Source organism: Catharus ustulatus, chromosome 3, assembly GCF_009819885.2.
Source record: "Catharus ustulatus isolate bCatUst1 chromosome 3, bCatUst1.pri.v2, whole genome shotgun sequence".
NCBI lineage: Eukaryota > Metazoa > Chordata > Aves > Passeriformes > Turdidae > Catharus > Catharus ustulatus.
In genome coordinates this window covers 114,060,058-114,204,236 of record NC_046223.1, presented here as the reverse complement: position 1 = coordinate 114,204,236, position 144,179 = coordinate 114,060,058, and the positions used below count along the sequence as shown (strand labels likewise).

At 41.1% G+C, this 144,179-nt stretch overlaps 1 protein-coding gene across 1 annotated transcript; it reads right to left on the bottom strand.

Annotated features, from left to right (window-relative positions):
- Positions 1–80,083: 80,083 nt before the first annotated feature.
- CLIC5 (chloride intracellular channel 5) lies at positions 80,084–138,816 on the bottom strand. The gene is made up of 6 exons (XM_033056320.1): positions 138,362–138,816; positions 112,457–112,566; positions 111,985–112,110; positions 110,561–110,667; positions 91,343–91,524; positions 80,084–89,117 (listed from the first exon to the last, which is right to left on the bottom strand). The coding sequence occupies exons 1-6, from the start codon at positions 138,422–138,424 to the stop codon at positions 88,950–88,952; spliced, it is 756 nt and encodes a 251-aa protein (XP_032912211.1). The 5' UTR covers positions 138,425–138,816; the 3' UTR covers positions 80,084–88,949.
- Positions 138,817–144,179: the final 5,363 nt, after the last annotated feature.

The following is a 144,179-nucleotide window of genomic DNA, read 5'->3' as shown; positions in this document are numbered from 1 at the left end:
GGTTCTGTTAAATTAAAAAGGCTTTAAATATTGGCTCAGCTGGTTTCTGTATAGGGTTTTTAGTAGTTTTGGAATGTGTTGCAAGATTTGTGATCATCAAGAATTTGATTAAATATTACAAATCCATTGTGCTGCTAGTTTGTTCTCATGGGCTCCATGTTTCTTGCCAGTTCTCCTGTACTCTTGTAACACAAGCCATGACTTCTGATTCTGGATGAGAACTTTGTGTCCTCAGAACAACTTCTGTGCAAAAAAAAAAAAGAAGAAAAAAAGAGAAGAGAAGAAATCAAACACACAAAGCACCACCAAAAAAAGTCACTGCTTTTGCATAACATTTTGGATACATACAAGGCTACAGTAGGTTTTCAACTCCTGCAGGATGCTAGACATGACTGCCTCTGGTTAAAAGCCAGCCTGTTGACTCATAGAAATTTTAATCCTCAGCCAGACCGGTTGCTAAATTTCACTCATGTCTATTCACGACCTGCTATGAAGTGCTGTTCTGCAAACACAGCTTTGTGGCTGAATGTGCCATCCTACCTTCTTCCTAAATGACCTGAAAATCCTGGATAGTCTTTGGTTTCAGGTCTGGACAAAGGTCATGTTCTTCTTCCTTTCTTGTGCATGGAAGTAACAGTCTTACTGGAACAGACTGTGGTTCTCCAAGGAGAAATGTTCCAGCAATATTAATAAATTATTGCTATGGCATCACAAAGAAAAACGTCATATCACCATGTAAATAAAGGGCTGGAAGGGATCACAGAATCATGAATCATAGAATGCTTTGGATTGGAAGGGATCTTTAAACGTCATCTGTTCCAATAGCCCTACCACGATGGGTTCACCTTCCACTAAATCAGGTTGCTCTGAGCCCTTTCCAACCTGACCTTGAATGTTTCCAAGGATGGGGCAGCTACCAGCTCCAGCACTGTGACAGTGTTTTCTGAATCTCTTTGTTAAAAAATTATTCCTTATAACTAATCTAAATCAACATTTCTTCAGGGTAAAATCATTATTCTTTTTCCTGTCACAACAGGCCCTGATAAAAAAGTTTGTCCCCAGTTTTCGAAAATGCCCACTTTAAATACTACAAGGTCACAAAAAGTCTCCCTGCTCCAGGTTGATCAACCCCAGCTCTCTCAGCCTCTCAGGAGATCTTAAGGGGTCATTGTGTCCAAGCTTATGTTCTGATATTATCTCTTAACCTGTGCAAGGCAAAACCAGGAAGCACAGGAGGCTGCTTGGCTAAAGCATGAACCCTTGGAATGTCAAGCACAAGAAGTGGGAGCGGACACAGGGGGCAGATTTCCAGGATGAGTGTATGGGAAGAGCAGAAACGCAGGAGGGAATAAACTCAGAGAAGCCAAAACACAAAATAGGATTAAAGTTTCAATAAACATACAGTGTATGAAGCAATCATTCTACAGATTCATCAGCAGAAAGAAGAGAAGCAAGGAGAGCTGGCCTATTACCAACAGAGGAAGAACTATTGTCAGACAAAGCTGACACAAGGATACATTTAACACCTTTTTCAATAAGTTTTCATTTAAAGGCCTAGAATAATCAACATCATGAACAATGAATAGTTCCATGATTTATTTGCTTTCAGATTGGTTGAGACTGATGAGCTCTAGTCTAGGGTGCTGAGAGTGCAGCTCCACATCCCTTGAGTTTGGTTGGGGAATGCACTTTTATAGAAGATCTCCTAATCATGTCTGTTTAATGTGCTCTGGTTTTCTTTCCAGACAGGCTTAGACCTCAGAATGAAACTAAACAGGAAGACACACTTTGGGAGTGTTAATTGGTAGCTGCTAACAGGCATGAAGTCCCTGGGACCAAACTAGAGCCAGTCTGAGGAAAAAAACAAACAAGCAGAGTGTGGTCATGGAGAGTAAAGGTTTCTTAGGACTGATCCTCTGCTTTTGCAGCACAATGCTTGCACAAACAGACAGCCTGGAAGAACAGGGCAAAGCAGACTTACAAGTGTTAGCAATTATCTTTGACAAGCCTTTGGCGGAAAGGTGAAAAACTGGAACTGGAAACAGTGTCCATCATAAAAAGAGGCAGGAAAAGAAGCCAAGGAACCATAGGCCAGTAAGTTTATATTTTAGCCCCAGAAAAACTCTGGAATGAGCAAGTGAACAAATTATTACACCTGGAAAATACTGAGGACATGAGTAGCAGCCAGTAAGAATTTGCCAAGAATAAACCCATCTAGTATTCTTTCAAAAGAGGAAAATAGGTATTTCTCTTTGGGGAAAGCTGAAGGGTTTCACAACTGATGCTTTTTTACTCACTGTTCTCATAAGCAAAAAGACACAGTTCAGGGGAAATTAGTTTAGGTCAAAAAATGACCAAATTATTATATCTATTGAGTAGGTAGGAATCTACCAAAATCAGAAAATATAACTTCTCAAGAAGTTTTCACAGAGGTCAGTTCATGAAACTGAGAGTAGATATATTAAATTTGCAGAGGGCACGAGGCTGGAAGAGACCTCAAAAACTTCTTGGAAGAACTACAATTCAGCACTACCATGACATTGTCCTTCTAGTCCTCTACTGGGAATGACCACCCCAGGAAACACTGGGGGACCAATTTTCTGGTTTATTCCACTAGTCTCATTTAGCACAGCCTAGAGACTGAAGGAGCCTTGTTTTTCTCCAGCCTCAGGATGGTACATAGAGAAGACCTCAGAGCCCACAGATAACTGCCAAGAGAGTCATGATTTAATCATCCTGAAACCTCAGTTCCATCCACATGGGCACTTATGTCACTTGGTCAATAAACTGACATGGCTGGGGATTTTTTCTGATTCAGCCCAGCTCTCACTTAATCAATGACAGAACTCCTGAGGGCTGTGAACAACCAAGGTGCCGGCTGAACAAAACAAGCACTGGTGATGCTCTGCTTTATTTCTAGATGGTCTTGTTTGAAAAGCACAGAGCAGGGCAGAGAAGGACACGCTGAACAGCACATCTATCAAGAGATTCCTACGCGCGGTGTCGGAGATATTCCAGTTACACACTCCTTCGGAGAGCCATCTCACACAGTGTGTATGTTATGGTTTCTTTCAGGGAAGCTTATGGGAATCATTGAGCTCCATGTATTAGTCACAAAATGATTAATAAGGACCCAAAGGTTCACATGCACATACTTCCATGTTAATGAAGCCCTCATGCTTTATGCATGAAGCAGAACACAAAGCTCCGGAAATAGTTCTCTTCAACGTTCTTTCCAATGTTCCCATTTTTTATGCTGTAATAGACATTGATTTATTTGAAATCAGCATAAAATATGTACCAGCTCAATAAACCCCAAAGAGGTTCTCAGACTTTCTTGAGTGTCCTCATCAGGCAATAAATCACAGAAGCAATAAAGTATGTTAAATAGCTTAACCAATCATGAAGTGCAGAGCCATCAAATGACTCATTTAAATACTTGTAGGACATTAACCAAATAAGAGATACTAGAGTCTTTAAACACATATTTCTTTCTCACACTTTCACAATAAGTATGGAGATAGGGCTGTGGAATTCTGGGCCATACATAAAAAATTTAAAACAAAAAAATCTTTTTCTTGTCTTTGTAAATGAGAACTGCTATACACTCTATTTACTTAGAATATATCTATTTAAATTATTTTGTGGTGAACTACAGTATGTGAAAGCTTAAAACCTTTGCTATATTTATCTTTGCCATATCCTATAGAAAAAAGGAAGTAACCTTGTCACCTTCTTAAAATTGGGGAATTACAGAGAGAGGACAGAGAGCATTAGATCTATAAATGAGCCTCCATTGGCATTTTTTAGGGTATACAAAACAAAATCTAGATTCTTGAGAGTCTTACTGTAAATCTAATGCTAGAAATATATGTATTCCCTTCTTCAGAAATGTAGATTCTCACAGTCACAGGAAGCCAGGGTGGGAGGCAGTTTGCAGGTTGAGACACCTAAATCTGGTCAGCTGAATCAGTGTAAAGACCTGGCTAACTCTGCCAGCTAGAACTTCATGAACTACATCTGGAGCTGCAGGTATTCATCTTCATGTACATGTCACATTCTGAACCTCTACCACATCCTGGCAGACATCTGACCTTCTGGAATCTTCTAGAACATCCAAAGGCCTTTGGGCAATGAACTGCATTCATGTGGCAGCCTAGAACTTGACTCTCACCAGCTGAGTGATTCCCTCCTTCTGGCTTTGTGGGGGCCTTTGAAGTTTGAGTCAGGTCAGTGTGGGACAGGGAAGGCTGAAATCCTGCCTCACAATGTGGTTGTTTAGGTTCTATTTTAGTTTTAGTGACATTTTACATAGTCTGTAATGATAATCCAAAGCTGAACCATCTCCTTTTGATGCAGGAAAGGTCTACAAGATATTCAGACAGAATTTCCCACTCTTGCCCTCCCTCAGGTTTATTACTCTTCTCATTAGACATGTACTTAAGAAATAATATATAACACAAGTATTTCTCATGTTTATTTTATACGAATGTGTATTACAGGAAAGTAAAACTCTATCTATTCCTGTGTATACATGAGGCAGAACTAGCAGTAGGTGTTCCTAATGCATGTGCTAACCACTAGACAAGATCATCTCCCACCTACTTTCCTGCTCCTGAATTCCTGAATTTGCTCTGCCTGGAGAGCCAGTTAGCTCAGTGAAGATGAGAGAAAATGAGCTTAACACTGGCACTGATGTGCAGAGAGTTCAGGGTTCTGCACAGACTTGAGACATGAGCCAACACGATGGTGCAGATGGGAAGAGGATGGGTCAGCAGATATGTAGCACTCAGCAGGAATTAAAAAAGGTCTGGGTTGAAAGGCAAGGAGAGGATTCAAATGTGGGGCTTTCCACACTAACTAACCCTGAATACACCAACCCAGACATAATTATATTCAAGGGGATCCTCCCTCGTAATTTCTGTGATGGAGTAATGGTAAAGCTCATGATAAGCAGGTGAAAATAGGGGCAGTTTTTGTAGTGTGCCCACTCATTGTCCCACAGATTGTTCAGCAGAGGATTTTCTTGGGGCTACAGGCTGCAGTCTCTTCACCAGTACACCTATTATTAATACTGGATTTTTGAATCTCACCTCAAGCTTATTCACACTTCTGGCTTCTGTATGAGTCTGCAACATTGAGTTCCTCTGCATGATTACATTTTTGATTAAAAAAATACTTTTTGATCTAAACTTACAGACTGATGACAGTGTTCTCCACTTCCTATCATCTACAAAATGGAAAGAAAATGTTTCTGTTAACTTTCTCCATAACCCTCCATTTCTACAAACCTCTGCAAACTGTCTCTTTTTCAACCTCCCTTTTTGCAGATACCATATCATGCATACATCTGATCATCCCTGACTGCTATTCTCTTCACCATTTCTGATCCCATGCTGTGTGCAGATCTGCACAATTTTCAATAAATGAGTTCAAGGGTCATGAGTATGATTAAAATGTGATTTTTCTGATTGGTAGTTTAGTCTATCTCTGCATTTTGCTGACACCTCTGCTCATATTTTCAAAGAGTGTCTCCAAGAGCTTTCTCCTGAATTGACAATAGCCTTTTAGAGTCTCTCATTGTTTATGAATACTAAGAACTCCTTTATTTTTCACCAGAAGCACCAGTGAAAATTATATATTCAGATATAAAACTTAAGCCTCTTTCTTAAAAACTAATTTATTTTCTTGCTGCAGAATCAGGGTGCTTGGTTGGAAGCACACCTGAGCAGAGGTGTCCACTTGGTGCACATTTTGTATCCTGTGAGCATTGGTGGAGTTCTGTGTTGGCAGTAAGAGATCTGTGATATCTACCTGGAACTCACCTGTGTTAGAAAGCTACATACTGAGCAAAGAGTGTGTTTATCTGACTCTAGGATGTGCTGGCACATGGGATGGGGTAGTCATGTGTGGGGAAGAGTCAGAGAATCATTAAATATCTCGAGTTGGAACAGTCCCATATGGATTAATTGCAGGAATAGCAGCAGCATATCTGAGCACAAATTCAAGTTTGATTAAAAATGCTCAGGAAGAAAGATGGAGGGAAGAAATGTGGTGGACCTCTGGCCTCTTCCTTACCTTGTACTCATCCCTGTAGCCTCGTGAAACTGTGCTTCTTGTGTTTCCTTCCCCACAAACAAACCCCCTGCCCTTTCAGAGCCCCCCACAGGCAGCTGCGTCCTACTCCCCGCCAACCCTCACCCCACCTACATGACCCCTTGTGTAAACCCCTCATGTTCCCATCCCCTTTAAACTTGAGGAGGGGTTTTTCCATAGGATCTGATCAAAATTAGTACAGCCATGCTTTGCTGGTGTGGGGCTGGTTGCCACACCCATTACAATCCACTTGCCCAACAAGACTTTTCCACAGACCCTGTGGCCTCAGTCAGTTCCTTCCCAGTCTGTTGCTGATCCAGAACTGCTACTGCACTTCCTGGTGGGTTTGAATTCATGTCCTCTACCTCAAACTATCAATGTCCCTTTCTCCTCACCCTGAGGCACCATGACTGATGAAACCATATCTCTTGCCCTGGATGTCTCCATAGAAACAAAATCCTTCTGCTCATTGTGATGGCTTGGAAAGCCTGGTCATGACTGCTTTTATGAATAATCCTTCTGGAAGAGATAGAGGTAGGAGGAAAAAAGGAATGTGTCTGAAATTAGGTCAACAGGAGGATCAGGACCAATCCCTTGGCTCCCTGCGCATGACCTGATGAGACCAATGGTGAGTCACAGTGCAACACAAAAAACCTTGGCCCTGAGGCTCTGCTTTCCAAATCACAGTAGACCTTGGGCCAGATTCCAGCTCTTTGGGGTCTATATGGGCTGACCTAAAGTCAGGAGTAGGTCTTTGCCATTGGACTAAATGATCATTGTAGACCCCTTCCAACTGAATTATTCTATTCTATTCTATTCTATTCTATTCTATTCTATTCTATTCTATTCTATTCTATTCTATTCTATTCTATTCTATTCTATTCTATTCTATTCTGTTCTGTTCTGTTCTGTTCTGTTCTGTTCTGTTCTGTTCTGTTCTGTTCTATTCTATTCTATTCTATTCTATTCTATTCTATTCTATCCCATCCCATCCCATCCCATCCCATCCCATCCCATCCCATCCCATCCCATCCCATCCCATCCCATCCCATCCCATCCCATCCCATCCCATCCCATCCCATCCCATTCCATTAGTTTTGATTTGATTCTCAATGTTCCATTAAAGGCTTGATTCAAATTCTCTGAAAATCAGTAGTCATGACTGAAATCAATTCCAGTCATGTTAGCAAACTTTAACAGGCAAGGCAATGTTACTCATTCTTAGCTTGGGGAAAATTTTCTTGGCACTCACCATTCTCCTGTCCTTCCAAATGTCTCAGAAGTTTTGGCTGAAGAATTCTTTTCTTCCAGACATGGTTTTCTCTCTGATTGTGTGAGTGTCCATGTTGTGTGTAGGAAACAAGATGGGTTGTTGTGGCTTGATTTCTTAGCCAGATCACCAGCTCCATTTGCACAATCACTGTACATGTTTCCACAGGATTATACAATGCACTGGCCATTCCAACTCGGCTGCAATATTTGGCATGTTGATGGTTGACTCCTCCTTTTTCCCAAACATCCCAGAGCCTGGCTTCATTCCAGTGAAGCCAGTGGAATTACAATAAAATAAAAAACAGTTTTGTGGAGCAGAAGAATCAAGCCCATCTGATGATATTTCTCTAACAATCCACTTACTTGGTGGAGTTCAGGTTCTGGCAAGTGACAACTTGTAGATGGCTCATTACTAGCACCACATGACAAGTCAATACCCACTTCTCAACAGCAGCAATGGGACTTGACATGTACCTATGGGCTTTTTTGATTTGATTTATCTAGTTTTGTGTGATAACAAGCCCAGAAGAGAGAAAAAACCCCCATCTAGTTAACCTAAATATTATGTTACAGATAAAATACAGCTTTACATGTGCGCTCTAAATGTAAAACCCAAAGCCTGTTCAAACCACTGTGTTGCAGATGAGATTTACCACCTACTGAAACCTCTGGGCATGAAAAAGAGCAAAGAAGAACCCATTCCAACCCATTCCAAGTGTTGGGCTCCTGTCTGCTCTCCACACAGCACTCATCTGATGATGAGGCAGAAAATGAGTGTAATAGTACAGAGGGGGTTTAGCTGAGCAAACAAGCAGCACTTCAACATGGCTTTGTTGTGTTTACCAGTGCCAGGGCAATTTTCAAAAGCACTTCAAAACAGTAGGATGAGCCTCGGGTCAATGCAGCTGATTTCTGATAGATAACTTTTATGTCTCTCCCCTTTCCAGGGGAGGAGCTGCAGAGGGAGCCAGTGACAAAGAGCCAAAGTCTGCAAGGTTTTTCCAAGAGCATGTAGGAAAACATGAAGGAGAAGACTATAAATCAGGATCCAAAAGGATGCACTGTCCACGGCAGCAGCTCTGAACCTTCAACAAGACATTTTTCGAGCAAGGTTTCGGAATTTTGGTGGGCTCTGACCTGCAGTTTTCACTTCCAAAATAACTTGACTTTTCTAAAGTGGTAATTTCATTTTCATGATAATGCTAAACTCAAGCCACATGTGCTTTAATTTAAAGCAGGACTCAGGCAGTGGACCCTGCCAAGAAACAGTAGAGAAACATGCTTATTCTACTAGTTTGCTTGAGGCATTCAGCATTTTTGAATGCCTAGGCAGAAATATAGTTTTTAAATAAGCCAATCCCAGAGAGAGAGAAAGAGAGAGAGAGAGAGGAAGAATGAGAGCAGAAGAGGGAGGGAGGGATAGAAGATTGCAGTACATGTTTGCATTAAGCTTTCGTTGCATTGGCTGGTTAAATAAGAACTGATGAGCTGGTAACAGAGGAAATATTATTTATTGCCTTCACTGGCTATTTTTTTCACAGTGAAGGTGTTGTCCAGACCCTTTCTCTTTTTTAATCAAAAACTGGCTTGTTAAACTTCATCATGGCACTGGCTGTTAGATTGCTTTAAATACACTTTTCGTGGTTGCTCAGCTCTACTAATTAAATCCTTGGGAGGCATATGTTTACAGTCCTTCTGGTGGCATTTTTAGGATTATTTTAAAGTCTCCTGTGAGGTTCAGGAAAGCAACCTTGTCTTTTATTTAGTAAGAGGAAAAGAGAGAAACAAAAAAGAAAAGAGACAAGAATGGGTGGACAGGGAGGGTGAGAATTTCCACACTCCCCCTCTCCTCCAGAGAGCCAGATGACTGAGCTCTTGGATTTGGGGGCACGATGTGTGGGTGGGAAACCAGCTTCTTCCCCTCATTAAAGTAGAAAAAAAAAATAAATTCCCCAGATCTCAAACTGCATCACCAAGGCAAGAAAGTGTTAATTTCTTGGTAGACAAAACCTGGGTGGATAAAGTCAAAGGTTGTCAGGTCAGATCTTGAATTTTATTGACTTCTGCTGGATCCTTTTCTTTGTCAGGCTGCCCTAATTTTAGATGTTCACAAAAGAGATGTAGGTGCTTGACATGAGTCATGACAATGGTTACAAAAACCACAAATCCTCCCCCAAACAAATTGACTACTGTGAAAACATGTTTCATTTTATTGGTTTCCAGACACTTACACTAGAGATGCTCTTGACTTGTGCCTCTTGGGGATTTTTTTTCATCAAAACATGCACAGTTAATAATTACAGGAGTTGGGAATGGCAATAACCACTGCTGCCTGGATCTACCCCATGGTGCTTGGAGCTGTGCAGATAAAAGAGAGCACAGATACAGGGGTGGGAACTGGACACCTGTGCTGGCAGGTATTGGCCATGCATGCTCATCCATGCTCAATCCCATTCTGGTGGCCTTGACCTGAGCCTTCCCTTCTGTGACACATGGAGGGCTTTAATCCTTCCGTCAGGGTTTCCTCCTCTGCTTCCCTCAGCCCTGTCCCTAAATGCCCTGAATGGTTAAACACTATATGATCCATGGGACTCAGCTATTTCCAGCCAAGAAATCTCCCCAGCAGGCCAGCTTCACAGTGCAGCATCAATTTTCTGTTCCCATAGTATCCAACCACGTCTGAAGTGGAAGTGGGGTCATGACAGATGTAGCTGGGTTCAGGTAAAAGCCCTGGCAGACTCCAGGTGCCTGCTGTCATAATTAAAATAAACCCCACCCTCACAGGTAAAACCCCAGTGATCCACACTAGTCTACTCAGGACAGGTTTTTTAAATCCCTTGAAATAATAACTGATGTTCTCAAACAAAGTGCAGTTTTGATCTTAAAGAAAATAGAAGGTGTTCTAACAAAGAATTTCTAATTTTGAAAGGCTGAAAGTTGCTTTTCAAACAATTCTTCCCTGGCCCTGGAATGGGCAGCCCTAAGACTGGTTGTTTTATGGTGAAATATGTTCAGTAAGAAGTATTTAGAAAAGGAACCACAATGCCTCAAGACAGACATGATTCAATGATTTCCCAAAACAAGGATTTTAAATAAATATTGCATTACATCTTTCTGGTTTTGTTTTGTTTTTATAAGCCATCAGTAACATACATGTAGCAGCTTCCAGGAAGGATGTGCAGGTAGTGAATTATCCATAAGGAATGACCAGGGGCTGAAAGCTCAAAGCTCCCTCTTTCCTTGAATTACCTGGCTGGCAGGCTATAACAAACATACGTGCCACCCACACACTGTTTTAAAAGAGCATTATTAAGGTTGCAAATCAATTCTTAACTCAAAAATGAACCTTAAATCATTTTCCTTGTGTGTATGAATTATATAATTCTTTAATTAAATGAACAGCTTGTATGTTTTCCACCACCTCATTCAGAGTGGATGGTGCTCTCCTAATTCAATATTTTGTTCTCTGCTTATTATCTGAGGTGTGACCCCAGGCCTTATTTACAGTAAAAATCTCATTCTGAAGACAGAATTATTAATTTCCTTGTGGCTTCTCCTGTGGGGCTCATCACCACAGGATCCAAGGGACTCACAAACATTCACTCATCTCTTCCCAAAACAGAGGAGGGGATGCTGCTGTCCTTGCTGGTCTGTCAGAGAAACAAGTCACGGGGGGATGGAAAATGGGATTTAGGGGGACACAGTATGAGACACATGCCCTGATCTTGGCTGCAGCTGGGAATGACATCTACTGCTGCAAGTCAGAATCCATGATCTTATCAGACACCTGGAATATGAGAAATCCAGAGTTAATGACTTGTAGGAAGAGTTTGGCTTCAGTGACCAAAGATGGATTAAGCAAACACCAGGATAAAAGTGAATCCAACTCAACTGATTTAACCAAGAGACCATCCATACTTGTCTTGCAGCCTTCATTTTCTAGTCTTCTCTCCCCTTTTTGGTGCTTTGAAAGCACTGAGAGCAGGACTGAAGATGTCTCCTTCATCCAGGATGTCAGGTCCCAGAGCAGACCCTCCTTGCACTGAGTGAGGCAGAGGACAGTGAGAAGTGCAGGGAGTCCTCAGGCCAATAAAATCTGCATGAACACCACTGAGACACAAGAAACCAAACTGAAGTTGCACAAACCCATTAAAATTCAGTGACTCCTAATCTTTGCATCATCCTGCAGTTAACATTTACTGTTTTATTTCCCAGGTTTTTAAGAATCTAGTCTGAAAAAAATCGACTTGGCCAAAGGAATTATGATCCTGGCACCCAGGATCAGCAGGGCTGGAACCTCTCTAGCACCCTCTTGGAGTCCTTCACTTGAGATAACAGAAGAATTGGGCAGAGGAAGACTTTGGGGAGGTTGCTTAACGTCTTTAAAACTGTGTGAATTGTGGTTTTTCAAAAGCCTGAAACTTCGCCAATTCTGGGCAGATTCTCACAGGGAATGCAAAAGACTCATCTCAACCATAGCAGCCAGCCAGCTGTAAAAGTTGAGATTCCCATTAGAAATCAAAGGCAATTGTGTCCAGAACTTAATGCCAAAAAATAATTTAGTCTTCTTGCAAATGGCTATTTCACCCTAAATTTCTCCTAAAAAAGAAAAAAAATCTAATATAACAACCAAAATGGAAATTTTTGGTCCCAACACAGAATCTTGGGCAAGACACAGATAATTGGAAATTAGAGTGCTTTAATAGTATTTGTTGTGCAATTCTAGAAGTTGTTGTGACAGAGAATAAATTTTTCTTTCATCTGGAACGAGGACATAACCTGAGAAATCATATGTCACATATTTTACCTGCACTTTGTTTGCTTGAAGTAGTGTGGATGAATCAGAAAATGTGATCCATTTATCAGGTGGTTCAGTATCTCTGACTCTGTAGTACTTTGACTTCTCTGGTTAAAATGTTGAGAGGAGTATGTATATGCAACTAAAACCTCAGATCGTTACTATATCTATTCCCACTCCCACTCCTGGATGAGACCTTCAGTCAGCCAATTCCTTTATGGTTTCCTAGTAATTGGCTTAATTTTCAGAGGTGTGAAAAGATTACAATTCCCTCACATTTGACTAGCACTAGAGAATTATTCATCTTTGCTGCTCAAATAGGAGCTGAGTTGCTGAACTGGAAACGCTGTGACTGAAAATACCCGACCTTGTTTTTGAGATGTTCAAGGCATTATCTTGTCTACACTGTGCAAAAGCCAATGAGAAATTTTAGCACTGTTTGATGCCTGGTCAGGGAGCTCTATGGTGGGTCAGAGGCTCATTTTTTGTTGGTTGCTGCCACTTGGATTCCTTCCAAAGAGCAGATGTCACCTGCTGTAGGACACGGAGCGAGGATCGGTCCTTGCACGCCCAGGAGCGGCACCTCCCTTACCCCGCCAGCCGCCTGCCAAAATCACCATACAAATGAGACAGCAGACAGAGCAGGCAGCACAGGATTGCCAGCAGGTATTTGCAGGTGGAAAAGGTGAACATCTTCCTGGGGGGTCCTGTTGCTTGTTTCTGAACACGCTGCTCAATCCCAGGCCAGGCTGGGGTGCCTCTGCTGGGTTTCACTGCGGCCAGAGGAGTGGCTTTCCCAAACCTTGTGCAGTGCCAGCATGGATGTCACCTGGGAATGGCCTTGGAGTGAGTGGCTGGAGTGCCTCAGGTTGACCATTTGAGTATTATTTTCATTTACATTCTTCTCATATGCCAGCTGATTATTATTGGATGTGTAAAGCACGTTGTTGGCTGCAGCTGGCTGGTAATCTGTTAGAGAGTATTTTGTAAAGAAATCTTTTTGGTGTTTGTGACAGAAATGAGAATTTGTTACAGAATTCCTTTTTTACTCTTGATGAAAATAAAACACTCCCAAATTCAGATTAAACACATAAAGTGTTCTGAATATTTTCCCCATGATGCAGTTTGCCAAAGCATTTGAATTTTGAGCAGTAATGGGTTTTCCCTCCACCACATTTTCAACTTGAAGCCAATTAAAAAAAAAAAAAAAATTATTTTGTCCAGTGCTAGCTGAGAGATCATTTAGATAGATGCTCTGTCAACAATATCCATACAATTTATTCCCTAGGGTGTTATATCTGTGTTTCTCAAGCTCTACTATATCATGGCTTGCAATATCCTTTGGAAAAACCATAGGTAGACCACTGAATTAATCAGGTTTACTTGATTTCTGCCCACTGGAACTGGAATAAACAAAACAAATACTAATGTCTAAACCAGAACAACTGCATGTCTCTCTGATGAATTAGGAAATCCAAGAAGTATGGTTTTTTAAAGCACGAACAATGGAGAGCTGACATTGCAAAAGGCCTGATAAATGATACTATATTGTTTTCTTTTCAGTGCTTTCCACCATTGCCCACTTGCTTCGAGCCCTAAAGACCAGCTCCAGAAAAGGAAATCTTGATGTTAGTGAATGCAACATCTCCAGTGGAGCTCGATGATTTATTTAGTTGCTCTGTAATTAAAACCCCTCAATCTGGATGCCACGTTCTGAGAAGAGCCTTACTAGACTGCTAGATTATTTGTGAAGAGAATCATTCATGGTATTAAAGAGAAAACTTGTGCTAGCAGTGGAATATGTAAGTCATCCAGGCACCCAACAATTTGTTTCCCAGTCATCTGAATTGAATCTGCCAGGATGTGCTCCTGAAAAGTAATGGAATAATAAAAAAAAAAGACCCCACTGTTTTAACACATGGTCATAAGCAACCAATAAAATAGTCCATTTTCCCTACCTCTGAAACACTTGCAAGTTTAGCTCTGTAAAGGTTAAATAATTGGTTTAACCTGATCCCTCTATGACTCTCTTCTACCTTGTGGGAAAACTCCTGTAAGCTTATTGTAAACATAATTATGCTGTGTGGGCTTTTCATTAATCTACCAAAAAACCACAAGATGACATGCATCAGACTGGTTTTTTTTCTCTTTCTGGAACTTGCCTCTACTTGCAGTTGCAGCAAGATGCTTATTTGTATAGTCTGAGCTTTTTTGCAAATGTACCATGAACTAAATCTTTATTTTTTGCTGAGAATTAAGCAGGAGTCATCCCAGGGTTTATAATAATAAGTTTAATGCAGACCCACCTCTGTAGCCATTACACAATGGACAGAAACCTCTCACCCTCCTGTTCTTGAGCTTTGTTGGCAAGTCAAGCAGCAATATATGAGGTGAGAGTGTGAAATACAAAGAGTGGAAGTTACTTTCAGCAATAATGCTGAGTGAGGAGACACATTGCACAGTGTCTTGGTGGCAGGACAGCCTATTGATTTACATACAAACTCCCAGGTGAGGATCCTCTACCTTGCATGTGGCAGGCAGCTGCTTTCCTACCGGGGTGCCAAGAGATCCAAAATTACCACCCAGAGCTATCTGAGCACCCAGTCAAGTTTACTCTGCAGGAAAGCAACTGGGACATCTGGGAGCCATTGGCTTCTCCATCTCCTAAGGACTTTTGGAAAGCACTTTCTGCTTTCTAAAGTATGTGATAAATATCTGGTGGCTCTTTGGGGATTTGGGGTAAAGATATTTGGAAATGAATGGCTTATTGTACTGGGTTTGTGATGGGCAACATGGACTTCTAGGGTGTGGTCATTAAATACAGGTTAAATCCAAGAATATCCCAGTTTGCACGTATCTACAGGCCAGTTGGGCTGTCTTCCTCTGCTCTCTCCTTTTCCTGTAAACCATGCAGGGTTATTCCAATAGCTCAATCTCTCCCACATTCCAAGAGTTGCCTGTTGTAGAGTAGCTGACAAAAGATCAGAGCTGGAAATCACCCTGCAATGTAAGATCCATTTCCCTTCACTGTCTTCATTTACTAGGGAAAAAACCAAAAGATTGTAACACTTGTTTGGTTGTCTAAAAGGATGTTTGGAACAACAAACAATGGAAACAATGGAAAAGGAGCTTTAAATAGACCTGTTACTTGTGGCTTTAAACTGAAAGAGTGTAAATTTAGATGGGCTATTAAGAAAAAATTCTTTATTGTGGGAGTTGTGAGATACTGGCATAGGTTGGGCAGAGAAGCTGTGGATGCCCCATCCCTGGGAGTGTTCAAAACCAGGTTGGATGGAGCTTTGAGTGGAAGGTGTCTCTGCCCAGGACAAGTGGCTGGAACGAGATGAGCTTTAAGGTCCCTTCCATGTCAAACTGCCTAGGATTCCATGATTCTATAATGCACTGAAACAATGGGTACAGATCCTTTTTCATCTCCAAAGAGAAGGTGCAGCCAGTGCTAGAATATGCATTACAAAGTGAGTTTGTGTGCATGGCCTTTCACAGGCAGCAGGACTCCAGAACGACTGTGCCTGAAGCAGCTCTGATCCCAAAGCAGCGAGGGGCTCTCTGAGGGCAGCCCAGCGTTTTCAGCACACTCAGGGATCTAACAGAGGCACTTGGCCTTCAAACCTGGGCTGGCTCCTCTCCAGCTGATCCACTGCAGCTCTGCCTGGGGCAGAAAACCCCACAGCTGGTGCTCCTGGGGTGGGAGCAGGGGCAGGAGACTCCTTGCTCACAAGGTGCATAATCCAGGTCAGCTGCTGGGCTACAACAGCACAGATGCTGCTTCCAACCCTACATCACTGAGGTCTAGGTGAAAAAGAGAAAATAAACTGTAAAAATTCTTTTAAATACTTTAAAATTTTTTCAATCCCACGTTTGGGATTCAGATATTAGGCTGCAGCTGATATTGAAACAACACCATATCATCATCAGTAGACAAATAAGAACACACAGGCTTCCAGTCTGCCAACACTGCTACAGCCTAGGTGGATAATTTGGGGACAAGGAACTGTGCACTTCGGGACCTTCCTTGCAAATCAAGGTATTTAGGTCTCCCATCACGTCCTAAAGCCAGATAACTCTGTGGGCCAGAGCTGTTAAGTGGGAATTACAGTGCCTGTGAAACAGCACGAGAGGAAAAATTGCTGTTGTGGATTTTTGTTAGAAGAAATCCTGCCAAACCAAACTAAACTTTTTCTGGCACAGCAACAGACCTTTTGGATAAGGGAGAAGCTTAGATGTTTTATCTTGCCTCTAATAAGCTTTTGATATTGTTTTAAACACTATTCTTTGGATCAAGTCAAAGGGATAATAAATGGAAGAGGAGAAATTGCTGAGAAACTAAAGGCTGCCAATACTACACTCTCTACCAAGAAATATGTCAAGAGCAGTAGTCTCCTGTGGTAATATTCAATCCTCTCATGAATTAATTGGTGATAGAGGAGAGAGAAAACTCATTAAGTACAAGGTTGATAAATTATGCAGGCATCCAGAAGTGAATTCTGAAAGTATATTCAAGGACCAGAGTAGAATTAAAATTTTCACAAAATAAAGAAATGACTGGTAAAAAATAGGATGATATTTGACAAGGACCGTAGGGAATATTATTAATAAAATGTGTTATGCTCCTGCTCTACTTGGTTTGGCTGAATTTAAATTGAATTACTCTGTTCAGTTTAAGAGAGATGTAATCCAGTGGCAGAAGACACACAAAAGTTCAAGTAAAATGTTAGGAGATGTGACCTGTAAGTGTAAGGAATTAGGATTATGAACACTTTAGAGAAGATTGCAGGCAGATATGATACTGTTCTTCACATATGTGAAATTAGGAGTAAAGAGGAAGGGAATGAAATATCCTCACATCCCAGTGCAGGTAGAACAAGAAGTAATAGGTTTAAATTGCAACAAGAAAGATTTAGGATAGCCTGTGGGAAAAAATGTAAACATAAACGTAATTAAGTACTGAGATGGATTGTTTTGCAAGGCTGTGGAATCTCCAGCACAGGAGGTGTTCAAGAACAGGTAAAACGAGCATTTGCTCAGAATAATAGAGCTATCACTTACCTAAGGATGGATTCCCACAACAGACTGGATGACTTTCCAAGGCTTCTTCCATCCTTTTACAATTTTGACAGGAGAATAAGCTGTAATGTGTTAACTACAGCATTGTAAATATGGAGCAGAGGTCTAAGAATATCCTTATTTCTACTCCTAACATGTGACTTGATTAAAATATTCCCTTTTCCACAATAGTCTTCCTTAACTTTTAATTGCTTATTGTCTAAGTTATGGTATTGTACTTCTAAGTATCTTTGATTCAAAAATTTCTTCTGTTCAGGTTTTCATAAAGCCAATTGTATGGGTCAGTAAGATATCAGCTAGGGTATAAAATAACATGAGGGGGTTAAGAGAAGATGATCATCATTTGTTGAAATCCCCAATATCCTGAATAACAATTTTATATGAAGACTATAGACTTCTGCATTTCCTTCCCCTTTAAGACAGCTTTTCCATTAAAATATTCCAGTTGAGAAGAATTAGCTCCTGGCTAATACTGTTCATGTCTTAAATTGCATTGCTTAGTCCTTCAGTCTCTTTTCTTGAAAATTCAACTTATTGCATAGGGAACACTTGAAAATGTCATTGTGCTGGAGCAGCAAAGTCAATATATCAAGTACAAAGAAGATTCAACCCACAAGCCAGGACAAAATCATGACAGAGTACCCCAGGAATTTTGCAGACCTTGGCAGAAGTGTAGAATAAAAAAGGCAATGCATTTTTATCATATTAAACAGGATGTGACACATATATGTAGATATATATGATATATATGTGATACATATGTAGATATGCCTTAGTTGAACATTGGTATCTAACAATGTTCCTTGGATGAACTGAATATGGTTCTTCTCTGTGTGATCTGGAGCTCATGCCATAAATGAAATTCCTCTCCTCTTGAGGACTGCTTGCATATTTGAGTGACTGATTGCTGTGCAAACAGAAAGAGATGTCCTGCCCTCAGCAGTCATGAGGAGTGACTCTGAGGAGCAGGGTGGATGCCAAACACATTGCTCTGCAGATCTTTTCTCTGCTTTCTTTTCATTTTGGATGCAGTACTGGTAGATTATACTTAGCATGTATTTTGAAACTAATTAAGTTTGACTGTTTATTATGTATCTAAAAAGGCAAATGCTAAATTTCCACATTTTAATATTTTGATTTCATATTTTCCTTAGCAGATTGCTAGTGAAAGCACTTTAACTGGAAAGACTATGACACATCATCTCAAGAAATAAAGATAAGGGTGATTTTTTTCCCCTACATTTGCAGAAACTTTTTCCAATACTTCTTTGGATTGAAAAGCCTCATCTTTGGGATACATACCACAAGGCAGAAGGATAAACCAAAATCTTCCTTTGCTGTTATTGCAGCATGTTGCAGGAATCCCCTATATCCTTTGGGACAGAGCAGAAAGCATTGAAACAACATTTCAAAGGGAATAAATCTTTCAGAATGTGCTACCCCAAAATGAACCTCACCTAGAATGGCTTCCTAGACCTTAGAGGTGTTCAGTTGCTGTTTTTCATAAGCACCACTTTGATGCCCCCTGTTTTGCCTCAGGTATTGGCTGTGGATCCTGCTGGCTTTGGGATTGTAGTTTTAAGTCAGCACAGGCATTTTCCACTGACTTCATTGGTCATGGAATCAGGCCCTGTAAGAACATATCCAGCTTTGTGAGAATTTCATTACACCAACGCACATGGGTCCAGACCGTCTCACCTGACTCTCAAACTGCAAAGCTGAGGTATGTGGGTAGTTAGGAAACATCTAGGTAGATTTAGGAAACATTGAAGGAGAAAAACCTACATTCAACACATCACAGAGGTAGGATGAACATACTATGTTATACCTGTGCAACTGAAAACCCAACTAGGAGCTGAGAGATGTGGAATCACAGAATGGTTTGGGTTGGAAGGACCATGTTCCAACCCCTACCATGGGCAGGGACACCTTCCACTAGACCAGGCTGCTCAAAATGCCATCCAGCCTGGCCTGGAACCCTTCCAGGGATGGGGCAGCAATCACTATGGTTGCTACTGTCTCTCTGAAGCAGATCTAGAGGGATTTTCTGGAAGAACTTGCAATGCTTTTGCTAGTCATGCAGTATTTCATCATAGAAAGAAATTTTTCCCTAGTGCTGAATGCCTTTTAAGATATGACAGCCCCTGTGATTTGTTAATATTTACTATTTTGATTAGTTTAATACTTTAACAGATACAAGGAGGACCAAGGGGGAAAATTACATCCAACCATGGCCAGAGATGAAAGATGCTGTAATTTAAAATAAGAAATGACATCTCAGACCCACTGCCTTTAGCTTCTGTATTGCCTCTAAAGACTTATCCTTTTGCAAAACCCTTGTCATAAATTAAATACCTTCTCCACCAACTGTAAGAAGGAAAAGATGATTTTGAAAGCTGTTCTCCACTGGAAGTCATAGAGAAAATGTGTATTCAAGCTGGACACAAAGTTGTGTAGGACAGGGACCAGAAGCCAGGTGCTTTGGGGCTGCAGTATCTCGATGCTGGTCATCTCATCTCTGTAAATGAAAATTTTGAGCTACAGCAAGGCAGGCTCTCTTTTTTTTAAATGCAAATGCTATAAAAATTAATTCTCATTTATAATACTGACCCAGCACAGTTTTCTGATTAATATAAAATTCCTGTCTTCCTCCAACATATTGATTGCTCTCAAGAGTAAAACAATTGAATACTCCCTTATCATCAGGAGTGAAGTCATCTAAATTTTGCTTAAGGATGCTCATACTATTTGCCTCCAGATCCTTTGAACCAAAATCCTTCCTGTCTATTTATTCTTTGTCTAAAACAATGCCTCCTTCAATTCTTATGCTGATGTCATCTGAGGCATTCAGGATGTGCTTACAAACTGATGGATTAAACCTCACAATGACCCTGGAAAACAGAGAATTATTATATTTCTGACTTGGTAGAGTGGGGAATTGAGATGGAGCAAAAAAAATCTCTTTACCCAAAAGACAATCTTAGCAGTGGAAGGCCTTAGCAAACAGAGTCATTATTTGTTCTCTGGACTTCAAGTCCATTTTCTAGCAGTAATACAACACTTTCCCTCCCCTATGTAATACTTTCCCCTCTTCCTTCAGACATCTGTCCTTGAACCTCCTGCCTTGTGTAAATGCATTATAATCCTTAGTTTCAATATTTCATTCAAGTCATCCCATAAACTGACACTTTCAAGAGTAAATAATTCCATTTCAAATCACCCCCTTTTGTATGTGAGTCATTCTTCCCATGTATCATATTTGCAGTCAGATGCTTTGTGCTTTCCAGCTGAAAAGTACCTCTTGTCCCAGCAATTATTTAGGAATCAGTATCTGCTTTCTATATATTAGTGAGGGAAAGCTTCCAGATATTCTCAGAAGCTTTCTTGCATTTTCATCACAGCCAATTCAATAGCAAATCTGATTTTTATTCCTATAGAATAAGCATGTCAAGTTTTGAATCCCAGTACAGTCTTTACTACAACCCTATATTATGTATTCCGTTTATCCCATGTTTCCATTGTCTTCAAAAAGCACGGGATCAGGGAAGGATAGAGCTGAGATTTTGGAACAGGTTTTCATTGGCATGGATAGAGTGAGGTGCCTAACCTGAGGCAGTTTGCATGCACAAGTATCACAAGGCTGTTCAAAGCCCTTGGGGATTTGAAATCCTCTTCCAATGCCCAGTGCAGTAAAACAACCAGATCCACACCTGCTTTGTGGGAAGTGTGTCTGGCTGGGATGGCAGTGCAAAAGGGAGTGTGTGCTGTAAACTCACACCTGAACTTGCTTCACAGCAGCTGCCCTGTGCAGAGAAGCCTCTGAAATTATGGGAAAGCAAATGAAATGTGTTCACCACTCTGCTGTCTGCTGTGATCATATTAGATTGGACATTGGAGTTCAAAATTAAGGTCTTGCCATCCTGTTGGCAATGTCTGGGTATAAATAAGATTATTTCCAGTGTCTATGTGAAACATTATGGTCCTCTCAATATTCTGTGAAATTATTGTCCCATGTCACATCTGTGTCCCGCTTTCTGCCTTCTTTTGTTTTTAAACCCAGGAAGAGAATCCACTTAAATCTTGAAGTTTTGGAGAAAGAATAAGGATTGATAAAATTCAGAGAAGTAACAGGATGCCTTTCCTGTAACCTGAAGGTTTATGTGGAATTTTGACAGCTAGAGGGAAAATTATTTCTCTTTTCTTTTAAGCCTCTTTCTGATCTCTGGGATTGAAGTTTCAAGGCTTTGGGCAGGCAAATGATGTCAGAATCTATTCCAAGAGCACCCTGCAGTGACTGAAAGGACACTTGGCACACTCATACCCCTTCTCCATCCATGCTAACGGAGAATCCTCAGCTCTGCTTGGCCTTGGTGACTCAGCTCAGAAAATCCCCATTGCTGTAGTCACATGTACAGGGGAGGCTGACTGATTCAATAATTCTTCTACACCATTTTCCAGGTCCTTTTATAAAAATGAAACAAAAAGAAGCTCCAAGTATGCCTGAATTAAGAACAGCAGGGTTGAGTATTTGGTACCCATTTGGAGGGAGGGGAAAGTGAAACAAGATAGCAGAGGCAGACATGCAAAAAATTGCCTTTGGCATCAGGAGTCAACAGATAATGAAATGTAGCTCGGGAGAAATGTGGGCAGAGGGAATTTGCTTTAGCTTATAGCTGGGATTAATTTTTGTTGTTGTGGTGTTCACACATCTGAGCCCACCTGTCAGAAGTCTACATCTCTCCATGACTCAGTAGTAACTACACAGTGTCCTGTAAATGGAGATTTCTGAGAAAGGTTATAAGGGTCCAGCTGGTGTTTCTAGAGCCTGTTGTTATTTTGTCATGTGTTTGGTACCTGCAGGTAATACCTGGAGTTGGTACCACCTTAGTTCTGGTGAGATAAGCACAGTGGAGGCAGAATCAGGGAGTCAGTCCTTTCCCCACTGCCAAGCAGAGGTTTTGTCAGGGATTTGACTGATCAATCACAATTTTTGGCTGATCCCTTTTCAGCAAGTATCTTTTACATCAGCAAAACCACCCAAAATTTTAAGTGCTTTGCAGAAGTGTGTTCCTTTTGATCACAAATAGGTGAAGGCAGTGATGTCTGTCCAGTGCTCACAGCTAGGCCTGAACTGTGCAAAAGCTGTGCTGAAATCCGTGCTCTTCCCACTTCACAATTAAGATTTGGGCCGGCACTTTCCTCTTTCTGTGGAGAGTTTTCTAGCTGTTTAATTGCTTTATTTTTTTTTTTTCCAAGAAAGGATTGTATCTGCCTAGCTCAAGTTAGTGCCTGTGTACCTGTTAGTCCTCCTACAACAAGAGCTGCTCACATGGCCAGTAGGAAACAAAAAAAAAAAAAAAAAAAAAAAAAAAACCCAAAACAAAAAACCTTAAGCACAAAAAAAAAAAAAGCTTGAAGAATTTCATAAAAGTGACCCAATGAACTGTATGAATCCAGGCAAGTTCTAGTCACTTCTTTAAGGTCTGGAGGGGAATTGAAATCTGCAGAAGAAGCTCCCATGACAGCTGGGATCTCCCTGCAGATGGAGCGAAGGTGCAGGGTATGGATCTCATCAAAGACAGGCACAGGAGCCTCTTTGGTTTGTGTTCATTCATGCCTTGCCAGTTCTGCTCACTTTGATGATAAAATTCCTTCTCGCTGCAATTTCAAGGAAATGGGGAGAAAACACACAATATACTTTGGAAAATGTCACTAAGGCTTTTAGAACAATTTTTGTTAAGGAGGCAATGTTTTGTCTCTAAGGGGGATTTGCAGTGTTTCAACCAATGCTAAATAGGAAACTAAACCAACCTGTCACTAAAAGTAAAATGTTGACTCATGTTGACATTTGAGCCAAAACTAGTAACAGGCCTTGGGAAGAGCAGCTATGATCTCCTGCATCTGCTTCCTATCTAGTGGTAGAGGTTATTAACTTTGCTTTACTTTTGTCTATGATAAAAAAAGGATGAATTAGCACCAAAAATATAAACCTGAGTTAAAAAAACCAAGTCTCCTTGTATTTATAGTGCTGTCCCAGAGAAGTAAACTCTTGATAAAAAAACTGTCATTATTTCCACACAATCACAATGCTCATTCTTTAAACCTTTATTAATCCCATTCTGAGAAGCAAAGAATTCAAAATATTCTTAGTGTTAATTGTGGTGAAGTGGGGGAATGCTTAGAATTCTGCTCCAGTAATATTCACTGTTTGCAACAGCTAAAATAACAGCAACCAAATTCATGGACAAATCTGTCATGGACACAACTTTCTGAGAGCTGCAGACAATGCACATCAACTGTGTTGAGGAGACAACCTAGGAATATTAAAACCTGAAATACACACAACAAGTGACCAGCTAATTAATCAGTCTTCCAATAACACTTAATACAGTTCCCCAAGAAAGAGCTCCTGTCTCTCCAAGATATGGCAGGGAAAAAAAATGAAGAACAACCATTTCCACCAGATTTTTGAAGGTTAGAAAATACAGCACATTACTAAATCCTGGAATACATGACCACACAATGGTAACAAGCTGTCAGTCTCAGAGCCTTAGTTTCCCAAACTCTGTTGGAAGTGACTGAGACTCATTTCCAACCTTTCAACTGGGATGTTTTATTTAATGGGTTTTGGTGTGTGGGAACTGATGAAGACCAGTGATATGATAAGGTCTGCCACTTAATTGGGAAATGGTTTGACTTAATGAATTTGAGCTGAGCCACTGCCAAGTGCTATCAGAGGGTGAAATCAATGTACCAAAAAGCCCCACCAAGAGTTGTGTTATGGAAATGAGTGGCAGGATCTGGCTGGATCAGATTCTGATGGACCTAATGTGAGAATCACATGGTGAGATTTTGTGGTTGGCATTATGCAGAGAGTCAGTCCAGGTGATCTGAATGGTGCCCAGCAGATACTAAACCAAGGATGTTTTGATCTCTATGTTGTTTAAAACTTATTTCTTGTGTCTGTTTTCATACTCTAAGTGCAAGGCATCCACTTGCACTCATATTTGTGAGCTCTAAGCTGCTCTAATCAAGATCCTGCAAATGTTGTCTTTGGGAATGGGGCTAAATATATTCAAAATGTTTGCAGGAGCAGGCATTAATCAGAGCAACCCTTTCTTAAAGGACTGCATTTAATTAAATTAATTATGTTTCTTTGTATTTAATTAATTCCATGCTTCAGGGTTTCTACTGGAAGCCTAGAGAGGCCAGGAAGATTTTTTTTCCCACCTTTGATGAACAACTTGGCTGCTGATTTTTGGTGTTTATTTTTCCCTATTTTACTCAGATTCATCACAGATTGGTGGCACCCTAACATGGGACATCAGGTCGGGGCACTGCTTCTTCCCCCTTGATTTCTTTTTGCTCCTGTGCTCAGGTTTTAACAACTCATCAGTTACAGGGCCAGGAAAATCTTCTCCATATCAGATTTGCGACAATTTTGTGTATTGGGTGAATTCCTTGGGTGTTTTCACCTGCCCAATGTCCTGCAATTGAAAGTGCCAAAATCAATGGTGATGACTTGAGTCTGTTCTGTTCTCATCATGTGCAATGCTATAGTTTTAAGTTCGTTTTGCTTTCTTGCACTATAGATCTAATTTTGAACTTTTTTTTCTTTTTCTGGCTGTTGGGCAATGTAGCCAATGATGTTTGGATTTGTGCAGAGAAAGAAAAGGCCCCTGGGGGAGCTCCCAGGCTTAAGCATCTGCTCTATCTTTGCTCACAGAGGAGTAAATTCTGTTACCCAGGTGATGCTCTCCTGGCATCCCTGAGGTAGCTGAGCCTGAAATCAGAGCTTTAAAATTTCTTTATGGTCATAATTCTTGGGGAAAATGCACCTAACAAAAGGAAAACTACACAAATGACAGCTAGCCACAAATTTAAAGAGATTCTAGTGTTGGGTTCAACAAAGATAGGTGATATATTTGAGAAATTATAAGCTCTCATTACAGCTTATAGCAGCCACCATCCTGTTAAAGGTTTCAAAGCTGATCCATGGGGCAGAGCTGTCCCTGGCTGCAGAGGGAGAATTCAGAGCAGAGCTGAGGATGGAGGGTGGGATCTCCTCATGGCTGGCATGAAAACCAGAAGGAGGCCATTTATTGTCCTTCCTCCACGTGACAGGGCTGCATCTGAGTGCTCAGCTTGAAAGAAAACCTTCTGATGAGAGCTGGGACAACAAGGTATCCAGGTATGGATAGGGATTTGTGGTGACCATAATTAATTAGGACTGTGACAACTACTTTGTTCAGATGGCACCCAAAAGTCAGTTTTCCAGGGAAACTAACATGGTTAACAGGTAACAAAACATGGCTTTATTTTTTTTTTTTTTTAGAAATAAAGCATGTTATTGATCAAGGGGTTTAAATGTGTGTTTTCTACTTTGCCTTCAATTTGGTTTTTTGCTTTTTTTTTAATTTGATGTGCTTCAGCACAGAGACTCATTCTTCAGAAAGTCACAGAGGAAAAGTCAACATCCAAGACTACCTCGGACATGAACAACATAGGGATGGAATTGCAGAAATGCCTTAAAATCATTCTGTGTCTGTACAGAACACAGCTTGGCTCCCACTGGGACAGCTGAGACTGAAACCAGTGTCCTTAGACTGAGGAGCAGAAGGTGCTGGAGCCTTGGGGCCCAGGACAATGCTCTGGTTGTAAGGGATGTAAGGACAGAGCAGCAAAGCTCCTCAACAATCCATCTTTCTTGTTTCTACCCTGTGGAAACCTTAATTTATCAGGCAGGTCTTGCTTTGAGTTAAGCCTAGGACCAATATCCCTAAATCTTCCTTCTCAAAATCCTCCCATCTTCAGGTAGAGAGGATGACAGAAATGTTCTGACACAATGCTCTGTAGTTCAGCTCACAAACTGGGTTGGGATTGAAAATGCTGTGATGAGGCTCAAGGTAGAGTGTTCCAGGGCTTGCTTGAGATCAAAAGCTGTCATTTTTCTGCCAGAAATATTGGTCTGTGGGGGGAAATGATTGCTGTTAGTGCATCCTGTCAGGTGTGACTTGCAGGGTTCTTAGGGTTCCCTATCCAAAAAAAGAACTTTCCTGGCTCAGATGAATTTTCTGCAGTAAAGGTAAGGAGAAAGATTTCTTATTTCCTGGGCTGAACTGTGGAATGAATTTCCCCAGGAATTAATGAATATCACATAACTCACTGTTGAAATGCAAGACATCTACCTCTGTGGTGCCTCCTCTGACATGGGACTTGAAAACATTCCTTGGGAAAGCAAAATCCCCTGCACACCCATGTCTGCTGGGGAAGGAGTGACACAGGGCAGATGGCAAACACCAGTCACATCTCTTGGTGGGCTCCTGGAAGGTGGTCGTGCATTGTGGTGAGGAGCCCAACACAAAAACATTCAAACATTTCATCCCAGGGTCTGCCAGCCCAGCACCACCCCAGCTTCAGACGAGGGGATTCTGCCTCAGTAACAGGATGCCTGTTACTCATAGCCTCAGTGTTTGTTGCTCTAAATCTCTAGAAGTTTTTTGTTTGGTTGTTGCATTTACTTTTTCCAATAATTTTAAAGGAAAATAAATTCCTTCCCTTTAACAAAGCTATCTCCTGTTTTTTAGATTTGCAGCTGAGGATGTGTTTGAGGAAGAGAATGCAAGTTTGTTAGGAAAGCTTTTATTTAACAACAAAACCAATCAAACACCAACCAAACAAAAGTCAACAAGCTCACAGATAAACACTCCAGCACAACAAACAAAAACAGAAACAAAACAGTAATGTCATTCAGACAAAAAAAAGTATTATAATTCTTAAGTAAAAGCCACAGATAGAGCAAGCCAGATGCCAAACTGATTTTATTATTCCTCTACTTTAGCATAAATAGGCAAATGTCAAAATACAGCATCTTGTCATTCGACAAAGTGAAATTCTACTAAATTGAATCAAGTGGAACAGAGAGACGACTGTAGTTCATTCAGGCACTCCCTCCCCTCCTGACACTGTGGGCCTGCTTGGCAGAATGCTCAGGTTTCAAATGAAAGAAATGTGTTGGAATAGAGCAAGTGATGAAAAAAATGTCCTTAACAGGAACTTCATTAATTAAAACCCAAGAGGCTGACAAGCCTTGAGCTAATATCGTGCAGTGTTGGGGTAAAGGGTATATATTACTCAGATCTACAAGCCAGGTTTATCCCCTGCACCTATTATCAGGTCTGGTGGAGGTTTCTACTGTAATTTAAACAGTATTCACTGCTGGAAAAGAAAAGAAAAGAAACACAACATCAATAAAACTGAGCATGTTGCACTTCTACTAACCTCAGGGCAGTGTGCTGCTCTCATCATTTATAAAAGTCTGGCTATCAGTGTGAGGGTGTTGTGCTGGGGCACATCACCAGAGTATCTCTCAAAGTACCTAAAGTAGATTAGCCCCTAAAGCAGATTAGCCCCAGACTGGCTTCACAGCAGTTGTCATGGATTTTTTGACTCCTGGAATTTGAAAATCCACCTCGGACAGGATTGTGTCTCAGTCTGTCTGTGAGGTTTGAGTTTCTCTTAGCTTCCTACAGCTAAGTTGGACTTTAGGCTGAGGAGGGGGATCACCCAGGGGCTTTATGAGCATGTTTCTGGCAATAGCAGAGAAGATGTTGAGGAAAAAGTGGTACAGCATTTCCTGAAGATCACAGAATCAACTAGGTTGGAATAGACCTTTGGGATCATCGGGTCCAATCTTTGACTGAACATCACCTTGCCAACTACTGCCAGATGTGCCTCATCTTCCATAGGACCTATAAAGCAGATTTTAACTTCTGGTTTGTAGAGTTTTCAGCCTGCCCTAATGCTGCAAAGTATTTTTCATCATAGGATTCTATGTAAATATTCAGTTTGTCCCTGAATATTTATCAGAACTTTTTCCATGATATTCATTGCTCTTCTAGCCAGATTTCTCTGGAAGTCTCATGAAAATATTTGATCCTTTTGCCAGTACAGAGCACAGAAAAATATTTACTCCTGTCAAGCAAGACAAGGAGAGAGTGACTGGAGGGGAGTTTAGACCAGACAAAAACCTTGACAAGTTTGATGAAAAATAAACCCAAGAACAATTAAAATAAGAACTCTGGGGTGAAATGGTTTGGGCTGTGTCCTGATGGAACCTGAAAACAAAGAGATAGAGAAACTGGTGGAAATTCACATTCCTGAGCATTATGGACTTGCATGAACGAGGCCTCATGTCTCCTGCAACCTTTGTCACTTTTAGTCAAACTTCAGCATGTGGTGATAAGGAATTTTTGTCATAATGAAGCAGAAACAGCCATCTTTTCAATCAGGGATTGAAAAAAAATTCATTTAATTGAATTCCTGTCCTGTTCCCTGACAGAAACAGAGATCCAAAAGCAGGGAAATACCATTGGGAAGCACGAAATGGACATTTTTCACTGAGGACAATGGAAAGGAAAGGGCTGGAATTAGGGTTAGCACCTCCCTCACTGTGCATTCTTTGCCACAAGGCAAATAAAAGGATCAGTAGACCTTATGAGTCTCCCACTGCACTGAGTATCTGTGGGATTAACAAGAGGCAGAGAAAGAAGAAAAAAAAAAACTTTTAAATTGTAATATTGCAAAGAGGATCATAAAAGAAACTGGTTTGCTATCTTTCCTCTCTGACTCTTGTTTTAAATTGAATGTAAATTTCACATATATTTTTAAACAACACTCACAGCACTTAGAAATTTCATCTTTTCATAATGAAATAGCAGACCTTCTTTCCTTTCCTTCTGCTGGTCAGCCCTAGCCCAAAACCCAGAGTCCAAAACCCATGCTCAGTAATGTATATGGAAATCAAAAAATACACTTTAGAGTACCAAACAACTGGTAATAATCAGGCTATTGAAATCAGGGGAGTGAAAGAAAAGGAGTTGGGCCCATTTGCCAAAGAAAAAGGAAAACATACCCAAAGCTATTGTAAAAAAAGAAGAAAAAATGACAATGAGAAAAATTTATTTCTCTAAACAGAAATTGCTTACTAATATAAAGGTCTCCCCAGGCCAGAGGAAGCAGGCAGATGCCTCACTCAGGTTGGCAGCAGTTAGAAATATTTTTCTCATTGACTTTCACCTCCAGCTTCATGGCAGTTCCAGAAACCTCAGTGAAGGTGGACCAGCCATCAGACCACTCCAAGTACAGTAATTTCATGATTATAAGCCGCACTGAATATAAGACGCACTTCCAAGTGCCAGCAACTTTTCATTCTTTGTCCATACATAAGCTGCACCTGATTATAAACCATATATTACAATACAGAGTGTGATAAAAGGTATCTGTTCTATCACCATCTGTTGAGGGTGGGGCAGTGATCCTGATCTCCACGGCAGATATTCTGCTAATGGGCCATCCATTGAAACCAGGCAGGGCATTGTTCTTTATCTTTTCACAACCCATCCTTCCTCCAGCCAGTCATTTTCTGCTCATGGCCATTGAGTCCCACTGTGGCACTGATAAAATTACTGCATCCCATTGGGAGTTGCTCCAGCCAGGGGGAAGAGCCCAACATTTCTTACCAAGATAAAAACTGAGGTTTTGGGACACTAAGGGAGCCCCTTTCTCCACTGGACTCCAGAGGAAAACCGGATTTCTCCACATCACCACTGGAGCTCCGGAGGGAAACTGCACCTTGTACAGGAGCACTGCTCCAACTGAGCCACATCTGTCACTGCAGGAGGATGCAGCCAACACCCTGCCTGACAGGGTGTCAGGTTGTACTCTGACTTTGTCAGGGTTTGGGGTTTGTTTCTTTGTAGTGCTGTATTTCTATTTTGATTTCCCTAGAAAAGAACTGTTATTCCTAATTCCCATATTTTAGCCTGAAAGCCCCTTGATTTAAAAATTATAATAATTTGGAGGGAGGGGCTTTACATTCTCCATTTCAAAGAGTGGCTCCTGCCTTTCTCAGCAGACACCTGTCCTCCAAACTAAAACAGCAACTTTTCATTCTTTGTCCATATATAAACCGCACCTGATTATAAGCCGCACTTTGGGTTCGGACCAAAATTTTAGTCAAAATGGTGCGGTTTATAATCGTGAAATTACTGTAAGTTCTCTATCCATTATTTTAGGCTATATCTATATTTGCATCCAAATCTAAACACAACTTATAACCTGTGCCTATTTCTATTTAAAATTTCCCTTGACACTAGGGAGCAAAACAGACTTGTTTTTCTATTACTAGTATTAGAAATTAGATAAGATTCCAGCTTTTTCTGACAGATGAAGTTAAAGATTTTTGCATAGGATTAGATCACAAAATTCTGGAATATTTCCTACATGAGTTCCTAGTGACTTCTTATTTAATGACGTTTTGAAAAATTGGAAGGCAAACCTCAAATTGCTAGAAATACCTTTCAGTGAGAAATTCAATCTCAGTCAAATTTCTTCAGTCCATGCAGTTTATCAGAAAGATAATTGAGCAGTGATGCAACTAGATTCTGTGAGAATGCTCTTCACGTGGAAAGCTTCAGCATACAATTGGTCTGTAATCAATCAGAGAAAGGGATAATGGAAATGGAAGCCCTAAAAATTACAAATAGAAATATGACAATAGAAGTGGTTATTCATAATTACAAGCTACAAGGAAAGCAATTATATATTCACCTGAGGAACTTTTCAACAGACTGTAAAATTGTCAAAGATATATTTTAACCAATGCAATATTATGGCTTTATCAAACAAAAATTATTGGAGTATTTAGCCAGGCTAGTTTGGATAATCTGATAGAAGTACCTCTATATTAAATGTCTTTTCATCACCTTTCTGACCTTAAATCTGCTGGCTAAATTAGTCTGCAGTGGTGTCCCCAGTTCCAGCCTTGCACATGTATGAAGCCACAGACATAATCTTTGCAGAATGAGCACATTGGCACAGCTGAGGGCAGTGGGGCACTGGAACAGGTTTGCCAGAGAAATTGTGGAGATGCCCCATCCCTGGAAGTGTTGAAGGCCAGGTTGAACATGGTTTGGAGCAACCTGGTCTAGTGGAAGGTCCCTGCCCATGAGAAGGGGCTGGAAATAAATGTTGTTTAACATCTCTTTTGACCAAAAACATTCTGTGATTCTATGATTGTGGTGTTACAATTTGGAGTAAGCTGAATGGTTCTAGTTTAAAAGTTGATGCAAGATTCATACAACTCGTGTATGTGGTACCCCAAATGAGGCGAAAGGGGTTTCAGCTGCTGGAGAAGGCTGTTAATGCTGTCAGCCTGTGCAGATCCTCCCTCTGAACAGAAACATGCAGAGCAAACTGCGATTTATCAGCATAAAAGAACTGCCAAGGGAGAAATTAAGATCTTCCCAGTCTCTCACATGGAGCCTTTGAATTCAGTCTGTCTTCATAGCAGGAATATTAAGTGATCCAAGGAGACTGCCTTACAGTCATTCCCAGGCTTCTTTGTGGAGTAGCTGGCAGAAAAGATGGGAGGGAAACAGCAAAGAAAGGTGAAAGATAAAAGGAAAAGTTTGAAGCGAAGTGTTCCACTCATTTAACTGACTAAAGTTCACCATCTGTGTAGAGCTGTGTTGAGAGCCAAGGAATTTGCATGTTACAGTGAACCATTTATGAAATACACAAACACATATATAAATATATTATAGTAAATTTTCTTGTAGCTGAGATTTTTTACCATTAAAAGACCCTATTTACGCTAATGTTTATTATTTTGCATTAATTGCTTGCTATAAGTAATCAACAGGTTTCTAAAAATTCTGAGGATTGCATAGAAAGTTTCTCAGGATTACATATAACATTGTCTTAACCATTTACTTGAAGTTTTCATTCCACTTCCAAAATGGAGTGCTTTTTTTTCCCCCTCTAAATACTCCCACTATCATTTTTAGCAGCCTGATTCTTTAATTTTTTTTTTTTTTTTTTAATTGGATGACACAGTGTGCATTAGGATCAAACCAGGAAGAATATTGCAGGTGAAAATTTTCCACTTAATTCCAAGAAGTGACCTCCCTAATCCTTTCTGACACATAAATAAGAAAAATCCTCTCTATGACCAGGTCACACATGGCACCTCTGTGGCTGGCATGAAGAAATTAAGTTTCTAACTTAACTTTGTCTATGTGAAAGGCTGCAGATTGCAACATCGAAGAATCTGGAGGCTCAGCTGCTATAATCTAGTAGATCTTTGCACCAAATGAAGAGAGACACAAGAGAAGATGCTCAGAGGTATCTTGCTCCTATGCATTCTCTTACAGTACTTGTCAGTTCAGCAGCACATACAACTCTAAATTATTCTGTACCTTCAACATCCCCTTAGTCTTCAGTTAAACTCTGCATTTATTTAAGGAAATCGTGATGGCTGTTCAGTGCTGTTGAACTCAGTAATTCTTCTACTTTCTCCATGAAAATCGAGGTTTAGGTAAATAAAACCCACAGAGGGGTCTGCCCTGCTCTTGCACTTTCAGTATGGAATGGATCAGGATGAACAGAACATAGTGGAGAAATGAAAGAACAATTAGCAGCACATACAAAATTCCAGATTGAAGGATGAATAATCAACTGTACAAACACAAGATGAGGACTGAAAGTTTTAATGAAAAGTGTCAAGGTGTTACAGTGGATCAGAGGCTGAGTGAAGGTACATTAATACAGCATCCAGTTCTGACAGAGTTCTTCTTAGGGAAGCGCATACCCTGACCAGGACAGCAGAGAAACTCACCTGAGGATGGGAGAATGGATAGAAAACCTGGCCTGAGAGCAAAAACGAAAGAAGGATTTTTAAGAAGACAAGAAACCTGCAGCAACTCCTGAAGGTATTTTCCATTAAGTCTTGTTTACATGCAATATCCATGGAACATATTTACTTTCCTACTTTAGCCACGACATATGAACAAATTTCCCTCTGCTCCTGTAAGTGAAAACTCACAGGCATCCATAGAATCCTGTGCTTTCTCCAAATTTGGCTTTGTCCTCCTCATCTCAAGCCTTTAGACAGTTCCAAACCTGCCAGCCAGCAGGTCAGGGCTCTCCCCAGCAGCTTCAGGATGAGGAGTTGGCTGGGTCCTGTCTGCTGTGTACAAAATAATCTAGGTGTAGGCATCAACATGTACTTGATTTCTTCCCCCTGTAGAGCAGTGTCTTCCCAGCTAAATTACAAGAGCTCTTATTTTGTAGGATAGCAGGAAAGCAGTCAGCTACAAGCTGTAAATGCAGATCCATTGCCTATTTAGATCCACAAAATAGCAACTGCTCATCTTTAGGGCCATAAAATTACTACAATAAAACATATACTTTCCTAAAAGGGGTTGTGATTCAGTGAAGCTGAAAAGCTTCTGTCTGAATAGACAATAGAGCAGGTGCTGGGATCCAGCCTCTTCCATAGGTGTAGCATTTGAGCTACACCAGAATTTGATGCTTCCTGGCCATGGAGAAATCTGTGATTTATTGAATTTCCTCTGCACTGGACAGGGTAAAACAAGTGAAGGTTGCAGGAACACATGCACTCTGCCATTGTGACACTTACTGTTGTGCTAAGCAAAGGCACTAATCATAGCAGAAAAAAAAAAAGCCAACCAAACAAAAAAAACCCAAAAAACCAAACCAAACCAAAACAACCCCAAACAAACAAAGAAACAAAAAAAAAAAAAAAAACCCTAAACTGCCCAAAAACACCCTAAAGACACATTTTCATAGCAGAATATTTGATGCAGGAAAAGGTGTACCAATGTATGCAAGCAGATGTAGTGAACTGGGTAAATTGTGGACACTCCCATTGAAAAACTCAGCCATGACTGACCAGTGAGTTCAGAATCATTTGCAAAAATTGTTTAATAAGTAATCATTAATATGGAATAATTCCAAGGGAATCATGGAAGTTAAAAAAATGAGATAGGACTTATTGGTTACATATTTTTGTGAATTATTAGCCTGCAGTCTGCACATAGCACATATATCTTATTAAAGAAACTAATTTTCCTAGAAACTAAGTCTTAGGATAGACCTGAACTGTAGTGAATATTCCAGCTGTTCAGACTGATTTTATCTCTGTGGAAACAATTCAAGCTTCTATTTATTTTTTCAGCTATGCTGTTGCTACTGAATGAGAGAGCTGTGACTCCACGTTGTTACGTATGTGCACCCATTCAACAATCAGATTATTGACATTCCAGTCCCCTTAGTCTTTAGGCAATATCTCCAGTGGAAAACTTCCCTGTGAGGTGATGGAATATTAGATCAGACCTTGTGGTCATGATCAATCCATGAAATGAAGCCAAACACGAGGAAATTGTTTTTAAACAATTTTTAAAATATATTGAACAAATCATCAGAGAGTATAGCAAACACTGAACAAAGGTGCAATTTGGAGAAGAAGATACATTTTTTTGCCTCAAATGTATCCAGCATACCCATGAGCCCACCTTATGGGTGGGTGTGTGCACCTACACACGCTCTGTGCGCGCATTGCACAGAGCCAGCTACGTGCACACACATATCCATGTGCATATAAATAGTTTTATGGCAGGTGCCTCCAAATGGCAGTGTTCCCACAGAATCCCCAGTTCTGTTTCTTGGCATGGAAACAGACTTCCCTGCCATGTAAAGACATGCTGTTACGCTCTTATGAGTTTTAATTTTCTGGCTAATTGTTGACAGAAGATCATGAAATCTCAGGGCACCCAGTCAACCCTGAGACTGCAAGGGAAAGTGAGGAGCCCAGACACACTTAGCAGCTCTTAATAACTTGTTGAATCTGAACTTCTGTCAACTCTGGCCTTTATTCTTTCCCTAAATCTGCGCTTGGAGCTGTTTTCTGTGTTGAGACATCTTGGGAGCCAACAACCAGCATGAAAGGAAGGATTGCTCTGCCCATCCTTGTAATCCCCTCTCTACGGGAGAGGTGCAGACATCTAAATAAAGAAAATTGCACTTTGTATGTCACCAGGCTCCTCATCCATCATGCTGCTCAGCCAAAATGTGTGCATATATGCCTCCAGTGAGCTATCTATGGGGGAACAGACGAGAGAGCAGGAGTGTTTGCTATGTCTGCCTGGTTTCTAAGAAGCAATGGACTCCCAGCCTAGGGAAAAAAAAAGTGTTCTGATTAGAACACCACAGCCCTTTCTGATTCATTGCCTTGGAGAAGTGAGAGCAGCTTTGGCATATACCCCTGCTATTGTGTGCCAGCTCTGAGAGAAGCCACACTGAGAAGCCTGGGGCCGTACACCATAAGCAAAAAAATAATCCACCGCAGTAATTGCTTCTTGTTAGTGCAGCTCAAACCCACAGACTGCAAAAGGTTAAGCTTTTGGTATAAAACCTAAATAGAGTCTGTCATGTTGTTCCCTCATAAATACAGTACTGTACTGTTTAGTTTGTTGCTTAAATCCTAATCTTGCCAGCGCCTGGACCTTCTGCAGAAGTCTGAACATGAGAGAATATTTCTGGTGTCAAATTCATTTTGAGAGTAGACATTTATTTTGTTTTGTTGTGGGGTTTTTGGTGGTGGTGTTGTTCTATTGTTGACTTTTAAAAATTAATATTCTTACTCTCTTCACTGGAATCAGCCTTCTACATGTGACATGCAGAAACACAGAGGCATGCACATGATCACAAAACAATATTGTGACTACATGCCAAGGAGAAGGTCAAGTCCTCAGGCCATGAGCCTGTGGGCCCACATATGAACATCTTCACTGTGTTGAAGGTTCCAGCACCTGAAAGGGTTGGAACAGGGCTCCAGGCTCTCTCTGGGGGGCCATGGAGGAGCCACAGCCCCCTTGCCTGGGCTCTGAAGAAAAAGCAGATTTCTCAAGCATGGCTAGCACTGTCCCAAAAGCCTCTACACACAATTAACTTGGGGAACTCACCACCACCAGACAGAATTGAAACCAAGGTGGCAGTGCTATTCAAAATATGGCTGCTGAAGCACACCACAGAAACATCCAGAAGTACCTTAGCTTGCATAAAAATATGTGCATAGGGAAAGCAGCAGTGAATTTACATTCCTAACAGGCAAATTTCTGCGGTCTACACTCATTAACAAATTGCCTTAAAAGGCAGTGAAACAGTTAACCAAAGCAACATCTCCCTGCAGAAACTGTGCATAAAAATGTACAAATGTTGTTTTCCTTCTCTGTATCAGCTTGTGTCCCAATGAACTGCTATAAATTATTCTGCAATACAGATTCTGAGTAGTACAGTTAAGCTCATCCCAGATAAGAAAGGTTTGTTGTTTGCAAAGATGTCACGGCTTTAGCCACAGTAATAATGTATCCCTAGACACAGGAATCTCAGCCTGCTCGTGTGAATCCTCATGACTTGCTGCAGCGGGAAAATATCAGAGTTAGAGATGGGTCAGAAGATGTGGAGTGAGTGATCAGCAATTCAGTCTCCTGAGCTAACCTCTGGAAGTCCTTGTACCAAGTACAGGGTGAAATAAACGTTCATCTTGAGACATTTCAGCACGACCTAAACTGTGCTGTTCAAGCTGTACAGACAGCAGGAAAGCATTTAATAGCAATTTCTCTAATTTAAAAGTATTTTCATTTAAAAGACTTCAAACAGATTCCATTTTCCAATGACCATTTTTGTGAAGCAACTCATTTAAGCACTTATCAGTATGACAAACAGGACATAAAACCAACTTGAGAATGAATGAGATTTCTAAAAGCAATTATTTTACTAATGGTTAAGACAAGAATTTTCATAATACTTTTAATTAAATGTATGTTGTAAATAGTCAAATAAAACTAATAATATTGGCAATTGTGCACCCACAAAAATGTATCAGACAATTTGCCCTTCTTTAAAGAAAGCAATTTAAAGACATTTGTTCACCTGCTCTATTCTTTTGCTTGAAGCTATTAAACATTCAGTTACACTGATCTGAGATTGCAATCGTGTCTGGTGTGATGAAATGTGTTAAATTAGATTTACTGACTGGGGAGCCTGGATCACAACTGCTTCCTATTCACTTCAGAATGAATCTGAGTAATTCTTTTTAAAATCATTTTATGAACCTCAAACCTAATTCAAGTCTCATTTTTAGGGTGATTTACAAAAACATATTTCCACGTCTAACCTCTGTCCTGACATCCTTTGTCAGATTCCTGCTCCACCAGACTGTGTTCCTCAAGCATGGTCCAGACCCTCCTGATCATCTCTGTTGCTGGTCTCTGATTTGGTGTTGATTGGTTCTGCCTCAACTTCCTCACTTTTACCCTTCCCTTTGTTGTCTCCTCTCTTTTCATGTCTGCCCTGCCACCCACAAATGTAACTCACCCCAGCTGCTTCTCTGTCAGCCCAGTTGGGTACAGACCCATGGGGAGACCAGGATTTGGCTGATTTCCCTCTTACTCAGTATATCTTCTTGTAATTTTGCTAGCCTTTCAACTAAACTTGTTTAGCTATTTCCAGACAACTCTACATCATAGTATTACCAAACCCTTCAGTGCAGTTTTCCTCTCCCTCACTTTTGCCTCACCATTTTCACTTTGGAGTTCCTTTCTTCTTGAACTTTCACCAAGTCACATCTCACCAGTGCTTTCAAAGTTGTAGCATCACCTTCCTCTGGTTTTTGGTGCCATTTCTTTTGCTCTCTTTCTGTCTCAGAGCACTCTGCTTCTCCCTTTCTGATACAAACAGGGACATGTGTGTTCCTTCTTTAGCACTGGCAACCCTACCCCACATGTCCTTCTTACATCTGAATTTTTCACTTTTCATTTTTACTGCATTTCATACCCCTCCTTACATCATTGATCTCCCACTGCACCTCCAGAGATACTGGTCAGGATTTTGGGTGCCAGCACGCTCTGACTGCTGATTGTCACACTGAGCAGCAGTTGTCACCTCACCCCACCACTGCTGGCCACAGCCACCTCTTGTTCCTTGCCTCACACCACCCAGACCTTGTTCCCAACACTTGGAGAGCCACCAGGACCCACTGAGTCGCCAGGAGAGCCCGTGTGTGAGCCATTAGCCCTTGGCAAACACGGTGTAAGGCATCTTAAGTGGGAACTTTATTAACACAGGGTCTGTATTTGTACAGCTCCTAGCTGGGGAGCTGACCCCAGAGTTCAGGTTCCCCAGGGGCTGAGGCACAATGACTAATAATAATACTAATCCCACAAATATCAGCAAGGGAATGTTTTTGATTACAATACAGATGCTGATGTTTGAACACAGGGTTTCAAAATCTGCTTGCATTGTAATTTAAAAGAAATGGTTGTGCTGTGGAAGGCCCTTTGACCCGTCTATACCTGCTCCCAAAGTGATGTGAAATTCATCCCCTGCAGAAAGGCAGAACAATGAGCCAATTAGACCCCCAAGACCCACAGAGGGTGAGTTATGTCCATAGAGCACCCACATGTTATGAAAGTATATTGCTGAAAAAAAGTACCCTAACTCTGTAACAGTCTCTTTGAACACAATATAAATGCTACTGTGGACCACAGGGGTTAATCCATTACAACAAGGCAATTAGATTTAGTGACTGTTTGGAAGATAAAAGCAGCGAGTCATAATCAATCCTGAGAACCCAGACATGATAAATTTCCATAATTTCCTCTTACTTCATAGATCTGAGCATGACAAAGCGAGTTAGGGTGGAGTGGTTACAGTCCCATGTCAGAAACGCAAGAGGAATTTTATTTTTATTAAACAAGTTACATGTGAAAAAGGAGTCTTTCTCTCACTCTTTCTGCAGTCCCATTCCAGATGGTGATACGTTTAGCCCTCAAATATTTTGACAATGCTTCTTGCTAAGCTTTGAATGTCAGTTCCTGAAGGAAGACAAGAACAAAAGGGGCTTCTTTCCTGGTTCTGCTGCAGCCAGGGCACTTCAAATTGAAGGTCCTATTCACCATCTTCTGGTTAAATCCTGATCAGGATGGTTATACTCTTCTTGCAGCTTGTTTCACCCACCGTGGCATGTGGAAAAGCACATTTCCAGTCTTGTCTAGAGGTGGGACACAGTGTTATGCACACCCAGGTGCTTCCCAAGCCACTCTTGGACCACATAATTCCTGCAGCTGAGAGTGGCAAATCCCCCAGTCCTTAAGCAATGGGCTGTCCACAGAGCCAAAACCTCAGGCCAGTGTGAAAGAGTGGCTGAAAGGAAAACCACCCTGGCAGTTTGAGTTCTGCAGCCATCAGTGCACTCTGCAGCACAGCTCTGCTAACCCAGCTGCAGGAGGATCCTGGCTCCCTGACCATGGCCCCCAGCAACCTCTGTGTTGGCCTAAATTAGGTTCCCAAGGTTGGATGTCTGCTTGTTGAAACTCCACTGACCTCACTGTGTTGTGATATACCTACAAAGGAAAAGATTTTGTTCTCACTGGATGTGGTATCAATGCCCTGGAATGCTGCTGTGCAGGGTCACTGCTCAGACATTCTCTGGAGACTTGGGTTAGGGGAGCAGGACTGCAAGTGCAAGGCACTGCCACCCTGCACAGCACAGCTCCTCCCAGCAATGCTGCCTGGGGCCAGGGAGTGGCTGGGCAGCTGGGATTTGATCACAGCCTGTGGGATTCTTCTCAGTTTTGGCTCTAAAAAATTAGTGACCTAACCTAGGCAAGCATTGAGACTCCTTCTAAACTCATGAGGAAAAGATCAGAGAAGGATTAGAATCATAGAAACATTAGGTTGGGAAAGAACTTTAAGATCAGGAGTAGGCAGAGGTTACTGAGGGATAAAATCCCTAAATGGGGGGAGGATTAATGAATTGTGAAGGTGATAATCATGCAACACAATAAACAATTTGTTTAGAAAAGAAATCTAACATTTAAAGAGCTAAAATTAGATAAATGCAACTTTTTAAATCTCTAGCAAGTTAAAATAAAAAAAACATTAGATAAGATACCTGAAATTGTTTGGTATGTCCAACAGCTAGATAGCATCCTACTCACCTTTTTCCTAAAAAAAAACCCCAAATTAAGCAAGTTGGGCAGAATCCAGGCATTGTCCTGGCCCCTTGTAGAGATGTTAAGTTCAGAAAGACCATACTGGAATTCTCAGGAAGAGAAGATGTCCCTAGTGGGATAACCCTGCTTTTTCCTAGGAGAATATCAGAGTTGTCTTCTTCAGTGAGCCCCCCTCTCAGCATCATAGGAGTCACCAACCAAAGAGGTGGCAGAGCTCTAAGAGTAAATAAACAGCATCCCCCTCCTCTCCCCACCCAGCCATCAGCCCCAGCACTGTGCATCTGCTGGCAACATTTGGGTTGGGAGAGCTGGGATGAGCTGCCTCTCTGTCTGTGACACATAATCCCCTGTTTGACAACTGGCCTGCATGTCTGTGGTGATGTGACCAGCTAACAGCAGTTCAAGCATTCCTCTACTGTGTGCAGCTTATTAGGCCTTTCAACATTTTTTCTTATTAATATAAGAATATGTGAGGAGGAAGAACATGGTAGCAATTAAGTACAGCCATGAATTTTATGAACAGCATGCTGGAAACCACATTAATGACTTCATCAAGGCGAAGTGCACACATCAGCCCAGTGATATTTACTTCTTAAAATAAATGTAGAGCTCAGGAAAGACTCCCAGCTGACAGCCTGAGGACCAAAGCACCCTCCCAGGCACAGAAAAGACAGAGTGAAAGCTGCAGTGGGATATACCTTACTGCATTGCCAGGCACATATGGCCCCCAAGCCTGTTACAGAGGGGTCACCTCTAGACTGGCAGAATAATTCAATTTTACATCCTTTGCTGCTTATCCACACTTGGAAGAGGTTCCTGTTTACGCCAGCAGTAAGAGGATCTTTAGTTTTATAGTAACCAGAGACTGGATTCTCCTCTGAACTGCAGCAAAACAAATCAAATTACAGTTCTCCAAGAGTCAGCATCATTTCAATGCATCTCTTTGCCTGGTAGGAAGTAGAGGCTCTCAGCTACCTATGAATTTAATCGTTGTTGTCTATTTGCTATTTTTTCCTAATATATTCACACGTCTTTTCCCGTTGAGGTTGGAAGAAGTTTACCATAAATATCCCTAAACTTTGCCTATTTTCATCACCTCCTTTGCTGCACTGTCCAAAGATGACCAACTTCAAAAAAAAATCTTATCCCAGCCCTTATCATACTGACCATCAATGCCTCAGTGACTTTTACTGCAGGGCTACCTGTTGGGTTATTCTCATCCAGAGGGTGGCCAGTGGTCAGCTCCATCCCACTGGATGATTTATTCCAGCTCCAGACACCAGACACTCCCACTGCATTTCTGCACCTCAGGGGTGGCCAGTCTCAGACTATTCTGATGAATGGTTGGCTTTTGAATGCAGAAAAGTGGAGGGTTTTTTAAAGATTTTTGGCTTTTTAATGGAAGAAGCCACTTTTGATCCAGTTTGTGCAGCGAGAACAGCGAGGTCTGGGTCTCCTGCAAGAACAACAACAACAAATATTTCAGACAACCCCAACCACAAAATTCGTATCCAGTTCAGCATTTGAACATCCATAAACTTTGTTCTTGGTTGTGAAATTCAGCTCAGATTCTCATGGCAAATCATTTCTAAGGCCAGTGTCATAACTGGACTCAGGCCATTCTCTGCTAGGAACTGAATCACTGCACACAGAAAACTGGAAAATTGTCAAGTGAACAGAAATATACTGAAAAAAATGCTAATGGACAACCCCTTCAGCAAAGGCTGTTACCTGGGTACTCCATGCATAACCCTTTAGGTTTCTTCACCCTATTTTCTTCCACTTTTATTCCACTGCTAGTGAAATTTATCACATGCTGGTTTTGCACATTCTGTACTATTTCATGGGAGGATATTTGAGATAAAAAACAAAACCAAGTTTTGCTGTGTATTCTTCCTCATGCTGAAGGAACTCATAGAATAAAGGAAATGGAAAAAAAAAATTTCCAAACACATGAGAGGAAAGAACTTTTTAAGAAACCGAATCATCAACCTGTGAAATTCATTACTTTTAAGTAAGATTACCAAATACACCTGAGGACCTAAAACAATTGATTTTAAAGTAATCTTATGTATGAGCAGAGCACATTTATCCTGGAACAAAAGCCATCATTTAATTTCTCTATAAACTTTTATGGGTTTTAATGAAGTTAAGCAACTGAGGAAATAATTCTTCAGATAAATCCAAGTAATTGTGTCCTTTTCAACAGAATTGCAAAATCACAGAACTGCTGGGTCTGGAAGGCACCTCTAAAGATTGCCCAATCCAAGCCCTTGCTCAGAGCAGGGTCACCTGCAGTGGTTTGCCCAAGACTCTTTCCAGGTGGGTTTTGGATTTGTCCAGGGATGGTGACTCCACAACCTCTCTGGGAAACTTGTTCCTGTGCATGACCACTCATCTAGAGGAAAATTGGAATTTGCTGTGTTTCAGTTTGTGTCCACTGTCTTTTCTTCATTTACTGGGCTCCATGAGGTGAGACTGGCTCTGCCTTCTTTCCCATCCCCTTCAACCAAGAGTTTATACATAGTGGTACTCTTATTTTTCTGACCTAAATTCTATGCCACACAATCCTGCAAACACATATGTGTATACATATATATATAGACTTAAAAATATAAATATTCACAGTTATGTGGCTGGCTTTAAAACTGCACATAGTCCTGATCATTTTATAGTTTGTCTTGTGTGCAAGTCTGCACAGGATCAGAACATTTAAAATAACCAATCTGGATCCCAACATGAAATATGCATCTGACCTCAAGATGCCGGGCATCTCACAAACATAGCTAAGAATTATGTATGTCAGGAAACCTACGTGGAGAAAGATTAGAAATGGAAACTATGAATATTTAAGTGTCTCCTTGGGTTTTTTAATGTAAATTTCACTGAAGCCAATCTCTTTCAGTCCATGTTTTTTTAAAACATTTCCATACCTCTGAAAGTATCTAAGGTATGTTAATAGCCAGCTTTTATACAACACCAGCAAAATGACACCATTTCAACTTATCAGAGTTCCTGCTTAGTAAAAATGTCACCTTTACACAGTTTTTCACTTTTTTTTTTGTTGAGAAGTAAGGTCCCTTCCTGCACCTTTTCTGAATTAAAAAAGGAAGGGCAAAGGTGGGTGATGAAACGTGCTGTGAAACACAGTTATATATGAGGAACCAGGCATGTAATGTGTATTTTCATAACGTTCCCAGCAGCAGCCAAACTTCCACTTCAGAAGAGCTAGCCTTTCACATTTCTTTTTTTCTATGGGAGGGAAGATTTCCAGCACTGTGTTTAGTTTCCATATCACGCTTTTGCTGGAAATGTCCTCTTTCCATACAGTACCTCTGAGTCACGGCTCAACGGGAACGCTGACTATAATCTCCTCTTGACATTAAGATGTTGCTGAGCGACCAGAGGATATTTCAAGCAGTGGAATTCATGTTCAGCCACATGTTTGGGCTGACGACCAGTTAAACCTTGCTAGAGCAATATTTTTCTATGCCGTTAGTTTTTATACCAAACAAGGTCTGTAGTAACTGGATGCCCCAATTGAGCAAAGCTGTTTACAAGAAATAAATCACTCCTGGCATTAAGAAAACACCAGGCCCATGACTCTCAAGCACAGCATCATTCAGATCTTTATTTCTCATAAACCTAACCATGCACCCAACCATGTCCATTCTCCTACATGGTGACTTTGAGTTGTGGTCGGTGCATTTCCCCAACCCTTTATTGCCATGCTTACCTAATCTTCCAGCCTTACTTAGCTACAAATGCATAAGCCATGATTTTGCTACTCAAAAAAGGTAAAAAAAGTGCAGGTGAAGACCTGACATGAGGTAGACATTTTATTTGCTTAGTAAACCAAACCTTAATTCTCATGCAAAACCACCAGCGATGCATGAGGACCAAAATTTGGCGCTGAGAACCGTGTGTGGCTGGTGCAAGCCCCTGAGTTTCAGGTCCTCTTTCCACCAGCCCGCAGAGGATATGAGTTATTACAAGTCCTGCCGTGGCTTTCCGCTCTGGAGGCTCCTGAGTTGTGCCCTGACGTGTCAGGTAAGCAGGACCCACCTGACACTTGTGAGCCTCAGAGCTCTGCTGCAGACAAGCTTCCTCCAGGCAGAGGGGGGCTGCAATCCCTGGCAATGTGGAGCTCAGTTTTCAGACAGATTTTAGAGCAGAAGGTGCTTGTTCTGTTCCATTTCTGGAGCAGCACCCTCAGTTTTACAAGCCCCAGGGAGCAGCTGCTGCCATCAGGGAGTGCTGAGCAAACGCTTGGAAGGAAAAAAAAAAAACAGATCCCAGCACATTGCTTGCTTTCCTCTCCATCACAGGAAGGTGAAAGTGGAGTGCTGGACCAGAACTGGAAGTCAACCTCAAACCCACAAGATGTCAACCCTGCCTGTGGCCTCTGATTTTTGCATCAAAGTGTCAGTGACCGGGCACAACCACAAGGTCATCTCGATCCCTCTGCCTTCCAGGGCAAGATCAGATCATACCCAGGAGGCTACAGAGGTTGATGCTCCTTGGCATCAATAGATTTATTTCTAAGCTGGAAGTTTCTCATCTGAGACAAAATTGATATTCAGACCTCTGCGTGATAGATGTAGCTGTTAGTTCCCCTTTTACAATGTCAGGAAAACAGTACTTGCATTTTAGTGCCCGTAATCTCATCTCTCCAGACAGTTATCTTTCAGCATCAGAGCCTGATTCTTCCTCTCTTTCTGTACAACATGTACCGTAAGAAAACCTTGATTTTTGACTCAGACCTCTCATTTCCTCACCATGGAAAAGGAAAAAAAAAAGAAAGTTATTTTGAGACGTAAAAGAAGTTCCCACACAAAAGTTCTCACTTTTTATTTCTCATATAGTTAGTAAAATGGTATCAAAAGCAAGTAGCTACTGCTCAAACATAAAGTATTTTACCTAAATTATATATATGATATGATTCATTATTTTATGTGCACTGCCTCTCTCGTGAAATATATTGTAATATGTCCTAGGGGCTTTCAGCCCATTTTACTCACCTTTTAACATCAAGCCCAACCATTAACCCAACAAAGTCAAGTGCAACCCTAAACTGTGTCCCTAAGCACCACATCTATAATAACAATTATAAAAGCTCTCATTTCTGCCTACAAATGAACAAAAATATTTGTTATTCAATTTCAAGAGTGTGTATGCAGAAATTTTGGTTACTGTAGGAAAGATGATTGACTAGATATTAATGATGATGCTTCTTGTTCTAAAAGCATGGCTTGCATCCACATGAGAGACAATTCTCTGTATTGTTTTCAGGAAGTCTGCTAATTTTAAATAATTTGCTGAATTTCCCATCCTGGAGATGGCTTTTTAAAGATGACAAGAGATGACAAAGGATCCTGTTCAGAACAACAACATTTATTAAAATACATTTTATTAATAAATAATAAAGGTCAAGCTGTTTCTCTGGTCCTAAGAGCAGATGGCACAGCATAGATCATATCCACGTGCTCTCCTTCATTCCCAAAAATTCCAATGTGCCATTTCCTACAGTGCTTCTCAGGATCACCATGAAGCAGCCAGCACAGACCAGGTGAGTACCTGGCACAGGCTCAGTTTCAGTGCAGAGGTTTAGCAAAGGTCAGTTTTTCAGCTTTTTGGGGATTTGTGCTTGTTTATGTTATTGAATAAAATATAATCTTGGGCTGATAATCCTTTTCCACACTTCAGTTATGGACAATCCCCTGTCCACCTCTGCACAGATGCAGAAAATTGCATTTTTGAGCCAGCCGATGGGAGCAGAGGTGAACATTGCTGTCCCAGGCTCACCCCCATAAATGCAGGAGCTGGGCTCCCTGTGTGGGCCAGGCTGAAGCTCCGTGGGCAGATTTCCAGGCTCGGTGGCGACTGCAGCAGGTAGATCTCCTGAGACTCATGACAGGAAACTCTATGGCTGTGAAGTGCTTTAAGATGCCTTTGAAGTCTCAGCTGTGAATAATCATAACATTTCCACAAAATTGACATAAATTCTATGGTGATTATGCTGAGTTCATGTTAACTGTGGAGCCAGAGGTATAAAGCTGTGGCACCAAGTGGCAAGCGTGCTCATGAAATTGGATAGCCCACACTGTAATTTGTAAAACTGGAACTTGTGTGTTTTGCTGTTGGATAAAATTGGAACAGCTTAACTTTGTGTCATCAGTCCTAATAATATTAATAACGCTTTTTTCCTAGATGGTAATTTTGGGCAATATTCCTCAAAGTATTTTACAAAGTGACAAGTAAAATTAACTCCAGTTTATAGGATAATAATTCAAGGCACGGAGAGGTGAAATTTCTGGCATTAGGACTCGCAGTCACAGATCTGAACCCCCTGCACACCAGACTGCCTTCTTGGTGGTGCTTAATCCACATTTTGGACCAGCAGATTCTAAATTCATGTCTTTATATACCCCAATGCCATTTCAATGCTTTATGTATGGTATTTGCAGGAATTTTTCTTGTATGTGTGATGTAAAAGATTCTGGCTAGTTATGCTTAGGAAAAACAATTAGTTGTTATTGGAATATTGTTTTATGCCCAAAGCTGTGTGAGAGAAATAAGCAGGTGAAAAGAAAGAAGGATAGATTTTTAAATGGTGCAGCATCACTTATGAGGGCAATTGGACTTTTCTAAACTGTTTAACCATCCCAAGAACTCTTGTTCTTCAGAGATAGTGAAATAGGGAAGCACAACTCATTGGCACAAACAATTTAGGCAGATAAATTAATAAAAGCAATTAGCAGGTAGGAAACATTCAAGCAGCTCTACTTGTCTTCTAAGCTCAAGTACTGCCTTCACCCTCTCGCAGAACAGTAAATAGGAAAAGAGCCAGACACTCTGGGTTTAAAGGTTCAAACACTTCCTCCTCCCCTGCCCAAAAAAGAGGAGAGATGTCCAAAATATTTCCAAAGCAAATTACAATGGAGCCAACCATAAGAATGTCCTGCCATTTCGCGGTGCCTTGTGCCCAGCCAGCCTTGCTCTTCTCCTGGTGGAGCGGGGCAGAAGAGTCGCAGTGCCTTCTTCGACCTCGGCCCATCAGCCTTTCCAGCCTCAGGAATCTCTGGAGAATTGATGCCCAGTTGGTCTCTGTGGCTACCTGGGTGATCAGCAGTGTGCTTGCTGAAGGGTGAGAGCCATGCACTTTGGATCCCCCTCCACCACGGATCTCTTGTCGTGCTCAATGCCAAGACTGAGGATGGACTTGCCATCTGCTCCACCATGAAACACACCACTGGAAACCCAAGAGGACAACACTACTGTTCTTTCTTACTTTCTGACAGCTTAACTTTCTCTACAGCTTTTCAAGACCTTTCTCTTGGCTTCCTTAAGAGTGGTTTCCAGTTCAAATGTCCCATTTCTAAAGGGGACATTAAAAAGAGGGAAAGACCCTTTTTACAGAGGCAGATAGTCATAAGAAATAGGGAAATAGTTTGGAACTAAAAGAGGAGAGATTTAGACTAGATGTAAGGAAGAAATTCTTCCCTGTGAGGGTGGAGACATCCTGGCACAGAGTGCTCAGAGAAGCTCTGCATTTCCCAAACCCGGCAGTGTCCAAGGCCAGGTTGGATGGGGTTTGGAGCTTGGTCTAATTGTGTCCATGCCCATGGCAGGGAGATTGGAACTGGATGATTTTAAGGTCCCTTCCAAACCCAAACCATTCTGTGATTCTGTGATTTTTTTACAATAATCTTCTTTGCACAGCTGTTGGGGCCAAGAACCACAAAAAGTCTTGGGTGCTTAACTTGTCCTAGTTATCCTTCAAAGATCCAAATCCCTGAATTACCTCCCACCTAACTTTGGAGGTGCCTCCAAGGCACCATCAGCTGTATTCCCTATATTTGCCACAAATCCTTCCTCCTGGCACTGCTGAAAAGTAAACAGTCTAATGTGTGTCATTTTTAAATGCTGCCAATCCTCTTTTAAGGGTACAGCTCTATCTATCCAGGAATCTACTGAACAGTGGGGAGGACAGGTGAATAAGGAAACTCCACTTGGTGGAGGATATGCCCTGACAGCACTGGGAAGAAACTGGCAGGAGCACAGCCCTCTGCAGAATTGCATGAGACCTTAACTCCATGCCATTATTCAGACAACACGGTCCTGTATGTGGCTTTCATACTATTATGACACTCCTTTTATGTATCTTCATAACTTTGTGAACTTAACCATTCAGGCTGAAATTTTACAAATGCGGTTCACCTGTTTCCAAAACAGAGGCCAAGGAAAAAAAGTTCCATTGTCTCACAGTATAAAACTCAACAGAATCCAAATAGGTGTTTCATTAAAAAATTCTCCTATCCCTCTTCTCCAGAGCAGGGATTTGGAACTCAGCAAGGGGCTTACCCTTCTGTCAGAGACATGCCTTTTCCTGCGAAAACCTTCTCCAGTGAAATTACCCGATGAAATTATCCTATGAAATGAGCCTTTGGGAACTCTGAGGTCGCACACACTCCACAGAGACTTTTTTTTTCAAGTTTAACAGCTTTGGAGTTTCCTCCAGCCCTGAGCCAAATACGAGTTTCTAGATAATTTGCTGCTCTTGGCCGTGGAAGGGGTGCTGGTAATGCTGGGGGAGCACGGAGCCGGGGATGCCTCTCGTGTGCTCCCATTGCTCCTCCTGCTGGAGTTGAGCAGCATGAGGGAGGCTGCTGGGGAGGGAGATGAGTAAAGCTGTGTGGGTATAAGTAGGGCAAGGGAAAAGGGCTGTCCATTAAGGCTTTTCCCACAATTACTGAAGTTGGCAATTTATATGGTTTTTAAAGGAAATTTGTACTTTCTGTGCAAGCTTTTTATGCTGTCAGCTGAACAGAGAGAAGTAATTCTAATTGCATGGGGAGATGCAAGAACAGGTGTTCCCAGAGTTCCCAGCACCAAGACAAGAGATCTCAGCAAGAAAGCAGATGAGGCTTTTACATCTCTCTTTTCTGTCCCTGTAGTCCCTTATTCCATTTCCCCACATCCTCACAAGAGTTATGGTACTGCCACATGGCATCTCCTGGATCTCAAGACTTCCAAGATGGTTCGGAAGAGATAGGATGTGATCATCCCATTATAGAGTCACAGAATTGTAGAGGTTATAAAAAAGCTCTAAGAACCTTGAATTCAACTAACCCTGCACTGCCAAGCCCACCACGAAGCCATGTCACCAAGTCTACCTATCTTTTAAATCTTTTAAATGCTTTAAATTTTAAATACCTCCATCAATCTTCTGAACATGCAAACAAAACTGAGACTGCGAAAGCTACCTAAACTGTGGCTTTTCCTAATTTCTTTCTTGCCTTTGTGACCTAAAGCTCTTGAAGAATAGAAGGAGGTATGCAAGTGTTTGAACGTAATATCCATTTTTTCCCAGCTAATTTGTGTCTGGGATAGCACAGACACCAGACCATCAAGTGGGAAAATACACAATATCCTAGGTAAAAATGCTGTCAGAAGTTGGCATTTGGCTATGGACTGCAAAGCTGAGAGACACCACAAATAGGAAAACAAGGAGAGTTTCATGAATCCAGTTGCTCAATAACCTAATGCAGTTTTTCAAAGCCTCAGTGGTGGATTCCTGTCTCCAGGCTCTCTTGTGGTCAAGGAAGTGTGAGGAGCCACAAATGACAGCATGTTCTTGGCAGTAGCGTGCCAGCCTTGCAAGTCTTGCAGGACTCTGGTTCTTCAGGTCTTCAGGTTTTCATTCACCACAGAAGTAAAAAGGGCATGCACATGATTTTCTAAATTTTCTTCCCATCTCCTGTACTTCATGCACATCCTCTGCTTCATACGTGTCTGAGTCTGAGAATGAAAGAGGAAACTGACGGATTTATCTATTTCACATCACTTTTCAGTAACGTTATTAGATGGAAAATTTAAAAAAAAATAAGAAAACCCATCAAGCAGTGAAAAAACATTTTTAGAAATGGAGACAGCAGACAGAATGGAAAAAACCTACCTGAAATGTCATAAAATTTTGTATGGACATAACTGAAATTTATCAACAAATCTGGAAAGAAACACACTTAGTATACATAGTTGTGACACAGGTGGCAGATGGCTGGATTCACTTTGAATTTCACTGTAGTGGTTTTCTAGGTAAGTATCCCTCACCACTAGAAGGCACAATGTCTGAAGTCCTTTCCAATTGTAAAGGTAAAAGATTTTATGTTGTACATCATATGAGATAGACTTGCCTGTTGAGATCCCTATTGAAAGGAGGTGTTCAAAAATCACTCCTGGTAACTGGGAGAGGAATAAAGCAGCATTCCTTCACCTCAAGAGCAAATCCTCACCAGGCTGTGCAGGGCTGCTCTTTGAGTTACTGAGTATAACAAGATCTTCCACAGCTGGAAGATACCAAAGATTCCTCTAGAGCTACAATGAAGAAAAGCAGGATAAAACAAAATAATACTTAAAGATCAAAGTGAAAATCCCATTCCTTTAAAACGTGTCTTCCTAGACAGGGATACATAACTGAAGTTAAAACTTTCTTTGGGAGACAGAGAAATTCAAAACTTTGCTTTGGAGAGTTCAGAATTTTTATGAGCTTGGACACACAAGGTACAGACAAGGAGCAAGGAAGAATAAACAAGAAGAGATAAGCTTGAAATTCAACAAGAATAATTAAGATTTGACTAGAGAATAAACTTCTTAAAGCTAAGAAAGTATATCACTTAAGAATTTGAGTTTGTCATTACAGACTGTTTTTTAGAACATGCAAAAATGTGAAGAACAACATGGATGATGTTCATGTCTTCAACCTCTTCATGAAATCTTTTCCAGACTTTCTGACTTAATATTCCTCTAATTCTGATATGTCACATGCACACATGTAAAACTACATTAAAGACACACCAGTAAGGTTACAAAGCAGGCTTCACAATGTTCACAGAAATTAGACTTTATGCTTTTCTTATCTTTTGCCCCTGCACATGTGTGATGAGACAGCCAGCAGCATTATCATTGCCTGACTGCCATTTTCACTAGGAGCAGTGGCACTGGGGTTGGGTTGTACAGCCATGGGGACTAAATACCAGGTCTCTTTCTACTCCAGACATAAGTGATAATCAAAGGGTAACCTGACCTTTGCAGAGCACTGCCAACAACTGTTCTGGATGTGCTGCCCAATCAGCCTCGTTCTGCTGGATGTTACAGACTGAAGACCAGTTTTGGAGTTGATGCAAGTGAAATTGTGCTGCACCTCCTTGCTGATAATGGTGAGACCAGAGGTGTTTAATGATACAGTGAGACTGAAGAGATGCTGTAGACATTTGGTTTTGATTTGGTCTCCTTCAGCAGAGCTTAGGCAGAGATCACCAGTTCTGCCATGAGTGTGCTTGCTTTGGGACAGGTCAAGAAGAACACAATGTCCATAACTTGTATGGGTAAGAACACAGCTTTGCTCAACTGTCTGTGATAAAATGCCTTCCAAAGTAGAACTTCTAATTTATTCTTTTTTTCTACCAGCAAGGGAGGAATAAATGAGATTACAGAAACTTGAAGGACTTACCATTTTGCTGGGAAAAATCTTTGAAAGGTTTAATCATGTATCAGTATTTTTTTGGTCAAAACAGTAAAGGTGCAACAGCAATTCTGGTACATCTCTATAAATCTTCTAAATTTGAATATGTGTGAAGATTGCATTTTCACAACCAGCTAGAATCTGTAATGCCTCAGAGGAACCACTTTGTCAAAGTGATGACTACTCAGATGGTTGGTTATAATCTGAGTCAACACTTCCCCAGATACAGAGATTAAGAATACATCATAATAATTGTCAATAATTTATGATCTCAGAATTAGTGGTTTAACTCTCCTTCTGCAGCTACTAACTCCTTTTTTTGCAACTCCACTTCTGCACTCTGCTTCATTTGATGCAAACTTATTAAGCAAATTCTTCATTTCTTTTTCTGCTCCTTAATGTTACACGTGCATTACTAGAGACAGGAGCCTTGAGGAAAAAAATGCATATGATTAGATAACTAAAGACTAGCATAATTTACAGTGCCAAAAGGCAACGTTTGACATGTGATTGACACCCTTAATTCTGGCATTTATCAGCTTTTAAGCGCTTAGTTCTACAACTATAAAATGTTCTTTCAGGTTGGTTGATTTATTTATTTATTTATTTAGAAATGTAATATCTCAGGTATCAAAAAACCTCATTTTCCCTTCCCCTGCATGGCTCTTCAGGTGCCACCATGCCAACATTCACGTGGGAAGGACTGGGCTCTACTGACGCAGACTGGACCAACCTCTATTAAAGATGAAAGAGAAAGCAGTAGTGAGAGTAAACTGTCCTCTTCCACCAGAGTCTTGTGGAGGTGAGAAAACTTCACCAGCAATTTTCACAGACATTTACTGACTTCAAAGGAATAATGAGCAACAGAAATGCTGGGAGTCATCCAGACTGCAGTGAGCAGAAAATCAGGGCTCATTCCTTCTTCCCCTTCCTCTCTTACTTCTGCCAGTCTCCTTCCTACTTCTGAGTATACCGAATCCCATCCTTCTACATTAGACAGACTGAAATTCACCTGCTCAACTCACAGCAGAAAAATATCAGGAGTCAAATTAAGCATGTGGGCATTTCATGATTCCCTGGATGCACAGACTGAAGAACAGGAAGACAGAAAAACAAATAGATAAAAACTCCTAAATATGTAGACTAGCACAAGCAGAGGTATGCTTTTGTTTGACCTGTAAAATATCTGATCTCAGGTTTTATATTCTCACTGTGTCCAAAAACTGCATTAAAAATATTTAAGGACACATTATACTAAATTTACAAAATCTGGAGTCAGCACTTGTTCACACACATCAAAGCCCCATATAAACATGGGCAGATTTTTACTCCATTGTACAGATGCTAATGACTTTTTTTTTCCTGTAGAGGTTTACTTTTTGGTCACTCATGTGGTGGGGAAGATAATTTTCAAGAAGCCCAGTAAGTAAATTCAGTAAAGCCCAAGGAAGTGGGTATTGTCATCTGTTAACTACCATGTTGAGCTTTGAAGTCAGGAGAAGCCACAGTGTTCACCACATGGCCATGGTTAATTTTGAGTGGTAATGTCTTCCTCCAGATGACATTATGTCAACCACTGTAATAATGTGCTCTCTCTAGCTTTGAAGGGTTGTTTTTTTTTTTTTTTTTTTTTCTGATCAGTGCTTAGGATTTTATCGGAAGAGTCATGGACCTTAAGGGAACAATTGCCAAAAACTCATTGTGAAATTTTGCCGGATCAGATTACTGTGGTGGAGAAAGGGTGAGAGTCCAAGACAACTTTAGACAAATCTGCCTAACTCAGTTTCTTTGATACAGGTTGTACAATTGCACAAAACCTTATTTCCCTGTCAATAAGAAAATAATGTTGCTTAATAACAACAAAATTATATGGCATTATTCCAGTTCAACAGGATGAATCTTGTAGCAAAATCTTTTTTTGCCTTAAGATTGTATATTTCTATTAATATGAAAGAATAGTGTAAAAAATGTTTGTAAGAAAGATGTTTTATAAATGACTAAACATTCATCAACTCTATTACTCAGGTATCATGTACTGACAAGACTTGTGCTCTAATATTTTCTATTCTTTAACCTCTTTATCCTTTGAGTAACTTTTTTCAGTGCAAAGAAATTCTCTTTCAGGTCTGTAACAGTTGTGAAATTAAATTATCTGACTTAGATCCTCATTATCTCAATTAAAATGTGATCCAGAGCTAGTCAAACCCCATGTGTAGCATCCATTTCTGTATTACTCTTACAGTGCTGCTTATCCAAGACCAAACAGCAAAACCATGAGATGACCAGAAACTCAATTTATGTCGCCAATACCCAAGTCCAATGCCTTGACCACAACTTCAAAATTCTCCTAAATCAGTCACATTTGGTTTTGGTTATCCCAAATCTCATCAATGAGGTTTTGCATAAGCAGAAAAGCATCAGCACTGGGATAAAAGTAGCAGCCAGTGGGAGTGTTCCAATCCTAGTGGCTTCTGTGGGCTCGAATTGGGATTAATGAGGGCAGGACTTGCCCTTCTGCTACTTGGCCCACAAAAGGATTTCAGTATGCAGTGCTTGAGAAGTAGGGATAACGGGAAAAAGACGGTCAGGATATGGGTTTGTGCACCAGTTACTTGGTCTTTTTGTGCAGTTCTTTTTCCAGGAGCTCAATCTCGTGGTCAGTCATTCCTCAAACATTCTGATCTCACATCACCTTCACTACTAAAAGAAGGGTTGCATATTGTTAAGAGTGACTCATGTGTCTCATGTTAAGAGTCACATATTTCAGCCAAGGCCTGTGTGAGACCAACACTCAGAGGTTCTTCTTGAGCTCAGGTGCCCGTGGTTTGTGGGTGGGAAGAGAGTTTGGATTCCAGCCTAATTACCTTCAAGACACATGCTCTGGCAATTGGAGGAATTAACAATTTTTAATTCAACAGGTCTGGGTAATTACCACCTTAAAACTACCTGAGAGAGATTTTGATGGGTTCATACTTATTTTTAATAACCGTGGAAGCTCAAAATTCCTGATGATCACAATTCATTTGCAAGTTTTCCAAGGAAGAAAAGTCAGATGATGCAGATAGCTGAGGTGACTTAATTCATGGCAAAATTAAAGGAATGTAGTAATGTGATTCAATAAGCAAAGAATTTAAAAATAACATGTAATTGGGGCCACTCAGTAATTTCAAATTAACCTGATTCTCTTTTGAACCAACACATTTGGTGTATAAAAATATCTTCTGAGATATATGAGGTACATAGGCTCTTGCAAGGTGAGTTGGGTGTGTTGTCATTCTCCTGCAACCATGAACTTTGCACAGTCTCAATAGCACAGAAGCAAAATGAATTAAGAAATTATTAGCTAAGAGATGTCAGAAATAGGAATGTCAACAGGAAATTAGTTTTTAATATGGTACACCCCCCAGGCTCCTACAGGGATTGGTATTGTGTCATGTCATCCAGTGCTTTGATCATTGTTCTGAGAACAAGTATAAATATTGCTGTTCATAAAGTTTTCAGATTGCACAAAGTTTTCCAGGTGGCTAAATAGCAAATGAAGACTAAGCCTCAATACAGAATGAATTGGACCAGTCAGTAGCCTCATCCCAATTAAAGAAGAGATGTTTTGGCAGGTAAAAATGGAAGTATAGCTCAAGAAATAAATGGTTCAAACAGTGCAAAAAGATCTCCAGACCAGCAGTGGATACTTTTCCAGAAAATACAAATAGTTACATTAAAGTTATGATTTGTCCAGGCAAAATGTGGGTCATATCACATTATTTCCAAATTTTCATGTTTATATTGCAATAATCAAGTTAATCTGATCACAGGTATACACTTCTGCATAGAAGTAGTCACTCTGGACTCTGTAATCACAGAGTCATGTTGTGGTTTGGGTGGGAAAAGGTCTTCAAAGATCATCCAGACCAGCATCCTTTCCCTGGGCTGGGATACCTTCCACTAGGATAGATTGCTCAAAGCCCCATCCAGCCTGGCCTTGGAATACCTCCAGTGATGGAACATCCACAGCTTCTCTGGGCAACTCATTTCAGGGTGCCATCACATTCATCACAGAAAAGTTATTCCTTATGTCCGGTCTAAATCCCCCTTCTTTCAGTTGAAAACCATTGACCCTTGTAGACACACCACAGACTCTGGAACTAAGTTTCTCTCTACTGTTCTTTTTAGCCCTCTTTAGGTACTGAAAGGCCACAATAAGTTGGAGCCTTTTCTTTTCCCAGCTGAACCATTCCATCTCCCTCAGGGGAAGATGCATTTTAAACCCATGATGCAGCTTTTCCAAATACAGATAACAAAAGCAGACTAGATTAAGCAATCTCCAAGGGATTCTATTTCTTTCCTTTGCTCATAGTAGATGTCTGGGTTAGCATCCTCAGTGTAGCTTTCTAAAGTTATACAAGATAAATCTCAGCTCAAGTGAGAACAAAGGAAACAATTCCCTCTAAGTCATGAGACATTAATGTATCTTCTACTAAATTATACCTTCAGAACAGCATAAATCAGGAATAGCTCAATTCACTGTTAAAAAAAATGACAACTTATATTGGGAGACAGTCTGAGAAATGATGAAAGAGTCCACTTTTCAGAAACAGTTTCCCAGTTTCACGGTGTGCTTTTTGAATCACATACTGTGTATCCCTCATACTTCATTTGTATCATGATATTGCAGATTGGGTGAAACGGTGCTTTTGTGGTACTAATGCCATTAGTTTTCTCTTAGAATCCATTCATAAAGTAAACTTCAACAATAAAATCAATGTTTTCTGAGTGGTGGAGAGTTCAGAGTGTCTTTATCACAAACTCAACCACATCTGTCCCTGAAGCCAGCCTACTGACATTCCCAGTGACAAGGAAGGGAGAATGGCAGGCCTGCTCACCCCTACGTGTCTGGCTTGCCTCCCTGATGTGACATCATTGCTCATGCCCTACTCCAGCATAATCGAGCAGGTCAGTGGTTATTCCAAGCTTCACCCATTCCAGATTCCACCCTTAACCCTCCAAAATGAGTCTTTTATAGTTAAATGATTCACTTATTAGGTAAAATAAACATGAAAATAATGTCAAATTAAAATAAAGCGAAGTAGCATGAAGTTAAATTCAGACTGACACTGAGCAAACAGTCTGGCTGGAATCATTATACCCCTTTGGAAACAGGCATGGATATCGGAGCATGGATCCAATTAGTTTCAGTTGGGAGAACCCTTCCTGTTCCTGGCTCCCTGAGCTTAAATCTCACCATTTCAATGTCATTTTAGAGCCAGGGACAACTGTCCTGCAGTTGCCATCTGCAGCAACTCAAGAAACCTGCAAACTGTGTTCTGGGCTCCAGACAACAAAGTACTGAAACAAAGCATGTCATTTACCATTTCTAAGCATCTTTAAGACCTTCAAGAGGCCTTGGTTTCTATGAAAACTTGGAGAGAGAGCAAACCCAAGCCAGGTTCACCAAGTGTAAGCACTGGTCTTCGTGTCTGGAGCCAACAGAGAGGCCAACACACACAGACAAGAAATGAGGGCAATGTGCAAGGGATGCTCTGCAGCTGACTCAGAGAAGTGCTGCACCACTCTTTCAGGCTGGCTTTTATTAACTGTGATCCATAAATTATTTATTTAGATGCACTACCAGGCCACCTGCAGCCCTTTTTTGGTTTTTCTGGTACTGCCCCTTACCCAGCAGAGGCAAAATGACACAGAGTGATGTGAAAGAGCAAGTCAGCAGCACTGGAGCAAGCTTGTGGCTGTAGGCAACTTTCTGCCTTCCAGACATAGCTCCCTTGTTGAGGTTGTGGTATCATATAGGGAAAACACAAAACCACAAAATTAACTTGGTGGTGCCAAGTGAAAGTCAGAGAGGAACTTTTTACTAGGATAGGTAGTGATAGGACAAGGGGGAATGGCTTTAAATGGAAAGAGGGCAGGGTTTGATTGGATGTTAAGAAGAAATTCTTTACATGAGGGTGGTGAGGACCTGGCACAGGCTGCCCAGAGAAACTGTGGTTGCCCCATCCCTGGAAGTGTTCAAGGCCAGTTGGATGTAGTTTGGAGCAACCTGGGATAGTGGAAGGTGTCCCTGCCCATGGCAGGAGGGTTGGAATGACATGATCTTTAAGTTCCCTTTTGACCCAAACCATTCTGTGATTCTGTGATTCTGATTCCAGCTCAGGATGTGATGGGCACAGGATTCTTTACTGAGTGTGGCTGTACTCAAATACAAACCCCAGAAGAGGAAGGAAGGGTATTTCCCAGGTAAGCAAAGCTTGCTTGAGCTCAGCAAAAAGACATTTTTCAGGCCCATATGGGAGAACAATTCCCAGCAGCACTTGAAGATTTGACACCACTATGGAAACCATGCCCAAGATGTGTTCAGTGCAAGGTTCATCCCCACTTGTTTGCAAACATTCCACCACCCTGAGAACTGTCAGTTTCCCCCAGCTATGTCACAGGAGGTGACATTTTAATATCCTGACCTGACAGAACCCAGGGCCACCTCAGCAGCTGCCTGCCTGTAATTTACATTTTAGGAGGAAATATGGACACTGAACACCTTTTATTTTATTCAATTTCTTTGTAAAATCTGAAAGCAAATGCTGCCACAGCATTTCTGCTGGTGCATCCTTATTTTTCTTCTGATTTCTGTGTATTTTGTGGCAAGTAGTTCTCATCTCTCTCTCTCTGCTACACCTGGAATTACCAATGCATATAAGTGTATTATCTACACACTGAAATTCCTTTTCAGCCCAATAAAAAATACATGTATTTTTAATTAATACACCATTGAATTTGAAAGTTGGGTAACAGTGATTTAAAAATAAAAATCAAAGCTGACATCACCATCTCTGCCAAGCCAGAGTGATCCAACCAAAACTTGGCATAATCAAGTGGTACAAATTCTTCCAAACATTCATTACAATCTTTAAAACAATCCTTCCTCCAAAAAGCTGATACAGCATCAGTCATCACTCCCAGGAAGCATTAACAAGAGTTATAAGAAAAGGCAAAAGCACGGAGCCCTAATTAAAAATAATGCAAACAGCAAGAAAAATCCTAACTTTGTTTTTGCTATACTTACTTTTCAAATATGGCAGCTGATGTTGTTTACTTAGGCTTGTGTAGGTTCAGTGTTCTCTGGATGGAGACAGCAGCTTTTCAGCAGACACTTGACATCCTGGCAGTGTGTCACAAATAAAAGCCATGTCTAGACAATTCTTGAGAAATAAAACCAGCAAGATGGCATTGCTGTAGAATTTCTCCTTTTCTGTCCCTGGAGAAGCTGATGATGTCTCTCAGCATTTGGCAGCTGCAGGTTGCAAGTACAAGCACGAAAGAAAAAAGCTGGGAGATAAGTTTGGCTGGGGAAAGAAAAAAGCATGAAGATGTTACTATTTGTAGATGTCACCAGTTAGTATTTCATGTAATACAGCATTTCATCTCTTAGTACTAAGAATGTCTTACAAACAAACATTTAAGACCTATTTTCAGTGTCATCAAGTGTCACTGTGAGCGAGTTGAGCAGAGGCTATGGCAGTAAATGTGCTCCTGTTGACCTCACAGAAATCAGACACTAATAGGAAATGCTTCTGGAAAAAACATCTTGAAGACACACATGAAGAAAAAATTGCTCATCTTGTTGCCAGTAATGCATTTTTTACATTTGTTGCCCGGAGAATCTGTGGCTGCCCCATCCATGGAAGTGTCCAAGGGCAGGTTGGAGGGGACTTGGAGCAGCCTGGGACAGTGGAACATGGCCTGCCCCGGCAGAGGGTTGGAACAAGATGATCTTTAAAGTCCTCTCCAACCCAAACCATCCTTTGATTTCATGGTTCTGTGATTTCCAAAGCCTTCCCTGGCACAAGGTGAAGTGCACAAATGGGAAGCCCTCCTGATGTCTGCTTTACAGCAAGAGGTTTTGTGCATCCTGGTCCTTTGAATTTTTTAAACAGTGCAGTCTCAGCACACTGGCTACTGTTTTGTATATTAAATTGTTGGGGGGGTGGTATCAATAAACAGCTGCATGGTCAAATTAGTACTGTTTACTGTCAAATTAACAAGGAAAGTGATACTTTCTGCTCTTTGTTTATAACCCTGCACAGTTGGCCCTGGCATCAGAAAGACTAAATGAAAATGGACAGCTCCCGATGGTAGATGGTCTCTGAGATCAAGCAGAAGGAAAATTTTGTTTGTCTTATAAGCTAAACAGTATCTTTTCAGGTTCATGTGCTCAGAATAACAGCTATTCAGCTGCACCAGCTGTTTTGTATTTCTCTGCTAATTGTGTGTCTCATTCCTTGCAGGTCATTGTTTGATTGTTGATGTTCACTCAGGGAAAGGGAACGGGAGTCCAGAGCACATGTGTGTGCATGAGGTAGAAGAGTGGGGAGATGTTTAAATTCCTGGATGAAAGTTGTGTGCAGCTGTAGGTTTTTCTTGTACTGAGCTTTAGAAGATAGGCCCTGGGCTTTCAGCACGCTCTCTGAGCTCTGCTTTTGGAAAGATGCTGGAAAAGCAATGTCAAACACTTGCAACAGTTATGTGATACTGCACCCACACTGAGGGTGTTTTACCCCAAAAAATGCCTCAAAAAATCTACAAACAGACTTTGAGTCTAAAGAAATCTGAGCTCTTCAGTCAAAATATCAATTTTGAACAGAACTGAATCATTGCTTTTTTTAAAATATCTACTTTAATAGGGAAAACTTAATTTATTCCAGCTGACCCTCTCTTTAGGTGTGATCTACACTATTTGAGACATGAAGATGTTACTGCTTCTTGCCATTCACTCACTCTTCTGCCTTTTCTTCCTTCCCCTCACCAGTTACTAAAATGTCTCTTACAATGGTTTATTTTCTAAACTCCCTTCACTCAGACAGAAATATAGAAAGGCTGTCATCACATAGCAAAATAAAAATAAGTGGCCATGAGAAACAGGCAAAACCTTTATTTATTATAGATTTTCCCCTAATTTTACATGATTTGCCTTATTGTCACTTCAAGACAGGTTTTTGCAAGACACTTGGTGTACTCTTTAATCCAATAATAATTCTACCCTGTATTTACAAGAGTATAGTTATGAGAGCTGTGTGAACAGCTTTCTGGAGCTGTGTTTCTTGTCAGAGGAGAAAAAACTTGGAGACAGTAAATATACAGACTGTTTGCATCCTTCTGTTAAATGCTCAGAAACTATTTGAATGGGGGTGGCATAAAATGCTTGGATGCATTAAACCCAAAATGCAGCTCTTCTCTGTCTCCAGTTAAAAGGCTTTTGTGGTTATATCATGTTGATAAGAACTTTGAAATGCTATAAATAGGTAGATAGGATCTCTAAAGAATGTGTTTGAGGTCATTCTAACTCATCCATCTCAAGAAAAAAATTCACTGCAGGCAACTTTTGTAGCTCACATAACATTTGGCAAACAGCTAAAACAGTGAGAGGGGTCATTGTTCCAGAGTGACAGATCAGTGACATGGTTGGGCAGGAAGGGCAGGATGAATCACATCCAAAGTGCTCTCAGAACACAGTTACACCTGTGCTGGGCATCTGACCTGTGTTTCAGTCATTGGAGGTTTCATCCCAACAGCCAGTGAGGTTCACCTGGCTGCAGACACACACATCTGCTCAGAAGCTCTTTGCCCAAGGTTTCCCTAACCAGAGCAATAAGGTTTTGACTGCAGTGGGAGTCAAGACAAATAGTTCACTGGTGGATATTGGCATGTGTAAACACCTGAAATTATTAGTTAAGGTGGCATCTAAGTCATTCCCCTATGTTCCCTGTGTAAGAGATGGAGAGGAGTGTTCCTCATTTCACCCTAAGAGGCAACTGAATAACAAGTGGGATGTCATACTCCACTAAATTCTAAGGAAACCTACTCTAGTGATTTAAACTATCTACAGATAGAGGACTCAAATTCAATGAGATGAGAGAGAGAGGATAGGAAAAAGGGATGGGGGGATGGAGTGAGAAAAAAGGAAGGAAGGAAGGAAGGAAGGAAGGAAGGAAGGAAGGAAGGAAGGAAGGAAGGAAGGAAGGAAGGAAGGAAGGAAGGAAGGAAGGAAGGAAGGAAGGAAGGAAGGAAGGAAGGAAGGAAGGAAGGAAGGAAGGAAGGAAGGAAGGAAGGAAGGAATGTTGGTTTCTCTTTTTTATTAGAAAACAGCATAACGTATTAAGAAACTATATGGTGATCTTTACTGGCATTTTTAGAGAACAAATCATAATGTGCTATAAAGCAAGATATCAAATCAGGTTCCTATAAGCTGAATTTTTTCCTGTGCTTTCATCTGGACGTTTAATGATATACTTCTGAACCAAAAGCCTCTGTAATATTATTCCTTCAGTATAACACTTCACAAATGACTAAACTTCAGAGATAACTGAAGCTATTTCTGAACGTTTCTGGATGTTTTTAGGCTGATGAAAATGTGGAAACACAACAGCAAAAGGTGCCCAAATAATATACAACATAGCTCTTTTCAACCTTGAACATGGTGTCTACTTTATTTAACTCTAACAGCACTTCTGTTATGTGATGCCAGCTAATGCAGGGCAACTGTAAAGTCAAAGAGGATAAAGGAAATCACTTTTTCAAATCTGTGCCAGACTCTTTCAAAAGACAACTAGGAATGTAGAAAAAGTGATCAAAGGCAAAAGAGCCTGCCAGGCTTTATTTACTCTCTACTCTCTGTCTGTTGGGGATTGACATTTTTTATATTTTTGTTTCTTTTTTAAAAACAATAGTTTAGACAAATGTGTCTAGACTGATGGTAGAGCAAATGTGACATTAATTATGGATTCTTACACAGTGGCTCAGCTTATGTGGGCAGTAGCCAGTTCCCAGGGAAACAAGAACTGCCAGGCTGCCAAACTGGAAATAGCTGCTCATCTTACCATGGCCCCATCTCAGAGTGTGACTGGTATCAGATGTTTCAGAAGAGGCTGCTGGCACAGGGGCCTGGGCAGCTGCAGGGCAGCAGCACCAGAAATGTGCTGCCATATCTCCAGGTGTTAATGGAGAGGAGCCTACAAGGAGATTTGTTTTCACAGCTCTGCAGGAGGTACTTCAGATCCCATCATGTGCCAGGTGAAATTTGGCTTGGAGAAGATTTTTGTGCAAATGTGGTGAGGCTTTGTTTGCACCCCAACCAGGTTTAGTGAAATCCCTGAGTCTGATCTCACAGGGTTGGTTTGTTCAGGCTTGACCACACAACAACAGGGACACAGGCATTAGGCAATATTGCAGATATTTTGCAACAGAGGAAAACATCTTCTTTGCTGGGGACATCTTCCATTTTGGGAAGACTTTTGTGCTATTCTGATTCCATTGCATTGGTGGCTCTGAATAACTGTGCTGTCAGCTAATAAACTAATGCCTTTCACATCTCAGTTGCTTTCAGGTGATGGCTCTGATATTAAAGCAATAATTCTCATTAATAATTCTGAAGTGAAATCCTTGTATTTTGCTCTGCTGAAAATCATACTATTTCTGCTTTTCTCACCCTCAGGACATCAAATCTCCCTGCATGATAACCCTTCTTATTGTGACATCAACAAAATACAGCATCATGGAATCATAGAAGGATTTGGGTTGGAAAGGAACTTAGAGACCATTCAGCTCCGAGCCCCTGCCATGAGCAGGGACACCTTCCACTAGGCCAGATTGCTCTAAGCCCCATCCAACACTTGGCCTTGAACACTTCCAGGCATTTACACCTTTCCTGGGAACCTCTTCCACAGCCTTACCACACTCCGAATTTCTTCTTAATATCTAATCTAAACATACCCTTCTTGAGCTTAAAGCCATTTCCCCTTGTCCTATCATTCCATGCCCTTGTGAAAAGTCCCTCTCCAGCTCTTTTGTAGGCTCCTTTAGGTCCTGGAAGAGGCTCTAATGTCTCTGTGGAGCTTTCCCTTCTCCAGGCTGAACAGCCCCAAGCTCTCTCAGCTTCTCCTCATGGAAGAGGTGCTCCAGCCCTGTGATCAGATTCATGGCTTCTTCTGGACTCATTCCAAGAGGTCCCCACTCTATTGTGTTGAGGGCTCCAGAACTGGATGAATCATTCCAGGTGGAGTCTCATAAGAGCAAAATGGGGGATCAACAGGCTTTTATGCTAAAATGACCAATGGACATATTAAATGTGCTCATTCTTAAGAAATGGTTAGTGACAAGCATAATTCTTGAAAAAAGATCTGATCCAGCAGCCTCCCTCTAGACAAATACATAACTTTTCTCGAGGCATTCATTATTTCTTTCTATTGAGCTGATTGCTTATAGATCTTCCAGCCAATTCATATTTGATCACTGATGAGCCACCACATAGATTCTGATTTCTTGTGGCATTTTTGGAGCACAAAGCAAGATATAAACACATTGTAATAACAGGACAATGTCATTTAGTGTGGTCATCATCAGCTTATGAATAAAAGTTTGAGTCATGTTAGTGTCCCAGACTAGGTTGCCAGCTTCTATACAAGTTTATAGGTAATATGTTATCAAGAAAGTTATTTTTTAATAGTTGAGCCCATTAATGATTCTAAAAAGCAAATATAAGATTTAAAAAAAAAAAAAAAAGAAAAGAAACAAAGAAAACTGTAAGCAAATTGTTCTGTCTTTTAACAAAGACTCAGCATAATAATTTTTAGAACTTGCCAGTGACACAGCCCATTATTGGTTCACCCATATTAAAAACTTCCTGGCTTTATATTTAATCAAAAATAGCTCTGACTGGCAGAAGTGCTGAAGACTGTAACCTTCTGGTTATCCACAGAACTAGAATAACAAGGGCAGCAGGGCAACCTCTCCTCACCCTGCCTCTTCACGCTGTCTCTGTTCTCCCAGAGGGTCCAACTCTTCCCACTCAGTCTAGGGCTGTTTTGCTGAGTCTGACACCAAAACTGTGCAACTGAGTTTCCTGTAGGGATGCCAGAGATGAAACCAGAGTCCATGTGTAGCCACAAAGAATCCCTTAAAACTTAAGACTCGGAGAAATGACTCAGACTGGCTGAGGAAGCCAATTCATACAGATAACTACTCTGTGCAGCACTCAGGCTAGGGTGAAAGAGGTGGGTGAAAACTCCTGCCCTGTTATTAAAAAAGCAATTTCCCTGAATTCTCCCTGAATTGAATTCTCCATTGCCTTAAGTGATCTGCTGGTGAAAGTGCAGCAGTCAGCTCCTCTGGTGCCAGAACCACAGGCGCTGGGCATCGCAGAGCACCGCGCGCTCTCTGCAGGCAACGCGCTTCCCAAAACTGTAAATTCCACCCTTTTCAGAGAGGTGTGAATACCAGGACACTGCAAATAGGTTGGGTGGGGATGGACCACACTCTTCCCTCCTGTGTGTGTTCAACATGGAGAAGCAAAGATTATGGGGAGATCCTGTTGCAGCTTTTCTGTCCTTAAAGGGTGCCCAAAAAAAAGAGGGAGACTGGCTTTTTAATTGGAAAGATAGAGAGAGGGCAAGGGCGAAAGGCATTATGCTAAAAGAAATGAGATTTAGATTAGATGTTTGGAAGATGATCTTTACTGTGAGGGTGGTGAGGCCCTGGCACAGGTTGCCCCCATAAGTTGTGGATGTCCCATCCCTGGAAGTGTTCAAGGCCAGGTTGGACAGGGTTGGGAGCAATCTGATCTAGTGGAAGGTGTCCCTGCTACCTCATCTTTAATATCTGTTGATGTTCATGCTGAACATCAATTCATGGTTGTTTTTTCCTTAACACACACAGAAAATCAGGATGCACAACTGGAGGATGGAAGATCCATAGTGCAAAGGCACTAAGCCTGTTAAAATCATTTATTTCATAATTAAAATAGGCTAGTGCCTGGTATGGAAGGAACTATCAAGGAGGATAGGAAGAAGGTAGGACCTCCTGGGTAGAACAAGACCAAATGACAGTAAAAGACTCTGAATGACATTTTGAACTTCCTAAGTAACCAAATTCTCCTAAGTAACCAAATGCCCCAAATGCCCCATTTGGACTGACATTGTTCCACCTTTCAATTGGGTTTTTTGTTGGTGTTTTGTTTTGTTTTGTTTTGTTTTTTGTTTTTGATTTCTAGGAGAATATTCATTTTTCATTAAATCTTGGGCAAAGAAAAATAGTTATTTTTCAGCTGAATTCATAAGTAACAACACCACATGGATTATGGGAATTAAATAACTTCTATGCTGTTCCCACTGTGCACAGTTGTATTCGTTTACTTGAACTTGTTCAGCTTCTGCCAGTAGTCAAATACTTACCTTGAGTGCACTAGAGGGGAACAGTGACTTTCCATCTACCTCTGTTTACAAGATGCTTCCTTAGACATGTGAATTGAAGTAGGTGTTATTGTCCCATAGATATTTAATCAGTGAAGAAGCTGGAGATATATTCTAGATTTTCTGTATTTAAGTGTTTTTTTATTAATGTTTCTCTGTGCCTTGGTCCCTTATTCTAAGCATTAATATATCCTGAAGTATTTTCATACAAGGTAGTACAGTAAAATTGACCAGCTCTGTTTATTTAGCAAATTCTAAAACAGAAATTATATTCAACATTAGCAAATGTGCATGTAAGTCTAATTTGAATTTTCAAGAATGCCCTAAAGGACTAAAACACTGTGAAATAGTGAACTGACTGTTGTTTAAAAGGCAATTAAGAAAATATTTTTTTTCTTTTCCCTTTGATTTTAGACCATCTTTTTACAGGCTTTTGTAACTTTCTAGTAATTTTCCTGATTTTGTTCATTCCTAGTTTTTTGTGTAAAATATGGCCTATGTGCTGGGTTGACTTATTTTGTTTTTCCTCTTCCAGTATTTTGTCATTGAATTGGTCACTTGTCTTGGAAAGTGCTTATCTTTCCCTATCTTTATTGTGATAAGGAATGGTTACAGGACAGCAGACAACAGGCATTTTTCCTACTTTTGTTTTTTGATGTAATTGGACTTTTGGAACAGAAAATCCCTTAAAATACATAGGATGCAACCTCAGAATAGGGGTTTGGGGTTTTTTGCGGGGGGGGGTTGTTTTTTTGGTTTTTGTTTGTTTTTTTTAATGAAAGCTTGGTTTCTTCATGGGGCTGAGTCTGGGCTGTTTCTATTTGCTCCCAGCATCCACAGATTTTGAACATTCACTGCCAACTGCCAGAATTTACTATTAATATCTTTTGACTACTCCCTGCCCCCCAAATGACTATTCCTGACACAGGATGGCTCATACCTGGCATGAGCAACACTTGTGCAAGACTGAACACTCGTGTGCAAGAGTGAACACTCATGGAATACACAAGTTCCCTGTGAAAACACGGGCAAAGACACAACAGAGAACAGAAAGGGGGTGGGATACGTTGTGAGAGGGAAGAGAGGAGCTCAAACACAACAAAAGGAACCTCTTGGATGGCAAGTTCCAGGTGAGGAAGGTGTGTAAACCTCTGTGTGGGATCTCACCAGCATCACTGGGATATTGATGGCCCAGACTCAAGCCCCAGAGACCCTTGGAAATCCCTCCTATGCTGGATCCCTGCACTCTCTTTCTGATCCTCAGCCTTGTAGCTCTTGTCCCAGGCTTCTGTGCTGTCTTTTTGCTCAGCTAATTCAGCTTATTAAAGTAGCAAAAGATATCCTCAACAAAGCAAGTGTGGAAATTTGCCATTTCCTGCCATTTTACAGCAGTGGCTCAGCTCACACAGACATTGGATCTGCAGTGCAGCCACCCAAGAGAAGGTGCAGGACTGCAGGACTCTGGTGCTTAGCTGTCCCATGGATTGTCACCCCACTACAAAATCTGCCAATAGTTGTTTGTGATGGATATATGGTTAAATATTTTACTTCATTTCAAACACAAACACAACAATGGCACCTATACTAGTACATAAACATGGAAGCAATGCTTCCCTGGATGTCCACACTGCTAAATTCTCCCCAAAAGTGGTGAGCTGCATCTGAACAGCTACTGGGAGCAGTCTGAGCTCTCTGTTAACTCCCAGCTCACATGTGGGCCCTGCTGGGATCAGGCCAGAAGTGTGTTTGGTAAAATTCAGGCAATTCAGCAGCAGAGACAGCAAAGGTGCTGCACATGATATGCTCCTTGGCACTGTTCAATCTGTCAAAATAGGTGAAAAAACTACGTCTCTCTTAAAAAAATAAATAAAATAAAATAAACAAACAAGCAAAACCGAAAACAAAACAATAGCATCAGCCACATAAAAATATGGATCAACCAAACCCACTACTGCTTCCCAAGACACTGTGGTCTCCATTCACATTTTGCTTTCAGAACCCCTCCTAACAGCATGCCTTGAGTCCACAAAGTATTTACTCACTAATTTGTTCTATATTTATCCCAGGGTTGAGTGACCAATCTTTTACTGATTTCCTGCCCTTCATGAGAGTTTTGTTCCATCTCCTCATCTCCTCTTTGTTTCAGATGACCCAGCCATAGAAACATTTCCCAAACATTCCCAGCATGTGCACATTTCTTGAGTAGAGAGCTCAGGACTTATTTTTAATGCATATTCAGGGTGTGGCAGAAGGAGAGGAAAGGGAAAATGTACAGAGTGAATTTATTTCTTTTTTTGCACTATAGCTAGTCCATATTAATTCCAGTTGTGCTGATGAAAGAAAAATTTGCCTTGGTCCTGCCCAGGAGGTTCTTGTAGACTACAGAGTATTCTCCTTCTTGGTTATAGACCAACACAACCTCACAGAACACAGAGCTCTCTCTCCACAGCTTTCATCTGGCTCAGTCCTGATTTGCAGAGATATCAATCAGAGCTTTTCTTCAGGCTCCAGTGGGGGATGTCTTCAGCTCTTGCCCAGTTTGCTTCCTACCCTTCACATTTTGCTGGCAGCTGCCTCTGCCCTTGGAGGGACAAATGTGTTCTCAGTTATCTCCTATGGCCTATGGCACTGCAATGAGTGGAGATTTTGGGGGGCTGGGGCAGAATTTGTGCCTTTTAGAGAGATGTTTCACTGAGTGGAAGCACAGATATTCCTGAGGGTTGGCTGTAACAGCTGCTGACTGCCAATCCAGCAAAGCGTGCCAGCCCAGTACTTCAGATCACCCCATCCCCATTTGTGTGCATGAGAGAATTCTCACCTGACTTCATCCATCATAAAGCTAAATTGCAGCCTGAGATGGTCCTCTGGAAAAGAGCAGTGTCCCTCCAGCCTAGGGGGATGTGTCTACAAGAAAGGCAAAGAGCTTTGTGGGGGTGCTCATCTCACACCACTGATGGCAAACACACCTTGGTCTGAGGTAGCCAACTTTAGATGAGGACAAGGCCACCCCAGGGTTTTGCTGTGAGCTCTCATCTTGACAGGGTCACACCAAGGTGTGCTGGGCTCTGCAGAGACCACACACAGCCCTTACTGATATGGTAATTCCTAAAGATAAATAAAAATCTCAGTTTCCCTCCCGCTCCACATCTTGCTTAACTAAGTGATTCTCATGATTCATAGAATCATTCTGTTTGGATCTAAGATTATTAAATCCAATCATTATCCCAGCACTGCCAAACCACATCTATCACCACCACACCTACATGTCTTCTAAACCCCTCCAGGGCTGGTGACTCCACCACTTCCCTAGCCAGCCTTCCAGGGCTTGATAACAAAGCAATACAAATAAATTAGCAGACCTGTGATTCACAGGTGACAATTTATAAGAGAGATTCTTCCTGATTGAAGTTTTTTGTAGAGTAGGATACCACTGTCCTGGTAAGAGTCATACAGTGCTGCTGGCTGAATTAATTGGAATATCTGTCCCAGCCTGTAGACACCAAATGGCAAGAAATGCAGTTCCTGGATCTTTAGAAAATCCAGGTCCTTGCATTTCAAAGAGTTTCTTGTTTACTTCCTCCACAGCTGTCACCTCTTGCGGTCTTACACAGAGCAGAAGCAATTCAGTGCTAGAAAGTAGTAAATAAGGAAATACAGAGAACTGCAAAGACAGGACCAGCAGGCCTTATTTTCAGAGCTCATCTTCACTGGAACTGCAGACATGGCATGAATTTGCTCAAGACCCAACACTTGCTGTTCACAAAGTTGTGTAACCACCTGCTCCTCTCAACCACTGCACGTGTGTAACCCACACAGCCAAGAGGTTTTTACTACAAAACACAGCAGCTCCTGGTTTGGACCACTCCAGGCTGCCCTTCTGTGAGAAGCCACACAGCTCCCAGGATGTTCCTCATGGCAAACACCAGGAAGGGGCTGACCACTGGGTACCACCACCAAGCCACGGCTCAGCTGGAGAGGCAGAAACCAAGCTGAGGTTCCAGGTGGGGCTGGACACATGGGGTCAGTCCGGTCTGAACCAGGACCTGGGTTTCTCCCTGCCTAGAGAGTATGTGGGCATGCACCACATTTTTGAAACAAGGAGAGAATGCTTTGAAACTGGCACCTCCACCACTGCCTTCAGTGCCCACAACTATGTTTGCACAAATATATGAAGGGTATCAAGAATTTTATAATGATACTCCCTCACCCATGGTTCCAGTTAAAACCACTGTAATAAACAAAACATACAGAGCACATCACTGGCACCAGAGGCTATAATTTTCTCTGAGCAGAAATATTACCGAAAAGAAAAAAGTAAAAAAGAAAAAAGGCAGGATTTCATCCAATTTAGGAAGAAATCTATGAAGACCTTTCATTAAACTTCTCAACCATTATTAAAGGAAAGTCAGTAGCCAGAAATTCTTTGATGATGACATTGAATCATTTGATGACAGAGTATTTTGGGAAAGGCTACAGATGCAGATCGCTGGTAAAAATCTGAAGTCCCAGGAATAAGAATCTTTAAAATGTCACAATAGTTTCTCTTCTGTGGGGGAGCACTTTTAATCCTCTTTGACTTGTGAGCTCCATATTTTCTCTGAAATCCTTTGGTTTTGCAGCTAGGAGGAAAACAATATGCAACATCTTTCCTTCTGAAGCTGCAGAAGATCTTGACTGATAGCAACGAGAAAGCAAGTACCAAACAAGAAACCTTGGTATTGCAGGATATGAAACATAACTCTCAACCATACTGGGAGCAGAGGTGCTTACTTTCTTATTTTGCTGCTTAAGAAATTTCATAAAACCACAAGGAAAACTTGGGCTACATAGTGAACAATTCATCACCACATGACTCCGCATTATTCAAAATTCTGTTGTCTACATATGTTTATGTTCTAAATTTCCAAAATTATTTCTTTTTCACTGATTTTTTAGCACCCAGCTGTGGGCACTTTAAAGAACCTACTTTTGAAGGTGCTGGTCAGTGCTGTTCAGAAGAAGTAATTATGTGAAGGTGCTTCTCTTGCTGTGTCACTCCTGCCCAGTGACATTGAACTTTTATGTGATCTTGTCTTTTTTTTTTTTTTTCATTTATATGAACCTCTTTCTCTAAATTCTGTGGAAATGGTCCTATTCAGTAAGCCAAATGAGCACCTCTTCAAGCACATGTTAAACTCTATTCTAGCTCAACAGACCATGTAACCCCTTGACTTCAATCATGGATTTAGGGATGAGTATGTGTTCGTGCATTTTTTCAGGTGGGAGTCAAAAAAACAAAGGATGTGATGGAAGCAGCATCTGGCCAGCTTTGATCACCTGCAAAACAAAACTATGAGATACCTGTGCCCACCCCTCTGAGACAAAAACAGTGATCATTTACTACAGAGTCACGGAATAAGTGTTTGTGTTGGAAAAGACCTCTCAGGTCATTGAGTCCAACCATTAACCCAACACTGCCAAGGCCACCACTGTCCCCAAGTGCCACATCTGTACAACTTTTAAATACCTCCAGGAATGGTTATTCCATCACTGCCCTGGGCAGCCTGTTGCAATGTTTCACAACCCTTTCAATGAAGAAAATTTTCTTAATATCCAATCTAAACCACCCCTGAAACAACTTTGCATTTCCGCTTACCTTCTTGATTGTTACTTGGGTGAAGAGACCAACACCCACCTCTCCATAATCTCTTTTCACAGGACTGTAGAGAGCAAGAAGGTTCCCCCTGAGCCTCCTTTTGTCCAGCCTGAGCTCCTGCAGTTCCCTCAGCTGCTCCCTTGTGCTCCAGACCCTTCTCCAGCTCCATTCCCTTCCCTGGACACGCTCCAGCCCCTCAATTCCTTTCCTGTCCTGGGGATCCCAGAACTGAACCCAGGATCTGAGGAGTGGTCTCACCACTGCCCAGCACAGAGGGACAGTCACTGCCCTGGTCCTGCTGGACACACAATTGCTGAGACACAAATGAAGATGTTCACCCAGTCCACTTGCCAGAGAAAAGCAAATGAGTAAAGCAAGCAGGTGACAACGACTATCAACCAAACATAGCCCATTTTGGTACCCTGGAAGGAAAAATTCCTTTTGAGATGCTATTTCCCTTAAAAATGTAATTTAATTTCCAAATGCTGAATTTCAACGAGATATTTAACTTTGGTATCCTGGTTAGTAAATGAAGATTAACTGTTTTGGTGGGGTTTTGCGTGTGCGTCCAAACCAGAAATTTTATTTGGAAAATTTTGACAGGATTACATTTTTTCATGAGAATTTCCTTTGGGTTGAAAAATATTTTTCATCTGGGATACACATTGCTCAGAATATCCCTTAACTGAGAGCCACACAGAAGATCTATGAGCTGTGTGTTCAGATTTTTGGAAAGTGATGAGAGGATTTAGCTGTTCCCCAGGAGCTCAGGTCACCTGTGCAGCAAGAGGCTCCTGACCAGGTCTCTCCAGGTGAGGAACCACATTCAGGGAAGACACCAGGATGGCCCTGGCCTTGTTACAGAGTGGATAAAAGCAGGGGAGGAGCAGACCTGTGATGTCCATCCCTTTGGCTGTGTGTTGTTTGGGCTGGGATAGAATCAATTTTCTTCACAGTGGCTGGGATGGGGCTGTGTTTTGGGTTTGGGCTGGAAACAGTGCTGACAACACAGGGTTGTTTTTGTTATTGCTGGGCAGGGCTTACACAACACCAAGGTCTTTTCTGTTCCACCAGTGAGGGGACTGGAGGTGCACAAGGATTTGTGAGGCGATGTAGCTGAGACAGCTGACCCCAAGTGACCCAAGGGATGTCCCAGGTCATAAGGCATCCTGTTTCAGGAGAAACAAAGAAGGGAGGATGTTGGGAATGACAGCATTTGTCTTCTCAAGTCACTGTTACAAGTGATGGTGCTGCTTTCCTGGGATGGCTGAGCACCTGCCTGCCCATGGGAAGTGGTGAATGAATTCCTTGGTTTGTCTTGTTTGTATGCATGGGTTTTGCTATATCAATTCAACTGTATTTTTCTTAACCCACAAGTTTTCTCACTTTTACCCTTCTGATTTCTCTCCCCCACCCCACTGGGGAATTAAGCAAATTCCTGCCTGGTGCTCAGTGGCTGGCTAGGGCCAAACCACCACAGGCTTCTGCAGTGGTAGTGGCACTGAAGGGATAAGAGCTTCTTGGTCACTATTATTTATCAATTGCATTAATTAGCCCCAATGCATGGTGGACCTCAGCCCTCTGCATGGGATGGGAAGTCAAGAGCTGAAAGGGAGCATGGCACAGGAAGATGTGGCAAACAGTAGGAAGGAGGAAATGGTGATGAGGTTATCATGTTTATTCAGTGTCTGGTGTCCCACATGTTCCCAGAAATAATGGAGCACCTGGGGACTCAGAGAGGAGCTTTTCAGAGCATGGTCTGGCTATTTTTTCCTGTAGAACCAGCAGATGGCAAAAAGGCCCTAAGGAAACATCATTCTCTTTGGCTCTGACTCTGCCTCCCTAACCCACTGCCCCTGGGTTTGCCTTGCCACAGCCAGCACTGGTCCCTCTCCTCTTCCTTTCTATGGAGGAGAAAACCCTCCTGTGGGCCAGGAATGGGAAGGCTCTGATGGTCCTGTTCTTCATACAGTGTCTGGGAGACAAACAACTAACCTGACCATTTGAGTGATGAGTGAACATCTCTGGACAATCCTCTCTCTGCAAGTATAGGCTCCAGTATGAAATAATTTAATGTGGATTGCAAATTCATGGGAGTAGCACACTATATTATTTGCATGCAGTGTCATATATTTTCATTATTTTATGGCTATTACTATGACAGGATGTCAGGCTATGTGGAAAACCTCTTTCAGACTTGCTGGAGTTACCTTTTAATGATTTGTCACCATCCCTTATGCTTCCCTGTAGTTTTTTCAGAGGAAGGAATTAACCAAATGCTCTGCCATCACCTCCTGACAGAGGCAGGCAGGCTGTCACTGCTCTGGATAAACACCATCTCTGAATTAAGGAGTGCTCAGGCAACCCCTTACCCATGGAGAGAGCTGTGGAAGTTGTAGCAAATACCTGGGACAAGGATGTTTTCCAGCAGCTCAGTGTTTGCCTAGCAAACCAACCATGTGTTGGTCACAGGGGGGTTGGTGCCACCGAGGTCCCACCTGGCCACTGTGACTTGTGGCACTGGGAAATGCAGTCAATTTAACTCAGGTTGTGTCTCTCCCAAAAAAGCAAATCATAAAAGTGCATTAAAATGTGATTTGTTGAATGACCAACATAACAAGCACCCCAGACAGCTGCTTTTGCCAAGCCCTCCCTTCCTGACAGGCAGCTGGAACTGATAAAGCCATAATTGCCCCTTCCACTTCAGAGAGCATCATGGGGAGGGGTGGAGAGAAAGCAGCCTCTGTTCTACCTGGTGGGCACAGGACTCTCATGCAAAGCAGATCTTTGGGTGGAACTGGTGCAAGGGTGTAGAGAAAACTTGTATTTTAATCAACAAATACCACAGATATTTACAACACCTGTAAATACCGTGGTCCCTCTACTCTTCCCAGCCCTGGTCGTGCTGGTGGAGAGGATGGAGCAGAGCTCCATGTTGCTCCTCCATGGCACAGATGAGCAGTCAGTGGTTTGGCTGCCAGAGGAGCCTGGAATCAGGCTGGTCTCCTAGGAAACAATGGCATTGTTGCCACTGGAATAAACATCCTGGTGGGCCATTTGTGTTTATCTGGTATTTCCATTCTCTGCTGATTAACCCAGCCAAGCGAGGTCTTCATGTGGTAATTACAGCACAGCTCATTTGTGTGTGTTTTACAATGGTGTTGATATAATCCCACTAGAGCACCCCAAGCATGTGCAAGGAGTTCCCACCAGAAATCCAAATAACACCCCAGCACTGCTGACAGCTTAATAACATGACAAAGTTCAGTCTCGCTGGATGTCAGGGACAGGAATGCAGCTCAGGCTGCTCTGACCTGGAGCTTTCAAAATACTGTACAGTTGAGGCTGAGTGTTTGACAAATAACCTTTTCTTTGCCTGCTCATATCCATCAGACGCTACCAGGTGCCATGGAGAGGCCACATGCCACTGTTAAAATGTTAAATTGAGTGGCACAGCCATCGAAAGCTCTGAGGAGGGACATTTATCTTTATTATTATTGTTATGAATAATGCAGATATTGCTGTGCGTTGCATTCCAAGGTATTTTTGCAGCACTAAATCATCCAAACGCCCATCGACGGCCCTGATAAATCACACAATAAACCAAAATTCAATACAGCTGTCAGCCCAGACCCTAAGCAAAATCTCAGCGAGCTTAATTACAAAGTTCAGGCGGGACTGAGCCTGCTTGAGAGGAGACAGCCTGGCACTGGGATGAGGGGCAGGCTGGCACTGCCACTCCAGGAGCTCAGGAAAGGCTGCATCAGCCCTTTCCTCCCACTCCACAGCATCCCAGCACTGCCATGAGCAGCTAGGTGGGGACAGCTGCTCATGACAACACCTCTCATTGTTTCCTTCTTTCTGCTCTTTCCACTCTGCTTTGCTTCTGATTTACTTTAAGCTGTTTCTCTTTGTATTATTTTTACTTTTCCTTTTGCTCCTCTCCTTTCCTCCCATCCCTTCCCTCTCCACCATCACTTGCCTTCTGTCTCACCATCCCTTTCTTGCTCTCTCCCTCTTCTTCCCTTCCCGACCCCCCCATCAAAGTGAGGAAACCGTAACCCAGAGGAAGAACAGGAGTTGAACCTGTGCCAACACAATGGGCCAAGAGGCTACATATGGAACCAGCAAATCACAGAGCCATGAAGGATGTTAGTGATTTAAAGTTATGTATATTGAAGTCTGGATCTTAAAATGAATCCATAATAGTAGAGGTAACTAATGGAGAGACTTAACTGACAGCAAGCAGAGTTTTTTTCTTTAACATTGTTATGTTCCCACAAACTCCTCTCTTCCTGTCCCCACCCTTCTCCTGCTCCCCTCTCTGATTAGTTCAACATCCATGCTGACAATGAAAAGCTAAAGCTGCTGCTTTGTGAATAAAGATTTTGCCCTATACACCATAAATATGAGTGTGCTGGTTGCAGAGCAAGGCATCCAAGTGGCTCCAGCATCTGTGGGATCATGCCAGTGGCAAGGGATGGGGAATATTCCCAGCAGAGCAGGCAGGCAGCACAACTGTGGCTGTGGTGTGTTAAATAACCTTCTGAGGACTTGGGATTCAGCAGAGACGTGGTGCCAAAGCCAGCTGGTCCTGTGGCAGCTCAAATCCCAGCTGCACTGATTTTCTGCCATCATTAAGGATGATAAGGGAAAATCCAGAGGTAAAATGCTGCTCAGAGTGAAGGATGTCACTGTACATGACTGCATGTGCATGTACAGATAGGTGTGCATATGTGTACAAAGCACTATACAAAGCAAAACTACAGTAAAACATTACTATAATTGCAAAGTCACTGCAGAGTCAGGAAAGATCAAATACTAATCTGCCCCAAATTTGCTGCTTTTTATAAGCAAGCTCCATGGTGGCACTGGGACCTGAAGCAATAGCTGAGGGAGAAGAGCTTCTGAGCAGCCACATCTGAACTTGGAACCCTCACCCAAATACCTGCCTTTACTACTCAGTGGATATATGTATATAAATTTATACATTTTTGCATATAAATATATAAATATCCATGTGTATCTTGGCTCAGACCATCTAGTACCCTCCCAAACTAACCTTTGAAATCAGTTGGAAGCTCATTTGTCCCGGGGGTGTTTTCAACAGGCCATTTGCAGGCAGCTATTCAGTTGAGGAGGGCAAACCAGCATGGACAGGAGCCAGTTTGTGCCAGTTTGTCCCAGAGGTTGGGAGTGATCCCAGTACATTGAATTTATTGTTACAGCAGTTCCCTGAAATCACAGTACACTGAAAAAAAAATCTTTAATAGGTGAAACGGAGCATCTGAAGTGAAAACTCATCTCTGAAGTTTTGAGTCTTGGTTCCCACACTGTGAAATATCATCCTGTGCCCCTTGGGGACACGAGTGATCTGATGAATGTTTGTGAAACAGTCACAAGCAGCGCTGCTGCAGAAAGCACATGATACCGTGACTGTTTTAAAGAGTTTCCTAACAGGCTGAGCGATAAGGAATAAAGAGGGCCCAGCACCACTCTGTGCCAAGAAAACAAATTGCATCACCCATTCAGGGCACCAGCAGGGCAGGAGCTGTGCAGGATGTGGTGCATGAGCTGATGAAAGCTGGTACCACAACTCGTCCACACCAGGACTTGGATGAGGATTACATGGGCGACCTGAACTCCAGCAGGTTCTTCAAAGTCCTTCCCTTGGCACCAATAATGTTCTTTAATGTTGTTTTCACAAAGGGTTGAGGGAAGGGGGACTTTTTGCAACAAGTTCTTTCTCACACTTCCCTATGAATGTACTTCCATCCAGCTTTTCCCAAAACCTGTGGCTTTCAGTGCAAGGGAACCAGAAGAAATCCCCTCTATCACCTCTGCTCTAAAATTCAGGAACATGAGGGTTACAAGGCTTACATGTATATATACACTAAAGAAAACACCGTTCTTTTTTTTTTTTTGACAGTTTAGACTTTTCAAACTGCTGCACCTTCTTCCCTATGGCATTAAATTCCCCTTCGCATTCTGTAATGCTGATTTAGGGGGAAATTTGAACAGATTAAATTCCCTGGGGTGTGCACAGAACACCCAAGAGAGAAGGGCTGCCTTTGCCTCTAGCTTCTGAACAACGGGGCGGGCTGGAAATTAGCCACCAGCCACTGGCATGGCCATGCAGGGCTCTGGGATGGTGGAGGAGCCAGTTCCATCCTGCTGAGCAGTGACTAGACTGCGGGTTTTCTTTTCCTCCAGGCTCCTCCAGAGAAAGGCAAGATCCTGTCAGCGGTGGCTGAATATTGGCCAGATTATGGGGCATGTGGGTATAGCCTATATTTATTTTTTTAAAGTATATATTTGTTTGATGTTTTGCAAGCATCTGCTTAAGATTTCTGTGCTTATCTAATGGGAGGAAAGAGGCCATTCTTCCCAAAGCCAACTCAGTGCAAGAAAATGTCATAACACCGCTGGGCCCCTTCGTTTCATCCTTCGCCAGAGGGACTCCATAGTTCCTCTGCTGCTCCTTGGAAAGCCAAGAAGTGAAGGCTGGCAATTAAAGGCATCTGCTGGGCTCATGAAAGCAAAGGCATGCATGAGATATGAAGGATGGATGACACCTGAAATGTCTAAACTCTTGCCTGGCGCAGCCTGGACTGATTGCAGCATGTCGAGCAGGACGTGTGGAGTGTTACGTCAGGTATTCAGATAAAAAAGAAAACCCAAACTAAACCCTCCTTGACAAAGCTTCCCCCCACCCCACTGCTGAAGGAAGAGGTGCCAGCAGCTCCATGGAGCCCATCAAGGGCTCTGTTTTTTACATGGCAAGCAGGGAGAGACAGCAGTACAAATCCCCGTCCGAGAGAGCGATTACCTGGGTAGAAGTGAATTTTCAGAGACTGAATGACCAAAAAAATGACCAGCAGCAGTGAGACATTGCTGTGGAAAGGGAAGAGCTTTGGCTTTTCTCAGAGCAAATGCATAAGGAATGATAAAATGAAGACAGGAAAAGTGATAAGTGATCCAGGTTGTTACTCACTCCATTTTTCATCATTCAGATCTGCAATCACAATCACTTATGCACAGAAACCACTTATTTTACACAGTGCCTACTGGATCTGATGCACTCAGTTTTACTACTGTCAGACATCATCTAGACCAGTGTCCTCAGAGCCTGAGACCAGTTTTTGGTTTGTACAACGAGAGGGGACAGAGCTATAGGGAATAATTTTTAATTAATTAAATAAACACTAAAAAACCCACCAGTGTCGAACACATTTTGTGTATGGCCAAATCTCAAGGGTTGGGGCTCCTGGCAGCCCTCTGAATTATTTGGTGCTGAGCATTGTCAGAGATGTTCATCAGGACTGAGCAGCATCAGGACATGGCAAGCTTTTCAGATTCCCTGGTTTTCTTTCATGTTTCCATGAGTGGAGAGAAAGGGAAAGATCACTTCTGTTGTGAAGGTGCACCTGGGTGTTTGCACTTTTAGGGCTTTGTCCAAAAGCAATCAACCAAGGCCCTGGATTTGTACAGTGCTGGACAAGTGAAATAGTATTTCAGCACTAGTTTGAGCAGAAACTTTAGCAGAAACTTACACCTTGGGTCTGGAGAATTTGAAACAGAAGCCCATTTTTATATCACACACAACATCAAAAGAGATGTGGTACCAGAGCAGTGCAGGACTAGAGAGATGTGACCCATTGAGCACAATCTTTGGGATCAGAAGAGAAGTTTATATGTAAATTCAGAGAAATCCTGCTTGTTCCTCTCCAGCTGCAGCTGTTGGATGCTGAACTCTTGTTGTTTCAGATGGAATGTGATTCCTTGTCATTTGCTATGAGAGGGATTCTGAGCTTCTGTATCTAAAGCATCTCTGGAATTGGTTTGCTTTAGGGAAGCTAATTCAAAGTTCTGTGCTGGAATTCAATTTACAATACTTCACATTTGTGTATTGAATCCCAGAAAGGACATCCTGGAGCCAAGGCACCCAGCCCTCCCATGGCTGTGTCTAATCTCTCACAGCAGAAACAATACAAGAAATGAGGCAAATGGAAACCTACTTCCTCAGCCATGGTATTTTGGGACTTCTTGACTTGGACATTGGTTCCAAAGCTTTGTGTTTAACAACACTTACGGATTTGTTCTTTGGGAAGTTGAACCCCATACTCATTTTGATCTGCACAGCACATCCAGTAAAGGGCTCCAGAATTTAATTGCACACTGGGTTAAAAGACTTTTCTTTCTAATTGCTTTCAACTTACTGCTTATTTAATTCATTAGAAACCTCTGATATGAGAAATAGTGAATGGTCACACCCCATTATTTTGTAGATGTGTGTTATAACCCCACCAGTTCTCACATCCCAGTCTTAAAGGATGACTATAGCTGTATCCAAGCTCCGAGCACAGTTTTGGTTTTTTGCAGGCAAGGAAAAGTTGCCTGTTTAAAAAAAAAACCCAAAAAACCCAAAAAACAATTAACAAAATTAAACAGAAGTCCAGCAATAACCCAATGAGAAAATAAACCACTTTTATTCAAGTTATAAGGTGTTAATCACTCTTGGAATATAAACAGCTCCAATTCAGGAAGGTGGATTTCTTCATTTAATACATACTCATTTGAAGGATACAAAAGAAATATTTGCTTATATATTCAAAAGCCTAAAATGAAACAATAAGCAGATATTTTTTTGTGTTTAAAAATTAAATTTAACTCTTTCTTCAATAATAAAATATACTACCTATTATACAAAAAGGACATTATTTTATTCACAGTTGACAGAGTACAGTCTCACAATCATAATATTAAAGGTGAACTGCAGTGACATTTTAATTATATTTTTTCCTATTATTAAAGATTATGAGGGTTAGAGCAGCACAAAAAGGCCCTAATCAGGGTCCTGTCATTGAAAGAGCTGCACATGCAGGGAACAAATACATAGTTCCTACCCCAAAATGTTGAAATCTAATCTAAAATTGCACATTAATAGAGAAAACACAAATATGCAAAGGGATCCTGGCTTGCTTTCTTATCTGATGGAGACCTCTGGATACACAGTTACTTTTCACTGTCAGACACTATAAAATAATTGTTTACAAATAAATTACTTTTCTTTGAAGCATACTAGGTCTTAAAGGTAATTCCTCCTTTTTCCATAAGAGTTTCTGATCTTTCTTTTAACCCAGTACTTCAGGTGGGAGCCCTGAAGCCATTAGTCATTTCTGGGATTAATGACATTTTGGAGGAGAAAATCCTGTCATGTGAACTCAGGTCTTGACCAGTAGGTAAAAATTTGACTGTCCTTTCAAATGAGCTTTTTTTCTGCCTTTATAATGCCCTGAAGAGGTTCTGTGTCTGATCATCATGTCATGGTTCACTGCCCAACTTTTGCCTTTCAATACCAGTGCAGGTTTTAAGCAATTGTGGGTCCACTGGGGCCATGCAGGTCTCTGCACAGGTTGCTCACACACTTAGGAACTTATCCACATATCCCTTATGACTTCCACACTGGTTCCTGATCAGTGGGCTCCCCTTCCTCACTTTCAACCTCAGACATCCTCAAAGTAACCAGAATTGTGCTCCAATGAGTCAGGATTTGAAAACCAATAGGTTGGGAGGGGAAAAAAGCATTTCTGCTCTCCCCCAAATCTCACTATGCAACTTGGTTTTGATCTTCAGGCTTTAGAACTGGAAGCAGGTTACAAAAATAAATCTATTGATCACAAGATCATAATTTTCTAGGAAATACACAGCAGGACCCTTCATTTAAAAATAATAAAAATGAAAGGACAAAAGGAGCAAAGGGGGTGGTTAGCATCAAAGCTCTGAGGGTCTGCAAAGGTAAGGACCCTTTCTCCAGGAACCAAACCAAGCAGCTCTTGGGAATTTGTTCATAACCTCTGAAAACACAGCCAGGAATAAAAGCTGTCATGTTTGCACCAGGAAAGAGGGTTGGGCTGGGCAGTGGGATTTTTCACCCCAGATTCTTACAGTTAATAATGCCCAGCAGTTTCCATCACTAAACAATACAACTCCTGCTTTCTTTGAAACACAAGGCTCAGAAACAGAACAGCACTGGAAATCAGAAGTGAGGCAGCAGCAGGGCAGCTCGGTGCACTTAAGGGAACATTTTTAAGCCATTTAGCAGAGTTTATTGCTCCAGCACTGGAGGCTTTGAGCATTCAAGCACGACAGGGTGTGCATTGTTGTGCCAGAGCTGCCCGCCCTGGGTGTGTGTGGTGTGGGGCAAGGGGCCAAGGGCTGTGTTTAAACGCACCCGCACGAGAAACGCGATTTAGGCAGAACAAAGCACACTCCTGTTGTGCCTCCCCGTGATTATAAAATAGATCTGTGTCATTATAAATAGAAAATGACTGGTGACAAAGATGCTGCTTTGACTCACTTCTGAGGCCAAGCTCCTTCGCTGCAGTTCCTGATGTCAGACCAATTCAGCGGCTGCGCTGCGGGCGAGTGTGTCTGGTTTGGGGTTAGCCAGTCCACATCTCATGATGGCTTAATCTCATTTTAAAACAGCAGGGATTCACTGGGGTCCTTTGCAAGCATCACTCCCTCACCAAGGACGGCTCTGAACGCCTTCAAAACGCGCTGTGCCCACTGCACGGCTCGGATTGCTGAACAGCAAATTACCTCGCCCGCCAAGGGACTGCCAAACTTTCGGGGTCTGTGAAGTTGAGATCCTGCTTCCACACAACTAATGGTGTGGTTCTTGTTTATTCCAGTGGGAACCAAATCAAAGACACAGAAATAATAGTGCTGTTTCAAAAGTGTAAGTTTTCCTCTTTATGCCACTTTCCATCCCAACAAACTTCACAGCATTATTGAATTAAATAATGCAGATAAATACTCTGAATAAATATATATGTGTACGTAAATATAGTTTTTATGTTATACAATAGGTAATTTAAAAAAAACAAAAACCACAAAAAAACAAACACAAACTTCCAAAACCCAAACCAGAAACTAGAACTGAAGCCCCTATTGCAGTGTCTGGGATATTCTGTTTATTTACTAAGCATGCTCCTTAAAACAAACTCCAATCTTTCTGCTTCAATAATTTAATCAGAATCCCACTTACATTTGTATTTTATACCACAGTTTATTCCCAAAGCTGAGGATAACCTCTCATTTCCTGAAAGCTCTTAAAAACTTTCTTAATGAAAGAGTAGAGAAATCTGCTGTTTGCAAATTCTACTTACTTATTGCTTACTTCCAAACTAAAGTAGTTAATTTAATGAAGGAGGAAAAAAAAAAAGGAGTGAAAAAGAAAAATACTAATTTGGTGCCTGTAGCCATTTCCCAAATTCTTCAGAGTTTATAGACCTAGAGAGACAGGGAAAGAGCAACTTCTCAGCAGTGCAGCAGAATAGGCTAAAATGACCCTGTGAAACCCAAGCAATTCTGGGAATTAAAGGATGTTCACTCCTGCTATGGTTCTACACTGCAAACTGTTTTTAGGGCTCCCAGTAGTACCCATTAGCAAGAGCCAAGCTTTTCTGTTTTAATTTAATTTAATTTAATTTCCACCAACAAATTCCACCCTGTGGTGAGAATTGACAGTATCATGTTGAGAACCATTAGAGCATATTTGGATTGTTTTTACTCCATGTATACATAAAAAAAAAATTCCCCCACCCTTCTTTATACTTATTATGAAGTGGCTTTTCTTTAGACAAGCCACTTCATAATAAGAGTGAGGCAGACACAATGGAGGCATCACTGTGCTGTGGGATACCACCATAGGGAGCGTGGTTGGAGATACAGTAGAACATGCCTTGGCATTGCACTGCCAGCACAGCCTGGTCCCTGCTCCACTCTGAACCCCCCACGGGACCAGAACAGAGCCTGGCAGCACTGCTCGTGTCCCTGCTGTCACCACCTGGTGTCCTTCTGCACTAAGAACCTTTACACCACTGCTGCCTCCTTTTCTCCAAGTTCTCTCTGCACTCCAAACATCTTCGTGCTTATGCCACTTTGGCTTTACTGGGAATTCCTATTGGGAATTCCCCCACTGGGAATTCTGCCACCAGATTTCAAAGGGAAGAGAATAATAATGCCCTTCATTAATATAAGGCTTTTCTGTCATGGCTTTTAGGCCCCTCTCCAGGCAGGCAGGCAGGCAGGCAAGCACATGTTTAACATTAAGCACATCACTAGTCCCTATTCACATGCTGCAAGCTAGAAAAGCTCATTAGCGCTGGATCATGGCTCCAGCTGAGCTCTAACACTCCAGCCAGGGAGCCAGGCAGGAGGAAAGGTGGCCCTCAAACCTTTCATCATGGTTGCACCATCGCTGGTGGAGCAGTTTTGGCTCCTCCAGCGGGTGCTGGGTCCCCTTGGCAGCAGAGGCACGACCCGCTGAGCTGTGACAATGCCACCATTCAGAGCTGCTTAGCTGATGAGCACAGCTCAAATTCACCACACTCGAATCCATCCTCGGGAGTGCTTTCAGGATTAGCATCTCTCCAGTGAATGGTGAAAGGGGAATGATTTGGGGCAACAGGGGAATGATTGCTGCGGTCTCTGAGAGGCTGCTGAGTCCTGCATGGGGAGTGCCTGGGGGGTTACACGGGATTCTTTGGGCTTTTGTGTCACTTGTTAAAAAATGGACATATCAGACTTTGGAAAACAGCTTTGGATGGGGTTTCTGGGCTTTTCTGGGGCTGAGTGTGTGCTTGGAATGTGGGACAAGGAAATAAAGCAGCTTAATACTCTCTGCTTTCCCTGAACGTGAGCTGGAAGGAGAGAAAAGGGAACAGGACTCCTCTTTCCACTGCTGAGCACTGAGTGGGCTGTGACAGCTCAGTGTCCAAACCAGCACAGCCCTCCTGAAAGGAAGAAATGGGAAATTTGTGACTCACAGGGAACATGTCTACTACCTGAGAGAAGCCCCTAGGCAAAGCCACCTTCAGCATGCTGCCTTGCTCATGCCTGTGCTGAAATTCACAGTCCAGACTAAACCCAGTCTATCAGCCTTGGTTAAAGTATCCCAGATGAAAAGACACGATTTTAAAAATTATTTTAATGCTGTTTAAAAAAAAAATATTCATTACCTCCTTCAGCTTCTCAACAAGTATAAACCTCACAGCTTTCCTGCCTCCCCTGGAATTACTAAGTCATTGCAGACATCAAAATTAATGAAGAGATGAAAGATTCAGCAGAGGCAAAATGTTACTGGAAAAATATTTCTTAATATCAAAAACAATTCAGGAATAATTAATACATTCAGAAAAGTAATAAACAAAGGCAAATTTCCTGACGCTTAAAAGAATAACATGAAGGAAGACACAAGACTTGGGGTTTATTTTTTTCTTTAAGACACCAATTCATTGTTTTAAAAAATAATGCTTCTATGTGCTCTTGGTTTTTCCAGGAGTGTGATTTCCACTGGCTAAAATTTTGCAATACTTTCAACTCAGTAATTAGCCAAACTCAGGTGATGCAGACAGGGGGCTTCATCCCTGGAAAGGCTACACTAAGACACAGCTTCCCCTGTGCCCATCCATGAGAACCCTGCTCCTTATCACTGAGGAAATGGTTATGGCTAACTTGGAGCTGGATTTGAGCACAGACAAGAGAGGGAGAAAGGGGTTTAGGGGTTAAAATCAAATAAGTATATATTTTAAATAAATGCCAGTGCAATTTAGCTGAACTTTCTGGTAGGAAACAAAGCTGTCTATTTTCTTTGTGCCATCAGACTGTCATTCACCCTGGCAGTGGTTTTTCAGCTGATGCAACCAGAGGAGGACTTGTAGTTCTTCAGTCCACACCAGACCTGATAAAGTAATAATATTATGTGATTTCTACAGGAAAAAAATGTTTCTCACAAGGCCTGCTTTAAATAGACTTTAAACATATATTCTTTAGCCCTACCTGTGCTGCAGAATGACCTCTTGGCAATTCAAACAATTCTAACAGAGAATAAAGGTAACTAATCTATGAGATCCTCAAGACTCCATACCACTGCTAATAGAAGAAAAATCAATATTCATTTCAATATGAATGGAGTGTTGGATTGACTGAGCAGGGAGCTTTGAAATAAATATCTAAGAAATGTTTGGATGAAATGGACATCTTCACAGACATTTGGTCTGCATTTCTGAAATGTAGATGATTAAATCCACATTGTTGGCTTCTTCCCTCTCTGCACTATGTCTTTCTTTACATCTTGCAAAAAAATTTATGAACAAAGTTATTGTAAATCTGCAATGTCTGTCTTGTCACTCAGATTCTTTTCAGAAATGCTGCCCTGCCAATGTAGATATAGAATCCAGTATGATTAATATTTATTACTTGTAATTCTAAATACAATGGAAGGTCACCAAAAATACTCTGCCTAAAAGAGTCTGGAGCCCTTTAAAATCTCATTGGTGATGGATCCTGAGCTTGAGAACTGAGCTCAAAATCTTAGCAAAACACTTTTCTGTGTAGGATTTCCAGTATTTCCTGCTTCTGGCAAAGGATAAAGCCAAGAAGCAGAAAGGTGAGCGAAAGTTACAGATCTGAAAGCATGAGCTTGGATTTTAAACCCAAACAAAGGTCAGGGAATGCCTGAACCTGTCCATGATCTTGGATCAGCCTATAATAGTGTTATGAGTAAAATGCAAAGGATGCAGAGTGAGACTTTAATTCAGACAGAACCAGCACTGTAGCTGAAAACTGCTCCATTTTCCTCTAATTTCTCATATCCATCATTATATTTTATCTAGATATTTTGGAATGTTGTATGAAAACTGAAGATACTAAGGATTTTTTTTAATTAATTGAAAGGAAATTAGCCTGAGAACTTTTAGATTTTACTATGAATTCTAAAAAAGTTTTAATAATATGTGAATCATCTTAGAAAAAGCTCATTGCATTTATACATAATTTTCTTTTTTATATAAGCCCAAACATGTTTAAACATAATTTTTTTTAAACAGATGCAATTTGAGATCACTGAAATCAGCTGATTGTGATTTGGCCTTTGTCTATGAAAAATAGAGACAAACATATAAGAGAATTTTGGAACTATGAGATTCAGCAAAATGGTGAGGATTCTGAGACGGAAATCAGGTCAGACCCTGGTCCACCTCCTGAGATCTGCTGCATGTTTGGACAGTCTTCTTCTAGGATATAAATATAACAAGCAGAAGGCAATAATTTGCTCTCTGCATCTTTTATTCAAATATTCACAGCAATTGTGAATAAGGAAAGCTATTGATTGAAGTGCAAATCTGGGAAAAGGCAACTGAGAAAAATGTAGTTTCTGCTCATTGATAGGATCACACAGAGAGCAAAAAATCCCCAGGACCATTGATCAGGTAGAAGACTTTTCTTGAGGAACAAACTTGAAGAGCTTTGCTAATAACACTTTTCTAAACTGACTGAGCTATCCTGACCCAAGTGTTGAGTGAAAACAAAAATCAGAAAGAAAGGAAGGATCGAGTCAATTAAGATAGATAAATAAATAAATAAATAATTACCAGAATTTAAAAAAAATAATAAAAAAAGAAAATAGTATCACAATAATTCCAATCTCATGAAGAAATGTTTTTAACAAGCCACATGTGCTTGTGCAGATACTTCTAATCAGATCTGATTTTTCTGGCTGCTATTAGTGTTCTCTGAGCCAGCTGATTTCTCAGCAATATTTTAAAGAGTGCAAACCTTTGCCCTGTAGTCTAGCCACTGCTAAAATAGCCCACTCTAGGAGAAGACTTGAGATTTAATGGATTTTCTTCCAAGGTTTTGAAAATTCAGAACAAATTGACCATTGCATGTGAAACAATAGCCAACCACAAACTCTCTTCAGTCAATGAGCAACACTCTGCTCCCAGCTGGGTGAGTGTGAAAAGTGGGATTATCCCACTACAGCAGAAGGATGGTTTCAGATTGTCATCAGCATCACACGGCAGAGCCTGGCTCTCCATGTTGTTCCACTTTCCCAACTCTCTGGCTGCAAACAAGTGTGCTGTGAGGCTCCCTTTGGTCACAGCTCACCAGCTTGGGGTTCCCCTCAAATCAGCAGCTCTGATCAGAAGGGGAGCCACATCAGGTTGCAGCTCAGCTTTATCTTTTAAAACAGCAATAAATCCCCCCACAAACTGAAACCCATGAACCATGTGCTCTCCTGTACACCATGGAGCACATGAGTTTCAAGTGAAAGAGCTGTCATTCTGAATTTGCAGATGAAACGTGCAAATAATCACCAGTGTAAAGCAGATGTGCCAGGCAGGCACTGCAGACAGAGCAAAATAATGTCTTTTAGTAAAAAAAAAAGCCTAATTCAGATTTGTGGAACCTGGATGGGTAAAGCCTGGATGAGTGGGATTGAGGCATGGATTTTCTGCTAGCACACTTGCTGAATTCTTGGCTGGAAATGTGCCTCTCACTGTGCCAGCCTGCCCTCTTTGAGGCTCTCCCAGCAAACCCCTCCTGGGGTGAGATGATGAGCACTTGAAAATGACCCATCTGGAGCCCAAGGCAAAGAAAACGCTTCCCCTGCCTGGAATCCGTGTGCCGCAACAGCTTCCCACTGCTGATCCAAGTTTCCCAAGATAGCAATTCTAAAGGAACTGGCAACCAGACAGTCAAGATGACAATATCCTACATGGTTTGGTTTGCTGTGCCAATTCCCTCTGTGGGTGCTGGAGTCAATCTGCTGCCCCTGTTATTGCTGTGTCTGTCTGTCTCTACCAACCAGCAGATCCACTGGGCATTTTGGCACAGGCCCTGCTCTTCCAAAGCTGCCTGCTCAATTGCTCTTTCACTCCCTTTTGCTTTAAACATTCGGATCCAACAACACCATGCAAATTTTATGCAGAGCAGCATCTGCAAGTCTGACATATTCACTCAGGCTTCCCACTCTTGGGCCAAGTTAAAAATAAATACCCTATAAACTCCTGGGCCTGCTAAGACAGAAGATGCATTCAGAGAGTTTATTTAAATATAACTGCTAAGAGCATTTCTGCTTTAGGGTCAAACTCCTATTTTCCCCTCTTTCACTCTTGTGTTTTGTTCATGCCTCAAGGATCTTAATAGAACTGAGGGGAAAAGCGTCCTTGAAATAACCTAGAGAGAAACCAGTTCTATGTGTTCCTAACTCTCTTACCTGAAATTTCAGCTATTTTTAAAACTCTAAAGAATACAGGTCATGATGTACCCCCAACACAGAACAAGAAACTAGTCAAGTGGACTCATTTCCAATACTGATTGCAAATAATACTAGTTGAGCCAGATCTTGGGTTAGACTTCAAAGGGTGTCAACCCCCCCACCCCCCACTACAGCTGCCTTCTCTTTTCTCCAGGGAGAGGCAGATTTGTCCCTGCCCAATACACTCGGAACAGGTGAAGTCATAAAGATGCCAACCAGACAGCATAAGGATAAAGTACATCTTAAGGCAACAAGGAGCAGAGTCTGTAAAGGGGGATACTGAGCTGTGGCTGGGGGCAGTTAGGACTTGCTGAGCCTCTTGGCCACGTCTGCGTAGGCTTGCTCGATCTCTTTGTCTGCTGCACAGGTGTTGGTGAACTCATCCCTGGCGTACGCGTTCTTCAGGTACCGCCACAGCCCCGTCATCTCCGCCGGGAACTCGAAGTTGCGGTATTTCTTTGCAACGATCTAAAGCAGAGATAAAACACGTGAGAAAAGCATCTCACAGGGGATGTGTCTCCTTCTTAGGGAGCTTCTTGCTCTCTTCTGTCATAAAATTAATGGCAAATGAGAGGAATGTTTGGAGAATCACAGGTTTATCACAGAAAAATCTGAGAACTGACTGCTGGTTATCTCCTACCTTGCAAGGCTGCTGCTTGGCCTAAGGACACTCTAAAGCTATGACCTGGCTACTGTCACCAAATTTCAACTTTTATGGTACTTGTAGTTCATGGATTTTACCCTACTGGGGTTTTGGTTTTTTATTTTTTTTACAAGTCTTAAGTACACCACTTAAACCTGAGACACCACATAAGAAGGGACTGAATCATAAAAAGCAAGACAGATTTAAGAGAAAGGCATTACCAATGATTATAACATATTTTCATATTAATTATTACATTTAACATTATTATATATATACATGGTATAATATTTTTAATATATGTAATATATTTTGCCTGGCAAATGGTGTCAGAGGACATAACCACCTACAGCTGTTGGAAGGCTGTATCTGTGTTCATGAAAAGGAAAAATTCAGGGTGGTATGGGTACCATGATTAGGAAACCAAGATGACTTAGCATATATTAGAAACAGGAGCATTGGGATAAACTGAGAGAGAAAATGGTTATTTCAATACTTGTTAGACTAGGAAATTGTCTATCAAAGCAAATTTTCGATTTCTAAAAACACTCAGGCCCTTATTCAGGAAAATAGTTAAGTGCATACTTAATTTTAAGCACCTGTACAGTCCCATTGAAGTCAATGGGATTAATCTGTACTTAATGCTAGTTGGTTGGTTAAGTACCTTGCTGGATTGGGATATTTCAGTTTTCCTGTAGGAATAAACCATACACAATAAGCCTGTGGTGACAGAGTGAACTATCTGATAGGAAGGGATGGATTAGCTAATTTAATGAGTGCTTCCAATCTCTAATTTTTCTGACAGTATAAAATTGTTCTTGGGCATAAATTACATACATATGTGCCACAGAGTTCCCCTTTATTTTTAAAGCACATGCTAGAGCTGTTTTCCATCTCAGATTTCTTAGGACAGTCATGTTCTCAGAAATGACTGTGATTTGTTTTTATTACCAGGATCCACTTGGTATATGCAAGTCCAAATCCTGTCCTAAACTGCATTTAATTAAGCATTCTTGCCTTCCATGACACTTCACACGCATATGGGGAAGATAAAACCTGCTGGGGAACTTAAGTCAACATTTTCAAAATTTCCACCACACATCTTCCATCAAGTGAAAAAAGAATTTACCCTTTTCTTCTATCTGTTAAATGCTTTTCAGGCAATATCCTATGGCTATGCTTGTCTGAGAAAAATTTTAATTCTCTTTTTACATCTTTCATTTCATCCCTAGGAGACAAAACCAGCGAGGGGCCACACATTCATTTTGCATTGTCTGACTCCAATGAAGACGAGCCAGAATAAGCACTAAACCTGTGAGGATATTATCACATTTCTTACCTGGTGACTTATGTGCTTTTTAATTTTTTTTTTCTTTGCATGTGTGCAAAGCTCCCAGGCTCAGTTTGTGTTTTGGCTCACAGAGCCAAATTAGATGCATGACTTGGCTTTAATTCCTAGCTCACTCACTTGCCAAGGTCTGCCAGGTACTTGCCTTATTCTAAAGCAACATGTCATCTGATAAATTAAATAAATGCAACATTTAGGAGTCAAGATGATGTACACGATTTGCACTATACCAGCAACCATAGTACATCTTAAATCCTGGACCACAGCAATGACTTTGATTTGTTAACTTCTCTGTGTGAAATACCAGATGGAATAAATATTCCCCAAAGAGATGGGCTGCTGCTCTTAAGTTACAAATGGGTGGGAACTGACTAAAGTTTTGACATGTTTCTTAAGGGCATTAGGAACTAATTAATAGGAAAGAATGCTGCTACTTGCAGCAGGGTAAAAAAAAAAGAGACAGGACATCTAGAACTTAGTACTGTCTTCACCACTAATAAGTGATGGGACAGTTTTCCCATGAACTACATATAAAGTTCCTTTATTTAACCTGTAGAAAACACAGAAGAGTAAAAGTGTGTTTCAAACTGCTCTTCTAGGCCTTAAGAACTCTGCTGAAACACTGGCTTTGGCACTCAGCTGTCAGAGCCAGGTACATCATGTCAGATAAAGCTTCTGTGACCATCTCATCACATCTTTTACCTTGACAACGTGGAGTTTGGGCAGAAGGTTGCAGTCAGCAAGTGACAGGTCATCTCCATCCAGAAACTTGCGTTGAGACACTTTCTCCTCTTCAGGGCTGTTTGCATCAATCTCCTCTGGCAGGGGAGTTCTCAGGTAGTCATCCAGCTTCTTCAGAGCCTTCACCAAGCCCCTTTCAAGCGCTTTGCCAAAAACAAAAAAAGCAAAGAATAAGTGATTAGGGCAGGATAATTGTTTATAAATGCTCATTGTCAATGGCTATGGTTGTGTCTAGAAAAAAGAGCCAAGAACCAATTTCTTTGTTGTTAATTTGTGCTCCAAAGCTGACACAATCCAATGGCAAAATAGCCCAGCAAAGTACATCTGCCTGAGGACAAAGCTCATCCTGCAGTGGGAAAAGGGACACAGGGACCTCGTTGTACCATATCTGCTTCTGACAAACAACAAGTATCGGTGAAAGAGATCCCAGAAGGAAAAAAACAGCTTGTCAAGATGATACACCAAAAAAACAGATACTGCCTATGATACTCTTCTGTTGAAAGCCATCACACAGGAACTGGAGCTCTGTACACTGCTCCTTCATTTTTCTAACCAAGCAGTGTAGGACTGCAATGAAGCTGAATTGTCTAGCAGTACCTCAGCTCTATCAAGCCTTAGTTTTACTTCTTTCAACACCCTTGCAGAGTAATCAAAGGCAATAGCAGTAATTCCAAAGATGCTAAGCAGATCTCCATAGAGCTGAAAGATAAGCAACAAATGAGACGAGATATTAACCAGTGTTAAAATTCCCATTTAGCTCAGGTTCAACTTGAGTGCAAATGCTCTTTTTGAGAGATCTCAAATTGTCTGGCAATGGAGAGGAGACTCCAGACCTCTTAGATCAGTTGCTGAAGATCATGTCCCTCACTGCTGCTGGCTCCAACAAACACCAGTCTTCAAATGCCACCTAGACCTCTACAGCAGAGTGCAAATTTTTCACCCAGGCAAGGAATTTGTGTCCTTATGCTTCACTGTCAGGACAATAGAAAAGCTTGCTTGCAATAATGCACTTACAAAAAGCTGGATAACTCTGTGCAGGTTTGTGTGTTATTTAAACTGCAGACACTCAGGGCAAAGAAGGGTCTTTCACTTTTCTGTTTGAAGGGTGGAAAGCATGATGGAGTCCTGGTCCCCCACAAGTGCCCTAAAGTGCTAAAGCAACATAAATAAGAAACAGCAAGAATTTACAATGTGAAAAAATAACAACATGACTCATGGGCTTAAGGCCAGAATTTCAGCTGGTGAAAATTACCTGCAGTGATTTATACCTGCTGCAGATGTGGCCTGGAGTCAGTATTAATGGCCTCATACTGTAAAATCCTGTATCTCTGAGTAACTTACTGCCACTGAACTTAGGGGAGAGTTACTCAGGTGTTGTAGCACCACAGGGCCTATCCTATGGAGATAAAGTATAAGGACCAATGGGCTCAAACTGAAACAGGGGGAATTTGGTTAATTGTATGCAAGAAATTCTTTACTGTGAAATAGTGAGGCACTGTTTGCCCAGAGAAGCTGTGGCCCCATCCCTGACAGTGCACAAGGTCAGGGTGGACAGGGCTTGGAGCAGCCTGATACAGTGGGAGTTATCCATGGCAGGGGGTTTGCAACTAGGTGGTCTTTAAGGTCTTTTCCAACCCAAACTATTCTATGATTCAATGGTCCTAAATATATTTATGGACCACAACAGGCACTCCAAAAGGCTGCAGCAGCCACCCTTCACAAAGAGCCTTGCTGGCACAGGTAACTCCACTGTGTTGTCAGCTGCCCCTGTGCTTCTGGCACAAGGAGACAGGCAGCACGTCCAGGGCCACTGAGAGAGCAGGAGCTGAACACCACAGAACATGATTTCCCTGCTTCCCTAACATCCATTAAACCTGTGCCAGCAGTGGAAGTCAGATTAAGCTGCTTGATGCCTTGCTCCCACTGAAGTCTCTTGGCCCAGCACCAGGGAACCATACCAGCTCTTTTGTGGCTGACTCTGAGACACAGTGGCAAACCCTGGCTTAATTGATTGACTGGAGAAATGACTGCGATCCAACTGAAAACAGCCCCACAAACATAGCAGGGAGGGAAGGAATTTTATTTCTGAAAGCAGAGCGTCTAAAGCGACTGAAGTGCTGCCATCCATAAAACAAAAGTGTTGCCATCCCTCATTTAATCAATTCAAATTGAATTTTGACACTGACATTCTGCTGTCAGATGCTGGCAGTGGTGCCTTTAATCGCCTGCAGCTGTCCTGCCTCACAACTTCCACGGCAGGGTAGGAACTGTGGAGTGTGGCAGCACCCACAGGATTTAGCAATCTCTGTTTGGTTTGACCTGTAGCACCTGTGGAACAGTCAGTTCTGCTTCTCTTGGTCAGCCTCAGACTGTGTCCCCTTACAGTGTGCTCATATAGAGACAATGGACTCAAATTACTGTGATTTCATTCAATTTTGTTCATCTGGGTTTCAGAAAACTGCCCCAACGCTGACCACTTTCAGCCATTGGGATTGTTGGTTCTCCAAGTCCTCTGAGCAATATTCCAGTGTCAGGAGGATGTTTGATGCTTTGTGCTAGCCCATGGGGTCACTCAGGTGTGTGCACAGAGACAGCAGCAGCATTGAGGTGTGTTTATGTAACTTTTCTGGATCCTATTAGGTTTTGGGGATTTTTTTTTTGTCTCATTGCTCTATCAAAGTGCGTCATGGCTGTCCCAAAAACAATGCCTGGAGTGAAGCCTGTTTGTGACAGCAAGAAAAACAACTATCTGAATTCATACTTGGCGCTCACATACGGCAGCTTTAGGCCAGAAATAAGCGTATGTTGAGGGTTCAGTACATCTGTGACCTAATTCACAGGCTCTGCTGGAGCCCACAGGATGCTGACATCTCACACTGAAATCACCACACAGTCAGGACCATCTCATATCCTGATAGGCAAGAACTGAACAACTACTGACACCAACGTGACACCAGTGACCCCATTTGTTACATCAAAACTCTTCTCAGTAAACTAGATCTTATGTCTTAGTAAACTTCTCAGAACAGCCTTGAAAATAGAAAAATAGTAAGAGAGAACTACTCTCCTTCCAATTAAATAGTCAAAAAATTTTGAAAAACTAAGATAATTAAAATACAAAAGTTGCCATATCAAATGGATTTTAGGCATACAGGGTCAGATTTTTAAAGCCAATTGGATTTTGAAATCCAATATGCAAATATCCATACTGAAAATCCTAAATTCTAGGTGCCCTAAAGCACTCAGATTTACCTGTATGATTTGAAGTCTTTATGTTCCTTGAGAAGGTACTCAGGGAAATTTCCCCTCATAGTAGGAGAATGTATAAAAGAAGCTGATTTTCTCTCTTACCTGGTAGGTGTTCAAGCATTATGTGAAAGGTGAAAAATTGTAAATGGAAACCAGGAAATGACCTCTTCAGAACAGCCTACAGCTCTGAATGTTCTGGGACTCTTCCTGAGGAAAGAACTGTCTGGGTTCACATTACTGACCAAAGTCAGCTTGGATCAATTCCTTAAACTTGGATTTAATTCCAAACCTCCCATACTGTGGCTATTTCATGGAAATCTGGATGACTCTCTACATTGTCTCCACTGAGAACACAGGGAGAGGATGCACTCACCAAGGCAGGGGCCATGTGAACACCACACTGGATGTCTTTAAAAAGATGTGAAGATCTAAAAAGTTACTAATTCCCCATTTGTGAGAGCACCACCCACAGTGAATTTCAGAAGTAGCTAAGCACCTAATAATTCCCTTGGCAGCTTGTCCTCTGGGAAACATCATTAAATAACTAAATAGGTTTGCTGATAACAGCTAATGGGTGGGATTAATCTTCCCTGAAGTGAGCAAAATTAAAATAATAGGTTTGAATTAAACACCCTGAGAGCTTCCTCTCTGTTCAGTGGAGTTTTCTCTTCTACACTTGGTTTTCGTGACCCCTAAATGAGCTGTGGGAAGAACTTTTCCTGTCTTGGTAATGTCAGGGTGGAGGATTCAACAACACCAAGTAGAGCCAGGCCTGGGTATGTGGCTCTGTGCTGCTTCTGAAATTTCTACCTCCAGCTGCTTCCCCACCCTGCAGACTTTCAGTAGGAACTCAGAGATCCCAAATGTGACCAGCTCTGAGAGAGGAGCCCTGTCATCAGCTTATCCATGCAACAGCTGAAATGTCTGACCTCCTGGAAACCTTTTTTCTGGACAGCAGAATCACCAAGCACAAAGGCACCAGCATCATACTGCCTTCACTGGGATACATTTAATATAGCCTCGAATTCCAAGAAATTCTACCCATGTATAGACAAAATCCATGGTGGAACCATCACTCTCAGCCTTCTCTACTTCATTCTGGGCTGCCAAAGACAACTTCTAGCAATCACAGTCCTGCCTTGTCATCCCACCAATAGTAAACAATAATATTAATAAAAAAAACCTCATGAGCTTTTTATGATTTTTATTCTCCCTTCAAAACTAGGATTTTAAACAACTTTACTCAAGAATTCTGAGTTAGAAGCCAGAAAAATAGCACTTTCCAACCTCAAAGCAACCACAGAACACTTAATGAATGTATTACCATCTGTCAAATGCACAGGGTGAGGTTCAATTTAGCTGATGATACCTAATTCACAATGACGTTCTGTTTCAGTAGAAGGTTACTTGATGTTGAACAATGAGATTAACAAATTCTGACATGCACAGAAATACAAATAATGTAACAAAAGCTAATAATTGGCAAAGCTGTGCTCTCAGTTACACTGACATAAAAGAGGAGTAACTCTGCATTGTCAACAAGCTGTTCCATATTTACTCCAGTTCAGCCAAGAACAGGCTCTGTTACTCAACTCTTCAAGCAAAAACTTCCTTAAACTATTAGCCTGTGCAACTATTTCCAGGGGATGGAGAGAAACCCTTGTGCCTTGAAGTACTTATACCACCTCTGAACAAAACATTGGAAAATGTAATGCACGGAGCAATCCTGCAAGTCGAGCAAAGGGCCACATGACAAAGATTCATTAATAGGCACTCAGGGTGAAATTTTGCCCATCCTGAAGCTCATGGAAGTTTTGCTGTTGCCTTCAATGGGATTAGGATTTCTCCAGAAGCTTTTAAAGCCAGAAGAGACTATTTTAATCAGTTCATCTGACCCCTGAAATAATGCCAGCCATAAAACTTCCAGCGTCATCGGTCGTTTCCATCTCTGTTTTCTGTGGGTCAAATAAGGCTGAAGCAAAATGGAAAGTAACTAGAAAGTAGTAAAAGAAAAACGGTTTGGAAAAAGTAAAACTGATTCAGGCTGCCCACACCCACAGCATTTGCAGAGGTCAGGCGAGGACTCTTTCTCCCCTTCCTTGAACTCCAAATATTTCCTTCCTTGTTTAATGTTGGGACAAGGAGAAATAGCAAAGCAGACAAAGCACATAAACACCAATCTCTGTGGCCTGAATGAGCCACTGGAAGGCAAATCATTCCATCCTAAAATAGTAGCCTAGGAAAAGCTGAATTACCACCAGAGAAGCCTCAATCTCACTTTCTGTATCTCTCTCACTCTCTCTCATAGGCAGACTGGCTACCTAAATTTAAAATAGCTAAAATGAGGTAAGATGACTCCTTTTTTATGTGCTTCTGTGGAATGTCTTGCAGGATAAGGATTTCTCTTGATAATTATCATGGAAAGAGATTCAAAGGGCACAATCAGAGTACTAATAACAACAGATTTTTAAGGAATTTGAACATTAAAACTATTTGATTTGTGTGAAAACAGACCAAAAATAGTTATTTTTTAAACAAATTTTAAGCAAAATAATGCAAGATTTTTAATCAAACACGGAAACAAGCAAGTCATGTTTGGAGATAGTTGGTTAAGTAAGTCTTGCCTAGACATCCAATTATTTTCACATCACTTTTTAAATTCTGGTAATCTTCAAAATTAACATATCATTTCCAAATTGAAAGGAGAATAACCTTCTGTTTCAAACAGTTTGACAGAAAATACTTTTACTTTCCAAAGCTAGTTATTATTCACAAAATTCCACCCACATTTGCCCATAAATCAGGTTACTCACACCACCCATGGCATTTTTATTACATAAACCTTTTGTCACAAAACATTTTCTCCCATTCAAGGACAAATATATGTGGTCCTCTTCCTAAGTGATTATCCCTGTGACAACAAGGCTTCAAAGTGATTGAAGCCCAGCAACATCTTGCCTTTTGTAGCCAACATCTGAAATGACCTGAGGCTGATCTCGGCACAACCGCAAGGTTCTTAATTGTCAAGCCCAGGCAAGTCCAGCAAGCCATGATCCATGTACAAAAATGAACAATTCCTGCTGCTACCCTGGATCACTGATTGATGTTTTCCCTTTTTACTGCTTTCTCCCACTGCCCTCCTGTAAGATTTATCCTGTAACACACGCAAATGAACTTGGTGAAATGCACAATGAGGGAAAAGGGGGAACAGTACATAAATATTCACGGTCTCAATCAAACCATCTGAGATTTATTTTTCCTTTAAAAAAACAAACCACCTTTCCTGATCACTTCCAGATTCACAGTTTGATATTATATGAGACCCAACACTGTTTTCTGGTAGGAGAGAGGAACAACCTAAGAAACAGCAACTTAAGGTAAGAAAATGTCATTTCACTAGTCTGACAGTCTGATTAAAAACCAAGGATTTGTATTTTTATTTTCACTCCCTTTTTTCTCCATCCTGCCATTTTTATTTTTTTCAGGGTGGCTCAACAGAGTATTGTAACTTTAATCTGTATAGATTAATTCTTCTCCTTGGAGGAGCTGGGACTGCAATACACATGACTCTCCATATTGAACAGTTTATCTTCCCCCATGTGATTTCAATAAAACCCTTGAGATGTGAGTGCTGCCTTGATTTCTTCTGTTCAGCCACTTAAGAGTTGGGTGCCTTGTCTGAGCTGGTTCTGAAGGTTCCCTCTCTGCTCAGAGGGGCTGAGCATCTCCAGAGGGTAATTCCATCCAACTGCCTGAGACACCTGATTCAGACCAGCGTGACTCAGTGCACACATGCCCTTCCTGCTGCAAGAATTACAGATGAAACCTAAAGGACTAGCTCAGACTAGACACCTCACTTTCAGGGAGGTGAAGTCAGGCCAGATGAATCCTACCCTTTGAATATAATTTCACAGTTCACCCAAGTGATCTAGGATAATACTTCCAATTTTTTCAAAAGTTACTTAAATATTAGGTTTTACTCCCCACAGGGCAAATACATTGCCCATTTGAGCATTGCAGCATCCTTTCCAGGCATGTTTCTGCCTCATAAAATCCCCAGCTCTGAGCAGCAAATGAGTGGGAGGTCACTGAGAGAGCCACTGGAAATGCAGAGGAGGATGAAGGTTGTGTGCTCCCATGCACCCAAGGTATGTAGATGCCTCAGTCTGGGCCAAAGGGAGTTTCTGGGGTGATTCAGCTCTCCTATTAAAGATGTTCCACTCCAGATAAATAATTCAATATTCACTGGAAAAGAGACTTGTGCGTGTTCCCACAATAAAGGTGAATGCCCACACAGCCATGTGGAAAAGCTGTGATCTGTCTGTCTCTGCCCACTTAATGAATCAACAAATACCTGCTTGTGTACACAGGAGAGAAATAAATTAATGTTTCTTATTCCTCAACTACACTCTTTCTTGGTTAGGGGTTGTTTTAGGGGACAGGGGCTCATGTTCATCCTCCAGACAAGTCAGAGCTGGGATTTGAAAAGGGTTTTTGTACTCCCAGTCAGTGTTGGGGTGAACAAACACCAGGAATGGGGTGAGTCACAAAAACACAGGGGCAAACATGGAAACAGCCACACAACTCTGGTCATAAACCACCTTCCAGACATGCTCTGAGCCAGGCATAAACAGGGACATATTTTCCATACATGCAGACAAATATATGTTGTTCTGTGTATGTGCAGCAGAGAAATGGAGGTGCTAAGCCCCAGGAACACTTCATCCAACTCAGAGGGACACGGAGCTGACACAGCTGAGGGGTACCCCAAGCACCTTCAGAAACCTGGACACATCAAAAATCTGTTGATTTGCTTATGGGCAAGGTTCCCCTTGCCTAACTTCAGCCATCTAATTGCTAGGTAATTAGTCTGACCTAATTGTTCAAGCATCCCTTATAGGTAGCAATGAAAGAAAGGCACCTCCAAAGGAAATTATCCCAACTTTAGACTCATATTTTAAGAAAAATCAAAATGCCCTTTAGAAATTGATTGATACCTCTCTCCATTTATCAGAAATAAACCAGGACTTTTGAATGACTAAAATATAACTTTTAGACAGATTTAGGTGACATGATCCCACCCTTATCATCTCTCTTCCCTTCCCTTCTCACCCCATCTACAGACTGATGATGTGTACTGATTGATTGATTGATTGATTAGAGCTTCACCCCAAATTTTGGGATATTTTGACAGACGTGTCTCAAAACCTCCATAGAAGGAATGAGAAAGACAAAGCTCAATTCCCAGATACCTTTTCTTAAGACAGGCAACAATGATCCAAGCATTAAGACATTATCTGGATTTAGGAAACTTGAGTCTCTTCTTCTCAAGCTTTTCTATACAGCCTTATAAAAATAATTTAAATCACTTGCCTTGCAACCTCCTATATACAAAATAAAAATAAAAATACTCTGTGGCCACAAACTTTACATTAGTGAAGCAGTAATGCACCAGTTGCGGGAATATGTCTCAGGTTAGACACAATAAACAGTAAATATAACAAAAAAAGAGGCATCTTGGCATCTTTCTATTTTTGTGATACCATCTGTCTAACTCCCAAATTACACCTAGTGAAGCAGGTGAATCAATAACGCCTTAAATAGTAATTTAGACGTGTTCTTCAAGCACTTAGAAAGAATGTTTTGACTTGTTTCTATTTTTTTACTGAGAACTCAGGTTTCCTCCTTCTCCTTTCTTATCCATTTTTACAGTAGAAACAAGAAATAAATGCCTTGTAACATTATAATGAAGAATGCAGTCAGAGCACCTTCGATGATGGTTTTTAAGAAGCAAACCCAGGTGTTCAAAAGACACCAAAGGAAAGCTTCACTCCCAAGCCTCTCAGGAGTCCAAGTGACCCTGAGGGCAGGAAGCAAGTGAATGTAAAACTACTGTCCTACAAGTGCCTCAGGAAGAACAGCACCAAAGTTGCGTTTCACAAATCATCGTGACCCTGCAGCAGCACACGAGTGACAAGCACCATTTCTAGGGCATCCCCCAAGGGCCTCATCCTGACCTCTGCCGTGTTAGTCTTGTGCAGGTGTCCCCAAAGCAACTGCAGACAAGCAGCAGCTGATTTGCATCAGGAACTTGGGGGGAAAAATAAATAAAATCAAACCCTGCAGATTATAAACACACATTACTTATAGTATGAAGTTATCATCTGCTATCTTGATTTTTAAATGTGTTCACTCAGAGTTTAAACTTTTGTTTTACTACTAAAGAGCAAATAAAAATATTCTGGGACTAACAAAGGAAAACTAACTTCATGTATCTGCATTCAAGTGAGAGTAAAGTGAGATTCTGGTAGTGAGTGCAGCTGGGCTTTAGCAGCAGTGCTGTGGGGACCCCTTGTGTTCCAAGATTTAAGTGAAGAAATTTGTTCCTGTACAGGCTGTTGGTGCTTCAATCTTTAATATCAATTTCTTCCAATTCCAGGCATGCAGAAGAATAAAGTCTGCTTCTGTTTACACCAGGATAATCCCAACTGCATCCCACTGTTTTCAACTCTTATTTAATTCCAGCATCGGTGAAGGCACATGAGAGGGAGGCAGAGCAATGCCTAGCTAGCAGCACCCGAGGATGAAATTTTACAGCTAATTTCCCAAATCCTTCAGTTCACTCGGAAAATCTCAATCTCAAATGGATTTATTTAATATTTCCAGAATTTTCTGTCTTTTGTGTTCAAAAATTGTTACTGAGACACAAAAAGCCATGAGACTATGAGATTACAAATGAGTCACATTTTAATTCTTTCCCACAGTTTCTCTGCTTTTGAGATTTTTTTGTTTCAATCCCCTTGAAATGACTTAGGGATTGTCTTGATTATGCCTCAACCTCCCTGAAAGGAGCAGAAGGAAAATCAGTTTTAATTTAGTCTGGATGTATGAAAATAATCCAAGCATTAGTAGGGAGGTCACATTGCCTCTGTTGCAACTGAGCTGTTGGTACAAGTATTAAAAACATTTTTCCCCGTTCTGGTGTCCCCAATTAAAAAAAGGAAAAAGGCATTGGGAATTCCAGCAAGAGGTCAAAGGAAAACAGTAAGACAGTGTTCAAGGACTGGAAAAAAGCCTCAAAGACCAAAGACACCAAGAACACTTCAGTTTCTCCTGTTCTCTGCTCAAACTAAATCTTGTTAAGGATGGAACATTAACATGTTTGCTCAATGGGCAAAACTCACTGGGAAGTGATTTGTAGGAGATCATAGTAAATAACACAAAGATCCTTCTGGTCTCAAAGTCCATGAAATTGGGATTACTTTTTTCTGTAATCAGAAAAACCAGGATAGTTTTACAAAAATTATTTCTCTAATTCCCGTTTTGTCACCTCATGTCTATCACTGTTTTCAAGCTGAAACTCAATGACTTAAGATATATCTAATAAAGAAACTTAGCAACATTAATTTTCATTTACATCTCATTCTTCTCTTCCCTGTTATTTTATGAAAAACATTTGCATGCATTAAAAAAAATTTTTTAAAAAATCTGTTTAGGGAAAAACAGATCCTGGGCCAACATTTTTCCCTTTGAAGTCATCAAGAGTTTTGCAAACTGAGTTCCAGGAGCCAGTCACTGGACTTTCTACCATGTGATAGTTTGCAATGGCTAAATATAAGCCTGTGAACAATCCTGTCAGGACATCAAGACCAGCTGGGTGTTTAAACCTGATCATTTGGTTATATAAGATTTAGACACTGAACTGAGCAAGGCCATAACTTTGCCTAAGTCCTTGCTGTGGGGAACACACTTAAGGTACACCTGATGGGAGTTACCCATCAGGGCAAAACACAGAGCCATGAAGTTAAAACTCAATTCTAAATAATAATGTAATTTAGGCCTCCCATTCCAGCAGCAAGGCGCTTAATTCCTCCCAGGACTGCTGCTGCCAGATTGCTCTAATCCACTTCCAGCTGTGCTACTGCTCCTGTGTGCGAGCATGGGAGCTCGGCTGGGAAACAGAACAAAGCGTCCCAGTGAAGCCAGCAGCACTTGGAGGAATACTCAAACACACAGGGGAAATAATTCCCTCTTAAAGGAGCGTGTCTGCCAACTACTGTTCCCACTGCAAGTGTTTTACTCTAGTCCTGGCCATGCAGATAGGCCCTGACTCAGCAAAGGCTGGAGAAAGTGCCTTAATTTCATCATGTCATTACCCTTGTTGACTTCAGCATGTTCTGTAACTTTCAATTGTATAAATACATATATTCTTTCCTTTTTCCTCTCTCTCTTCCTCCCTGTGGTATTCTATGTCTTCAAAGTTGCTTCAGCACAGATGTGTCAGAAAACTGTGTCTGTTAGTAAATTTACTGCAAATATTTACCATTTCCAGAATGGCTGCATCTAAGACTATTAACCAGGCATAACAAGTCCCTGCTTTGGAGAGCCTGCAGTCTGATCACACCTGGACTTAGAGAAAACATTCCTTTTGTGTTGTTTTCAAATAGTGTTTTTCCCATTTCCATCAGGAAACTTCTTTCCTCAATTAGCAAGGTCTTAGAAGAGGGAAAGTTCAGAAATATTCCCTTGTAAGGTACATATTTCTCAGGTCAAGGTGATGGTGTGTTATCATTTTAGAAAACTGAAAACTTCTTCCTTTTAATGCCATAACATTTCAGTTTTCAGTTTTGGAGGGTCAAAAGATATTGGTCCTTAAAGCTGTCACTGGTACCAGACAGAATATTGATGGCTCTGGGCCTCCAGCCAGCATGATTTTGAGGAGAACTTTCAAAAAGTTATTTCTCAAGAAAACTTATTTTGCAAACTGCTGTTCCTGGATATTTTAGTCTTTGATTACTGGGCAGAAAGCAGACAAAGCTATTTGGGACAGATGATAAATGCAACTTGCAGCACTTCTTAACAAGTTAGCACAAAGCTACACCACAGTTTTAGTGGTCTTTATATGTGTGTTTTTATAAGGAGACAGAGTGAACAGTTTTATTAACATATCATGAGTGAGTTATGTGGGTCATCCCAAATGAATGGCAATAAAAGCTTTATATCACACTCACCAACATGTATTTGGTACTTTATGTGCCACAAATGTTGCAGAAAAGCTATTTTACATATGTTTTAAAGACTGGGTATTTTTTATATTAGGGCTGGTTTTGTAAAGCTGCCAAGCACTTTAGCTACCATGAACCCAACATTATTCAGCTCAGGGGGAGTAATAAAAACTTGTTTAAAATGTTCTGAAATAGCTGCCTTTTTTTTTTTTCCCCTTCAAAAGGCCAGAATTAAAGAATCATGGAATCATCATGGAATCATGGAATGGCCTGGGTTGGAAGGGACCTTAAAAGTCATCTATTTCCACCTTCCCTGCCAGGGACAGTGACACCTTCCACTAGAAGAACTGTCATCCTGACATGTTCCATTGTGAAGCAAGTCCTTTTCTCTAAATCAGTTTTCAAAGCTCTTTCTAGTCCTTCCTGGTTGTATGACAGAGAAAACTTGGTACTGTCACACCACAGGACAAATTATGGCTTGTGCTGGGCCTTGGACTGATGTGGGGTTTGCAGTGGAAAATGGAAATTCTTCAACTAGAGAATAAAAAAATGCAATGGCAAGTTGATACACAGACGTCCCACACATATTTATATTTTCACCTATATATTTATATGAAAATCTGTTCAAAAAGCATAAAGCATTAATGCTAGAGTCCAAACCAATATCCCTGTCACAGAAAACTTTCCATCAATACAAGAGTATTTTAAACTTGCTCTGGCAAACTCAAGAGCAGCTCTGCCAGGAGCTTTGCTGGGCACAGGGTGAAGCCTTTAGGCATGGGACAGGTCCTAAGGACCAAGGACTCAGGAGAAGCCATATCAGAGTTACAGCTATAATATTATGACCCCTTTAGCTGAGAGAAGCCAGGCTGGAAGAAAGGGAGGTGACTCTGAGCCGTTCCCCACCATGGGTGGAGATGCTCTGGGATCAGATGTTTTGCCCTCCTGCTGCAGACCACACCATGCTTGTCAGGCTGCCCCACCACATCAAGAAGCTCCTGCCCCTGGCTCAGGTGCCACAGAGGGTCTGACCATGCAGCTGGTATTCCTGTGAATATTCTCAGCTGGAGTTTGGAGTGAACAGGTTTTCTGCTTATTACAAGAGGAGTGTGATGGCTTCTAGGAAGGATCAGTGTGCACAATTCAGCTGTGCACATACCTGTGCCACGGGTCTGACCCTCTGCTTAGCAGGAGTAACTCCACAGTGTAAAACTGATGTAGGGCAGTTTTAATTCCAGTCCTGGACGTGTGTGTGCATTTCTACTGCACGTGTACACACACAGCACACCGAGAGAGACATTTCCCACCTCACACACCAAACCACAAAGTGTGATGGAGCTACTGAGAGAGGTGAACGGCATTTAATCACATGTGAGTTAATGATTTAAATGCGCTTTTATTTTTGGCTTCTTGATGTAAATCCAAACCAGACAAGCAGAGTCCTCTGGTCAGACGGCTGGAAATTCCTCATCATGTTGGTGGTCTCCCAGCTCAGCGCCTTCTGAGGAGCCGTACAGTGAAATATCCTTCCGTGCCACTAATGAATGCGCCCACCCACACTGGAGCTGGTGCCCCCTAAGAACTCAATTCAAGAACAACTTTTTAAACTCCTACACGAAATCAAAGGGCTCATTCTACAAGCCAAAGAACTCCCAATTTTAGGCGGGACAGTTAATGGGTGGTTACCCCAGGTTGTCCCCTTGGTTTGCAGTACACAGTCTCGCAAGTAAAAATAATAAGCAGGATGCTGGCTATGTACACAGCATTCCAATTAATTAGATTTCATCCTTCTCCAATGAATACATAAATTGTTGCTTCCCTGGTGACTGTACAGAGCATGAGTGACTTGCTCAGCATCAACCAGAGGAACCAAAGTAAACACACAAGACCTCAGTTTACTTTCCTGTGCTCAGACAAGACCTCCTTCTTGATAGCAAACAATCACTAAGAAACCAAAAACTCCCAAACTGGCAGTGAAAACTTGAGCAAGAGTATGCAGGAAAGAATTTTCAAGACTACTGCACTGAACCCTCCCAATGACTGCTGTCCATGTGTGAATGAGGACTTGGCATTTCAGGCACAAGGGGTGCAGCCTGGTGACAAGAGACAGGGAACTGAATAATCCAGTGGTGCTACTGAGACAGATCTAATCCCACAATGAGGAGATGACTCCTTCAAACAGGCCTGTTATAAAATTATCAAGTGGCACAGAGGGTGGAAGGAATCGAGTTCTGATTGAACTGACTTGAAATAATAAATGCACACACTTTCTTTAAACACAGCTTGCCACATCCTGAGAATCTGGAATCAATTCCTTCCCTTTCAAGAAGCTTAAAAGTGGTGGGACTTTGATATGGCATGAGCATGTTTGCTTCTGGGCTTACAGCCCTCGCCAGCCCGTTCCAAAACTTTCAACGTTTTTATATTATAAGACAGAAAAGTTAGGAAAACAAAGATGGAAAAAAAGAATTCAAAATTCAGGGAACTATTAAATCAGGGCAGCCTTGCTGCCAAATACCTTTGGTAAGTAAATGAATCCTGATCAATAACATATTGCCATGCAGACTTACAGGAGAAGGTTATCACCTGCTTCTGTGCCAGGCATAAAACATAACGGTGTGTGGCTAATGAAGTACTGCATGAATTCAGAAAAAAAAAAAATCACTATTTTTCTCTGTAATGTTAAAGCATTTTTACTTCAAAGTAAATCTAACTCATCCAGAAAAAACATTTTTCCATGAAAACTGTGTCAAAATTGATAGGGTACTATGGAACACTTCTCTTTTGACAAGGTTACATCTGTAAGAGGAAACTGTCCTGACAGAAATATCCCTGTTTTGTTAAGGGGATGTTTCCGCCCTGATTGCAAAGCTGCTTGTTCAAAGCTGCTTTACACATTCATGTATTTGCCAGCAGAGGGTGTCACAATCCTAGAAACAGACCTACAAATGTATCCTTGCCTCTGTTCATTCACATAGGAGGGCTCAGACACGCACTAAATCAAGGATTTACCAATCTCTTATTGTCCTCACTGACTTTTCCGGTACCAGGGAAAAAACTCAAACCTTTGGCAATGTAAAGGCTGTGTTGCAGTGCCGTGTTCCCAGTGCTCTCAGGACAGAAATACCGCAGTGACACGGCCAGCAGTGCCATCACCTGAAGTGTGACATTTCTCCATGGCCCTGGCTGCAAACTCCACTAAGAGGGACAGCAACTTGGACTTTGCTTTGGTGTGCATTAGATTCCCATCAATTCTCACATCCAGTACCCTCATGCTGCATACATATCATTAATTATCCCAACCACTCTGTGTCCCTTTTCCACAGAGCCATAACAGTCCTAGGCTGGGGTGAGAGTTCATGCTGCACACACCACGAGAGCTGTCCTAAACCACCATCCTACAAGGAATGGTCACACAATTACACAAAACCCACACTCCTCACAGCCAGACACAGGCTGATGCCCCTAATTCCCAGCCTGATATCCCACACGTTACTGAATTCACTTCCCTGGCTGCTGAATTAAGAGGACAAAATTTAAACAACTTGATGTTTGGTGCTTTAGCCACCTTTCCTTCCTGCCCTGTCCCCGCTCCCCCCGCCAATTAAAAATCATGAAAATTATTGTTTATATAATGATCTGAGTTCTATAATCTACTTTTAATTTACTAACAACTCTTCTATTTGTGTTTTGATCACGTGCAACTGATGTTCCAGTCACTGGTGTGGCTTTCCAGATTAACCAGAGCACTGGAATCAGCTGGAGCTAGGAATGGATACAGAGGGTGATTATGAGACAAAGATTACTTTTATGTCAGAGCTGGGAGCTACAGAAACCATTTATGATAAACACAAGCAGCAATCTCTGTTCTTTTTGGATCTCACCTGCTCATGTGGAGGTGATTTCACCTAATTAATAACATTTTGTGTTTATAAAATGCTTTTTTTTGTCACAGAACTATATACAACTACTTCTGGTGTTATATAGGAAAAATATAATATAATATAATATAATATAATATAATATAATATAATATAATATAATATAATATAATATAATATAATATAATATAATATAATATAATATAATATAATATAATACAATATAATACAATATAATATAATATAATATAATATAATATAATATAATATAATATAATATAATATATATAATACCTATATTATATCATTTCATATTATATCATATAATATATTCATATCGAAATATAAATATATTAATATATGTTAATTAATACAAATGTTATATATAATAATAATGTATTATATATGATATAATATTAATATAATTGATAATAATAATTAATAATAATACTCATTATATATAATAATATAATATTATGTGTTATATATAGTATCATATGTTATAGATTATAGATTATAGATTATAGATTATATTTTTATTATATATTTATTATTAGATATTATTATATATTTATTATATATTATCTATTATCTAAATTATAAATTATTAATTATACAAATAGAATATTACAGTAAAAACAAATGCATAAAATTAATTTAACATACAAATACAATAGACTGTAATACTAATACAATATAAAAACTATTTACTTCAATAGAAAGCCTCAAGCTGTACGAGGGGAAAGCCAGGCTGGACATCAAGAAGAATTTAGTCACTGAAAGGGTTGTTAAGCATTGGAATGGTCTTTCCAGGGTGGTGGTGGAGTCACCATCCCTGGAACTATTCAAGAAGTGACTGGATGTGGCACTCAGTGCTATGGTTTAATTAACAGGGTTGTGATCAAGGGTTGCACTTGATGATTTCAAGGTATTTTCCAGCTTTTGAGACTCTGTGATTCTATTCTATTATTTTGAATAATGCAGCAGGACCTGTCATGAAATGATACATACCAGATCAGGGCTAGAGCCCCAGATCCCTTTTGAATCAGTGTTGCAATTTTACAAAAAATTATGAAATACCAATCAAAAATAAATAGGTTCATTAGGAATATGTACACAGTGTTGCCTCCCTTTCCTCTTTGCACACAGTCTTTCACTGCTCAAGAAATTTAACACAACTACTTTTTGACTAACTCATTCTCCTCCATCCAAATCAGCCTTCAGAAAAGCTTCTGTTGCTCAGATGAACTGGACAGAAGGTGAGTAAAACAGCCCTGGAATTCGGGAGAAACTGTTCTTCCTTAGCCCTTGAAAACTGTCAGTCAATTACTCTGCAGAAATTGAGGTCTGCACCGACAATCCCAGGGACCTTACTTCATTGATAGTAAGAACATAGTTATAGATAGAAAGATCCAGATCTACTCTGCCCATCTCTGCTTTATTCTCCTTGCAGTGCAGCACTCCAGCTGTAATAAAATTAAGCTAAAAGCTTTTCTCTGCTTTGAAGAGGAAAGCTGAACATCAGTACATTCAGAGACTGCAGTGTCTGGATAAGACACATGAGCAGGAGCCAGGTAACAAAAATGGAGTGAGGATGTTTGCAAAGGTTGTGGCTCTCCTGCAGTTTAACAGCTCTTGTCTCTAAAACTTTGGTGTGCTTAATTGTCATTTACAAGAGTACCTAAACCAAGAGTTTGTTATGCAGAACTAGGGAAGGTCTCTCTAATAATTCTGCAGCTCCTGGTTTGAATCGTGCAGTCACTGAGAAGCAAGAGTTGGGACTGTGCATATGGGGCAGCACAGCTGAAGATTTACAGCTGCACAGCACACCATAAAACTTCCTTGTAAATGGCCAAGATATTTTACTTTCATTGTTGCATCTATTTAGTCTAACTCTTAATTTATCTTCCTTTTACAATTTCCTATAAAGGTTAGCTCAGCATCCCATTAGCATTAGACAAAACTTTTTAGCATCACTGAGAAGTGAAGCACTGTAATTATTTCCTTCTGTTAACAACACAAAAATATTACAGAGGAGATTGTTATCTGACATAAATCATCATTCACCCACTTTTATCTCATGGGTCAGCCCCAGGCAATGAAATATAATTGCACAGATGAAATGTGTGGCAGAGCTGGAACCTGCAAAATCCACAGTGTTTTCTGAATGATATGATATAAGCTCGTGGTATTCACTGTGCCTTAGGCCTCTGTCTGTGAAAGCAGTAATATGAGGGAGGTACATCAGTGAATGACTGCAAATATTCTACTAGGTCATCTCAAGGGACAGGGATGTGTAAATCCACAGCTTTATGGAGCAACAGGAGCTCAGAATTGCTGAAGTCTTGCCTCTCCAAGGGGAAAGGAATGTGCAGAACAGCAATTTTATTAAGAAGACAGTGTGGGATGCATATAAACATGAATGGCATCTGGCTTCTGGGGGACTCTTTCTTTTCATAAACAAATTGGAAGGAAATTCTGGAGCTCACAGAGCACAATTACATTTCTTAAATTCACTTCTTTTAATTACGTACTTTATATGGAATGTCTCAATGTGATTCAGTTTATATGAGCAAATTAGTTATAACAGCATAACATAACCATAAGATAAGGGGGCCAAGTGCCTTATGGCAGCATCTAATAAAGCAGGAATTGCTCTCCCAGGTTTGGGTGCAGCCAACACACACTGGTCTAAGCAGGGCTGGGGCAGAGGAGGAGGTAGCACAGGGCACCAGCCTCTTCCAGCAAGCAGCTAGGGATCTTGTTCTGGTGAGGAAACTGGGCTGTATGGACAGGAGTCATGCCATGGCTGTTGGTAAAGAGGCTACCAAACACTCTGTGGCTCTTTTATTTACTACTGCAGATGTAGTTAACTCAGCTGTGGATATGTGCGTTGAGTCCACCTAACCAACCCTCAAGGTGATCAGCAGCAGTACCTGATGTCATATGAACAAAGTTTACAATAAAATGATGAGAGAATGGCAGATTTCTTCCACTTCTAAGCACACAAACTCCCTGGCACATTTGGCAATGGTCATACTCACCAGCATTATCCTGCTGCTTGGTGTTTTTGATGTATGCAGAAAATTTGGAAAAGATATCGATTCCAGCAGTGTTTGATTCCCGGTGCTTAGCAGCCAGCTTGGGGTATCTGAACAGGCAAAAGCAGTGAGGAGAGCAACATCTTGTTACCAGCATCACAGTGATGGCTACAAATATAATTTACAAGGAGAGAGAAAAACCTCCTGTGTGAAGAACTGTAATTAACACTCATTATCTCAAAACAACAGCTTGGCAAAACCCTCTTAACTGTACCTGTGATCTGTCTGTCAAGGCAGGCATGTGGGGAGTTACACAGGGATGGTGTCAGGACAAAGGTAATTGCACTTGTGTTTCATGTAACCACAATCCAAAATCAGCCTTAAATCAGAAGGAAGCATAAATTTCCAGAAAGGTGCAGGGGAGTTTGGCAGCCAGATCTTTCCATTATGAATGGCAGTTGTGTCTGATCCTCTACTCAAATGTACTCAAGGATTAGGGATTAGCCAGATGAAGGAGCATACATGCTCCAGTCTCTGAATTGCATTTTATAGACATTTGGTGAAAAGGAATATACTGATTTGAAAGATAAACACAAACTAAAGAGTCCTACTGACTTCAGTGGTCTTGGAGCAGAGAACAGAAAATTTAAATGCCTGATCTCTTGCCTCAGGACTGGCCTATAGCTGCTGATTCACTTGGAGGTAAAATGCTCCATAAGGAACCAAGCCAAATTTGATGGATTCATAGATTCTAAGGTCCAACTCACAAGCCAACTATTTCTTTTTTCCATTATCCTTGTATTAAATCCAAAATATTTGACTAAGTAAGGCATATCTGGTAAATCTAAACCTTTCATTGGTAGCTTTTTCATACTGAAAAAAATCTGGGCCTTATTTCTAATCTGAATCAGTTTAGTTATAACTTCCAGTTATGGGCTCTTGTCATTTCTTGACTAGAATAATGAGCACTTTTCTGCCTCCACAGCCTCTCGTCCTCTGTAATCAGTTCCCCTTCCAACCTTCCTAACACAGCATACAGCTCAGAAACCTCTAGTTTTTCACTGTAAAATGCTTTTCCTGGCACAGATATTTTGTGTGGCAATTCTCAGCATCTATTCCAAGTTATTTTTAGCTTTGCAAAATGTGGCCACCAGACCCCTACAAATTTTTTCTAGTACTGGTCTCCTTAATTCTGCATACAAGGGCATCCTGAAATGTGTACAGAGAAAACATTCTGCAGTTATTAGTCACATAAGTAACCTTCACACATGGAAGTCATCTCACTGAAGCCAGAAGGTTTCATAAATAAATATTACTCCTGTAAGTAAAGGTTGTAGGAAGGAGTGCTTTTTAGGAACTCTTCTTAGGACATCTTTCATTCCTAGGAAATGGAATATTGACTGAAAATAAAAAACTGAAGGTCTTACTTTGGAGGTGCAAGAACCTCTTCCAAGAATTCCTCAATCTTGTTAACATCTGTCTTGACTTCTCCATTGAATGTCAGGAAAGGTGGGTGGGTCCCAGGAGCCAGATTGTGCAGGTCAGCTGGCTTTCTGCAGGCAGGGAAAAAGTCATGAAATCACTAATCTTTATGGTCGGGTAGTTGCACAGATATTTATAGTTCCTACAAAATCTGTCTGCCTTTTTTTTCTCTCCAGTAATTTGTGGTTGGAAGGCTTTGAAACTACCCCAAGCACCCTGTTTAATATAAAAACATTCCACAAGTGAGAAAAAGAAAAAAAACCAAACAAAAAACAACAACCAAACCTGAATCCCAACTATTTTGCTGGGCACCACTGGCTCTCTAGGCCAGATAAAAATCTGATTTAATTTGGAGGGGTCTTTCTATAGTGCAAAAACTGGGTCATACTATTTTCAATTAAACTGAACAATTTTTACCTTTTCAGATCAACAGTGGTGACATTGAACACAACTCCTTTGAGCCACAGGATCATGAAGAGACGCTGGGAGAATGGGCAGTTCCCAATGCTTTCTCCATCTATACCAGCCTGGGGGACAAGAAGAGAGGAAAAATGGATTTCAGACTCATTTACCTCCCTCAAGATGGAAAATTGGATGGTGAAAGAAAAATAAGCATTTTAAAAATAACCAGCAGTGCTTGTTATTTAATACAGTTTATCATCAACACAAGAATGGAGCTGCTGCAGGATTCAGCCTTTGTCAGGAGCTCAGGGATGTAACATGGAGCCTCTCCTGAGGGCATCTCCAGGGAGATGTGTCCAGTGCTGATGGCAAGCAACATCCAGGGTGTTCTTTCAACTACTTTCATCCCTACAGGACTGTGTGCCTCATGGACAGGGTGGACAAATGCAGGACCTGATTTCTGCTTTATTTAAGTTTGTAGACTGCAGTTTATATCAACTCAATATCTGCTTCACTGTTTTACAAACTAAAACACATACTTTAGAGTTAAACCCAAAACCTCTGGACATTGGCTCGTTCTTGCTCACATCAACAACTGCCCCAGACACAAACAGGTCCAGACTGAAATCTCCACTTGAATCCTTCTGAGGTTCAAGGCAGGTTTCAGCCATCACATTCAGTCTGTTCCTATCTCTAGTATCTAATGAGTTGCCTACAAACCACTACACAACAACACAAAACTGCTAGTGTTAGCATTGAGGAACAGCCTATTTTCTCCTCTAAAAATTTATGGTCCTTAGCTATGCAAATTCTAACTTTGAACCATGGAAGGATACAAATAACACCAGCTGAACTGAGCCAAAGCTGCGGCCAAGGACAACATCCTTTTACAATAATTATGCTTGTGGCCAAAGCTTTCAGGACGATAATTGTTTTGATAGATTTCCATTTTAATTTGTGGTACCATTGTGTTTAAAAGATTCTTATAATCCTGGTGAAGCAACTAACCTTCCGTTGTTGACCCACACGGATTGCATAACTGTATTTTAAGCACAGTGTGTGTCCGAAAATGGCTGATGAAAGAGCTAAGCAAATAAATGCCCTTTTTCTTTGGAGACAATATTATATTACTCTGTTGGCTTTCATAAATTTTCTCTTATTAATATTCAAGCTGTGAGGTAGCATTTGTCTCTTAAAGAACGAATCTCCTCTAATTACTGCAGCACAGTGAAACATCCCCAGCAGAACTAGAAACTCTTGGAGACATGTCCAGTTGGTACAAATTCAGGCCCTGCCTGTGAAATGTTCAGCCAAAAGATTTTATGGTGGGCATCAAGAATCTTTCTTGTGTCTTGAATGCAACTTCTGATGATGCTGGGTTTAAAAACAAATTCCACATTTCCTGCCACCAAACTATGGGGAGAGTGTGAATTCAAGGCCCTGTCACAAAGTTCAGATCTGTGTAAAGAGTTTTGATCTGGGTTCAAATTCGGTTTCAAGCAGTTTCAAGCACTCCAGAGGTACTTGGATATAGGGGGGAACAGTCTGGCTGCAGTTTTACTTGAAATTATGGATTTGCAATATGTCTAGTACATAGCATATGCAAGGATCAACAAACAGTGTGAGTGAAAGTGTGATAGGGGAATGAGGATGAGCAAGACAGGATACATTTCCCATCTCCCTGAGGTGTGAGTAGCCTGGTTTGCAAAATTTCATGGATTTAATCACTAGCTCTGTTCTGCAAATTTCATGGCAACAGCAACAATGCCACCACGGGAATACCAGGCACCACCGTAGTGCGTGCCCTAATTACTGCAAAGTCACATTTTCTGATTTGGATTCAGCTTGTTAAACCATTGCCCAGAGCTTTTGACTTCTTACCCTTCCTGAGAAAAGGCAAATGCTATGGGACAAAACAGCGATATGACACCAAACTTCCCCTTGATTTTTCACCATCCTAGTCATAAATCATAGTTTCATCTTTTCCAGGAAAGACACAGGAACACAACTTCTCTGCTCTCTCCATTATTCTCATGCAAAAATTAAGGGTTACCCAGACCTTCATCTTCTTACGCATTCTCTGTCCTTCAAGAGAATGGTGAAAAACCATCTCCAGACCAGAGGATTAAAGAAGGGACAGAGCAGCTGAATCACACAATCATAAAGTCAGCTGAATCACACAATCAGCTGAATCACAGAATCAGCTGAATCACAGAATCTGCTGAGTTGAAAGGGGCATTGAGTCCAACTCTTAGCAAAGGACACCTCCAAGAGCTGTACTATGTGCCTGGAAGAATGATAATGACAAGGAAGAAACAGAAGTGATGGATGGTGTGGGGCTAAGGGATGTAGAAATCATAGGGAAAAGGAAGATGTGAAATCTGGAAGAAAAAAGATTGACTCGGTGATCAAAAGTAAAATTAATTGTGTAGGTTAGATGAGGTCTCCAACAGTTCCAAATGGTCAAAGTTCCTTCTCAACACTTCCAAAGCAATGGGAAACATTTATTGCTAGAGACACATTGGGAATAGGCAGAGGAAATTCCAAAAACAAAAGATAAACTGAAGAAAAAGTACGGTATGGGCTCTGTTCAAAGCTCTGGGATCTGGAAGCCAGGCTCATGATTTGGGTGGAGACTGACTCATGGGTTTTGATCTCATGTGACTGGCATAACTGAAAATGCTACCACAAATCACAAGGCAAACTGGTGACAGAGGAGAGAACAAAATCAAAATCTCCCCAGCAACACAATTTATCCATTATATTCAGCTCTTTTTCTGTGGAAATTATAGGCAAGGCTCAGTTGGTTTTGTGAATCCTTTCTCATTGCTTCTAACAGCAGTCAGTAATTCAATGTTCAGCACTCAGAAAGAGCAAAACCTTAGTAGGTAACAACTTCAAAGGCTTATCAGAGTGTTTTGAGATCTTTTGTGAAGTCTATTAACTACCAGGAGGAGATGAGAAAGAAAACTTCCCAAGCTTAGTCACTCTGAGGTTCAAAGTAAAACAGCTTTCTTAAAGCACCCCAGTAGTGCCTAAATACAAACCCGTTATATATCTGTCCAAGGGTAAGGGCTCAGAAAGGCAGGAATTAAATAATGCCTTCATCAAGATCAAGAACTCAAGCAGTGGATGGAAAGAAAAGAACAAATAATTGACAAAATTGAGAACCACCATTTATTCCTGCTGTTTTTCACAAAAGCTTTCTCATGCAGCTTTCCTGAAACACAGTAAAAGTGATGAAGCACTTAAAAAACTGAGCAAGTTGGTGACATTTGCACTCTCCCTACCAGTAATATTGGATATTTCTGATATAATGATTGCAACTAGGGACAGTACTGACAATTCTGAATAAAAGATTGCAGCTGGGGACAGAATTGAGGCTTTGTGGGAACTAGGATAAAGGAGATAGAGTTGTTAAAGTGCATTCCCAACTGAGAAGAGTCTCACTCAAAAAGGCAAAAATTCCAGAGACCATGGAAAAGTGTAATAGATTTGAGGATTTGCTGGATGAGACTCTTTGGCCAGTCACTACTGAGCCCACTGAAGTTTAACTTAGGTGCCCAAGGGAAGCTCTCCTGTGTGGGCAAGGCCAAGATGCACATCCGAAAGATGAATCTGTCCACCTTTCACTTTGACTGAATCCTCTGAGTGTCTTTGTTTGAAGTGGGATGAACGTGGGCCCCAGCAATAGAAAAGTCTGAAGTTTGTGGAGACAGAATTTCTAGGCACTTAAGTTTCTCCATTTTGGAAACAGCACTTTCTGCTCCCATTGCTTCCCACAAACATAATTTTATTAGTTTACCTACTCAAAAAGCATTCTTTTCTACTTGGTTTTCAGCTGTTTCTGTCCTTCACACCAAGGTCCTGCCCTGGAACTCAACATAATCACATCAGGAAAAGCCTCCTGTCAGAGCAGCTGCTTCCCTCTGAGTAATGGCAAGAATGAACAACATGTTCTCCTTTATTAATTATAAGGTGCTCCTCCTTAAATAGTTCAGCTATTTTTAGTGAATTAATTAAACCTTAATGACATTTGTGTGCATGTGTGGGGGAACATGCACGAACACATTATCAATTAACAAAATTTAGATGATTTTGGGAGGGAGAAAAAATAGTCTCAGTGATTTTATGAACTTGTGTCAAGTATTTTTGTGAAGTCATGGCAGTATCAAAAGCCTCCAACCACTGCAAAGCACAACTGAACTATGTGAACAAGGAGCTCTTCTTAAGTTCAAGCTAATACTTTGCTATAAATGAAATAACTGGAATAAATTTCCTCATATATTCCAAAAATATTCCAATTGGTACATGCACAGGGAATGCAATACACACAGACAACTGTATATTATTTTAACTAACTTTAAGAGAGGGAAAAAAGACAAGTTCCAGTTTGTCCCAAAATACAGACCTTTAAAGAAATACACCATCATTAATAATGACTAAGCATCTAGCTTTAAAATGGCAGCACTGGAAAGAATTGCATATGGCAAAGCATTGGTTTTTCCAGGCAAATAATGTATTTGAGTTTACCTATCCTCCTTCTCCTTTCATTTTTCACTGCACTGAGGTCACTCTGCACGTGGGCCAGGGGCCTGTTAGACTGTGGGGTAAAGCAAGGAGATATTTTGGATGACATTAAAACACATTTCCTTTTCAAAAGGATTTTAACAGATTAACAAAAACAAGCAGACTAATTCACCTTAATGTTTCCCAGTAAGGATTAAGGAGGGATTTGATTTCATCATCCCTACAATCAAACTCAAGGCTCACATTACACATGGTTACACCCTCTCTGATTTAAAACTGGGAAAGCTCCTGCCTTTTGACACTTACTCTCCTTACGCTCAGAACCCAAAGGGGAAGTGAAAATCCTATTGGAAACGCAAAGCAGGCCAGGAAATATCCTAATTTTTGTGCTATTAAGGAAAAAAAATCTGTCTTAGTAATTATACCACACACACAATAGCACAAATCTCCATTGTAGGGAAAAACCATGAGTTGCAACATGAGATCAGACATGCCAAGGTATTGCTTTAGCAAGAGGGTTTTTTTTTCCATTTTCTTGTATTTTTTTCTTTCCCATCTTCTCATCCAAATGCAAAAGGCAGTGAGCTTTTTGGAGTGCCACCAACCAAGAGGCAAGCTAAGAACTGTACATTCATAGAGCAGCACTGGTGGGTCTCAAGTAAGAAGTAAATCTTGTCTCACAAGCCCTCTGTATCACAGGGCAGTCTTGTTGACTGTGGCTCTGGTTCAGGAAAGCATTTAAGCATGTGCTGAAATACATCCCAACACAGAGGAAGTGTATGTTTGACTTTAAGCATGCTCTTAAGTCCTGTTGATTTCAATAGGACTTAAGCACATACTTAAGTACTTTCCTGAACAGGGGCCTATAAAAACAATAATAAATTTGCTGTGCAGCATTTCAACTTCATTGGACTTTTCCTGAGATTTCATTTTGCTAGGAGAGGCTGTGAGCAGCAGCCTTCCAAGGCAGGGCAAGATAGAGGAGGAATGTATTCCTAAGGACACACACATGGAAATGGACCGTGTGCATATATGTCAAATAAAAATAGAGCATTTGCCTGAAGGACTGTCAGGGTAGTAACAAAACAAAAAGGAAGTGGTGAGACTCTTCAGCCAGCTCTCCAAAAGCCAGCCAAAATGCTGTCCAAGTCTGGCATTACATACAGGCATATATTTTAGATGCACATAAGCTGAACTGGTGTGTGCTGCTGGCCAATTTGAGGGGAGCTGGCTTCTCACAAGCAGCTGAGCAGCATGTCAGCAGGGCTGAGGATCTCCAAGGAGCTGCCACTTGCACTCTCACATCTCTGCAGCTTTGGAAGAGATGCATTTGTACTCTTGAGACATTCAGGACTTTGAGGAGATGGAATTGCAGTTTGGAGACCCCATGGGCATCATGCAGTTAGGACATGACAATTATCTATAGGTTTGGTAAATCATGATTTTTTTCAACTTTTTATATCCACATGAGGGGCAGCATGGGCAGGAAGGGATCAGTCCTATCAGTTGGCTTCTTCCAGAGAATCCTTTCATGATGGATTAGGATATTCACAGTCAAAGATCAGATTCATCTGCCACATCAGCTGAGGTCCTGGTAGCAGAGCAGCTGCATGCACAGGGACCAACCTGCACAAACAGGTCTCAGTTACCTCAAGGGCTTTGGTGGAGCCACTGGCCACTGCATTTGCTCTTGCATTAAATAAGTTTTGCTTTGAAATAAACCTTGTGATGTCTGAGAATTCCAGTAAGTCATGGGCAGTTTACATTTAGAAAACTACAGACTAGATATGGGTGAATAGTTGATCACATGGAAACGATTCCAATGCCATTCCATCATCTTTTCTGCTTTACTCCAAAGTTCCATGACTTGACAAGTATTAGTAGAATAGAAGAGCACAGACTGGTCTGATACCCTAGAATATGATATTATTTTCATTTCATTTATGTTTGTAGATCTGTTACTTAGCTGTGCATGTGGTCAACCTAATGAGAATTTAATATTAGATAATGAGATGGTGAGAACTATAACAAAACTTCCTATAACAAATATATACAAACATACATAAACAAATATATACAAATATATATATAAAATATATATATATATACATAGTTTGGTACCAATTTTTTTCCAAGAGACCATATTCCAGCCTGCTCTGCTGTGAGGAACTTCTGAACACCAAGACTGACTTTCACAGGGTGATGTGTAAGGGAAAAGCCCCCAGAAGAGTGAGAGTCATTAAGTAACACCAGCAGTGCTGTAGACAGAAATCACACAGAGCATGTATTTATATTCGTCTAATATCAGCATAATATAAGGCTAAAGGATGGGTGCCAAATGCAGGCTGACATTTTCAGAGTGGCTAATGGTTTTAGATCTTGTGAGACAATTTGAAGGCAGCTGACTTCTCACAAGTATCAACTCTCTACATGTGGCAAATCACGCCACAAGCCACCCAAAATGAAAAGCTGATTTTAAAAGCCTCAGCAAGGGGGAAGTATCACTGACTGTGAGTTTATTGAGCAACTAGACAGAAAATTCAGTGTTCAAAAATAAAATCTCTTTATTAAATAAAATATTCTTTGAGGAACTCACCTGGAATTTGACAAATACCTGATAGAGATGCACGAAAGCTTTGGCCATATCACCCTGGGGAATACACCTGGAGCTGTGGTCTTTGGCCAGCCCCCAAGGACAGGCAGGGAGCTGGGACCACACAAAGCTGGGGGTCACAAATGCAGCTCAGCAGGACTCACAGGGCTCCTGGCTGCCCAGCAGCCCACCCAGCAGCCAAAATTTCCTTTTAAAATTACTGCTGCAGTTTCCCTCCTCACAGAAAACACACCACAGCCTCTGTTCAGTAATGCTGTGAATGTTTTAAAATTGTTTTTTTTTTTTAGACTTAGCGCAATTTAGAGAAAAAGCTTGAAATTCTTCGTAACAAAAAATTGCCACTCTCATAATAGCTCTTGATAGCAGGTTGTTCACAAAGCTCCTGTGTTTTGGAGCATAGTGAACTGAAAATACAGGTGTGTCATTCTTGGCTAGAAGGACAAATAACAATAATCCTTTACACTTCTTCCTGAGCCTTTTCCAATCTAATAAAGCAACTGTGCTCCCATCACTGTACCCACATCAGCCAGTGGATGCAACCTCTCAGCTTTTAACAGCTTCGCTTTTTGGGGACCCATCAATAATTCATTATGAGTGAGACACCACAGGAACACGAAAATAACTCAAGAAATGTCAGAGATATAAGTTTAACAAATAGAAAGATAGCAGAACAAATGAGTAACAGTAACTCAAAAGTGAATGTGGAAATATAAAGTTGATAAGAAAAGACAATATGGACATATCAGGAATAAATAACATGAATTAACCCAGTAAATTTTGTCCTCTGCCAACACCTTGGATAGGAAAGAAGCAGCAGGTACCTAGAGCTGATCTCTGTAAGGTTTATGACATCAGATCCAGACCATATTTTCACTAACAAAACAGGGAAACAAGACCTGCATGAAAACTCTGCAAAGTGCTTGTACAAGTAGTTGAAAAAACACTTGATAGAACAGCAATAATCAAGTTTTCTGTTAGTGCATAAACAAAACAAATAGAGGTACCACAAAGGTCTGTGACAGGATGAGTCATATTTAATGCTTCCATTAGAAAAAAGGAGGAAGGAACAGACAGAACCTTACAAAATTTCCTGACAACAACAAGCACAGAGAGGTTACTGGGATTTCCCAGGGGAGCAGCAGACCCAAAGTGATGCTAAGAAGTTGGAACAAAGTGTCTGAAACCACTTAAATGAAATTCAGCAAAATAAACCTCAAGGTGCAAGATGTGAGAAAAACAAAATGTAACAAAATGCAGGATGGGGAATGGCTGGTGAGGGCAAAGCGAAGGAGGTTTTACGTAAATCACAATGTGAATAATCAGTGTGTGCTTCTTCAGGAAACAGCAGCTAGGTAATGAGATGTACACATGTTGTTCTACTACAACATAACAGTCCTCAAGCATGCACAAGACTGCTTCACAAAGGGGATGATGATCCATTGTTGTTCATGGCCACAGAGGATGGGATTAAGTATTTTGCTCAATTTGCAACAATAAAGATTTAAGAGGGGGAAAAAAACAGTGTAATTATAGGACTAACGAAACACAAAGCAGGCTTTCTAAGGAGGTTGTGTAATCTGCATCTAGTGGAAGCTTTGAAGAAATCAAAAGAAGCCGGTAAAACTGGTCCTGATTTATTTCATCCTGCTGCAGAGTGGAATGGGGACACAGGATATTTTAAAAATCTTTTGTAATAGTATATATTAGTGACTCTAACAATAAAGCTGCTCCTGCCAGTGCTGGATGCTTGGTGGCACAGACTTTTGCTTCCCACCAACCTGCACAGGATAAAGTCTGGCCCCAGTGAAATCAACCGGAATTTTGCCCTTGACTTTGACAGGATCAGAATTTCACTGAGAGGTTTCATGGCCAGAGGGGACAATTATCATAATCTTTCCTGACCTTTTGCATCATATAAACATAGATTTCGCTCAGCCTGTAGCCAACATCTTGTGGCTGAACTAGAACATATGTTTTGGAAGCGTTTTTGGAAGAGGCACATGCCTCACATAGAGTGGTAGTAAAATCCCCTCTAGCGTTGCCTGTTTGCATTGCAGGGAGCAGCCTCAGCTCCCAGGGAAGTCAACATCCCATTTCTGGGGTTTTACAAAAGGTGCCTAACTTGTCACATCACTCATACATGCAATCTTTTTTTCTTATCTCTCAGTTGCATTTATGCAAGTACTGGAAGCAAACTTAGCGACAGGATTTGGGGAGTCAGTATTTAGAGCAGTATTTAGAAAATTGTCATGATTTTAGTAGAATTCAATAGAGCTGCTGAAGCATCAGCTGCTGTTGTTTTGGATACAATGGTGTATCTCATAGGAAGAAGCAAGGACTTTGAACAAGAAAGTCACAAATCCTTTTATTAAGATAAATAAACTTAGAATCATTGTGGTTCTGGTTGGAAGGGACCTTAAAGATCATCCAGTTCCAATCTCCCTGCCACGGGCAGGGACACCTTCCACTATCCCAGGTTGCTCCAAGCCCTGTCCAACCTGACCTTGGACACTTCCAGGGATGGGGCAGCCACAGCTTCTGTGGGTACCCTGAGCCAGGGCCTCCCTACCCTCTCAGGAAAGAATTTCTTTCTAATATCCAATCTAAGCCTGCTCTCTTTCAGTTTGAGGCCGTTCCCCCTTGCCCTGTCATTCCAGTCTCTCGTAAATATTTTCTCTCCATCTTTCTCATTGGCTCCCTTCAGGTACTGGAAGGATCTTGTCCTGCAAGATATTGATACCACAGTGCCTGCTGATGCTCTGCATATCCATAATGCAGCTCCTTCATTTTGGAATCTTAAGCCTGAAGGATCTTACTAGAGTTTTTGCCTTTAGTTGCCACACCCATTAATGTGTTATCTTCTAATGGAGTAGGTGGGGGATGGCCCATCCCTGGAAATGTTCAAGGTCAGCCTGGACAAGGCTCACAGCAAACTGATCTAGTTAAAGATGTTCCTGATTACTGCAGGGGAATCACACTAGACGACTTTTAAAATATCCCTTCCAACTCAAAATATTCTATGATTCAGTGATAATGCACCTTATCTAGTTCTGTAACAGTCAGTATTCACACAAATTATTCCTACTAAATTTTCCACTGACTTCAGTGAAAGCAGAGTCATACTTTGGATTCACTAGTTTCTTCCTAATAAATTATTAAGACCACAAGTGCTCTGAAGAAAGAATTTGTGAACAACTCTTATTTAGCTATTCATAAAGCACCAATTTTAATTCTTTCAGATATTGATGATTCTATATCCTGAAAGCTAATTAGATTTTTTTAAAATATAATTTCCCCCTTGGGAAGCTGCAGAAGATAAAATGAGAGATAGATCAGTGTCAAAAGATGTCATAGGCAATGCAAATTCTAGCCAAATTATTCTGTTTCTAGTGGAGATCAGGTGCAAATACAGAAGTTGTTTCTCCAAAACAAGATCTGTGCAGAGTTCCCATTACAGTACCAGAATCCTGAATGCAGTTTTCCTTGTAAGAACTAAATCTGGCACATCTGGAATTTGGATGTCTGTTAAAAATCTCTGAGCCAGGGGTAGTAATCTGGTCACACAGCATATTCTGCAAATGTTGGTGAACAGCAGCCAAATTTCCATGCCTCTAAGCAGCGTTTCAGACTAACAAATAATAACAGCAGCCAGGTGCTGAAAGTCAACGCTGAACCTGAAATAAGACCCAGGGCTGAATTATTTATTGAAATTCCATGACTTTATTTGCAGTCTTAGAAAAGAGAGTCATTTGCAGGCACTGCAAATAAAGGTCTGGATGTTGGTGCTGCTGCTAAGGGCATTTACCATTTCAGCTGATCCCATAAAATGTCCTGGGGGGTCTCTCTTTGTACCTTATTAACATCACAAAAATACTGTTCCTCAGTGACTTGGAATGGGTTTAAAGAGAAATTGGCACCTCGGGAGGTGTCCCAGGGTGGGCAGGACCGGCCCTTCCTCTCTCCTGCATCTCCAAAGTTCACAGCCCTGCAGAGGGCAGGGGAAGCTCCCATCTGAGATGAGATGAGATGAAATGAGATGAGATGAGATGAGATGAGATGAGATGAGATGAGATGAGATGAGATGAGATGAGATGAGTGTTTCTGACTTCCACCAAAAGCAGCTCAAGCTGTGCTGCAAAGGACCAGCAAACCAAAGACCCAAACCAGTCTTTGGTTTGATGTTTGCACCTCGGTGTGACTCCCAAGTGCAACCCACAATCACTCCAATGAACTCATTGTCAATACAATATTACTGGTATTTGGATGGAGCCTTAACGCCCTGAGAATAAAAATGCCTTATAAATACATTTTTTGGTTTCCAGCTACTTACAGAGAAATAATTACAGAGCTCAGTATTGAGGAGATTTTTTTTCACTTTTAATATTTTCTTCCTTGCTGTATTTGTTCATCTGATCATCTACACAGACATGCAGTGATATTTAGCCATTAGAGGGGTGTTGCACTACAAGCCAGTCTATTCTGATGCCACTTCCTCTGAGTATTTCATTAAACAAGACACAGAGAGCAAGTTCTGAGTTTATAAATGGAAATATCTGCAGTGAAAGCAAGAGTCTGAGACATACACAAACAGCAAATAAATGTTCCTTGAGACTCACCTAAAAGCAAAACAATTTGTGTGTTCAATATCAAATGATGGAGAAAATAAACAGTGATGCTTTCCAAAAGCTACTGAGAAATTCTGAGTAAGTGTGTGTATTAGGAGAAGTAGAATTTACAATTTTTTAATTTTTTTTTCAGTATGGGCTTCTGAATTTAATGTATGATAAATACTGTAAACAGAAAAAAACAGATCAATGAGAGGAGTCTTGTTTGCTCAATATCTCAGTGTGGGGTGATTTCGTAAATTCCATTGTCTGTACAGTTTGAGCCAGCTTGAAATGTTTTAAAAACTTTCCATAGGGAACAGTTTTGATAATTTTCTCAAAACAAATTTTGACCTGATGCTCAGACCGAATTTTCTCTGATTTCATTTTATCCTGTAAAAAAAAAAAAAAAAGAAAAAGCCCAAAACCAAAGCTTAAATAAATTTAATTCAATGTTATTGATTTAAATAATCAATTGCACTTTCCCTAGCACCTCTTCACCTCTTAGTGTCCTTTTGTTTCTGGGATCCTTGATCATGCTGTCAATTCAAAAATCATATTTTTTTTTATTCTTATCACTCTTAAGTCCCTTGTGCTCCAAGTGGAGCACCCCCAAAAAGACCAGCAGTGACTCCAGCATGGCTGTACAGTAAAACTCTTCTCCAGCCTGCTCTTTCCTCTCACAGCTTTCTCAGCAGCAATCAGCAGCCTTGTCCCTAAAGTGTCTCTTGCTTACATTCTTCCCCCAACAAAAAAAAAATCACTTTGTTGATTTAATTCCATTTTATGCCCCCAGTTTCCATCTTTTCCCTGGCTCCTCACTCTGCTTCTCTGACATTGTCACCCAGCTGCTTTATTCAAATTAAACAAATCTTTTTTGATATGCTGGAAATGGAGTGTGACACAAGGGTCATGCCCTCTAAATCTCCTCACCCAGTTATTGTTAAGTTCAGAAGAAGGTGCCACCTTCTCTGGAGACAATCCAGGTTAATCAGGTAATTGAGAAACCAGCATTTGGCAAGAGAATTTCTGAACATTTTCTATACATTTGTGTACAGCTTGGCCTAATTCCCTCAAGTACCTTAATAAAGTATGAAAAATTAGATGATGATGATGATGATTATTATTATTATTATTGTATCTTTACTTACAATTCTCTCTAAAATGACTTTTTTTTTCCTATTATTGCAAAATGCCAATGGTGGTCTTCCAAAAATAACAAGTAAGAGAAATCCTATGATTTCACACTTCCAATGAAAAGCTAAACATCTGCTAGTACAGAATCCCTCTTTCTGGCAGCATGGCACAAGGTGATTAGTACTAACACTGCACTCACTGTCAAAGATGGCTTTAAATAAATGTTAAATAAATATTCAAATATTTAAATAAATTTAAAAATTAATGATCCTTGGTGCTCAGATTGAAAGAGATGTCATGGGACTAATTATAACTTTATAAAGTTTATAAAATTTATATAACTTAATAAATATCTATAACTTTATATAAAGTAATATAACTTCTTCAAAGTTCCCATACTGGCCACGTCCTTCCCCAGCTCTTTGAGAAGCTGTGTACAGTCAGCATTTCCAGGATTTTTTATTATTGTTGTATCATCTCTTTCGAGATAAACTCTGAATCATGAAACCATCGAGCAGAGATTACTCAGTAAGAGAACGAGGTGTTCCCACAAGCACAGGTCACAGGGCTGCTGCTGCCAAAGAGCCAGGATGGGCAGTGGATACTTCCCACTCCCAAACAAATCTTCCCACATCCACATTTGCCTGCCCTTATTAGAGACTGAATAGCAAGAAGATGTATGGAGCGTTTAGAGAAACATGTAATTGAAGATTTGTAAATATGAAATTGAAATATGGAATAGAAGATTATGTTCATGCACTCTGAGGAGTTCCTTGTGGCTCCATCTAGGACCAGGCTGAGCACAGAGCACTTAATGCAGATAAAACATCATTTTTGAAGCTCAAGCAAAACCCAGCCCTAGGACTGGATCTAGAGTTTACCTGTGAGACTCAGAGATATTGTTTCACAAAAGAAGACAAAACCAAAAATTCAAATTTAGTGCATCTTGGTACAAGAAAGGGCAAAACAGAATTCCTTGTCAAACTGCATGGGTGAGTCAACACTCAGAATGAAAAGTGAATTAAAATGAACCAAATGCTAATTGAAGACTGAAAATAGACTTAATAATAAAAGTTATTTTTTGCACTGGATCCTCTTGGCATGTGCTGGGCATTTAAAAGAACTAAGCACACAAAACCAACTAAAACTGCCATTCTGAGAGAACCTAGAACCTGCAAGAATATTCCATGATTCAATCCCTCTTCATTCAGGAAAGAGCTTTTTAAAAAAAATACTGTAAATAAAATAAACAAGCAAAACAGGTCTCCAGTTGTACACTGAATCAGCAGCAATGGCTCATCACAAAACACAGGGCAGTGAAAGAAAATAATTTCCCCCCATGATATGCATTTGCATCTGTTTGAAGTTGCCCATTCAGCAGCTAAAAGCAAAAGGAAAGCAGTAACACAGCGTGCCTGTTGACCCACACAAATTGAGTCACAATCTAGAAAAACACTGGCAACAATAGCGATGATCTATCAGGGCTGGTTTCTCTGATTTCCACTAGTTTGGAACAATATACAGGTACAGACAAGCACCAGCACACAGAACAACAATATCTACATGCCCTGGATGTCAAGGTTGAGGGTGTTAAAATGTTGTGAAGAGGACAAGCTTGGCAATCCACACAGAGAAGCACCAGCCCAACATGAAAATTAATAATTGGTATTTTGTCAGGAGTTAATCCATGATGATTGAGTAGCTTTTACAGGCACTCATATGTATAAAGGGAAAAGAGGGGAAATTTTATCTGGACTACACAGATATGAAAATGGATGTTGGGGCAAATGCTTCATAGGGAATGAAGCTAAGGCACAGGGCTGTGATATGACTCAGGCAATGACAGACAGAAAGTGAATTCCACTCTTGTATCTCCCAGTTCAGCTCTTCCTCATCTCATCTTCAAGGTCAGACCTGTACTGACACAGCACTCATCTGCCCAGCCTTAGGAGGCCCTTCCAAAGTCTGGCCCTTGCATAACCAGGTATGATAAGCATATGAGATAAGCAATCCCATATTTAACCACCACCTGAATTAATCACATTCCATTATCACACCCAGGACACGTAAGCAGCCTCTCAGCACCATTTCTGTCAGACTGGCCTCAAAACAAATTTGTGCTGCCATTCAGAGAAACAGAAAGCAAAGATTCCTTCTGTGCTTCAACCAAGGGCTGTTCTGGCTTTTCAAGAGCTCCTCCACAGCAGTGCCCTGCTGGTTTGCAGATTTCCTGGCAGATGTTTATTCCTTTATTGTCCCCAACTATGTGAGCTTTGTTACAGCACACCCAGCCTTGATCTGAACCAGAGGCAGACAGGGCATGACTTCTTTGGTGCCTCATTCCAACAGGTAATCACCTTTACAATTACTATTAAGCCTACTCCTGATCTGACTACATTTGACTTTAACTATTAATATGATGCACACAGAAGTTGTGAGTGTCCCATCCCTGGAAGGGATCAAGGCCAGATCCCTTGGATGGGGCTTGGAGCAACCTGGACCAGTGGAAGGTGTCTCTGTCCATAGCAGAGGGATTAGAAGTAGATAGTCTATAATTCCATTCCAACTCAAACCATTCTGTGATTCTCTGTCTTGTTACACTTCTTACCACTGTACTAAAAAGACCCTGCAGACACATTTAATATTGCAGTCAAATGATGTTTGTTATTTTAATTAAATGAGAGAGGCTGCCTTCAGGATGGCAACCTTAAATCATTTTTAAGCCTTAAAATTATTCTTCTCTACTTCTTTTCCAATGCCCTAACACACATAAGCTCTGTGTGTCGTTTAAAACAGCCAGTCAAAAGATAATCTAAACCTTGACCCCTCCCTACTAATAGCAGTGGCAAAAGAGAAAGTAAAAATGAATGGCTGTGATTAGTATGATTTGTGTGTTTGTTATTGGGCTATTTACTGTGAATTAGTAAGCCTAAGTGGCACATGAACATCAAATTAGTCATAGCTAAGTGCTGCACAAAGAGCTATGACTGAAGAACAGAGCACAGGACCAAGGGGAAGTTCTTGCTGGCCCTCCTTGCACAAGGCATGGCTTCTCAGCTTCTGCCCCTGTAAAGTACTGACCATAACTGCACAGTGCTTTGGAAATGCTATGAAAAGGCACCTGTGTTTATTTTTTATCTCAGGGAATGGGTTTTGCAAAGAGAATGATGTTCAGAGGTGGCTGCCAAAGCACAGAGCAGCCTGCACAATCTCCTTAGCAGAACTGGGATCTAAGGATGCTTAATTGTTATCAGCATCTAGTGGAGAATTTCTAGTATCACCCTGTGTTTTACTGCTAAGAATTAAAAACACAAAACCCAACACTTTCACGAAAAAATCCATCTTCTGAGCATTTAAAACTGAAGCTAAACAGTCTTTTCTGACTACAGACAGTTGATGAACTCAGCAATCAGATGTTTTCTGAGATGGAGCATACAAAGATTAGCTCTTCATATTTTGGACTCCACTGTGAGCCTGCAGCAGCACAGCCTCTTTGGAGATGATGAGCCCTTTTCCAAGAAGCAGAGCATTACATTTACATGTCTTTACCAGCAGCAGAAGTTTAAAAAAAAAAAAAGCCTGCTTTGGCATCTTCTTGGTTAAGAGAAACAGAAACTAAAGCCATACCTAAATCAAGCCAATTTCCCCTGTGCATAAACCCCATTCCCAGAATCATGAACAGGTTTTAACACCTGAGATATTGGTGAATGGTGAATTGAGTCATGGCATGTTTTTCTTAGACCAGAGAAAACAAAAAAAAATTGGCCAGAGAGGTTGTGGATGCTCCATTCCTGAAAATATTAAAGGTTAGGCTGGATGAGGCTCTGAGCAACCTGGTCTAGTGGAAGGTGCCATGGCAGGGGAGGGGGAATTACATGATCTTTAAGGCCCCTTCCAACCCAAACCATTCTATGATTCTATGAAATGCAAGAGAAGCAACAGAAATAGTTAATAAATAGCTTCTTTACAGGATTTAGATAAAGAAGGGAGGGGAAATTACTATTCCCATATAATATCCTTGCCAGTCTTATAGAATTTAAAGTAAATGAAAATCAGTTTCAGCCTTGAATACTAGGCCTTGAGTATTTTAATTGCCTTTTGCAGCAAGCACATACAGGTGAATGCCATGGGCTTCTGTCATCTGCACTGCACACAAAATGAGCATCTACCAAGATGAGGATTTAGAAGAGCAAATTGTCACTATCAGAGCACCTTTATTCTTAATATATTGTCCTTTACACCAGAGTAGCTATAGAAGAGACAGCTGCAACTCCTACTGTCCTACAGATGCATTAATACAACACAACCCTCCTGAAGTGCATTTCAATTAGTGCTTTATTTCAGTTTTATGAAGGATTGCCAGAAATGCATAAAAATAATGTATTTTAATGACTTCTGAAAATCAGGTGCACAGGGGAAAAAACTGGAGAAGCCCTTGAGCTCCAAATATATAACACCTCTTAAGAAGTAACCCAGCTACTTTGGGGACCAACACAGATATCATGGGGGGATTACAAGACTGGCATACATTTATCAGTCTGTTTGGATGTGAGAACAAGCAGGAGAAGCACAAAAGTTGGTCCTACAGAAGATGCAACATGTGCACAAACTTGGCACCAGAGAAGGACTGGTATCAGCATTTTATCAAGGTGAGGAAATCCTGAAAAACTTGGCTTGGGTCACTGAAGGAGGCAGAAAAGCACAAAAAGTAAATCCTGAAAAGAATTTGAGTCAAAACCTGGGAATATTACTAAGTTTAGCATGTAAAATTTGCATTGCAGAACCTTTTCACAGTTTGTTTAGAAAAAAATAATAAAAATCAGAGGGTTTGAATGGTGACAGCTGTGCTGCTGCTTTTTATTAAGATAATATTTGTTCATAGAATGGAAAGTCAAGAAAAAGTTTATTTGGATTTTGACAACAGTGGGGCCATTTCAAAATGGCAAATCTTTGCCATGGTGTTTTAGAGAACTATCTCAGGGGCCTTTTGATCTCTTTTTTGAGCACATCTCCTCTGATGACACTGTACCCATGAAATTCCTGTGGTGCATCAAAGAGGATGTTAAATCAAAGGTGTTAAATCATGAAGATCACTTCGGGCAGTGAACACCATCATTAATAAGATATTAATACATATAGAAGAGTAAAATCATAAACACTTTAAAAAACAAGTAATGAAATTCTCTTGAGAGGGACACAATAATACTCATTTAAAAAGAATCTTTACATTAAAGGAAGTCAGAGAAAAAAAATCCTATGGACTCATAATTCTACATTTACGTGCGTACTGGCAATCAAGTTATGTGACCAACAGCAATGACATGTTGTAAATGCAGTCAGTTAGATTAAGTTCTACCCTTAGGTATTATTAGATAAAATTACTGGCATTGGAACTGCAAAGCACAGCTGGATACAGTTTGAATTACTTCTGTTCCACTGTAATAATTTCCAAGTCTTAAGTTTAATATAAAGAATCATGCCAGGAATACATGATGCTGATGAAACTCCTCAGATGTACAAACCAGATTTTTTTAACTCATAGCTCCAGATGTACATATATATGCTACCCCATCTAGATGAGTTTTACTGCATGTCAGCAACACAGAAGTGCAAAAATATGGGGAGAACAAGAGACAAGGAAGGAAAGGGAATAAGGAAATTTCCATGTGAAATTTTACTGTGTCAAACAAATCACTTCAAGCTATTTACAAAGTACCTACTACAGCACTTTAGGTACCTGCTCTGATTTCCTGCATCATGTAAGATTTATAGATTGGATCCAGCACAAAACCAAACCCTTCCTTATCCCAAATGATTCTCCCTGACTTTACGCCAACCTTAGCTAAAAGAAAAGTTTATCACTGAAACCCTCTATTATTCATGTATAAAACTAACACATAAAGTCACAGCTCTTTAACATCTGCCTGACTCTGTTAAAAAGGAGTAATTTGAAAAATCTACCAAAGCTCCTAGCTGAAAAATGGAAATACTACTAACAAAATAATGTTTATTTTAGGTCTTTGCAGCACAGCTGGGATTATTTTGCTTGTATCTGCCACATTTTGAAGAATTATGTGCCACACAAGAGCTAAGTGATATTGTTGCTGTGATGATCAATGTGTTCTAAACAATCCTTCCATGAAACTATGTGACATAGGCAGGTGGATTGATACCAACATTAAATCCTGGAGCCCGGGCAGACGCACTTCCTGCTGGCTCTCTTGGAAAGGGTCCCTGTGTATTTTTGGGATGTTATGTCAAATGATCCTGGTGACATTTGCTGTTCTGGATTAGCCTCAGCAGAGCCATGTATTGCCAATAAAAGTTTCCTGAGGACACTGGAGCTTCACTGTCATTGCTGAACCATGACACAACAACCTGTGAGCCTGAAGATGGGATTCCAGAGATGGAAAAAGAGCAACCTGCAGTTAAACATAGAGCACCCAGAGCACACTGGTGGTTATTTCTAAGTACCAGCAATAAAAATTATGAATACCATCAGTTCTTCATGCTTACCCAATTTGACTGTGTGGTGCAGAAAAGCTGGGAAAAAAGGAAGGCGCTAAAGTGGAGTTTAAAGTGGAATTTAAATCTCAAATACACTTAGGCAGGCCTAATTCTGCTGCCACTGAACTCAACAGTACAAAACTGACTTGCTTTTGTGGCCATGACCCAAGCTGAATGTTTCTGAATTGTTTTTTATTCGAATGGAACCCATTTATAAAGGCATGTAAAGAAGGTATGCACGTTCAACAAAGCATTGGAATATGTTTCACTTTAATCAGATGTTTTGATCACAATTAACATGTGTATCAATAGCATCAAGCTGAATAAAAAGCAAGTAGTTAGAGCTGCTTATAGAGGAAAACCCCCAGACCATGGCAGATCTGGGTATCATTCATCTTTAACCATGAACTAAGGATGAGACCATTAATTTAGGCAGGAGACATGGCTGGAAAACCCTTTTTAAGTTGAGAACCAGCTTCCCAGGCAATCCTAGAAACATTCCAGGCTAGGTTTGAGGTGGCAGGGATAGTGAATATATCCCTGCCAAGTCACTTTATAAACTTGGCCTGCTTAAACAATTTACTGCCTGTCTCTAATATTCCCACCAACGAGGCCCTTGTCTTGACGCAAAACAAAACCTGCAAATGCTCAGAGACAAAACAGACACTGGGCTGTATAACTCAGGCTAAAGCTTCTTTAAAGTATTGTTTTTCTTCATCACAAGGAAAAACAAGCAACTTGTAACTTTAAAACATTTGCTAGGCGGTTATATGGCAATTTATTGAAATTTTTTTAAGCTGTAATTTTAAAGCAAAGTTAATTCTTGCCAAGACAGATGTTTTTCCTCTGTTTTTGTAATGATTGTATTGAAAATGCTTAATTAAAAAAAAAAATAAAAAAATAGAAGCAGCAATCAGTCCAAATAGGATTTCCCTGATTTAAGTGGACCAGAAGTGGAGTTGTTACTCTGTCACTCTGGTCACTCCTGATTTGACAAGATCTTAGCCGAGCCACTCCACTCGTATACTCAAGTCCCCCTGCATGGAACTTTCAAAACTAATTTACAGATGTTTAAACAAACCTAGTAAAATTATTTCCCTCCCTGGTGTCCAGACTACTGTCAAACCTTGTGAATTGTGTAACCTTAATACCAAAGCACGAGGCCAGGACAGCTGAAAAGTGTCAGAGACTGCACACACTGTACACATCTGCTTTGTAGGGTGGTTGTGGATCCTTCAAAATGTGAAAGGCTTGGCAACAAAAAAATGTTTTCATCATTGCTGGAGCACCAGACAGGTTGGACCAGATGTTTCAGTATCATTATTGCTCCTTGTGCTTTTTTTATCTTTGTTATTTCCTCTTTATCTAGAAAGTTTAGCTAAACATAGGAATGATTTGGTATGAAAGCCAAGCTGAGCTCATAATACCCAAAAAATAACCACATTTCTCAAGAAATAGAAATGAACTTAGAGCCCTCCAGATCTGATTCTGATTTCTAATCATCAGTAAAAAAATTATTTTTTGAGGGCTGAATCAAATACACTGCAGAGCCTGTCTTGTTATAAAGGGTTAAAATGCTCCTATCAAGTTATCTCTCCCTGTTTGCAAAGCCAGTACTGGTTGTGGTAACCCCGGAATTCTGAAACTGAAATCAGTTTTCTTATCAGAGTGACTCTGATATTAAAACCACAAAAGCTGTTAACAGGGGGGAATGATTGCTTGTAACTGGTGTAACACTTTTATTTATATCTTCCTTTAAGGCTATGTGACAACACTTCACCAAAATCCAAACCAAGGTTGGTTTGAAATCACTTTTCAGCAGAAGTAACTTTTTTCAAAAATCCAGAAAATGCACCCAAACCAAAAACCTTAAAACAGAAAGAAAAAGAAAAAAAAAAACAAACAAACAAACAAACAAAAAAAGCCACCAACCCACAAACAAAAAACTCCCAACTTGCTCCTCCCTGGGATAATTTCTGGGATAATTGTGTCCACAAGAGGGGTAGCAACACCTTCCTGAGAGCAGCAGCTCCTGGGACTTTGAAGGAGCACACTGCTGATGATGACTGCTCTGTCCTGGCAGCCAGGCTCTCTGATTGACCCATTCATTCACAACAGTAAGTTTGGTACAAAACCTTGCCATCATTTTCAGACATAATCCTAATGGGCCCAGTCAGCTGGAAGATGGGGACATGTTAAATGTCTGAAGCAGAGACTGAAGTTCTCTACTCCACTGAAGTGGAAGTTCAAGGCCTCTGAGGTCTCTCTGGATTTGTGTACTTGCAGCACCTTCACATTTTCCCCAGAAGAGTGTTCAGTGTGACTGTGGGTGAACACTTTGAGAAGTAAAGCCTTGCACCTTTTAAGCAAAAGTTGTTGCTCACCTAATCCTAGAATGGTTTGGTTTGAGGGGTCCTTAGAGATCCTGTCATTCCAACTCCCTGCCAAGGGCAGGGACGCCTTCCACACACCATGTTGCTCAGAGCTCCATCCAGCCTGCTCCTGGACACTGTCAGGGATTCACAACTTCAGGCAACCTGTCCCAGGACCTCACCACCCTTACATACAGAATTTCTTGCAAACATCTAATATAAACCTACCTCCTTCAGCTTAAAACCATCCCCCTTGATCCTACACGCCCTTGTGGAAGGTCCCTCTCTAGCCCCTTCAGAAACTGGAAGGTTCTGTAAGGTTTTCCTGGAGATTTGTCTAATTTGTTTTCATAGCAGAGGTGTTCCAGCCCTGTGATCACCTCAGTGGCCTCTTCTGGACTCACTGCTGTGGGTTCACAGCTTCCTTGTGCTGAGGAGCCCGGAGCTGGATGCAGCAGTGGAGCAGAGGGGCAGCATCACCTCCCTCGACCGACTGGTCCCTCTGATTGTGGTGCAGCCCTGGACACCAGTGAACACACCCCTAACATCAGTGCCACAACAATGACTCCTTCTAGAAGCAGCTGCCTGCCAGCTTACCACACATTCTCCCATCACCATGATATCACCATCTTTTCACTGTTACTTTGGTCCACTTGTGGGGTTCATTTGCTTTCTAGACTGCATTCTGAGCAATGCAATCTTCTTTCCCTCACATTTTGTTTTCCATAGGTACAATGTATCTCCCTTTAAATTAACTTCAAATATTAGGTGCTACTCTAATCCTGAAAGGCAAGGAATGTGCATCCAAATGCTTGTTTCCATTGCAAACACAAAGAAGCCACAGAAGTCCTGTGGTTCTCCCCTATGGATTTTAATTGTATTACTTCACGTAAAAAGAGCACTATTTCAACTTTGTCATTATGTTCACGCATACAGGTGCAAGATTGCCAGGAAAAGCTAAATATATCTTCCATCAGTGCATCATTGTCATTTATACAGAAGCACTTTGCTTTTCTAGCACACAGAGGATTGAAATTAGCCTGAGTTTCAGCAAGCTGGGTTAAGCACAGAGCAAGCACGACCTCCCAATGCTCCCTTCCCCGCGCCGCCGCCGCCACTGTCTCACAACAACACGCATCAAACCTTTGTGTCTGGCAGCCTCCTCCAATTCCCTGTCAAACAAGTTCAGAGAGAGAATTGCTGCTGGAGAGTTTCAGCCTTCAGCAGAGGCCTGCTCACACAAGCTGCACGTCTGATCAAGGCAGCACCACCTGCCCTGGCAGAGCTCACGGCTCCCACCATCGCCCTCCCTGTGTCCTGCCCCACATTTGGGGGGGTTTGCTCTCCAACACTCACCTTGCAAGAACAAACCCTTGTTCACAAAAAAAAATACCTCACAGATCCAGCTTAGGGCACCATTAGAAAACAAGTGAAATCAATGGGGATGATAACAAATAGGTGTGATAACCACTTAACCTGCCCCTGCCACAGCAGCTGAGCTGTGTCCTGGGGGTGCCCAGGCTGGCTGTGCAGCGCAGGAGATCCTGAGCCAACCTGCATTAGGTTACAGAGCAGCTCTTTTGGTTACAGCCCCGCTCCCTGCTTGTCTGTCTGAGGCTCCTGCTTTCCTGGTTGACAAACAGCAAAGGGAAATAGAGCAATTGTGTAACACCTTTCTTTTTTTAACCTGAGACAGAAAATTCTTTTATTAGGGACACTGTAGCTGGTGAAAAACAACCCTTCCTGGTTTTTTTTTGGGCTTGTGGAAGATACAGTTTCTACCAGGCCACATCTACTGCCCTACATTTTCTCACTTTTCACTGTATTTTCTGCGTGTTCCTTCAAGGATGCAGGACATAACTCTTTTCCTTGGGTGAAGTATCACCTCTAAAAATCAAAGGAGGAATTGTGCGTTGATCCCAACATCCCCTGCTGTTGGAATTTGCCTCAAGTGTGGTCCAGTATATTTACATTTGTCATTCTTCCCAGTATCTCACGGTCTTCCTTTCTGTTCCTTCCAGCCTTAAAACAGACAGAATAAGTCTATCTTCTTTTTAGAGTGTCTCCTGGATCAGCTTTCCTGTTTACCTCCCCTTACTAATATCCTATTCTTTTCAGTCACCTTCCAGAAAAGTTTTCACCTGTTCATGATTTTCTTACATTCTCCTGTTTTTCAGCTTTCTGCTTGTCTCTCCTTTGGATGTTCTTCTCTTTTTATTTTTGAACTTCTGAGGTGTATAATTTAATACTCTGGTCACATGCTTTACTATAGAACCTTTTAAACTTTTAATTAAATTAATGGCACCTTTCCAAAACATCAAGAATTGCAATTTTTCAACCTAAATGGAAAGTCTCCAGGAAGATACCAATTAATTCTTCTATTCCAGCTCTGAGTTTTATGTGAGTCTCTATGCAATTCTGTAATATGCATTATGCAGGAAGCCACATTACTAAAAATGTTCTTTGTGGAGTTATAAATCTTCAGGTGGTGGCATGGCTTGGTTTAATACAGTGCTCATTTTTCCCAGTATCTTATGGATCCAGAGCTTCACACAATGAATCTGGGCAATGACCTTCACTTTAACAGCTGATGCAGTCAAAGAACCACAGATCATAAACATCCGTGTCAGCCTCAGTGAAATAGTGTGAGCACTAAAACAAATCAGTAGCTGCAGATTTCCATTCCAGCACACATTTGACTGATGACAGACAACATCACAAACCTATATTTTTAGCCCATAAACATCTCCATTAAACTCAATTAGGTAGAACCTTGTAAGAAGCGAAGTGTCTGGCTGTGTGGACTCATGCTGGTCCATTTTAGCACATTAAGCTCTCTGTAAAAAGGACTCTTGTGAACCTGAAATTCTTGTCAAATCTGTTGGCTATGGAAAAAGACCTCAGTGCTGGCTCAGTCACAGCACCTGCACCTGAACTGACTGGTTTTGGAAGATGTGTGAAGAGGCCGTGTATACACATCATGGATGTGGCTGACAGTTCAACTTGCAGCCCAAAATATCCATCAGGGAGTACAAAGCAATTACATACCCTCATCTTGACAGAAGGGAGGGGTTGGAATTTGCTTTCCTAATCATTCAGGGCTCTGTTTGCTAAGGGTCTGAGGTAACTCCCACGTATTACTAATAATCCAATGGATTTACAGGAATGGACTAGGTTCAGAGAGAACAAACACCTGCAAGTGTTCCAGGCCAGGCTGGACAAGATTTTAAGCAATTTGGTCTGCTGGAAGATGTCCCTGCCCATGGCAGAGGGACTGGAACAAGATGATCTTTAAGGTCCCTTCCAAACCAAGCCATTTCATAATTTTACATTTTGCACACCTCAATGTGTAGAGGTTTTAAAACACTCTGAACATCAAAAAATCTGAGCTCTTCACTGAGGCAGAGTTTACACGAAGTTTGCTAATAATAAAGTTGTATGTGTCATGGATTTCAGTTGTGCCACTGATTTTAATGGTAAGGTTTTCACAGCCCAAGACCAACAACCAGGCACAACTCAAAACATTCTGAAACCCTTCCACATAACAGGTGTAGTAATTTTTCTATATTTTCATTAAATTGCTTTCTGTTCTCAGTTGCCCTTCTATAAAATCAGAATGAGCTTCGGGCTAAGTGAACCGACAATAAAAACTGATTTAGTTTTTATTGGTTTAGAAAAATAAAGGAAGTACTGCGGTAAATAATCAGAAGATGGACAGCTTATCTCAATCCTTATTGTTTTATGGTCCACCAGCACTTTCAGACCCGACAGCTTCTGCTGAGCTGCCAAATCCTGGTACCCAGCAGCTCTTCCCAAAAATGGAGAAGAAAGTCAGGATTCATAGAACAAAACCCGAAGCCTACAGCCTCAAGTCTAAAGTTAGGACACAGTACATTGCAGGCAGCAGGCTAAGAATAACAGAACAAACTCATGAGGAGAGAATTAACAATAAAACACAGGAACTCCGACTCTCCCTCCACAACATTACCTAATTCTAATGTCACGAAGAAGAAAGCAGAGTGAGCGTGTGTACAAGAGATAACAGGCTGTCACAGCACCGCTTCCGCTCGGCACCAGAAAATTAAAGTTTGATTATTCAGTAGAAGCTGAGCCGGTCTGAGAGTCACACCAGTGTCCAGTTCACAGCACAACTTACCTTCACAAAGAGCTCGATTTCAGGGTCCTTTCCTTCCCCATTAGCAGCAACAGAGTCTGTCATCCTCACTCCCAAGGCTACCAGCTGATCCCTTGAAATTAAGTGGCAAAAGGAGGTTTCGACTGCACGGCGTGTGAGTTTCCCTTCTGAACCGCACTCACAAAGCTCTTAAAACATCATTTGTAATGATAAAGCTCGAAAGCATTGGAATAAACAAGTTTGCAGGTTATTAAATTAGTAATTAAGAGAAGGCAGGCAGCAGAGGAGCAGTCCCTGTTACGGTAGTTCTTCAGAGCAACAAGTGCTGCTGTGCTCCGGTACAGTATCCTCATCTGTCAGAGCTGCAGCCCTCGCTGCCTGCCCAAAATAGCCCAGAGCATAAAAAAACAGAGGGTGGGGTTAAACTCACAGGGGAGGAGACAAGCTCCTGGTACCTACGGCAGGATCGGTCTCTGAGCAAATAATTCTGCTCTTCCCTGTTTTCAGCATTTCTGGTGTCCCCTCCCTTATTCTACAGCTGGGAGCACCAGGGACAGGGAAGAAGGAAGTCCTGCAGCAGGGCTGGTTTCGTTGCTTTAAGCAACAGTGATGTTTTTTTTCTGCTTTTCTGAAGGGTGTTTGTCCTGCCTCTAGCTGTTCAAAATCCTAATATTATTATTGCTAAGAAAGGTAAGAGAAAAAGAGCCTGTGCACTGGTAGTTGGCTCAATCAAGAAATGAGAAGAAAAGAAGAGCTTTGCCTCAGCACCCCCTGCCATGGTACAGAAGCCAAAATTGAATACTCAGGTGAGAGAAGAACCTGTGATGTGACCACTGCTGATGGAGCTCAGGAGCAGAGGAATGGGAATGTTTGGGTCCCATAACTATTTCTCAGCACGTCCCTCGGGGTGCTGGTTGTGGAGGGGGGGACAGGAGAGCGATGATTGCTGGGTGGAGCATGGGAGAACAGCCTGCTGCTTCATCCCTACTCCCTTTCCTTCACCCTGCATTCCTTACGTGACTCAGAGGGCACTGCACAGCAGCCCTGAGCCTGAGGTGGCACCTACAGAAAGTCCTGACACAGCCAAAAGGTACGAAGGAGGGGACAGCAGGCAGAGGTGAAGGGGTCAATGCAGCTCCTCCTCATCCTCATCCCTGCCTGCAGGGACTTGGTGTCCTCCTGCCCTCGGGAAGACTTCCTGAACTTCTGCCCCTGCTTCAGGACTGCCAAAAGTCTGGCTCACAGGTTGTTGGCAGCTCGAGCTGCCACCCATGAGCAGTTTTACCTTCCCCTTCTGACACAGAGAGGGTTTTGACATGACCCAACACTCGCCTTTCCTGAAAGTGCTCTTAGCTCTGGGCTTCTGTGATGATCTCCAGTTCTCTCTGTGACGATTTCCAATTCTCTCTGTGACCTCCAGGCATTTGACACAGCTCCAGAGCAGTCACAGCCAGCACCTCCATGGCACTTTGGATAAGTTTTATGGGAATTTTCCCACAACAGCTTCTTCATGGGCAATCCGTGAAGGACTGAAATGGTTAACGAGTAAATCTCATTATGCTATTGCAACTGTAATTACAACATAATCATCATTATAATTACTGTAAAAGTATGCTTATGGTTTTTTAGATCTAATTAGCACTCATTCAAATAACTGGAAGGTTAACTATAAGAGAATTAAGTGTTATTACTCCTTTGATTTCAAATTTTTACATGTAATTTTTGGACTAGGCACATTAATTACCAAACATTTAGAGTGCAATTATTCTTAGACCTGCCGGCAAGTTTCCAAGGACATGGGCTAAGTGTACTTACATGTGGCAGAAAGAATCATTGCATTGTAATTATGTATTACAGTTATAAAACTCTGCCAAAAACTTAAGAGTAATCACTGTATCTCTAAAATGCATCCCTAAATAATGCATTATTAACTATACAATTATAAGCTTTTGGGTTTTGCTGAAAAATTGTTTCGCTCCAGCACTTCGTGTTGACATGATTTCCCTTTATTGACGGTTCCTGGGAACAATGGGAAATGGGTCATCTTCACTGAGGTTACCTGTAGCTCCAGCCTCACTGAAAACTTTGTTTTGATATAGGCAAGTGGTTTGAGCAAGTTGTATCACAGGACCATTGGGTCTGGAAGAGAACATACTGACAGCTATGAGCACAGTAATGAGGCGATGCTGCTAATGCTAAACCAAAGGGTAGAAATAAAATCAGCTTTCAAAAGATCAGCACTTACAAGTTGTGATGCATGTGACCTATTTAGATGTCTATTTTAGAATGAAAAAGTATGTCCTGGAAGTGTCTAAGTTTTTCCACTGAGCCCAGGGTAATGAGATAAACATGTAATGGTCAGACAAATCCTGCAGTAATTTTTAAGTAAAAGAAATCGATGGCTTTAGTGCCTGATTCCTGTGCATGTGCCATCCCTCACTCCAGAAGTTGTGCATGCCTTGAGCTTCTGAAAGTCAAACTCTAGATGTAGCAATTTCAGTACAGACTCAACGTGTCAAAACATTCAAATCCTTCCCTCCCAATTACTGTCTGGCTTTAGTGGTGTGTTATAATTAGTTTGCAGATGAAGATTATTGTGCTGAGGCTCAGCAAAGCAGAAGGGAAACTCTGCAATACAAAGGGAGCAAAGGTGCCCTGCAGCCATTTCCATCCTAACCCAGATGTAACCTACTGCAGGAACGGGCCAGGTCCCACCTGGCTCAGGGTGTTTCTGGGCACTGCTGCCACTGCAAGGCACCTTCCCCGTTTGTTTCCACCTCACCCCCTACCCCAGGACCTGATATGGGGTGCTCAGAGACAACAGAGTTGAGGAATGAACACCACATATCTGGTGTTCCCTGGAACATCTAAAGGTATCCATGGAAAGAACAAGCCCCTCTGCTTTACAAAAATACCCCCAAGGAATCCCAGAAGAAACCAAACATAACAGACAACACAACTTGCTCAAATAATGCTGTTTCTTTAAAAAGAGATTCTGAAAGCTGAATTTAGGATAAACATTGTACAAGGCAGTGAGTAGGAGGAAATATATATAGATGCATATATAAATATATATATGTGTGTATATATATATGCACTGCTTTAGGAATCTATTCATGCATTTACTGCTTTTCTGTCATATAAAACTGACTTATCGCTTACATCTGGGTGGAACCTTTCTGACTATAATGGCTTTTAGTGTCTACACAGCTCTTTTGTGTGTTATGAAATCAGCTCTTTCTTCAGCCAAATTAAGGGTAAGACACTGATAAATAATTAGTACACTCTCATTTTACTGCAAAGAATGAGTCACTTGGTTTGGCCTATCATTTTCTCACAAGTCAGAAGTAGCAGAGGCTTTGAGTTACAAGCAAGAACACTAGACACTGAATTATGAACTCCTCATAAGCCAAGTCATTATAGCTAGAGGTTTATGAGATATAGAAATGAAAATGAGCACATCATCCCATTAATAAAAGAAGAGGACAGCTTCAGAAAAGGAACAGCCACGTCCCCATGTAAGACCTCTATTGTAGGTGAACCCTGATGCACTATCAGCTTTCACAGGCCTGATCCCAGCTTCACTTCCAGCAAAGATTTGTCCCGAGGGGGTGAAGCAGAGGCCAAGCATCCAGAATGTAACTCTATCGTGCAGTTCTCCAGCACACTGCTACGTTACCAAGAAGGATCAGAGCACAAAGCACATCCATCCCCCAGTGCTTCCATCCACCTCGTTCCATGAGAGCAGGTATTGCAAGTTTTGTACAACACAGGCAATGGTTTTCATTGTTGTGATGAAAAGAAGTAAAAACTTGGTGCAGCTGCAGTAAATGGTATTCGGGGCTTTGGTTTTACCAGGGAATTATTTAACTGCTTAGCTGCCAAAAAAACCCACACCTAAGCAGCAGCCAGGGTGGTTTGAAGGGGTTATGGAAACATCTCTTTGAGAGACAGTTCTGAGTCACTGGCAATTTAGAACTGTATTTATTGGATGCTAGTAGTTTTGATATGCAACACACTAAAGTTAACAACTGCAAGGAATCAACCCAGTAATTTTTATTTTCTATTGAGTTACAATGTGTCACTATTGATTTCTTGTCTGAATTGCAGAAGAATCAAAAGATTTGTCTCAGATATTTGGGGCCAGGCAGCAGGTTCCCCTCCTGAAAGGTACAAGACGTGCAAGCTCTTCTCACACCAACACTGGGTAATCAGATACTTTCCCTCGACTCTAAAGATGTACAGTACCTCAAAATGTGTTGGTTTGATGGAAGAACTGTGATTTTGTTCCTTTTTGTAAATTTTCCCACACTCAAGGTAATGGAAGAAAAGACATCAAGAAATACAAAAACAGCTGTGCAGACTGAATGTCCCAATAAATGGGATAGGATGGAAAAGCATAGACCAGAAAACTTTGCACTCCATTAACTGACAATTTTAAATAACCCACTCTATACCCACCCCCAGATATTATGAATCCATCACAGCCATGAGCTACAGCAGCTCTCCTGTATCTTTTTATTAAAAAGCATTATTTTAGTTCTAAAATGATCTTGCTGAAACTCTGCTTTTTAGCAGAGTGAATCAGTTCAGACTGGAGTTCTGCAAAGCTCTAGTCCAAAACTATTGAATTATTTTTATAGATAATTATGTTTTCTCATGGATGCAGCATCAAACTTTGCTGTAACATTAATAAGCATTAACACCTTCAAGAGAAAACCTGCTGCTGTTCAGTGTGAAGAGGGATTGCATTATGGATAATGATCTCAGTGCTCATATTGAGACACCCTCAGGTACCCATTTGTAAGGAAGTGACTCTGAAAAGGTACAAAATAATCTCCTAATGCTGCATTCAGTACAGAAGCTTCTAGAGGGCAGGAGTTTATTTCACCATCATTTCAAAAGTGACATTTCAATTAAAAACAAAAGATACTTCCAACCAGGACTGAGACTGCTCTGGAAAGTGGCATTGTAGGAGATACAATGGAGAGCATGACAGATTGTCCCAAACTGTGGGCTATATGGATAATGCAGCTGATGAAAGGAGAAATGTAGAAATCCTCAGCCCTTGCTTTTCAAAATGAATCCTCCATGCTACCAAGTGTGGTGAAGAAAAACAGCACCAGGTTAAGTGTGTTGTACCCATTGTTGTTGATTCACTATTGTCATAGAATGAAAATTACATTATTTTGCTTCCAAGTCTGCAACAGAGTAAGAAATGCCTATTCCTGTCTTACTTTGCAGGAGTTCATCATGCAAGTCCCTATTTAGTTTATTTCTGTTCACTTCTTTGTATGCTTCTTATCATAAATTAAGTCTAAATTAATTAAGATTTGAAGTATGAACATGCAAACTAGGATTAAATCCCCCCCAAACAAAAGACCAGCACACAGCACCCTACTTTAATCCTGATTTATGAATTATTATTTACAGAAAGTGTTCAAAATGGTATGTATAACTCATGCACATCTCAGGCTAGGCTTCAATTCCCCCCAGTAAAAAAGGGTCAAAGAATGCACAGTTGTTGCTGATTTCATTGGACACATTTGTGTTTCACATGTGGTTTAGCAAACAATTTGGCTGAAAGCTGAAATTACTTTCTATGTTCTGATGCACATTATTTCTAAAAGTTGAAGCCTTCAGCAGCTCAGTTTGAAATTACTCATGACTCAGGCTGGTCCCCATGGGTTCACAGGCTGGCATCAGTACCTGCAAGGCAGGTTATGTGCACAGATCTGCACTGTGGATTTCAGAATCCTCTGCAGTGTATGTACTGTTTGGCTTAAGAAAAGGGCCTCTGGATTTTTGCTCCTGACAAACTCTCACTGGCTCAGTGAGA

Coding starts and splice junctions, on each gene's coding strand:
- CLIC5 (XM_033056320.1), bottom strand. CDS start 138,424: ATGACAGACTCTGTTGCTGCTAATGGGGAAGGAAAGGACCCTGAAATC. Junction 112,567..138,361: donor AAATCGAGCTCTTTGTGAAG/GTAAGTTGTGCT, acceptor CTTGTCCCCCAG/GCTGGTATAGATGGAGAAAG. Junction 112,111..112,456: donor ACCACTGTTGATCTGAAAAG/GTAAAAATTGTT, acceptor CCCTGCCTGCAG/AAAGCCAGCTGACCTGCACA.